This window comes from Peromyscus leucopus, chromosome 11, assembly GCF_004664715.2.
Source record: "Peromyscus leucopus breed LL Stock chromosome 11, UCI_PerLeu_2.1, whole genome shotgun sequence".
Taxonomy (NCBI): domain Eukaryota; kingdom Metazoa; phylum Chordata; class Mammalia; order Rodentia; family Cricetidae; genus Peromyscus; species Peromyscus leucopus.
The window spans coordinates 27,682,305-27,826,483 of record NC_051072.1 but is presented as its reverse complement, the minus strand read 5'-3'; the positions used below and the strand labels follow the sequence as shown (position 1 = coordinate 27,826,483).

Sequence of the window (144,179 nt, the reverse complement as noted above, 5' to 3'; positions counted from 1 at the left end):
AGCTGCTTATATAGGGAATCAGGCAAACATGCCGTACTGTGATTGGGTCCCGCCAGAATGTGAACACGGGGAGCCACGGGATAGGCTGAGGACATAAGGCCAATTACCATACTCGTGCACCATAGCCAAATATGGAGTTGTTTACAGCCAGCCTACCAGGAAGCCAGCGCCATCTTTGAATAGCGGCTCCCTACACCTAACCATTACTAAAGACTGCCATTCACAGATTTTGCAGACACGATATTTTGGTTTTTTTATATTTATCATTTCATTTCATCTTGCCAAACTCTCTGGCTTTCACTGTTACAATCGTAAAAGCAAACCATAGACCAGAGACAACCAAATGCAGCGACAGTATGCACATAACATCATAACAGTGAGCCTACTGTGCCGTTATTGCATTATGAGTATATCAAGGAGGTTAGGAACAAGGAGAGCCTCATCACACTATATTCAAATTCAGAGAAGCCAGCAAGGTTGTTTTGTGGCTGGTAAGGATTAGTGTGAGCATAAATGGGAATGATATTCTCAAGAAAACATACTCAGAAGTTTGGTGGCTATGTGACTTTTCACCCTAACACTATCACCTCTTAAAATCTGCTCATATGTATGTGATACAGTTCATTTACACTAATATAAAAGTATTCAAAATGGTATTGTAAAATAAAATAAAAGGAAAAATGTAGTGGGTAGCCATTCCAGCTTGGATCTGGAAGTTCCAACCCCCATTGAGACTCTGGCAACTGTCACGCCTACGAGGCAGGGCGAGGGGAGGTGCTGGAAACCCGAGAGCTGGATGGGCCAGCGCTCTCTCTGTGTGCGCTCTCTGTGCCTGGACCCTGGACGGTGGAGGTTGACTGTGCAGAGCTCCAGAGAACACCGCTGGGTTGCGATACATACACCTTCCCCAGACTCCCGCAACCTATCTATCCCTTCATTTGTAAGTCATCCACTAAATAAATCTTCCTTTTAACTACGTGGAGTGGCCTTTATAATTTTCCCCAATATCTGGCGCCCAACGTGGGGCACGAACCCACGACCCTGAGATTAAGAGTCTCATGCTCTACCGACTGAGCTAGCCGGGCTCCCATTTTTGATAACAAATAAGTTTTTCCAATAGCAATCTCAGAAGTCTCCAGAAGGAAGATGGGGCCCCAACAACAACTCTACCCAATCCAGAATGATGCCATGGTAATCATCATCATACTACACTTCTTGCCAGAATTTCAGACAATCTTACCCATTACTCTAAAACTTGCTGCAGAACCTACAGTTAGTCTAACTGAGATTTAACTATCTGAGCTTTCTCACAGTACCCAACAGAGATAACATCACCCCCTAAACGGCAGGAAGCAATTCTAAGAAAACGACTCCCCTTCTCCCTTAGGTTTCATAATTCTCAGGGTTATGGATGACGGTTATAGGGTTGGGGGTGGAAGAAAATATTAACTCAGTATTGTAAAAAAAAAAAAGGGGGGGAGAAGAAATGGAATGGATAGGTATAAGATATGATGGTAAATCATTGTATATACTAGTAAACAAACTTAGTAAAATAGCAACCTTAGACAATTTGCACTGTAATTTGTACTGTTATAGATTCTTATATGTTGATACAAATGTAAACTATTTTTATACTCCTGTTTAAGATAATTTGTATATTGATATAAATACAGAACTATATTTGTTATAATGTATATATATTTCTACTCTTATTTGAAACATTTTTATATTGATACAAATGTAAATTTATATCTGTCATACTTTATATATGTTCTACTTCTGTTAGGATATTCGGTATATTGATATATATTTAAGATTATTGCCATATTGCATATCGCACTATATATTCTACCTCTGTTATAAATATCTTGTGTATTGTCACAATTTTGAAGTCATCGTTCTTCACCATACATTTGCTTATAGACTGTTTACCTTATTTACGTGAAGCCTTAGTCCTTAGGTTATTTCGGTAGATAAGATTTATAGATTTATAGTCGCCTATGCCTGTCATCTCTATAGTTACATTAGTTAGGTTATCCAGATTTACAGATACATAGGTCAGATGGGCAGGTAATCTTCAAACACTTCATAGACCTAGAGAATATGGCATTTAAATAACTTAGAATTCTGTTGACGTAAGACACAATTGCTCCTGGCTGCACCAATTGATCCCGAGAGAATGTTGAGCTTCTAAGACATTTCCATTTGGAAGTTTGCCTTTTTGGCACAAAATGGCCTACTGGGCAAACAACTGCCCTTACCTTGATGGCTGACAGTACAAATGCAATGCTGTCCTTTCTGGATAAGCGGGACACAAGGAAAGCGACCACTGTACTCTGCCAAGACAGGGTAAGATGGTCTTTCAGAAATCCTGCTTCTGAAAATGGTCTGTCAGATACTCTAGGTCTGTAGCCAATTTGAATGCACCAACAATGCTGAGAAACATTAGGTGACTGTCCAGGCTGCCAGCTGTCTTGGTCTACTCTTGCAAGATTCCCGAAAGTTGCTTGCATCCGTCTACCATTTCTCAGGTGCCATTATGTTCCTTCTCAGGTCTTTGATGGGATTGAAGACTAGCAGTTATAGTTACAACTTAGTATATATAATATCTTAGATAGAACATATTAAGTATTAGATTCAGGTTCTTTAGGATAGGACACCTTTGAATGATCTTTATAACATGCCGTTTACCTATGCTCTATACTTCTCTGGATTTTAGAATGTGTTTCTTGCTTGATATTGTTTGCATTGGTTGTAGTTACATCTTATCTAGGTCATTATCCCTCATTATTTCTGGACAATATTTGATAACCATTCCTTTGTATATAGTCTTGTATTAGTTTAGAACCTTCTTAATTAGACAAAAAAGGGGAGATGTAGTGGGTAGCCATTCCAGCTTGGATCTGGAAGTTCCAACCCCCATTGAGACTCTGGCAACTGTCACGCCTACGAGGCAGGGCGAGGGGAGGCGCTGGAAACCCGAGAGCTGGATGGGCCAGCGCTCTCTCTGTGCGTGCTCTCTGTGCCTGGACCCTGGACGGTGGAGGTTGACTGTGCAGAGCTCCAGAGAACACCGCTGGGTTGCGATACACCTTCCCCAGACTCCTGCAACCTATCTATTCCTTCATTTGTAAGTCATCCACTAAATAAATCTTCCTTTTAACTACGTGGAGTGGCCTTTATAATTTTCCCCAATAGAAAAAAATTTAAAAAAAGTATTCAAGCCTTATCTCAGGATCCATATTGTATGGACAAAGAACAAGATGTATAAAAATCCAACTGGTAGAAGCAGGTGCCCAAAGACAAAGGTGAACATGAGAATGAATACAAGGTTCCCCGGAAACCTTGGAAATAACTATGGTCTTCCAGTTCAAGTAACAGGGCTCAAATCAATCTGTGTTAGACCTAAAACAACTTCTGGTGTCTACGTTAAATATTTGCAAAGCCTTTTTCCATAACTAAGTTATTAGAGGAACAAATAACCATTATGTGTAGTTATTGTCTGTTGGGTGGTCAAAGAAAGATAATATTATGCATCATTTAAGTCAACCAAATTAAAAAAAACAAAAAAGTTAATTTAATCAAAAATACTTTTATAGTTTCTTAATTAGAAATTTAACATATTTAAAAAATAGGTTGATCCCTGCTATGAAATACCTATTGAATTCTCTGGAGCTACAACTTTTACTCTCTTGAAGAAATCCTGAGACCTAGGCTAATGTAATGAACATTTGCCAATATTTTATGAGCACAACATGTCCTTTTCTTGCTTATAATAATGTATTTCTGCAAAAGCCATACTGAATTATCTGTAAAATTGTCAGCAAAGACATTGTCCATTTCTTTATTCCCTGTCTAAAACAGAGACTATCAGTTTTTGTCAAATATTTTTAGAGGTGTAAATTGCTACCCAGAAAAGCACTATGTTTCTTTGTCATCAACCCTACATCCTTATGTGATATAGTCATATGACTTAGTCCCAACCAAAAATAAAAGACAGATGCGCATGCGTGAGTGTTGCATGAGACTTCTGAAAAGTTTGTTCAGCTAGAAAGGACAAGTAACTTTTATACTTTCCCTCTTCTTACTCAGAGCCTAAACTCGGATGTGGTGCCTGCCACTCAGTAGGCACCCTGGAAAACAAGGTAGCTCAGACTGGATCTAGTCTTTACAAGTCTTGAAGACCGGGCATGAGACTATAGGATCCTGGGACTCTGATAACACATTAAATATTTGCCCAAACAAATGAGAAATTCTCTAATTGAATCTTCTTTGTTATGAAAGAGAGCTAGCTTCTTCTTCTTCGCTTAAATCATTTATTTGGGGTTTGCCCATTGTATGCAGCCGTTTCTGCCTTTTAAAGATACACATCTTAAGTTGTTTGGCATTTGTGTTCTTTTCTTTTAATAGAGTTTGTAGCAGGAGAGAACTTACACATGTATACACACATACACAGAGAAAGAGAAAGGGAGTGAGGGAAGGAAGACAGGAAGAGGGAGAGAGGGAAGAAAGAGAGAGAGGGAGAGAGAGAGAGAGAGAGAGAGAGAGAGAGAGAGAGAGAGAGAGAGAGAGAGAGAGAGAGAGATGCCCTTTGCTGTTCTGGTTTTGTCATCTGAAGCTGCCCTGGCCTGCCAATACAGTGACTTCCACTCCCAGCACAGCACCCCTGTACTTTCTAAGAGTTTATTTACATTAAAGTAGTTCAGCTACTTGATTTGTGATACCCTTCAAAATGCTTTTTGCAATATAGTCACTGGATCTTATGTGATCTATTGTTTTTGTGGTATTGCATTTTTACATATGAATAATACAAGGCAGATCTGTGGCTTTCATCGCTCACATTGAAATCCTAAATCAACTTTGTCTTCCTTGGTTGAAGGACTTTTCTCTCTGTCCAACAAAAACACCAAAGCCCAATGAAATCTATGTGTGTTTACAAAAACAATTTCACTTGTAAATAAATCAATATAGTTCCATGGTTGCTTCTTTCAAAGGTACAGAACTCAGGAAGCTGGGACATGGTCACATATGTGTTAAGTTAATTGGTATCAAATCATGGATTTCTATCATATCTAACAAATGGCAGAACTGGATGCACCCAAACTGTGTTCCCTAGGTGCATAAAATAATTACTGGTAAGGCATATTTTCAAACCATAGCAATCTGTTGCCAGTCACCACTTCCTTCAAACAGCATTTTTTAATTAAAAAACCTGATAAATGAATGTATAGCTGTACTGGCTCCACAGGCCCCTAATCTAGGCAGAGGCCCTGGTCTCTTGATACCACCGACCACCCACCCACTCATTGCCTCCCCCTCCTGGTCTCCCCGTCCTTCCTGTGAGATGCAGTGGGGATAGCCCAGCTGTGCGGAGCCTTGCCTCAGGGGGAAGTACACAGGGGAGACATGTATGGTCTTCATTGCATTGTATAAATGAATACAGAAAAACAGAAGTCTGGTGATTCACAACAGTTTGGGTATGGCACTGATCTTTTGGGGGATGAGTAAAGTTCCATTCCCCACAGATAATTCTGCTAAACCTGCTATCAACAGGAGCATAGAGTTACATTCCTTCAGGCGATCTCTTATTTAAATGCCAAGATTTTCTTGGGCAGATTGTTTGGCAAACATAACTCAGTGAGGCAGCATACGAGCGTTCGCACTCCCAATATATTGAAATAATCGTTTAAAATCCAAGCGAGAAAACTGGCTTAGCTTGCCGCAGCCGCAGGTACCGGGACTGCACTGGCTTTCTCCCGTCTACTCCTCCGCCAGCACCAGCCTTAGGCCAGCGATGGTCAGTTTCCATGAGAGTCTCCAGTGTTGACTACAGGGGACCGCAGGGACAGCACCCTGCCGCAAGTGCAGCGTGGGTGCTCAGTAAATGTGCAAGGGAAACAAGTTTCTAATTTGGTCCCTCCTGGCCGCAACCTGTTCCGCACAGAATGAGAAACTTGTTCATGTCCGTTCTTTAATATTTTTTTTGCTTATTTATTTGTGTGTGTATGTACATGTACATGTGTGTGCACAAGTGTGTGCGTGCGTGCGTGTGTGTGTGTGTGTGTGTGTGTGTGTGTGTGTGTGTGTGTGTGTGTGTATCCTGCAAATCCTGCATGGGTGTGGGCATCAGAGGACAAGAGAACAAACTGCAGATGTCAGCTCTCGCCTTCCACCCTGTGGTCGCCAGAGATCAAACTGAGGTCATCAGGCGGCGGCGGCAGCGGCAGCAGCAACTGCCTTTCTCCATTGAGTGGACTCACCAGCCTCCCTATCCTCTCGCAATCTAGACTCTTATTTGAATATTTGTAGCCACTCTCTGCCTCCTCTTCTCCAAGTAACTAGGGTATGTTTAGTTATTCCGCCCTACTTCCATGTGTTTCTTGGTTCTTTGAGCTTCTCTCCTCCTATCGAGTGAGTGGGAAGCAAACTCACCGTGCCACTGACCAACTAAAGCAATTCCAACGGCAACAGAAATGGGCCATGGTCGTAAATTGTGCAGGAAGGCTCAGTGGGCTGGCATGAGGGACCGCATCCCATAAGATTTTACTGTTAAGCACTTTCAGACTAAATACGACTATAGCGCTCTAGGTTTCCTGTTACATGGTGAGTATAAATATGAGTTTTTGTTATTAATCAAGTATTCTAATTAAGAAACATTAGTCTAATTAGGTCCTAAATTGACTGCCAATTTGTAAAGGATGTAAACACAATAAAACATAACAAAGAGCAAAAGCACACTGGGTAGACTTGTTTCCAATAACGACAATATTTCAAACTCCAGCAGTCTGGTCGCCCTTGGGACATACTAGGCTTTGTGCACTTGCTTTCTGAATCACAATGGGTTTACTAAGTGCAAATGCACAGCTAAGTAAAAATATGATATAGAAAATACAGGGATTATATATCTACCCAGACTTTGAAGTGTTTTTAATAACATCTCAATATCAGATTTGATTTTTTTAAAAAGTTGTAACATGGAAGAACCAGGCTGAGGGATAAATTTGAAGGTATGCACAGGCAGAAGCCTATTTAAAAAAAAAAACTTTATTTTGTTTATCAATATTAAATTATTATCAATTAAAACTTATCAGCAAACTCTCAGGATGCCCTAGACGTTAAGCAGAGAGTAAAGATTTTGTGGTAATTAGTGAGAACCAATGTCTTCCCCCCTCTCTGAAAAAGCCTTGAATGACAAAGTACTTATGAAAAAAGTGGTAAACTATTAGAAGGCAAGGCAGAGCTTTTTTCTCATAGGACCCACAGGTCATCCAAGTGAGTTAAACATTTCCACTGAGGGAAAGCTAAACTTTCTGAGTCAATCTATCTCCTCTCACACATTCCAGTGCTCACCTCCATCCCTAACATTACTTCCTCCCCCATGGCACTGAATAAGCCATATTTCATCTCTCAGATTTACCATCTAGAACTTTGGATTCCAGTTACAGAAACTGAAATGAAGATTAGTGTACTTGAAGTATAAGGTGCTCCTAGCACTTAAGCCTGCTGAATGAGAGGAGCAAGCCAGGATGGACAGAGGAAGAATACATCTGCTGGTGTGTTCAAGCAAGAACTCAGCCAAGGCTATGAACATCTTCTAATTTTACTAGACACCTATAAGAATTGGGTCAAGTGGCCCAGACACTGACAACCTCAAGTCAGCCAGTCAGTTGAACAAGATGCTCTGATAAATGTGTGACCTTGGCCAAAGCTGGCTGCCATTAGGTAAGCAATGTTAAAAGACGATAGTCAGCACAACACAGCTGGGTGAACCAATCTTTCTCTGCTGAAAGATGTCAGAGAGGCACTATGACTTTTGTTTTTTCAAGGAAGGTTTCTAATATAATTTGTATTTTTAAAATCATCACTACTCTTTTTGTGGATATGATCACTATATTGGTGTCTCCTGATTGGTATTACAATTACTAATTCTAGATCATAAAAGGCACTGTGGTTTTATAATAATAAAATTAGAAAGCATCAAATTGGCCTTTGTGTTCATCTCTGTCTTCTCAGAATGGCTGTCTTGTCCCTCTTGCCCAACTGTTTGTCAAGTACATATTAGCTAATGGACGGGTAATAGAGGTCTAACCAATGCACACATCTTTCAGATTTCCATTATTATATCCCTTTGGGAGATATTATGGAAATCACTTCTTGGTTTTGGCAGAGTTTGTTGGAGACTCTGTCTTAGTTAGGGTTTCTATTGCTGTGAAGAGACACCATGACCAAGAACACTCTTATAAAGGAAAACATTTAATTGGGACTGGCTTATGGTTTCAGAGGTTCAAAATCCATTATCATCACTGGTGGAAGCATGGTGGCACACAGGCAGACAGGGGGCTGAAAAGGTAGCTGAACTTTCTACATCTTGATCCGTAGACCGCAGAAGGAGACTGTGTGCCATACTGGGACATACTGGGAGTCACTTGAACATATAAGATCTCAAAGCCCACCCCCACAGTGACACACTTCCTCCAACAAGGCCACATCTCCTAATAGTGCCACTCCCTATGGGTCAAGCATTCAAACACATGAGTCTATGGGGGCCATACCTAAGGTATTTCTTGGGCCTTAACACCAGTCAGTATTACAACTTTTGGCCTGGCATCTGAGACCCTTGGCTAGAAAGACTTGACAGCTTTCTGGAACTCTTTTGGAGACCAGAGCCTGAGGAGTATTTTCTCAGGCTCCTTCCTTTTAGCTTTCTTCAGCTTCAGCTCTCTTCTTTGCTCAACATCCATTTATTTCTTTCTCCCTGGGCATTCTCAAGGTGTCCTTCTGCTTCTTCTCCAGCCGCCTAACATCTGGCTGCCTTCCTCCTTTCATATCTCTGCCTGCCTTCTGCTGCTAAGCCATCAATCACACTTCCTACCACGGACATTCTGCTGCCCCTGCAAGCTGCTGCTGCTTCTTCCGTCATGTTACTAGCTCAAAGCCACACGTGTTAAAGCAAGAAAAGTCCACTTGGAAAAAGCCATTTATAGACTGGTTTTACAACACCAGGAGACACAGTGTGCCTCTTCTCCCAGATAACTCAAGAGTGAGCCTGAACAATCGGCTTATGTAGCGCAAGAAGCAGCAGCATGGCTTTGCCTCTTAGCATGGGTCACAGACAATGAGATCTGTGTTCTAGACCAGTTGGATCCTTGCCTTTTAGCACCTGTCAGAGCAGTCCCTCTGGAGACCACAGAGGAAAATTCTGCCCCTTCTAGCTTTGGAGGAAATGGTTCAGGGTCAGGGAACAGTCACTGAGACTTGTACTAGCAAAAAGCCCTTATGAAGTGTCTCAAGCAGCCCTAGCTGAGGCTGTGCATTGAGCATCAGGGACGATCAGCAGCGACTGTCATGTTGTTTCTTCAATGTGTCTGAGGATGATACCAGTTAGTATTGCATCAGGGTAGTCCAACTGGTCACTTGACTGTAGCGCTTTTTGTGGGCAAGAGAGCCAGAGCATCAAGGGAGACTCCAACAGCTTCTAAAATTAGGGAGTCAGATTGCCCCATTACCCAGAATCTTTGCTTATTTACACACAATGAACAGCTGATGGAGTGTTTTTGATGACAACCTAAGACGATTATCATTTACACTAATGGTGCATTCACCAGGTTCTAACAGTGCTTTAACAGGACCCCGTGCTCAAGCAACAAAGGGGTCCTTCTCATCTGACCTGAGGCCATTAAATCATGGAGAAAGAGTACAAACCATGTTACAGTGGTGGACTTCATTACAATGATCTAGGAAAGTCATTGAAAGCTTTTTTAAAAACACAAGATATGATTTGATGCCATAAATAGTTGAATCACAGAGAGTACATTGGAGCAGGAATTGCAGGGAACATTCTTTCTGAATCTTTTATTGGGATCATTTGATGATAATCAGTGCCATGTTCTGTGTCTGGGAAGACTAGAGGTTGAGAAGACATGGGGCAGAACAGGAAGAGCTTGCTTTTGCACACGGAAGGTGGCTGTCTTTTAGACAATGAGGGGTAGATTCTCTGTTCAATTGAATTTAGCTTTTGTGCTTACAAGAACCAGAGATGTTCATTAAAGCCATTCAAATGAGTAAGATTGCCTCAGGAGTATTTGAAGACCAAAGACAGTAAGAGACTAAGAACAGAGTCATGAGGAAAATCAATATTTTAGGGTTGGGTTGAGAACAAAAACATCACAAACATCTGAAAAAAGAGAGAGAGAAGGAGCGAAAAACTAGGAGGATTTATGTAATAGAGAGCTAGTCAAGCAACAGCCTGCTGGATCTTATTTCAGCCTCTGAGACATTAGGCTTCACCTTCTGACCAAGGTATAGCTACCAGGATGGGATAAAGTCTTGGGGATAAAGGCTACTGTAGCAGGCCCTCTCATAACAAGCTGTCTTTTTCATGTAGTAGTTCAGCTATCTGGAAGCCTTCTTTCCTCACTAGGGGAGAACACTTTTGGGTTTCACACGCAAGCAGAATAATCTTCTCCACTCTTGGTCCACCAAGAGTCAGGTTTCTGAATTTCAACAGAAACATTACCTTCTTCTATATAGTGCGGTTCACAGAAGCCAAAAGTGGGATTCCTGCAAAAAGAAGTGTCCTGCATTCCTTTTCATGATAGACTTGGGCATATCTGTGATCTATCTATGTGGGCTTCTGTGAAGGCTGTTTCTGCAATCACAAATCAATTTGATGATCACGACAAACTTTATCTATAGATATTTAAGACGTCCTTTTTCAGTCAAAAACTTCTGATTAGATTTTCATTTTTAGACTGGGTTCTGAAATATTTCCTGGAGCTTTGAGTCTCACTTGATTTGTATAGAGAGACACTTATCTAATCTGTCAGAGAAAACTTGCTACCTACAGAATCAATCAACCAATGGCTGTTTTAGCTGATTACTATGCCTGCTGTGAATTCTCTGAGCTTTCTATATCAGTATGTCTTCCATACATAGTGAACCTTCATCTGTATGTATTTTATTTTAAATTTTAGTATATATAAATTATTTAAAATGTGAAAGCCCAGAATCTCATATCCAAATGTCCTAATTTGGTAAATAAACCCCAGTCTTACTAAATTGCACTTGCTAAAAACTGATCTGCATCTAATAGAAAGCATTGAAATCCAATTTTGCTCTAAAATAAGGGCTATTACTTTCAGCACTAAGCATCAAAAAATTTACAAGAATCAGAAAAGCGTTTTTGTTATAAATGAAGAAAAGGGAGAATTATAAAAAGCAATGAGATTTTTCTTCCATTATAAACTCTCAAGTATTATTTTCCAGTATTTCAGACATGCTCTCTTCATTATGAGATTTCAAATAAAATGCTAACTCAATGCTGAAGTCTCCTTCCAGAGCCCCAGAATACAATAAGAGGGTGAGGGGTGGCATGGTAAGCTCCTAGATTGCTTTGCTGCATTATGAACTCATGATGAAGGCAAGAATAGTTTCCACTAGTCTTTAGATTCACACAAAGGCAGCTGAGGATAATGCCACCCGCTGCATTCTTTTGGTGCCTGGGGTCTGTGCTGGAGACAGCTCACAAGCAATGCCTCTTCACATGAAAATTCCATCTGCTCCCATTTTTCTATATGAAATGATTTCACCAATAGAGAAGTAAACAATTAAGCCTTTCCAAAATGTTCATGAGAGGTACATGAGGTCTTCATATCTTCATTCTTGGCCTGGACTTGGTGAACAACTAATCTTAATAGGCAATCTAATCTAGGAAAAGAAAGGGGAGAGAGGAAGGGAGAGGGTAAAAACTGGTTACCAGCAACCAACTCCAAGTGAGCAGAATAGTCAGGTTAGTGACATGAATCTATGCAGACACTATAGACCATCACACCCGGAATCGCTTCAAATGGAAAATCTATTAATGACTTAATTAAAAGCTTGAAAAGAGGAAAAAGTATCCAAATGAGTTGAAAAGTAAATTGGTTAGACATATGAACATACATGGCAAAGTTTAAGTAGCAGTTCTTACCAGGAAGGTTGTCTGCACGGTGGCATCATTCTAATAAGATTCGATTTCTCAGTAGACTCTCAAGTTTTCTCTTCTCTGGACATAAATTAAGAGAGAGGACCTCCCTCCAGCACTCAGTTGCCCAGTTCACATCCTCTCAAAGTATTAATCTACTGTTTACTTATTCTGTTAGGACCTCCATTTCCTTACTTACAAAAACAAAATAGATGGTAGCAGAACCCACCTCATTGTTGTCCTGAGGACTCAATAAATTAATGTGTAGAAAATGTTCAGGAGAAAGTATGTGGCACTTACTGTCATCCAGATGTTCAGATGTTCAAGGACAGTACTAGGCAGGGATATTTCTGCCATATCATAGCAGATAGATGGAGTTTCACATTTTGCCAAATCATACACTAAACCCAAAATCATTGTCCCTCTTTTTGACCAAGGCAGTAAGAAAAAAAAACAACAATCCCAAGCCCAGAGTAGCAGATTTCAATCCGCATTGACCCTAGAATCTGAACATATCTGAGTTCTGGAACCCTGAATTAAAGCTTTCATTTTGGCATTGTAGACCTAAAACAGCCTCCTTCAGGCCAGTTATATCCAAAGTAGAAATATGACTGGTGTTGGCTTTTTTTAATTGTTGTTATTTTTTTCAGTGTAGAGAAATGTCTTTGCAGACCCTAACCTTCACTTTGGGTTTCTTTAGGTAAGGAAGCACACTGAGTGCTATTTGATGGCTCATGAGGCCATTTACCAAGTCTTGAGTAGACTTCCTATTTTCTTAAAAATATCACTAAAGTTTTGTTTTTTTTAATTATAGAAACTTAGCCAATAGAAAAAAATGTGTTTGTTCTACCTGTCTCATAGGTTTTTATGCTAACATCATCCCCCTAACTACCAGCTTACAAAAGGTGATTTACATTTAAATATGTATTACAGAAGAATAGACTAAAAATAATGAAAACCTCAGGGGATCTGAGAACTGTGTTATAAATTTTTTCCTTATAGGTATAGCATCCCTAGGTAGTCTTTTCAATTGGGTTAAAGGTAGTAAGAACTAAATTGCTAGGGACTAACCATCACTGAAGTTTGGAACATGGGGTGTGTAGACCTCTGTCACATAGTGAAGGGCAGTCAGACAGGTTGTATCTAGCTAATGTCTTAACCAGAGAAGGTACCCATGCTGTTTCCAGCGCCTTTATATCGCATCCACCATAAGAGAAAGAAATAAAACTTCGCTCTGAGCCTCAGATGATAAAGCCTAGTTGTCATTGCGGTTTTCCTTCATTTAGTTATTATTTATTGCTCATTTTATCCATTTCTATTAAACTGTGGCAGAAAACAAAAAAGAACTTCTAGTATTATTCTAAAGACATAATTGTAGTTCTCAGATCTTTGGAGGGAACGAATGGGACAATGCTGCTACATCCACCATCAAAGAAGCCCTCACAAACATGGCTGGACCTCTACAGACTTTTGGCCATGCCCACTCTTCCTGCCCTTCAGTGTATCAGGGCAAATAGAAGCAAAGAACAGTATGAGTGAAGCATCAAACACTGTACTGCAAGCAAGAAAACAAGTGTTGTGATGTTTTATTCATCTTTTCTAGTACATATACAGCCACAGCTTATGTGGAAGAACCCAGCAAGCACATTCTGAGTATCCTGAGGGGGTAAATATCACATTGCAGCACGTACCTTACTCCTCTCCATCTTTCCATAGCCCTCTGCGATGCACACTTCTTTGAAAACTTAAGTTAACATTTGTGCTAAGCTGTTATTTGTCCTTGTTATGGCTTGCCTTAAAGCCAGAAGTAACTGTGTGTCCACACAATCACTTGATCCAGGGTACAGTACTGCATTGGAAAGCAAGAGTATATCCCAAAAGACAAACGTCTGGGTGGAGAATCTGCTTGGCCATAATCAAGTCAAACGATGAACAGAGAATGGAGAGATGGGTGGTTCGGTTGATAAAGGAGTAAGGACCTTAGTTTGAATCAGCAGAGCATGGACAAGATGGGTAAGCAGCAAAGTGTCTGTAATTCCAGTACTCTGAAGAAGAGAAGGGAGGCAGACAAAAAATTATATAAAAAATATAAAATTCTATACAACATGATGCTTTCTACAAGAACTACAGACAAACAAACCACCTGAACCACAAGCTTACAAAATCACCAGTACTAGGCATGAGAAAACTCCTTTCAAATGGCTGATCAGGATAATACAAACATTCCCCTCAAACAAAACAGACTTTTTTTTTTTTTAGATGCCTGTTTGTTTTCTGAGAAAGACCAAAAAAGGGTGTGGATTTGGGTGAGTATGGGGTAGGAGAAGCTGTGAACAAGGAAGCTATAATCAGAATATATACTATAAAAAAAAGATCTATATATGTTTCTCTTCACAGAAAATGGAGACCATCAGAAAAAGCAAGAACTTGACACAATACAGAGATCAATGGATTGTGGGGAGTTCAACCTCAATGAATGTACCTCTATCACAGCTAATAATCTACGGCTCAGGGAACATGACAGGAGGCCCAGATGAGTAAGACCCAGAATACCAGGAAGTCAGCTCCAAAACAGTCTGTCCTAGAAATAGCTGAATTAACAAGGCCAGAACAATGGTGCTAACAATGGACATGCTAACAAGGAAGGGAGAAAATTTCATGATGTTTCACACTGGACAGAGAACTACAGGCAAATAATGACTCCTGGGAAAGGGAGAATTAGCTTCTCCTAGGCATGAAGCCCATAGTTGGTTATCCAATACAAGGTGGTCATCCCTGAAACAAGATATATTCAAATAACAAAAACAATGTCAGCAGGTTGTATTTATGTATTTGTGCATGCTTACACACATATGCAGCACACATACATACATACACACATATACATACATACATACATACATACATACATACACACAACAGCGATAAAGGAAAAGAGGTTATCAATGTAAGAATGAAAAGGGGACATGGAAGGAGTTGGAAGAAGGGGTCTTTGGAGGGGTTGTGGAGAGGAAAGGGAATGGGGAAGTGATATAACTATATTTTAATTTAAAATGCGTTTTAAAAGAATTGGAGAAAGGGACGGAGAGGTGGCTCAATGGTTAGGAGCACTGATATACAACCTAGAAAGGTCCTAGTGGTCTGTTCCTTATATGACTCCTATTGGTTCCTCTGACCTGGTGGTCTCCTGTTTGATGCAGAGAAGCTGAGAATACCTCATTTTAGCTCTTCTTCTCTTCACTGTGCATTCGTGGTAGAGACAGATGATGGGAAAAGCTCCAAACTCTCTTTGCTCTCTATTATCTGGGCCCTAGCACAGCTGTGGCACCTCATTGGACTCTGGCCTAATGGATTTTATGGAGTCAGATAATTATTCACAGGACTTATCTTCGTTGAACATACAGTGCAGAGAAAAAAATAGCTGGTTTTAGGATACATTATCTGCCTCAGATTCAAAATAAGCTTCCAGCTATTTGGTTCTGGTTCATGTTATGAAAGAGAAATGAATACTCTGCTTTTTGTTGCTCTGAATGCTTTTCCTTTACCCCTCCTCCATAACTTCAAATTCAAACAGCATAAAAGAAAACCAGTGTTTTGTATTATTTCCTAGTGATGTATTGGATAAGATAATAGAAATATCTGAGTTGCCTCTAGAGTAGATGATATCTGTATCTGAGCTTAGCTTACATGCCCTGACTCAAGGTAGCCTCTATGAAAACACATGAATGTACCCAGAAGAGTAACTTGCTAACTCATTGAACCCCCCAAAAATATTTTCACGAGTTTAGGATTATGTCATCTTAATTCAATTAATTCACAGAGAGGCAAACATTTGTTACCAAAGAATAAATTAATGAATATTTGCTAGCATTTCATATTTCATGTCCTAAAATATGCACAAATATGTATGTAACAGTTAATGAAAAAAATAGGTCATGAATCTGAAAAAGAACAAGGAGGGGTGTGGGAGAGGTTTGGAAGGAGGAAAGGGAGCAGAATATGATGTAATCATATTATAATCTCAAAAAAATAAAGGAAATTTTTAAGTAAGGATGTTTACACTTACTGACAGACCCTGAGCATCTCACTAGTGTTTAGAGAGACCCAATCCAGAAGACAGAAGGAGGAGAACTATGCTAGTGACTTGAAGGGCTTATCACAGTAAGATAGTTTTAAAAGCAAGCCCTGCCTGAAATTTCCTTCAGTTTAAACTTTAAGAAAGTCAAGCGGGGTGGGCGCATGCTTAATCAGCATCGGAGGCAGAGGGGATCTCTGCGAGTGGAGGAGGGGTACAAGTGAGTCAGGAAAGGCAAAGCTACAAGAAAACCTGTTCAAAAAAAAAAAAAAAAAAAAAAAAAAAAGAAAGTCAAGTAACCTCAAAAAAAGTAAACTTTATATCTATGCCATTTAAAATGTGGATTTGGGTTTGTTTGTTTGTTTTTTGTTTTTTATGAGTTAGATAACCTTCAAATCAACAATGGCAACCAACTTCACTGGAAGTTTTGACTTATCCTTGTCAATGAAGACAGTGGGACTCTCAAACCAGAAGTCCCCAGTACATGGTCACTTATTCCGTTGGTCACTTTGAGACTTGTCGTTTCCTCCTATGGTAAACGTTGGGAATGCCATGTACCATGAAATACCCTCCTGTCCCACCCCTTGGTTTCCATTTGAGACACTTGACAGTCTCATTGATGACTTCATAGTTTAATCTTCCCACAACAATAAATCACAGTGAGCTACGTGTTCCAGTACATAATATCACAATAACGGTTTTAAGTTTTCATTGGAAATTGATTCTTCTCTCATACAATATATCCTGGCCACAGTTTACCCTCCCTCCCCTCATCCCAGAATTCCACAATCTCCCCTCTCCCCGAGATCCACTCTCCCTCTTTTTCCTCTTCAGAAAAGAGCAGGCCTCCAAGAGACTTCAGCCAACCAGGACAAAACAAGACACAAAAAGACAAGGCAAAAGCCCCCAAAGGTTTTAGCTAAGACAAGATAAAAACACTTTACTCAAAGAGAAAAGTAATCCATAAATATCCTGACCATGAATAAAGAATCATGTACATTGGAGAAATCTGTCTTGTTGAAGGAATGATATTCGGAGAGTGAGGAAAACTAATTTGCTTTGCAGCCTATACCATTAATAGGTGAAAATAATTAATAGGTGATGTGCTCAAACAGTGATTTTACTGACAGTTTGAACATATCACTTATTATTTTCATATCACTATTAATGATTTTTCTGATATTGCTCTGATGAGGTATCTGGCCATATTTCTTTAAACCATAGTTAATGGTAAGTTTTCTAGTGCTTTCTTATTATTATTTTATCTGTAAGCACATGTGTAAGAGTTGGGTTCCTTGAGAAATCTGTAAAAAAAATTTTTTTTTACTCGACAGTTGCTAAACACTGTAGACTATATTTTATGGTTCATAAGTCTGTAATTTCTTTCATATTTTCATTACATAATTTCTAGGTAATGATGTCTGAAAGACAAGCAGAAAGTTCATTTTCACATTTTAAAAGTAAATCTTGCAGGCAGCTTTTTCCACTACTAGTTGGAATACAGCCTTGCTGAGCTAACGTGCTTATATTTTCCCTTAGGTCATTCTGTTTTCCTCCTATTCTCCATATTCACCCAGTTTCTACATGGGACTGTAGCTTAAGATGAGAGAAGTAGTAGCGTGTTTTATTTTTAGTATGTTTTCTTTTGTTTTGAACAATTCTGGATTTACTGAATGAGGAAGCCTAAGAGTTTTGTGTATTTATAACTCAGAAACTCAAAATTTTGCAGTGTATCCTTTTTCTGAAGAAATTCAAGCATCACCAAAAAAAGCTGATGTGCGTGTGCACATGCACGTGTGTGTGTGTGCGCGCGCGCGTGCGCATGTGCCCTTATTTCATTTGCTCAGACCTTAAGATTGTGAAAGAAACCCTGTCTCAACCCCCCTCAAAAAAAGATTGTGAAAGACATTCTATTTGTGCTATAAAGGTTATAGCAAGGTTGTGGTAGAAGAATTAGCCTGAATTACTTGGGGGGGGGGTGGAGAGTAAACTTGGCTGTAATTTATGAATGCTCTAGAAACCATCTACCTGTAAGTAGTTAACCAGCAGATACATTTGTAAAAATTAGTTCTCCCTCCTCAGAGACTTCCATTTCCATCTGGGAGTGTCTTGCTCCCCAAAGGACATTTGGAAATGTGTGCAGGAAGCTTTTATTGCCACAATGTTATTGCCAGATGCAGAAATGCTAAATAAGCTTCAGTCCTTAAGAGGCATCATGGATTAATGACAACTTGTCACATTATGATGCCAATAGCACCCTGTGAAGAGCTGATGCTGTCTTACCTGTAAGAGGAGATGCATATGAAAGATATCAGGAAAAGAAAGTAAGATAGTTAGGAAATGGGGATGTCCCGAGTTAGTGCAGACTGAAAGCAATCAGTGCCTTAAATTCTCAGACTGTGTACTAAGGGGCTTGTTGCTGGCTATCTGTCAGAAATGTCTTAATTGTTATGGACAAACAGTGCTATTATTTCATAAAACCAAGGATTTCTTACAAGTTTGAGGGCTCCAAATTGGGACAACTATGAAGTTTTTAATGACATTGAGCCTGACTTGAAAAATAGGATTTGTAAGTAAAGATTAATGTCAACAGCCCCAACCACCATTATTCGAATCGATGGAATAAACTTGAGTCTCTCTCTATAAATGCATAAATATATCGAGGAATGGAAAGTAAAGTAACTTCTGTATTTAGTTCACTCTTAACAAACTAAATATTTTACCATTTGTCTTCTCCATTAAGACCTATGCTTGATTGAATATCATTTTTAAATCTCATCAAATGTTAAATGGCTTTTAAATTGAAGAGGTTTTTTTTTCAAGTCCATTAAAGCAAAATCCCCCAAAGGCAGCATCAATTTATTATGTTCTTATTTTTTAAAGCTTTTAAGATATAATTTCTCATCTACAAGAGTGACCCAGAGTCCAGTTCTTTATTATTGAACTTACAACCCATGAACATTTAATATATTTTTTACCATAAATGTACAGCTGTGGCTACATTCATTCAACATGTCTCTAGATTTAAAATCTGTTTAATGAGAGAGAGAAGGAAAGCAGAGAGAAAGAGGAGTAAAGAGGGGAGAGAGGGGGGCAAAGGGAGAGGTAGGAAAAATGATGAGGGAGAAAGGGGGGGACAAGGGAGGGAGGGGAGAGGAAGAGGCAGAGGAGGGAAAACTTCATCAAGAAAGGAAGAGGTGTGTTAGACATTCGGCAGTTAATACCATCCACAGAAGAAAGAGCAGAATGAGGGCATACAGCTTCAGGTAGCTGAAGAGGTGTGGGAGTGGTCTGAGGATTTACTGTATTGATGAGCTCTATATTCGTTTTTTTTTATTATTAATTTTTTTCATACATTTTGACCATGTTTTTCTCTCCCCCAATTGCTCCCAGATCTTCCCCACTTCTCTACCCATACAATTCTCTGTTCTTTTTCTCTCTGTCTTTAAAAAACAAACAAAGAAAGAAACACACATTTAAAAAAAAACACAAAAACAGAAATCAAAATAAGCAAGCAAAAACCCAATAAGACAAAAAGAAAAACGCCCAAAGAAAAGTGAGACAAAAAAAAAATCTATAAAAATACCACAGAGTTCTCTTTATGCTGGCTAGCTTCTCCTGATTGTGGGACCGGCCTTGAAATGTGATTAATAGACCCAATGGCACTCCATTAACCGATTTTTCCTTTACCAGTGGGTATCAACTGGAAATAGCCTGTTAGTTATAGGTAGGAGTTCATATCTACTTCTCCCTCTCCGTGCTGAGACTCCATCCGGTTTGAACCTGTATGGGTCTTGTGTTGGCCGCCATAGTCCCTGTGAGTTCATATGTGCATTAATGTTGTTGTCTCTGGAAGACACTGTTTTGGCCTCTATATTCTTAATATAAGCTTTGCCTTAAACTTTTAAAAAATTGTTTATATTTAAGACATTTTTTTATTCACAGATCACCTCTCATCCCTCCTCCCGCTCCCCCTCCCTAGCCTGTGGTGATATTTTATTTGTGCTGAAATGTGGTGATATTTTATTTGTGCTTTAATAATGCTTGCCTAGAGATCAAGGGGAAAAGGCCAGCCATTTTAAGTAAACAAGAAGTCAGTCAGCACACGCCCTTAATAAGATCACTTATCAGGCAGGGTCTTTGTATGTTCAAGGCCATACTAGGGAGCAAAGCCAAGTGTGGTGACACACGCCTTTAATCCCAGTACTAACCATAGAGACCTGGAAGTCTGTACAGACAGGCAGTGACAAGGAAGTGAGGCAGCTGTGCTAAGAGCCAATGAGAGGGCAGAACAGCAAGGCAATAAAGGCGTGGGTAAGACAGGACGTAGCTCCCATAGTTGGTGAGGTAAGGTTGGCTGGTGGCTTTCCTTATTTCCCTGATCTCTGTAAGACTTTCACTCCCATATTCGGCTCTGTGTTTTTTATTTAATAAGACTGTTTAGAAATTTGCCTACACCAGCCTTTCCTTCTTGACCCACCTCCCAACCCCTCCTCCAAAAGGGTAGGGCTCCTATGGGGAGCCAGCTAAGGCTTTGCCTTACACTTAAATTCTGCACTCTGTCATTCAAGTGGAAGGCATAATAAATAATAAAGACTAGAGTATTAACCTCTGTATAGTTATAACAAAGATGAAAGCCATTATTTAAATGATGGAAAGAAAGCCCAGCTCATTTGGACATGAAATGTAGCTGAGTTACACTTGGTAATGAAGGATCACTACCAGAACCTTCCACTGTTACTAAATTTTGCCACAATTGTTCCTTTACCCACTTACAAAACTTCATCAATGAGCTGGTTGTCCTTTGGCACTTTGAAGAAGTTGATCTTACATATAAAGCTCAGCCAGTCAAAAAACAAAATTGGGATTGAAATATGTAATTCTCATTAAAATTATTTTCACAGAAGCAAAACATTCTTGAGGAAGGAAAAAAAGCTTTATGTCATGAAATTTAAACCCAGGATTGGGAGATCACTGTTGAACACAAAAACCAGCTGTGCGGGCCCACAAAAGTTCCTCTGCAGTGGGGCACCAAGTGAGGTAGGCTAGGCCTTCTGGAGGATGAAACAGTCTAAAGCCTGCCACATCTGGCATCCCAAGCCCTTGAATCACACTGAATTTTTGTTCTTATTGCACAACAGTATTGTGATTTAAATTTCAAACTAACTGTACAATTTCCCCTTTCTATTACTATGTCCCCACTCAGATATACATGTATTTCACAATGATTTTTCTCTTCTTTAGAAACTGTTCCTTGTGTAGATGTTAACTGTGGGGTGCCTTAGTTTCCTCTGCCTACCTTCTGTATCCTTACTGAAAAGCACAGAATGTCTTGATCAGCTCTCTGACTCAGTCACCTGCAATTTTCCCCCATCAGGTTTGAGCTCAAACTGTGACCTTCATCATTCCCAACAGTTAATAACGTTATCTGGGTCTTGAGGAAAACACTGAAAGAAACTAATCCTGGCCTTGAATCAAATTCCTTAAAGCATCCTGTAAATCCCTTTCCTTGGCTGTCTTCCTTAAGACAGAAGAACCAAGTAGAGCAGCCCTCACCCCCAATGCATGCCACAAGGCTATGCAAACTCCCTTAGTCAATGCTCTGACTTGATCTTTGTGGTATCGGTGCTTCTTTCTTTGACATCCCAACAAGCATCATTCAGCCACTTTTGGAGCAATTAATGTGGGTTTAAAATGGTGAAACACTAATTCACAGGGATGGTTTCTACATATCAATTTCATCTTTCCTTTGAACCATGAATGAACAGAGCAAATTGGCCACTCATCTTCTATCCTTTGGGAATTCTGAATTGGATTTGGGGATTTAGCTTTATTCAACCTATCACATGCAAATTGCTTTTTGGAGTGCTAATTTCCCCTCAATGATTACTTGGGGAAAGAAGGTCAGCACAGATGAAGAATGTTTATGGTAGGCAGGGAGGGGTCGAGAAGCACTAGCCTTCATGGTTTCTTATTCCCTGGTTGAAATTTCCTGCCTAGGTGTGGCTTGCAATGACACATTCCATGACTACATATAATTTCCTTCAAGAAAGCTATAGTTTCTGTTAATTGTAGCCAAATATGGTCAACTTCTTTTCTACCAAGAATGTCAAATAATGAGAATGGATCGGTCAGTAGCATGTCAAGATACTGATGGTTTTAAAGAGAAATCCCTGGGTGAATCCTCAAAGTACTTATTCCTTAGGAAGATGATGGGGATTAGTAAGAATGGAACACACACACACACACACACACACACACACACACACACACACAATTGTCCCTTGCTTGTTTTCTGGCTTCTGAAAGTTGATTCTGGGCTACTAATTTATAAAATCTCTCTAGGAAATCAAGATTCTGTCATGAGCCTCAGAGAGGCAGAAATAGCAGAGTGATAATGGAATCGGCCAGTGTATGCTCTTTACAAATCATGATTTCTGGGTTGCTGCTCTTTTTCAGTCAAATATTCACAAAATTAAATATTCCCAATGTGAATAAAATGTGTAACAATAATATTTTGTGATGTCTTTACCAAAGGGCAGTTCTTAACCTTCATTGCAAGTAAACATATGTAGTGATAAGCTCTGATCCACTGGATGGTGATTTTAAACCCCCCAAAGTGGCATGGATGACAAAGCTAAGTTTGCTCTTCCTAAGTAGCAACAATGCTGGACATATAATCTATAAGTATTATCTTAATTAGCCTTAACAAGTTGAAGCTATAGATATAAGTCCTATAGAAGCCCTTAGAGATGTAAGTCCTATAGAAACTCCATTGTCCTGGATGAGAAAAACATTCTTCTTTCTCTCCTATGTAGCAGTCACATTTATTATAGGCAAAGATTCATTTTCATATAGAAAGTTTCTCTAGGAACATGTGTTAAATAAAGCCAACTTGTAAAATTTGTCCATATTTGCAACTTTTAAGTTTGAGGAGAGCTAAAACTACAAAAATCCTAAATTACACATTACATTTGAGTATAATTATCAATTATACATTTTCTCTGCTCTATACAATGCATTTTTGAAATTCTAAAGTGTCATCTGGAAGAACTGTTGGTTTAATTACAGCTTCAGAGAAACAACAAAATGTTTTGTTTTTAAAATACACGTTCTGTTATCAGTGTTGCTATGGGCAATAACAATAGCACAAATTATTCACTCAATTACATCGTACTCAGGGCCAAGAAGGAGCAATGAATATCACCCCAAACAGAGATTGCACAGGACAGTGATCCACAGGAGAGAAAAAACAAATTAGGTGATTCTCACAGTTGTCCTAGTTTATATCCTAGGTAAAGTTTTGCAGAACTCAAGAAGAAAATAAAAAAAAATCCAACCTGGGAGTCTCCCGGAGCCGAGGAGACAAGTAGGAGGCTGAAGATCTCAAGCAACCTGGATTTCACTAGACAGAAAGAACTCTGAAGGGCAGTCTGCCAAGGCAATCTTCCCATCTTTAGCTAGATGCTGATCAGCTCACATGTATGAGAAAACCCCATATGGCCTTCCAAGGAATCACCCAAGACAGTCAAAGAGTACTTACTAATCAATTATTACTCATGTTGAGTCTATTTTAATCTGTAACTTTAAAAGATTTTTTAAAATCCTTACATTAGTAAGTTGCTCTGGTAAAATAGCAGAGAAAATGTAAACTATCTTTTTTGGGTTTTTTTAGAGACAGGGTTTCTCTGCGTAGCTTTGTGCCTTTCCTGGATCTCACTCTGTAGGACAGGCTGGCCTTGAACTCACAAAGATTCACCTGGCTCTGCCTCCTGAGTGCTGGGATTAAAGGTGTATGCCACCACCGCCTGGCGTAAACAATCTTATTCACTAGGCTTTATACTCAATTATGTAACATCGATACACCGATGCTGTGTTTTACTTAAGCACTGGTTTAACTGGAAAAAATGTGAGATTGAATTTATAAATATTTATAAGCAGGAGGTAGCCATCCTGACTGAAGGCTTTAAGGTAAGCTGGGGAGTAAAGAGAATATCCTGGGACTGAGGAGAGAGTAGTTCACCTGTGGAATAATTGCCCAGCCAGAAGACAGGCAAGGGCTCTGAGTGAGAGATGGGGGATGTGGGGAGGGAGGTAGACAGAAAGACAGAGAGATAGAAAGAGAGAGATGGGAGAGACAGAGACAGAGACAGAAAGAATACATCCTAGAAGATAAACATTCGCTACAACAGCAACATGCTGTTTATTTGATCACATGTTGAGCAACATGTTGATTATTTGATCACAAAAACCTTCTCATTTAGATTATTGCATAAGTTTTACATAACCAGTTGACTCCTATTATGTGTTCCTTCAAAACTTGATCCAAAATTTAAATTTTTGCTAATTACTCAGAGAGAGCCTAATATGATACATTTTTCAGAGACAGTCTATTGATTAAATCTCCTTTGTTTCTGATTTAGCTTCCTTAAAAGCTATCTTCTAAAATGCTTTCAGTGACTCCCAGCTTGATCAAAATTCTTTTTGGACAAAAAGGCTAGTTATTGTATCATAAACAGATTTAGGTGTTTAGGGGTGTTTTTTGTTTGTTGTTTATTTGTCTGAACAGTAGGGAAGACTTATTTAAGAGTATCAGAATGAATTATTAGTTGCCAGATTCTTTTCATAAAGTTTCTTCAGAATTATTTTTTTAATAAAAAATTAGCGTTTATTTTCCTACTTCAAATTTATAAATATTTTGAGTAGATTAATTAACTATCTATGATCTTTTAAAATGTTATTTTGTTAAAATATTGTACTCATGCTTAATATAAATTTGAATTGTTTGTCTTAGTGTATTTACCAGTGGAGTTCTACAATTAGTTTTTTATTTGCAATTTTAAACAGGAAAAATAAAACACAGGTTTGGAGAGATTTAGTGTACTGTTTCAAACAGCTACTGCATACCTGGATTTTCAGCCTGTCCATTGCCTCATGGAGTTTCTCTAAGAGCTTGGATGTATAATTCAATTCAGTACATAATAACTAAGATACTTATGCTTGTTATACAGGAGAAAAACAGGTAAGATGAACACAGAGTTTGGATCCAAACTCAGAATTACTAGATTTGAACCACAGCTTTATCAATTCTACTGAGGTGATTTCAGGCAGTAGCAAACCTTCTCTGAATCTTAATTCATTCAGATATAATTCATAGAAAGTAGCATGATGAAATTACTGAGGAAATTAAAATAATTTAGTCTTAACTAGTCTAAACTAAATCTTTATCATGTCATAAAGATATTTAAACATGTGATATTTTATATTATATTAAAATTATTTTTTAGAACATAACATTTTTGTCCACTGGGTTGTATCTACTGTATTAACATCTGTACAACAAAATTCAAACACAAAACCTCACTTACAGGACTAAGGGTTGATAATGGCCTGGCTTACACATCTGGGCAGGGCTTAGAATCAGAAATGATTCAAGCGCTGCTCAAGTGGGGCCAGATAAGTGATTGATGGCCCTTAAAGAGGAGTTAATTGTACTAGTCTGCTTTTCTGTTGCTGTGATAAAACACCATGACCAAAGGCAAGTTAATGAAGAGAGTGTTTATTTCAGCTTACAGTTGCAGAGGGACCAGAGTCTGTGATGGTGGAATAAAGGCATGGCAACAAGAGGTCCTGGTGGCAGGAACAGAAAGCTGAGAGCTCCAAGACCTCATGAAGCATGAAGCAGAAAGAGTGAACTGGAAGTGGTGCAGAGTCTTTACACTCTCAAAGCCCACCTCCAGTGACACACTCCTCCAACAAGGCCACACCTCCTAACCCAGTGGTCCTCAATCTTCTGAATGCTGCCACCCTTTAATACAGTTTCTCATGTGGTGGTGACCCCTAACCATAAAATTATTTTCATTGCCATTTCATAACTGCAATTTTGCTACTATTATGATTTGTAATATAAATATCTGATATGCAGGATATCTGATAAATGACCCCTGTGAAAGAACCAGTCAAACCCAAAGGGGTCATGATCCACGGAATCAGAACTACTGTAAACCTTCTCAAACAACAACTACGACTTGGCACCAAGCCTTCAAATATGTGAGCCCATGGGGGACATTGTCACTCAAACCTCTATATTCATTGTATAGTGGATCGTAAGTGTACAAGAAGCCATGGGAACATTGTCATGACATTGAAAGCCTGCTTGGATGTGATGGTCAGAATGCCCTGACCAGGCACAATGTGCATTCCTCGTTACACAAAGTGGGCATAGGCAAAGTCAATGTTTGTTTAACAAGAACACAACCTGACATGCTACAGAAAGCATCTGTAGCATTTTTTGTCTCAGTGTCTCAATCCTAAATTAGTATAAATTAAATGTTTAAAGAATGTGTTCCCAGTAGAGTTACAATTTCCAGACCTATGGGTGACTAGACAATCACCGCAGAAGAGTCATTAGAACTCACACCATCCTTCCAACCAACTCCTTTAAAAACCGAAAGCTGAGACTTAATATGGTCTGTGACTGTATACTAACTACCCTGACACAACCAATTTCATCTGATCTCAGGAGATTATGTAACAAATGCGAGTTCTTAGCTAGTGTCATGACTGTCTTTGGTGGTGATTGAGTACCAGGTAGCATGACTTCAACCACTACCTGTACCATCAGTACTCCTGTTATGCCCAGATTGCGACCCCAAAGAGACCACTGAAGACCAAGGATGTCCAGAATGCAACAGCAAGGTTTATTCTATAGATACAAGCCTAGGCAGAGAACTTGTTCCTACACCCAATACAGTGAGGCAGGGAGGAGTTGCTCTTTCTTTGTGAGGCTAGCTATTTAAAGGCAAAAACCACAAGCCCTTAAGGGCAGTTGGGGAGATTGGGGGGTTGGCACGGGTGCAACTCAGATTGGTTTATTTTTATTTTTGAAGATCTCTGTTCTCTTTTAATTGGGTGAGGGTATGTAACCTTTGAATTTACTGGTTGGGGTTTACAAATATCATTTTGGGGGCTGTCTGGGACAAGTCCCAGGCTTTGTCCTTGAGCTGCCATGGGGGCTGGCTGGCCTAGCACGTACTGACTGTGGGGGCTGGCTCAGTGGTCCAGGCTCTGTCCTTGATTCATGCACGTAGCTCCAAGATGGTGAGGGGTCCCAGACAGTAAACAACTGGCTGAACTTTGAGCAGTCAGAGTACATGCAGAAAGGGAGCTAGTGCAAGGACTATGTCTTTTGTTCATGGCCCTCCCAGAAACTGCTTGCTCAAGTCTCAGGAAACTGAAATTGAGGCCTGGTCTCTGAGAGAAGACTGAACAGCCTGTTATGGCATCTGCTTGGTCCTTTCACTCCCAGCTTGGCAAATGGATTGAAACAGAAATTATCCATTCTCTGATGCGTAACTATCTAAGCTAAAGAATATCCAATATCATTAACCTGAACCCACTCCCCCATTACTGCACACTATGGATAATCATTCCTTGGTTACAATCTGTTTTTGATAAGATGACAATGATTTGACTCCCTGCACAAATGTAGTTGGGTAAATGCAACTTCACCACAACTTAAGGAACCAAGGGCATAATGACAAAATCTGATTGCTGAAGACGCTACACATTTTGGTTATAGAATTTGAAGAAATCAAGCTGGTACTGACTTGAAATCTTCATCCCTTATTTCATGGAGTTAGAAGATACTATGGAGGCTGCTTGGGGAGAAAAGTCATCAGTATACTTATCCAGCGGCAAACCTTGCAAGCTGTGGTAATAACCAGTTTAGCAAGATACACTCATTAGTGGAATACTGCACTGATGTTAAAAGAGTAACAACTTTCTGATTGAATTTAAGGCCCACTCTATAAGAATGAATTCATACCTGGTACATAAACCTGATCATGAATTCTAGGCTCGGCGCTGGGGAGTCATAGGTGCTAAAAGAGAACTATTGTTTTGCTAAATGGACATAGTATCGAACTGCCTTCTAAATACATATCTCTATACCTATAGATTAGTTCAGTTCTCAGTCCTCATTAGAGATGCTTCTTTTTTTGCAGTGGATAACAGTTATCATGAAGAGTCACAATTGTTCAAAGTACAGAGAAGTGCAAATAATTATAGAGTGTTTAATCCTAAGTGAGACATATATATACCGCACCCCTTCCCTCAAGGCTCATGGAACATCAGAGGAGAAGGAGTCAGAAATAGAAGAAGAAAACTGTGAAACAATGCCTTCTGGACATCCCAGAGCCCTTGCATTCATCACCTCACAGCAGCTGTGGTTGCCTGAACAAGACTGCACAAAAATCAAGCCATGCACAAGACTGACACTCCAATATGGATGGAGGAAATACTCATGAGTATCCACCATGGCCAAGGTACTATTTGCAGCTGATAGTTGCAGGGGAAGGAAAGTCCATTTTCTTCAGGAATGTGACCCCATGGTAGGCTGCTTATGCTCTACAACCAGTCAATAGCTCTATACCCAGGCACGTTTGGGCAATATAATTGGAACCACTGGGTTATAAAAAACAAAAAAGACATTAACTTGAGAAGGCAATGTGGGGATGTGGGGGGGGCGAGGAGTGGAAGGAAGGAAGTGGAGCAGATGGATGTGATCTAAACACACTGTATGCATGTATGAAATTAACAAAAAATAAAAACAAGAGCACACAAACATTACTGTTTAAGATATTAATAAATAGTGTGCTGGTCTATCTTATTATTATTGCTTCTTTGAAACACCTTGGTTAAAAGCTGTTACCCATAAGACTGAAAAGACGTGACTCCCATTTTCTTAGGAGCACTCCCGTATGTTGATCATGCTACCAGGTGAATTTCAGACCAGCCTATTTGTGTAAAAATTGAATTAACTAGAATGCACAATATATATCGCTTCTCGGCCTTTTGGCTAAGATCAAGTGTAGAATGCACAATATGCATGGCTTTATTCTATCTGAATCCTAGATCCCAAACAAAATGTGCTTTTTCTTTACATGCAAAACTTCAGGCCATTAGCAATGAATAAAACAGAGCGTGTGAGAGGTCGCACGCTGAAGACAACCAAGCTGGGATATGGAGCACAACTGACTAATCCCTAATGTTAGCATCTCTCCTATGCTTTGCTGGAGGGTATAGCAAAGAGGTTATGGATAAAGGTGGTTTCCCCTCTAGTCCTCAATATTTGAGACTTATAATGCAAAGTGATTTATTATAGCAGAGAGAAAAACAGAGATTTGGTACCCTGTATGCATCTGTTTTATATGTAACAGCAAATACAACGGGGTAGCTCTGCTATCTTTGGTGATTTCAAAAATCTGATTTTAATAATTATTTTACTGTTGAAAAAGTAGTACTCAAATATAGCTGCTCCTTTTTTTCCCCAAATCTTCAATTTCCGCCTCTAGAAAAGAAGAATCAATCTAAATCTGATCCACAGCCCAGTCAGTATCTTATTTGGCTTCTAAACACAAGCAAAGTAACAAGGTTATTTGCAATTGATTTAAATAAAATTAGAGGATAACATATCATCAACATCAAATCCTTGGCTGATATCTGTCATTACTGCATGGACTTAAATACTTTTGCGTCTGGTGATACGTTCATTGTCTTATGTCTATTGGCAAATTGTTTCATTGCTATTTGTCTCTAGAATGTAAAGATGTATTGTTGCTGGAGGGCTTCTCTCCAGGTTCCCCAAGCCCCGCAGTCCCACAATCCACTTATAAAATAATCACTCAGACGCTTATATCACTTATAAACTGTATGGCCGTGGCAGGCTTCTTGTTAACTGTTTTTTTTATCTTATATTAACCCATTTTTATAAATCTATACCTTGCCACGTGGCTGGTGGCTTACCGGCGTCTCTACATGCTCTTCTCCTGGCGGTGGCTGCAGTCTCTCTCTCTCAGCCTTCCGCTTCCCAGAATTCTCCTCTCTCCTTGTCCCACCTACCTCCTGCCTGGTCATTGGCCATCAGTGTTTTATTTACATAGAGTGATATCCACAGCACTTCCCCTTTCTTCTTTTTTTAAAAAGGAAGGTTTTAACTTTAACATGGTAAAATTACATATAACAAAACAATTACCGAGCAAGAATTATAGTTACAATATTAAAGAAGATGTCCTATCTATCTTATATTTGTGAGTTTAAGGTTTTATAGCTAACTTATCTTTTATCATAACTGAGGAAATTACGACTATCTAGTCTTCAACCACATCAAAGACCTGAGAAGGAACATAATGGTACCTGAGAAATGGTAGATGGATGCAAGCAACTTTCGGGAATCTTGCAAAAGTAGACCAAGACAGCTGGCAGCCTGGACAGTCACCTAATGTTTTTCAGCATTGTTGGTGCATTCAAATTGGCTACAGGCCTAGAGTATCTGACAGACCATTTTTAGAAGCAGGAATTTTAAGAGACCATCTTACCCAGTCTTGGCAGAGTACAGTGGTCGCTTTCCTTGTGTCCCGCTTGTCCAGAAAGGAGAGCATTGCATTTGTACTGTCAGCCATCAAGGCAAGGGCAGTTCTTTGCCCAGTAGGCCATTTTGTGCCAAAAAGACAAACTTCCAAATGGAAATGTCTTAGAAGCCCAACATTCTCTCGGGATCAATTGGTGCAGCCAGGAGCAATTGTGTCTCACGTCAACAGAATTCTAAGTTATTTAAATGCCATATTCTCCAGGTCTATGAAGTGTTTGAAGATTACCTATCTATCTGAAATATATCTATGTATACCTAGAAGACTTAACTAACATGGCTACAGATATGATTATCATAGATGACTAATTATTAATCTATTTTTTAATTATCCATTACAATTTTAAATGAGTTATATAAACACAACACCTCAAACAAGAATAGAAATATATACATATATAGAGAGAGTATAACAAAATTAACTTCAAGTTTGTATCAATGAACCAAAATTTATACCAATGTAAAACATTTTAAACATAAACTAAAATCTATACCAATGTAAAACATTTTAAACAAGTTATTCTTTAAAAGTAGGTTCATTAATCTACCCTTTAATCTTATCATCTCCATATCCTATATATCCATATCATATCCCCTTTTCTTTTTTAGAAAGAGATCACATTTATAATCAACCTGTTTTAAATAAAAATATTGGTTTTTCTCTGTCCCACACCAGAGGGCTCTTTTGATTTGGGACACAAGAATCACTTAACCATTTTTTTTTTAAAGTAATATGTCTGGGTTTAGAGGGGGAGTGAGCCAATTCCACCTCTAAAGCCAGCTTGGTATATTTGGGAATTTGGGCGTAGCATCTCTTACTACTTCCTGCTGGAGGGGGGCGCTGTATCTTATGGGGATGCAAAGAAAATTTTAGACCTATGGGGTAGTCCGTGAGGCTGTATTGTGTGAACCAGTTGCCTTGAAACCGATCTGGATGTTGGATCATCTGGGCCATGGTGTCATCGGAGTCCTTTCAGGGGGTCTTGGCTGGTGAAACCTGATGTATCTTAATCTGGAACAAGTCCACAGCCTCTGGCTTTCTGTGGAAACAAAAGCAGAACCTCTTTTCCAAAGTAACATATCCTTATATCCAAATTTTGAAGTCAAGGTACCTTTAAAATATACATTTTGGCATAACTCAACAGGTTTTGTAATCAAATGTTTTTCTTTAGTTATGAATATCAAAGAGAACATAATCCAGATTCTCTGTGTGGTAGCCATCTTTATGTGGCTTATGTTTTATATTACCTTGAGCCTTGAGCCTATTGCTTTAAACTGTACCATTGTAAGCCTGAAACGGCGCTGTGGCTGCTGGCTCCGCCCACTTCAGCTTCCCAACATGGCAGTGGTATGTTTTCTGCCAGCTCTGGGAGTCATCAAGTCTCAGATATAGTGGGTCTAAGCTTTTATCAAAGCAGCGTGTAGCCCAGAAACCTCTTTTTTTTTTTTTTTTTTTTTTTTAAATACTAGTAAAGACTAAATCTACCACACAGCTTAATTTGCCGCTGGCAGATGCCTCATTTCCGCCATACTGCCAGTCAAACGCACCCGCCAGGAACCCGCCAGTGTCCAAACTTGAGTTTTGCCGTATCTAGCTGCCCGTATGAGACAAGAAGCAGGAGCCTGGTTTTGGCTCTGTTTAGAATTGGTTATTAAATATTCTCAGGTTTAAGGTGGAAACTCGAGCCGTTGGGCGCCATTTGTTGCTGGAGGGCTTCTCTCCAGGTTCCCCAAGCCCCGCAGTCCCACAATCCACTTATAAAATAATCACTCAGACGCTTATATCACTTATAAACTGTATGGCCGTGGCAGGCTTCTTGTTAACTGTTTTTTTATCTTATATTAACCCATTTTTATAAATCTATACCTTGCCACGTGGCTGGTGGCTTACCGGCGTCTCTACATGCTCTTCTCCTGGCGGTGGCTGCAGTCTCTCTCTCTCAGCCTTCCGCTTCCCAGAATTCTCCTCTCTCCTTGTCCCACCTACCTCCTGCCTGGTCATTGGCCATCAGTGTTTTATTTACATAGAGTGATATCCACAGCAATGTATTAGTTGATTACTTATTGTTTTTTAAACTCAAACATCTTGTCATGATTTTAGCATTCATCAGCAAGTTTGCCTCTTCGCAATCACACTGGGGTTGCATTTAAGTGCTAGGAATAGAAATCCAATCACATTAGGTGAAATACTCTATTCCAGTGGTCCTTAGCCTTCCTAATACTGTGACCCCTTACTACAGTTCCTCATGTTGTGGTGACCCCCAGACATACAATTATTTTCCTTGCTACTTCATAACTGGAATTTTGCTACTGTTATGAGTTGTAATGTAAATATCTGATATACAGGATATCTGATATGTGTGTGACCCTCCCCCAGCGGGTTGTGACCCACAAGTTGAGAACCACTGCTTTAGGGGCTTTTCTCAGGACAGATCAGCCTAGAGTTAGATTTCTCAGGACTGGTTTCAGGGCTCAACAGTGTCTCCAGACTCCTTCAAGAATTTCTTTCTTTTTTTTTTTTTTTTTTTTGAGAGTATCAGACATGAATAGCATCATTACATCATTTCCAAGCTGCCCTTCTACAACTCCTCCCATGTTGCCTCGCAACTACTTCTCAATTTCACAACCACTTCTTCTTTAATAATTGCTGTTACACACCTGCATGAGCACACACACACACACACACACACACACACACACACACACACACCACATGCCCTACTGAGTCCATTTCATGTTGCTTGTATGTACTTGTGTTTAGGCTACCCACTTGGGACTGGATAACCTATCAGAGGGGTCATCCCTCAAGAAAATTCATTCACTCTCTCTCAGAAGGCATTGATTGCCTATACCTCTTCAACTAGGGGCAGGACCTTGTAAAACATCCCCCTACACACACCCACAATGGCATGTCAATTCCTTCAAGAATTCTTATATAGAATTCGTGAATGAGTCACCTCCAACTCACTTGTGAATCTGATATAGAATAGATTGCCTTATGGTTGCCGTTAAATTATTTCCCCATGAAGATGACTTTGAACACTATTGACCTGCACATATGACCAAAGGAGTTGGTTACACTAGTGCCCCCACGAAGAATCACAAGGACACCTAATGTCACTTCAAGAACATTATACATAAAGCATCAGTGAGGGTGTGAAGGACTGAGACACCAGAGATAGCAAAGTGTAGAAGTGAATCTCACCTGTGACCCAGCATTTAGCTAGCAAGCTTTCTTGATTTGTGTGCAGTGCCCCAGAGATTGAGACCACATCAATGCACCAAGAAATACAGAAACCAAGAGGAAAGCAGCCCCAATTCCTAAGAGACTCAGAGGGATTTCTAATTGTGGGAAGAGGCAGATGTTCAGGGCTTGCCACAAAGGAGACTCCCAGTAAACATCACAGCAGCCAAAGTAGTCTATGTTCCAAACCTCCTGCCTTGCAAAAGCCTAAGACTTAGCTGTGGTGGTATTGTGTTCCCCAAAATATTGTGTACTTAATAAGCTTATCTGGGGTCAGAGAACAGAACAGTCACTAGATATAGAGGCCAGAAAATGGTGCACACATGCCTTTAATCCTATCACTTGGGAGGCAGAGATCCATCCAGATCTCTGTGAGTTTAAAGCCACACTAGAAACAGCCAGGCATGGTGACTCACAACTTTAATCCCAAGAAGTGATGGCAGAAAGCAGAAATATATATAAGGGCTTGAGGATCAGGAACTAGGACTGATTAAGCTTTTAGGCCTTTAGGAGCAGTTCAGCTGAGACCCATGTGGATAAGGACACAGAAACTTAAAGTCTGAGGAAATAGGATCAGCTGAGGAACTGGTAAGGTGAGGTGGATGTGGCTTGTTCTGTTTCTCTGATCTTCCAGCATTTACCCCAATAACTGGCCTTGGGATTAGTTTTATTAATAAAACCTGTTAAGTTTCATGCTACAACTAGTGCCCAACTTGGGGCTCGAACCCATGACCCTGACATTAAGTGTCTAATGCTCTACCAACTGAGCTAGATTCTGCCATGATTGTCTTTCAGAAAAGCTGCTGTCTTTCTCCTCATATCAGGGTGCCAGTATAATCCCGACACCAAGACTACAGTGAGTGATTACAAAAATATAAGACAGCCCACTCTTTCTTGTGAGCCAACACAATCTCCTTACCAAAACATGATCAAACAAATTTGTAATAGTTGAAAAAGATAATACACACAACCAAATCTTGTTTGCTTTGGCATACAAAAGTCAACCATTGTAATTTGCCACATTATCAAGCAAGAGAGATGATACTACTGACAGCAAAAGGTATTCGGTAGAAATTCCTAACTGTTGATCAATCTTCAAAATTTCCAAATAAGGGTACAACACTTGAATTCTTAACTAAAAACATTCTCAAACAATAATTTTAAAGTTTAACATAGTGGCACTGGCATATTGTATTGAAATTTTAAAGAAGAAACAGTGTTGAAATTATACAAGTCTTTCATAAAACTAGATAAGGCAGCAGCATTTCCAATTCATTCCATGAGGTCAGGCTTACTATACAGACAGCGTGAGAAAGAAGATATAAGAAAATCAATGAATGCATGAAAATAAAAATATATGCAAGTGCTGGGGCTTAGAAGATGGCTAAGCAGTTAAGAGCACTTATTAATTGTATCACAACACAGATATGATCTCTTCTTTCACGACGCTCATAATCTTGCAAGAAAAAAGGAGATACAATGAAATAAACTATAATGTATGAAAGCAGCCAGCCACTTCAGACAAGACAGCATGTTCCAGAATTAAGTAATTTGAGTTTGAGAGTGGAATAGTGAGGGTTCTGACAATGCCACAAAGGTCTCTCTACAGTTTTGATGTGGTTATTTTGGCCCAAGACTTCATGGGTTGGAAGTATGGGGCCCATGTGGAGATGGTAACAGCTGGAAGGATCTAGCAGAAGATGGCAAGCTTGGCCACTCCCTATATTTTGTCTCCATCTTCTGCTTTGTGATATCTTTCCTGATGTAATACCACACAGTGGAATAATTTGTCCAGGGGCCCTATTTCTGAAGTCAGTACCATATTTGGACTTTTAATCTGTAAAACAGTGAACTTAACAAATTTCTTTTCTTTCTGGATAACCTGGTTCAAATATTTAATTAGAGTGGCACAAAAGGATTTAATAACAACTGATAACTCTCAACCTTCCAAAGGTAGACTTTCTTCATTTGCAAATAGAACAAATGTAGCCACTGTTAAGAATCAGAGGAGCCTCAAAACGTAACTTCTTTTCAGTAAGTCTTCCTTGGCTTCCTGCCCCTATTCCAATGATCAAGAGAGAAAAGAAAATCTCAAACCTGGAAATTAGTATTATTCAAGTAATCCTTTAGTTAACTCAAAATTTAATGACCAAGTTTATTCCATTTGCAAATGAAGAAAGTCAGCCTTTGCAAGGTTAAGAAAGTTACCCACTGTGCTCGATCATTTTCTGCTACTATGACGAAATGATTGAGGCAGGGTACTTAGACAGAAAATAGATTTGCTTAGTAACAGTTTTGAAAGCCCAGTTCCAGCTCAGGATTCTTGTAATCCTCTTATGGTGTTTCTATTTGACTATCTGTGTTTCAAAGCTCATCTAAATATCCACAGTAGTATTGGGACAGGACTTCTGGCCTACAGACTGGCCCTTCGCACTATGCTGGCTGCGTGGTATATTTTGTCCTGGCAAGTCAGCAAACATTCTTAACAAGCAACTGAGCCTCACCATCTGGTCTTGTAGGTTTTATAGTAACACTCTTGATGAAAGCCAGGTTCCCTGTCACAACATTGAGTTTGGGCCTTTTCTCAACATTTTCTCCTCACCCCATCTGGTCACACAGAGCTTGTGGCTGTGACAAGAAAGTATCATGTGGTGGATAAAGCCATGCTGGCTATTTCCAGCATGGCTGCTTTTTGCTCTCAAAACTATGTCTTTTATATGGTGTCATTCTGAATTCAGGGTGTTTCTATGCAAGTCTATAATCATATTGATTTTTATCTAGATAATGAGAGAATAATCTCTGATTTTTTTTATTCTTCCAAACTTAGTTGGATATTTTGCTTTATTCTATAAGTTAGACTTTGGAAGAAGAGTGAATCTAGGATCCAGTAGGAAAAAGTGAGCTCCCGACTCATAAAAGCTGACTACTAAAATTTGAGTAGTTTTTTCAGCCATCACTGAAACACAGACATTTTTTTAAGTTAATGAACTTGGGGCTGGGTAAATGATTCAGTCATTAAAGTGTTTGCCACACCATCATAAGGACCTGAGTTCAAATTTTCACAGCTGCATAAAAAGCCAGGTGCAGCGGTCCACACCTGTGATCTTAGCACTGAGGAAGCAGAAAGGGGAGCTCACAGGACAGCTTGTCTTGTGAAATTGGTCAGCTCAAGGTTCACTCAGTGAGATCCCCTGTTTCAGAAGGTAAGGTGGAAAATGATAGAGGAAGACACCTGGCATCCGCATCTTACCCACCTCTCATAACATTCATACACACCTACACAGAGAGGTACACACATACATAAACTATACACCACGCATGCATTTAAGCTTTTTTTTTTTCAAGACAGGGTTTCTCTGAGTAGCTTTGGAGCCTATCCTGGAACTCCCTCTATAGCCCAGGCTGGCCTCGAACTCATAGAGATCCACCTGCCTCTGCCTCCCGAGTGCTGGGATTAAAGGCATGTGCCACCACCGCCTGGCTCATGTAAGCTTTTAAACAAACCATGAGTTCCTGAGTTTGGACCACTAGCACCCACGTACAATTTAGGTATAGTTGTGCCTGTTACCCAGTTCTGGATGGAAGTGGAGATAAATGAAATTAATCTTTAAATTCAATGACCCATCAATTTTACCTAGTTAATGAGTTCCAGGATCTTGTCTCAAAAACAAGAACAAACAAACAAACGGTAAAAAAACAATTGAGTAAGACATGCAAAGTCACCTGTTAGCCTCCACACATACACAGATACAAATGATGTGTACCCACATGTGTATGTACACATACACACAAAGAACAACTACATGCAACAACACCACACACACACAGACACAGACACACACACACACACACACACACACACACACACACACACACACATCATTTTCCCTCACTGTACAGACATTAAAGGAAGGATTCGTGCACAGCAAGGATGGTGCCCTCCATGTTCTGTGTGTCTTGGAGCCTCTGGGCTGCTTTCTCAACACTAGAGCCTCTGAAGCTCCAGTCGCTTCATGTTCTCTTAAAAGCCATGGTGAGCGCATAAAAACCCCTAAGAAAATAGACAGTCTTCTTAAAAATACCCTCTTCTATTTAACCTAATTCTAGGACTAGGTAAGTTTTAGATAAGTTTTTATTCAGGGTCTAATCCAACTTTCTGTTGAAACACATCAAATTTAATTGGTGGATGCTATGCTCCTCATCTTTATCTTGCAGATGACCTCCCTGACATTGAAATCCAATGATTTCACCTCGTTTTAAATGAAATTTATCCTGATTCCACTTCAGCTAACAATTCTCAAGACAATAACCCGATTCCTCAAAAAGTTTAAGAACTCTGTGCTCTAGCAACATCCTACTCACCTTCCATAGACTGTGTTTCTTTCCTTCACTTATTCCCAGCTGTTCCTGCTTTTCTTTCCCACGACCCTTAGTGATTCATTCTTGTTTGTCTTATGTCAAGCCCAGATGCCTATGGTCTACTATTTGGATCACTGTCACCCCCTCACATACCCTTCACACCCCTTACAACCTTTCTTCTATTCCATGGGCTCTACAAAGGACCCCATAAACCTAGATCAATTCCAAAATCTGCTCCTAATCTTGATTTTCAAAATCTGTTAGAAAGACTTCAGTGAGTGGACTAGGGCCCCTTCAAGCCAAGCAGTTCCTCTTCCATTTCCACATGCTGGTTCTTTCCCCTCAACACATGAATATACTACAAGTTTTTCCAAAGATACATGTAGGGGACATCTCTTTGATACCTTAGCTATCATTTATTCCTCTTCTTTTTATTCAAGATTCTGAAGACAAACTCTTGCTTGGTTTAATCTGAGAGGTGCACACAGTACTAACACAGAGAATGAAGCTTATATGGGAAGAGTTAACAACACACAATAAGCAGAACCAGTGGTCCAAATAGAACACACCCCAGCAAGCAAACATGGATGGAAATAATTGTTAGTAGGAAGTGACTTCTTTAAAGCTTTTGTAAGGCTTCCAGAGGGCTAAATTCCTCAACATGAGAAACTTGTTCCCCAACACTGGAGGGGAAAGGTAAAGAAAGCACCAATGCAAGGTTCTAGGTTCAGATTTGGCTCAAACGACGTAATAAAAAGTATGAAGTTCTGATACTGCATTCAGTGTCCTTTAAGAATGCAAGGTTCTTGGGCTGGGGAGACAGATTGCCTTACAAGTATGAGGACCTGAATTCAATCCCTAGAACCTAATAAAGAGCCAACCATGGTGACATGCACCTGTAATCCCAGTGCTGGGCAGACATCAAGAGTCAAATCCCTGAGCTTCACTGGCCAGCTGGCTAGCCTACCATACTGGTGAGGTCCAGGCCAATGAGAGATCCTGTCTCCAGGGATATGGGTCAAAGCTCCTGAAATGACACTTTAAGCCTACATGTACAGCACATAAAGAAAACAAAAGAATGGTAAGATTAGGAATTAGAAATTGTAATGTGTCTTGTTAATTTCTCTTTTGTACTATGATACAGTTCAGACTTCAGATTCACAATGTAAATTGAAGCACAATCATCACTATAATTTTTTTTAATTTAAAAATAGTTTAAAACAACTGTATTTCTTAAATTAAATGTCATAAATGTAAAACAATACCACTTGATGAATTTTAAAAATGCTTCAATTTACCACATCTTAATATCTTTCATGCATCTTTGGGTTTTTGATATTTTACTATCGAAATAGCACCCACTATGACCTATGTCAGTGGGATTATTTGTGCTGTGTTTAGTTTTTGTGTTATCCACTTAATAATATTGAACTGATAGCTTGAAAACATCCAATACCCAGGAAATTACACACCAAAGTCAGCAAAGGTTGTAACTGTTAAACATTTACCAGCACATCTACAGTCATGGGTCAGCACTTCTCTCTTGTGATCAAAGACCACTTCTTTGATCTTGCTCGATCCTTCCTCTCTTCTCTCTTTCTGCATTGTGTTCGAGCCATTGTTTTAGTTCTGCTTCATGGTTGAAAAGACTTTTCTCCATTTTCTTCTTTACTTTGATTAAAAAGACAATGACGGCATTTGTTATTTATTAATAAAGGAAGGCAGCAAAAAGCCCAGGCTCTCTAAATTATTCTCATTGTTCAAACACTTCGTTGTCTTTCAAACCTCATATTCAAAATGAATAGAAGAATAAATTCTAACCAAGACTTCAAATGACCCCAAACTTCAAATCAATGGAGTTATGTTAGAGAGGATTTACAAAAGCATCAAGTAGCAATAACTTGTTGGTCCTGAGCTCTGAATAATTCACAATGGCAACTGTGTCTCCATATTTTATTTCCTTGGCATTTATTCTCAACTCATCATAACTATCGTTTGAGAGATAATAAACTGTCCTGCTTTAATTGGTAATTAGTGGACATGAGTCATAGTGTCCCATTGACATCTTCTGTAGCTAGACTCACTTCAACACATAAATATAAAGGCAGAGAATTTTCTAGCTGTTTTTCTTATTGGAAAGGGTTTTTTTTTTCTCTCCAAACATTATGAGTGGGGTTTCTTTTAGTAAAAGGATCTAATCAAAGAGTGCTCAGCATTGATACAGTAATTTCTGTTTTTTCTTGAAAAGAAAGAATATGGAAGTCACTTGGAGAAATGACCTATGTGGGAAAGGGTTTCTTTGGTGCAAGTTTTGAAAGCCTTGATGGTGGCAATTAAGTGAAGTCCTCCTATCCAGGTATCCCAAGTAGCAGCACTTAGAAGCTTTCATTTCAATCTCAGGAATTTTTCATTGAAAGAGAAATATTTGGGGAAATTACTGAAATGAATTTTGATGCTGACAATGCTGTCATATACTAAGATAGCAGAATAATTGAATGAAAGGATTAAATAAACTGTGAGTGTACACATGAATGGGGCTTCCTTGTCACATGGCAGCGGAGCTGAAGGTGCTTTGTTATTTGGCTTACAGTATTCCTTCCGGTCTTCTAAGATAGGAGTGTTCTTTATAGTTTTGGACCTTTATTAATGATTGCAATTATTTTATCAATCACTGAGAAGCAGCTCTTTATTGTATCTTTGCTGATGCATTCACTTCCTTCCAAAATGCTCCAAAACTGTCTGCTTTGTTGTAGCGGGCATTAGAGCATCTTGTCGGAGTTCTCATTCTTCTTTTCTCACTCAGCTGCTCAGTCATCCTTCCACCAGGATTTAATGTCCTTGTGAGAAGAGTTTCTTCATCTTTGGTGGAAAATGAGAGTTACAGCTCCTTTTTGAATCAGAGGTGAACCTGGATTTCATCGCATAGCCCAGTTCTCCTTTTTAACAGACCTTCGTTGATGCAATGGTGGTAGTGTCAGTTTAAGCCACCATTGTTAGCTCATTTTATATCAACAACTTTTACACCTCAAGTCCCTTGAAGGTTCTCCATTTGCTTTGAAGGTGATCAGAGGAGCAATTAGAAAAGGGATCTTTGGCCTGTTTTACAGTTGAACAAACTAACTACTAAAACATCTAGTTGATATTTTTCAAGGTCAAATAATTACTGACTAGGCTGATCTCAATAGCAAGACCTCAGTGCTGGAGATGTAGCTTAACTTTGTAGCACTTAGCTAGAATGCAAAATCCTGGGTTCAGTCCCCAGCACCTATCAGCTAATTAAAAAAAAAAAAAAAGGCCTGGAAAACCCCATATGACTAGGCATTGTGGTACACGCCTATAATCACATTATTTGGGAAGCAGTAATCAGAAAATCTTGAGTTAGCATGGCTAAAGAGTTGTAGGCTCGGTGTACAGTGGCATCATGTCTTTAAAAAAAACAAAAGAGAGAGCAAACAAATCATACAGATAAATAGCTATATGTCTTAAAATATTTAATGCAAAAACTAGAAAATTACATCCAACAATTATGTAAATAATAGACTCTTAACTGAAAATGTGCATAAAGAATAGAAGTGATTGGGGGAAAATGCACTTCATAAATTGCATAGATGTACTGCACTCTAGGCTTTAGTACATACTAGGTTTACTGAGATGAACAGGCATGGCCCTCAACAGAGGCTTTAATAATTTAGTAACAGAGACAAATGCTAATCAAATAAACACAAAGCAAATACATAAGTGCACATTGTGAAAAGTGTGAATAAAAACAGGCTGCTATGAATAGCATCTCATTAGTACAAATGACAACTGATGTGACTTTGTGCAAATTAACTGAAGCTGAAAAACATTACTACAAATTAACCCGGTTGAAGGTGTTGGAGAAAAAGTTCATGAATGGCTTTTTGAAATGTTTTCTTTCCCTTTCTGACTTAACAAATCTCTGCAAAGTACATGTCATGTTGCTAATTAGAAGCGAGGTAAAGTAGCTGCTTGGTGAAGCAAACTTGTCTGATTTCTAATTTCGTCTGAGTGCTTGGTAGAGAAGAAACCTCTTACCATAAATAACCCCCAAGCTGCCATTCAAAAGACTATATCCAAGAAGAAGGGGAGGAGGAGGAGGAGGGGAAGGAGAAGGAGGAAGAGTTTAGACACAAAGAAACATGAAGATGAAAAAATCCATTATGGTAATGACAAAATAAAAAGACATGGCATTTTCCTTTTGTATGGAATTTTGAAGCCTTTAGCCTATGTTAGCATGGAGACCTCACAGGAAAAAGCAGGCCCAGGCTCCCCAGTGTCTGCCTTGGCAGGAAGACAAGGATGAGAAGAGTGGAGGACTCAGCATGGAAGAGTACACAGGAAAGGGACAGCAGGGTGCCCAGACTCCACTCAGCTCTTCCTAGTTGAAGGATTCCTCCAAGGTTTTTATAATAACTGTCAGAGAAAGCAAACGACTAAGAATTTTCAGAAATATTATAGTTCTACTGATAGTTCTGGTCACATGACAAGGAATCTGGAGTCCTCGCAAACAAAGCGAACTTTAAAACTATTATTGGTGTATATTTGTACAAAGTAATGATTTGGGGGCATAGGTCATAGTAGAGTACTCATCGAGCATGCGTGGGGTCCTGTGTTCAGTTCCCAATACAAAAATAAATAAACATCTCTGCACATTTTCCCATGATGATCTTGACATCCCTCGCCTGCAGAATCTCTCCTCTCTCTCATCAATTGGATTCCCGGAGTTCAGCTTGGTGCCTGGCCTTGAATCTCTGCATCTGCCTCCATCAGTCACTGGACAAAGGTTCAATGATGACAGCTAGGTTATTTGCTAGACAGGTCACCAGAGTAGACCAGTCCAGGCACTCTATGGACCACTGCCAGCAGACCAAGGTGGAGTCAACCTTGTGGATTCCTGAGAGCCTCCCCAGCACCATGCCTCTTCCTAGTTCCATGATGTCCTCATCTATCATGGTATCTTCCTCCCTGCCCTCCCACTCTTCCCTGTTCCAGCTTGACCCTCCCATTTCCCTATGTTCTCATCCCCCACTCCTCACCCTCTGCCACCCCACCACACCCAGTCTGCTCATGTAGATCTCATCCATTTCTCCTTCACAGGGCCATCCATGTGTCCCTCCTAGGGTCTTTCCCTGTTAGTGAACCTCTCTGGAGCTGTGAATTACAGTCTGGCCATCCCTTCCCTCACATTTAGTATCTACTTATGAATGAGTACATACTATGTTTGTCCTTCTGAGTCTGGGTTACCTCACTCAAGATGATATTTTCTTGTTCCATCCATTTGCCTGCAAATTTCATGATATCATTTTTTTTAATGCTGAGTAGTACTCCATTGTGTATATGTGCCACATTTGCTTTATCCATTCTTCAGTTGAGGGGCATCTAGGTTGTTTCCTGGTTCTTGCTATTATGGATAATGCTGATATGAACATAGTTGAACATGTGGCCTTGTGGTAAGATTGAGCATTCCCAAGGATGTTATAACTGGGTCTTGAGGAAGACTTATTCCCAACTTTCTGAGAAACTGCCATACTGATTTCCAGAGTGGCTGTACAAGTTTGCATTCCCACCAACAATGGAGGAGTGTTCCCCTTGTTCCACATCCTCTCCAACATAATCTGTCTTCAGTGTTTTTGATCATAGCCATTCTGACAGGTATAAGGTGGTATCTCAGAGTTGTTTTGATTTTCATTTCACTGATGACTAAGGGTGTTGAGCAATTCTTTGTGTCTTTCAGCCATTTGAAATTCTGTTGAGAATTCTCTGTTAAGCTCTGTAGCCCATTTTTTAATTGGATTGTTCAGTATTTTGAAGTCTAGCTTTTTGAGTTCTTTATATATTTTGGAGATCAGCCCTCTGTCAGATGTGGGGTTGGTGAAGATCTTTTCCCATTCTGTAGGCTGTCGTTTTGTCTTATTGACTGTGTCCTTTGCTCTACAAGAGCATGAACTGTGAACTGGTGGCTGTGGAGTCCCCATGGGACTGGACTAGGCCCTCTGGATAGAGAAGATGCTTGTTTGGCTCAAACTGTTTGGGGGCACCCAGGCAGGGGGATCAGGATCTGTCCCTGGTCTATGGGCAGGCTTCTGGAAATCCGGTGCCTGTGGTGTGACACCTTGCACAGCCTTGGTGCAGTGGGAAGGGGCTTGGACCTGCCTAGACTCAGTGTGCTGAGCCCTGCTGACTCTCCATGGGAGACCTCAATTTGGGGGATGTGGGAATGCGGGGTGGCTTGGGAAAGAGGGGTGAGGGTGGGAAGAGGGAGGAAGGGGGAATCTGTGGATAGTATGTGGAGTGAGTAGAAAATTTCTTAATAAAGAAAAATGAAATAAATAAATAATAAACAAAGTAAGATATATTTTATCAAAATAGAAATTATGAACAAAATTGAAACAGAAAAGTAGCAGTAGATTAGTTGATATATACATACTGATTATATAAAATTACTCCTATTTTATATAGTGTCTTAGATTCTTGTCCACTGCTGTGATAAAGTAGACTGACAAAATCAGCTTAAGAGACAAAGCATAGTACCCCAGACATGAGATCTCTTTGTCAAGTGGGCAGGGCTCCCCTCCTCAATTAATGAAACTGGGGACATGCTCAAAGTCCCACCTCCCAGGTGACTCTAGATTCTGACAAGTTAACAATTAACACCATCACAAGGGGCAAAACAAAAATAAGGAGATCTTGTACAACTGAAATTGGGCTGTCATCCATTTAAAAGCAGCTGACACAACCATAATTTATTGTTGAGGGGATGATTGGAGGAGACGCAGTATTGGGAGTGAAAAGCTTGGAAGAATTTACCGAATTAATTAAAGACATCAAATCAGTCAGACAAAATTCAACATGCTCTAAATCTCAGGAAGAAAACACCCCTGGGCAAAATGAAAATATTAAAGCACATAAAGTAAAAGACACATTGCCTCCAAAGAAATAACAACAAAATCCAGCTGCATTTTCAGCGGAAGCTACAAAGGCAGAAATAATGACATGATGGTTTAGATGTCAAAAGTGATGAACTGCTAAGCAAGGATTTCATAAACTTCTAAAATGTACTTTTAAAAAAGTATTTTCAAAAGAAGAAAAATGGAATTTTAGGCTATGGGCTATTATTAAATAAACCACTAAAAATGCTTGTTTAGATATAAGGAAAGTGATTCCAGATAGAAGCACAAAAAGACAAGATTGGATTGAAATAGTCCATATGCAACTGTATTTCAGGAGATACTAACTGGCTAGACCAGAAATAATAATAGTGTCTTCTCAGACTCAATGTGTGTGTGTGTGTGTGTGTGTGTGTGTGTGTGTGTAAGGTAAAATAAAATACAACATACTACAAATGCCAATTTATGTTGAATTAGGAAAAGCAAGAGGGTATGTGATGATTCCTTAGTGATCATTAAAAGAATAACAGAAAAATAATTACAAACCTGATAGAATAGTAAAAAATATCGATTTTTTTCAAATTTGCTTCTAAAAGAAGATTTAAAAAAGGGGGAGTGTACAACAAATGGAATAGTAGATAGAAACTAAGATAAAAATTATATCACCCCTTCAAAGAAAATCTAACAGCCTAGACAGAAAGCCTTAGAAGAGAACTCTTCAAAAGTATACTGAGGATGCTGAAGTGTGTCTGTCTACAGCTGAAGGTTTCTGGAGAGGAGAGGACTCAGTTCTGTTTAAGAGCTGGCCACTGAGAGTCTGATCGTGCCCCAGTGAGTACAGAGGGAACACAAATTGTACTTCTTTGTTTTCCCTTGTTCTTTATTCTTCTTTGTTTTTACTTTTGGGAGGAGAGCACAAGGGTTGGGGCAGACATGGAAGAACTAGGAAGTGAGTGTGATGGGGTGCTTGATATGAAATTCCTAGAGAATCACTAAAAATATTATGTTAAACATGATTATATTAGATGTGAGTTACATGAAAAGGTCCATTTGAATAAAAGTGAACTACTTTATGTTACTCTCAATAATCATATTATGAAAAAAATCAAAATAAAAGATATGAAGTCAGTAGGTGGAAGAAGTTAGTTACTTAAAGAATGAGCAAGGAATTCCTAGATTTTTTTATCGCTTCGTTGTGATAGAAGAGCATGAGTTTCTCCATAACAGTCTCCAAATGTGCAAACAGTGTAAAAACCCAAATGGCAAAAGAGAAGGGAGAAAAGAACAGAACATACACTACACACTATGGAGGATTTTGATGCACTCCTCACAGACCTTTTCCAACAGGCAACCGAATTTGTACAGATGCTAATACTCAAAGAACACCAGACAAATTGGAGGGAAACTAAAATCGTTATGAAACTGTGGCCTGAATTCCTCACATATGCTGTGACCAGACATTGAGTCTCTGTTTACATCTCCACAGCATATGGATCTGTGCATATTCTCAAACGCCAGGGAGATTAACTATGTGTATTTATCCCCAAATGTGTGCAAACTAAACTTCAAAATTATGAATGAATCTATGAGGGAATAGATATGAAAAATGGGACAATTTTAATTTGAATAACAAATCAACACTTCAAATCTTAGAATAGAGATAAATCAGTGGTTAGAAGAAATTTAAAACCTAATGTATATGTTAATAAAAAAGAAGACCTAAGCAAATGACATGAGTATATAATATTTTTTTTGGTTTGTCTTACTTATTTATTTATTTTTTATCTATTTTTTAAATTTTATTTTATTTAACAATACTATTCAGTTCTACATAACAGCCACAGATTCCCTTGTTCTTTCCCTTTCTGCCCCCCCTCCCCTTCCCCCCAGCACACCCTCCTTTCCCACCTTCTCCAGATCAAGGTCTCCTCCGAGGACTGAGATCGACCTGATAGACTCAGTCCAGGCAGGTCTAGTCCTCTCCTCCCAGATTGAGCCAAGTGTCCCTGTATAAGTCCCAGGTTTCAAACAGCTAACTCATGTAACAAGCCCAGGACCTGGTACCACTGCCTAGATGCCTCCCAAACAGATTAAGCCAATCAACTGTCTCACCTATTCAGAGGGCCTGGTCCAGTTGGGCGCCCCTCAGCCTTTGGTTCATAGATCATGTGTTTCCATTCATTTGGTTATTTGTTCCTGTGCTTTATCCAACCTTGGTTTCAAAAATTCTCGCTCATATAGACCCTCCTCTTTCTCACTAATTAGACTCCCAGCGCTCCACCTGGAGCCTAGCTGTGGATGTCTGCATCCAGATTCCTCAGTCCTTCGATGGGGTTTCTGGCACAACTATTAGGGTGTTTGGTTATCCCATCACCAGAGTAGGTCAGTTCGGGCTGTCTCTTCACCATTGCCAGGAGTCTTTTGTGGGGGGTATCTTTGTGGATTTCTGTGGGCCTCTTTAGCACTTTAAGTGCTAAATATAATATTTTAAAACAATTAATTTTAAGATAAATTAAAAGAAAACAGAAGGAAGAGTGAAAAATTTAAAAACAAGATAAAATGCTGAACAGACAAAAAAATCAACAAAATCCAAAATTGGAGATTTAAAAATACTAACAAAATTGAGAATAAGAGGCCAATTAGTAGCAATTTAAAAATCAGATGATTATATGATCAAATTTTTGAACAGTTGTAAGCAAAATAGGCTGAAAGATAAATTCTTGGAAAACTAAAATAAATTATTGAAAATGCCACAAGAAAGAGGTTATTTTCTGTGTGGTATTGTTTCTGTTAGATAGAAACTACATTTGACTAAGTCTTGAAACTCTTCTAGAAAAGAAAATTTAAAAACCTTCTTCTTAAAATAAGGTCACCATAATCTCATATTAAATTCTGACAAATATAATTCAAGAGTAGAACATTATGGGACAAAGATACAAAATTCCTAAATATATACTGGGATATTAAAGAAAATAGTATCAAACTGTACTCATTCCCAAAATGTAACGGTGGTTTGAAATTCAAACTTCCATTGACATGATACTCTTAGACAAACCCAAAGGGAAGGACTAGTCTAAAAATATCTGACCTTTATTTTTCAAAATGTCAGATCCTTGAATCAAGACAGAAATATAGCACACCCCTCCACATGTTGAAGGACATAGAGCAACCTTTTAGGAAATGAAACATGTGACCCTGAGCTAATCCTGCACAGGACAGAAAAAAAAAGTCAATAAAAGATATTATTCCAATCATCAGTTCTAAGAAAATATAAATTATAGACTAAGTGAATGTTGTTTGTTCCCAAATGTGTTCACTGTAGTTAGACAAAGATAAGACTGGTAAACTGTGAACTTCCTAGTATGACTTAACTTTGCTGTTTTTGATACATCTATCAAAGGAAAACTTACAGATTTAATTGTGGGTCTAATTGGCTTTTCTAGGTGCTTCAAGAATGGAGCCAGTCCCATTCTATAAAACTGAGTTCCCCATGGGTAACAGTAGAACAAGGGGACGGGGCACTAGGAGAGGGCGTGAAAACTCATTCTAGGTTTCTTTTTGGTAAGGGTTCAAGCAGAAAGGGTTTCCTTGTTACCTAAATGGGGAGAGCGAAATCCCATTTCAGGAAAGGGGGCAGTGAGGAGTTGCTTTGTTTCGTACTCCATCTGCTTTCATGATTATTCGACATTTAACAAGTATGGGTTGGTCTTGTGTGTTGTCTGGTGAGGCCTTGTGCAGCTCATTCGTAAACAAGGGCCACTACAAGTGTCTGCCTATGACTTCCAAGCCTAAAAGAACACACTGATTATATTATAAACTATTCACATCTACCTTCAACTTGCCAACTGGAAAATTGTGGGCCAGTCTAAGCACATGCAAGGTCATATCAGGCGTATTCCATACTGCCAAGAAAAGGAATGAGCAGGCCTCCCTTCCCGTGAGCAGGGCTATGAATGCACTATGTCCAAACCATCTTGTGAATTTTGCATGGCGAGTTGGCTCTTGAGCTTTCCCACCCACCCCGTCTAGTGTATAACTGTTTTTCCCTGTTGTTTTTCTCTTGAATTACTCCCAAGACAGAAAAGGCATTTTTATTCAAGGACATTTTCATTCAACCATCCAGCCCTTGTAGAACAATGAAAACCACAGTTGTGTGACTCTAATTCTCTCATGCTTCCTTGCTTTCCTGCCTCCTCTGACATATACCTCCCTAGTGCCCAATGCGGGAATAGTACCTGCTAATCGCTAAATGTCAGCTAGAGGAGAAACCATAGAAACCAAAGCATTTGTTTATTACAGCAGTGCCTGAGGCAAGTTCAGCTTCAGGATAAACGTGTATCTTTCCCTCACAGTAGTGTAAAGTGTATTTTTTTTAAAAATATATCTTTGAACAAAATAGATTAGAAGACCTACTTAACAACAGAGGGCCAAAATAATCTGACCACATGAAAGTAAGTGGCTTATGATGAAAGAGGAGATAAGGGTGTATCTGCTTAAGTGGACATAGTTAAGAGATTAAATTCATGCCAATTTAAAGGCCATATTTCTGGTTGATATGGTAGCTGAACACATAGACTCATGCTCATCAATCTCCCATTATAATAGAATCAAAAAAAAAAAGTGCTACAGACCCAAAAAAGACAGAGAGAATAGAGGAAGTCTCAACTGACATATTCCTACAACTTTCAGAGGGTAGAAAGCAAGCAGATGATGTGATGTTGTGCCTCAGGTATGGGAAGGTGCGTGTTAAAAGGTGAGTACTGAGGGAACAGTCAGTTTTCACCTGCTGACTGCTGAGACAAAGGACTAGGTTATCTGACTCAAACAGGCAATTACCTTTCCATCTTCCTCCAGCAGCAAATGCCAGGCTTAGAAAGTCAGAACTTACCCATGTAATGAAGAACACCAGAAACAATTTGAAAATTGTGTGGACATCACTCTGTATACTGTGAATGTATTGCTCTGATTGGTTAAAGAAGTGCTGAATTACATGGAGAACCATCGTAAGCCAGGCTGTAGTCATCTCTTCCTCAATCAGCCAATCATAGAGAATGCCCCATGAGGCTATACTATAGGTGCATGTTTGGCAGCAGACAGCATTTTAACAGGAGTAGAAACCATAAGCAATTGGACAAATTCTTTACTTGCTTGTGCCTTCAGGACCTGTTCAGGCCTGATCACAAACATACCACTTCCATTTGATAGTAGATTGCTGCTGTGCACATCCTACTTTATAACTTGATAGGTCAGATAATACCCAGCTCATGATTGGCAGTTCAGGTTGCATGGTAACTTGGTGGTACACTGTCAATCATTCAGTTTCCACTAAGGCTCAATAGCAGGCCAAGACCTGTCTCTTAAAGGGAAAATCGGTTTTTTTGCAGATGATGGCAGAGCCTTGTTTCAAAATCCCAAAAACTCCTTTCTGTGATTCACCAATAGGAGCCTGCCAAAAGTTCCAAACAGCATCCCCATCTTCTAGGAACACCTTAAGTTCCATCAGGTCCTATGGATCATATGGTGCAAGTGGTAGAGCAGCCTGCACAGCAGCCTGGCCTGTTGAAGAGCCTAGTTCTGTTCCAGGCCCCACTCAAAGTAGGCAGCTTTCTGATTCACTTAATGAGAAAGTATGCTATCTCCAGAATTTAAATAGGCCCACTAAATGTTATGTTTCTTTCTTGGTCATAGAAAGGGTCAGGTTCAATAACTTGTCCTTCACCATAGAAGGAATATCTCTCTGCATTCCCCCCACACCACTAAGAATCCTAAGAATTTCATGGAGACAGAAGGTCCTTGAGTTCTGGTTGTATTTTTTTTTTTTTTGCCATCCTCTGATATGTATATGTGTTATCAGCAAGTCCAAAGTTGTTGCTACCTCCTACTCACTTGACCCAATCGTCATTATGTCATTAAATGAGTGGACCAATGTGATATTGTGTGGAAGACACAAATGACCAAGGTTCCTTCTAACTAAATTATGACACAGAGCTGGAGAGTTAATATGTCCTTGAGATAAAAGTGTAAAGGTATACTGCTGGCCTTACCAACTGAAAGCAAATTGCTTCTGGTAATTCTTATATGCAGATACAGAGAAAAGGACATTTGCTAAACCAATACGTTTATACCTGTACCAGAAGGTACATTAATCAGCTTGAGTAAGGACATCACATCTGGTACAGCAGGTGCCTTCAGAGTCACTACTTGACTGAGTTTTTCAGTTGTCAATAGTCTTTCTCCATGATCCATTTGTCTTCTGCACTGGCCAGAAAGGAGAGTTAAAGGGAGATGTGGTGGGAACAACCACTCCTGCATCTTTCAAGTCTTTGATGGTGGCACTAGTTTCTGCAGTTCCTCAAGAGATGTGATACTGTTTTCGATTCATTATTTTCCTTGGCAGAGGTAATTCTAATAGATTTTATTTAGCCTTTCCAGCCATAGTAGTCTTCACTCAAAGTCTGAGAACCAATGTTAGAATTCTACCAACTGATTCTATCTATCCCAATTATACATCCTGGGACTTGGTAAATAGCTACAGGATGAGTTTGGGGTACACTGGACCTACTGTGAGTCAGACTTCAGCTGAAACTTCATTAACCACCTGACTCCATAATCCCCTACTTTAACTGGAGGGCCACAATGTTTCTTGGCATATCCAGTAATCAGTGTCAATTCAGAACCAGTATCCAATAGACCCTGGAAAGTCTGAGTTTTTTTTTTTCCCTTTCCTCAAGTGCACTGTTACCCTTGTAAAAGGCCTTAGGTCTCTCTGGGGGAAGGACTGGAAAATAGATAGCAGTAAAACTCATATATTTTTAGCTAAGTCCTTTCTCGGGGGTACCTGAACTTCCCTTTATTCAAGGGCTCTGGGTTTGCAAACTGGCTCAAGTCTGGAAATTGGTTCACTGGCTGAGATTCCCTTTCAGCACAATCCCATGTAACCTTTCTTTCACTTGTCAGAGAATTTTACTGTTTACACAGATCAAACAAAAAATGCAGCAGGCTTCTTATCTATTTCATGCCTGAAAAATAACATCATTGATTAGCCAGTACCAAAGGTCCATACTAATCGTGTCACCATAAAAATCACTTTGCCTGTGCTGCCCATTACAGGTCAGGCCATTATGGACATTACTTTGTCTGTGTTGCTCGTTATGATAACAATGATCACCTTGCCTTTGATGATTCGATGCTGCCACCTGGCCCCTGCTACTTAGGAGCCCAATTAAGCCCATTCATCCAACTGAGCAGCAGTGTCTCCAACCATAAGGTTGAGGGCTACAACAAAGCTCTTCAAATGTGCTGGTGCCCCTCTCACAAGTTTGAGTCTTATAGGATTAGTGAAGGGCATGTCTTCTGGGCCTTCCCATTTGTGGAGGATTAAGTTTTACACAGTGTACCCACCCTAGCACTGCAGCTTCCCTGAGCTTTAAAATCCCTTCGTCAACACTAAGTCAAGCCGAGGGATAGCAGGCATCTCTAGCTCCTTTTCAGTAGGCCATCTTTTGACACATACTTCACTCAACCATTCAGACAAACTTTTGACACCTTTTTTAACAGTGCTAGCTTCCATAGTAAACCTAGAATCTCCATTCAGTGGGCCCACATCAATAAACTCGGCCTGATCAATCCAGTTTTATGTTCCATCCGCCATTATTCCACACCCTTAAAATCCATTCCCACATATATTCCCCAGACTTCCACTTGAATGAATTAGCAAACTCATTAAGCTCTCTAGGAGTCTAATGCACTTCCTGGTGGACTACACTTCCTACATCCCCTCTAAGAGCCTGCTTAGCCTTTAGTCTGGTTATAGGTCTAGAGGCAAATGTTGGTGGGCCCTGGGGGAATTCCATATTGCCTTTTCTGGCATTTCCTTCAGGGAAAGTCACTTACGATTTAGCTAAGAATGAAGTATTAATTTTCTCAGTCATAAGCAGAAGAGATAATATTTCAAATGGTAGGAGTACATCTTCCACTGAGAGTGGAAAGACTACTTCCCCAGGTGAGATAAACTCTGAAAAATCTGAGGGTTCAAAGTTCTCAGCTTAAATCAGGTACTCCCACACAGCTCCACCCGCTAGTTACAGATCCTATTTACCAGTTACCATCCTTACTTTTACTGCCAGCACCCTCCAAGGCTGGGACTTGGATTTTCTTTGTAATTCAGACAGTCTTTTTTTTTTTAATTTTATTTTACAATACTATTCAGTTCTACATAATAGTCACAGATTCCCTTGTTCTCTCCCTTCCTGCTCCCCTCCCCTTCCCCCCAGCCCACTCCCCATTCCCACCTCCTCCAGATCAAGGTCTCCCCCGAGGACTGGGATCGACTTGATAGACTCAGTCCAGGCAGGTCCAGTCCCTCACTCCCAGACTGAGCCAAGCGTCCCTGCATAAGTCCCAGATTTCAAACAGCTAACTCATGCAACAAGCCCAGGACCTGGTACCACTGCCTAGATGCCTCCCAAACAGATCAAGCCAATCGACTGTCTCACCTATTCAGAGGGCCTGATCCAGTTGGGAGCCCCTCAGCCTTTGGTTCATAGTTCATGTGTTTCCATTCATTTGGTTATTTGTCCCTGTGCTTTATCCAACTTTGATTTCAAAAATTCTCGATCATATAAACCCTCCTCTTTCTCACTAATTAGACTCCCAGTGCTCCACCCGGGGCCTAGCCGTGGATATCTGCATCCAGATTCCTCAGTCCTTGGATGGGGTTTATGGCACAACTATTAGGGTGTTTGGCCATCCCATCACCAGAGTAGGTCAGTCCCGGCTGTCTCTCGACCATTGCCAGGAGTCTTTTGTGGGGGTATCTTTGTGGATTTCTGTGGGCCTCTTTAGCTCTTTGTTTCTTCCTTTTCTCGTGTGGTCTTCATTTACCATGGTCTCCTATTCCTTCTTCTCCCTCTCTTTTCTTGATCCAGCTAGGATCTCCCACTCCCTTTCCCTCGACCCTCGCCCTTCATTGCTCCCACTCATGTCCAGGCTGTTCATTTAGATCTCATCCATTTCTCCGTGTCTTTCTTGGGGTCCCGTTTTTCCAGGTAGCCTCACTGGTGATGTGAGTAGCAGTCCAGTCATCCTTGTTCCACATCAATGGGTTTTAGAACTAAACAGAGAATTCTCAACAGAGGAAACTCAAATGGCTGAAAGACATTTAAGGAATTGCTCAACATCCCTAATCATCAGGGAAATGCAAATCAAAACAACTCTGAGATACCACCTTATGCCTGTCAGAATGGCTAAGATCAAAAACACTGAAGACACTTTATGCTAGAGAGAATGTGGAACTAGGGGAACTCTCCTCCACCACTGGTGGGAATGCAAGCTTGTACAACCAACCACTTTGGAAATCAATATGGCGCTTTCTTAGAAAGTTGGGAATCAATCTCCCCCAAGATCCAGCTATACCACTCCTGGGCATATACCCAAGAAATGCTCAATCATACCACAAGAGCACTTGCTCAGCTATGTTCATATCAGCATTGTTTGTAATAGCCAAAACCTGGAAACAACCTAGATGCCCTTCAACTGAAGAATGGATAAATAAATTGTGGCACATATACACAATGGAATACTACTCAGCAGAGAAAAACAATGACATCATGAGGTTTGCAGGCAAATGGATGGATCTAGAAAAAATCATCCTGAGTGAGGTAACCCAGACTCAGAAAGACAAATATGGTATGTACTCACTCATAGGAGGATGCTAGATGTGGAACAAGGATGACCAGACAGTCTTATAATGAGAGTTTCAGTTTGATTTTTTTCAACTTGAGATCTGTGGCTCCTTGAGAGAAGATTCTCATCCAGAGGACACTTAGAATCCTTTAGACTCTCTATGCAAATCTGGAACTGGTCAATTTTATCACTGAGTTCATTGTTATCCTTCACCATATTCTGAGATGCCAGAAGTTGGTTAATTTTACCACATTCTTTTATTTGTCAGTGTATCCATAAATACTAGGAGGAATAAACCATCCTCATCATTTTGCTTATTTTCCCACAAACTGTCAAAAGTTTATACGTAGAGTCACCCAACCCATTGCCTCTTGCAACTGGTGACTCATGATAATCAAAAGCATTTGTCTCCTTAAGTTTGTAAAATAATTTACATCATGGGCTTTCAGTACTCTCTGAGCTTCTAGGAGAGACTTCAGTAACTGGAGAGGCTACAGTAACTGCAGGTGTCAACAAATTGAAAAACCTATTCTAGATACTTTTTTAAAAAATCCGTCCTATATTTCTATTGCTCTAGAACAGTTCCTAGTACCAAAATATGTATTCTCGTGGTTCTCTAGAGGAGAAAGAATGGACCTGCCAGGGAGAATGAAAGCAAACAGACAAACAGCAAAGCTTCCTTCTTCCCTGTCCATTATGTAGGATGCTACCAGAAGGTGGGACCCAGATTGAAGGTGAATTTTCCCACCTCAAAAGATCTGAATTAAAAGTGGGTCTTCCGACATCAAGCGATTTAATTAAGGAAAAATCCTTAACAGGTATACCTAGCAACTTGGGCTTAAGTTAATAACAGATGTAGGGGCTGGAGAGATGGCTCAGAGGTTAAGAGCACTGACTGCTCTTCCAGAGGTCCTGAGTTCAATTCCCAGCAACCACATGGTGGCTCACAACCTTCTGTAATGAGATCTGGTGCCCTCTTCTGGCCTGCAGGCATACATGCTGTACACATAATAAATAAATAAATCTTAAAAAAATAATAAAAAACAGATGTAGTCAAGCTGACAATCAAGAAAAACCATCATAAATTATAACAACATAGTTTGTAGTTTTCATAAAAAGCTCTTCAAAAGACACGGAAGCAGGATAAATGTGAGCATATGGTAGCAAGTACAAAGAAATGCAGAGAAAGACAAGCAAGAAGAAAGGTGCAGCTCTTATTTCAAGGTCATGAGTACTAGGGAGAAAAACTGAAGTGGTAGAAAGGTTTGAAATAGTAGATGTAGCTGGTTTGTCCCTTTAAGACTCATGTTTGTGTTCCTTTTTACCCACATATGTAGATTCTTTTAATAGATACTTTAATCAATATTAAAATCAATCTACTAAGAATGCACATTAGACTTATTAATTTTATCTAGCTTACATAAAAGACATAATTCTGATTGTACACAGTATGTTTCAAGTCTATTGAAGGAAAATGGCATAATAGGCTAGCTGGTATGACCAGGGAATACTTAAAGACAACAAGAAACAAAATGCAACAAGTGTTCTAAGAAACCAAAGACTTATAAATCCTCTCCTACCACTTATTGGTTGTATAATTTGGTTAATTGCTTAGATGTCTTGTTTCTTAAATTCTCCTTTATCAATAATATATACCTGCATAAAATATAGGGACAGTCACACCAAAACTTTCAACATTTCTTCCAGCTTAAAAAGCATAATTCTACGAACCTTCGCTCTTTCTCTGAATCCAAGCCACACACAAAAAGGCTCAAGATCAAAAACAATAATTTTCAAGGTAGCCATGCACATGCATTTGTGCATTGTGTTGCTTATGTGAGATTCAGGAAAACTCAACCAAAGTACTCCTATTTATTAAATACTATTGCTTAGTATCTCAGCTGGAATGTTTATCCTCTGTGTTTCCTAACCTGTTCCAACTCCATTCTATACAATGTCTGTAGCATCCTATTATTCCATGGCTCAAGTCAAATTTATCATATACTTTGCATATGTGCTTCTTTTTATGTAATCATTTTTAACTCATTCACTGTAAGTATGCCCATCAGAATAGTATTGATTTTACTCACAACTTATTTAAAGTTTAAAATGAACCCAGACTTTTCAAGATACTTTAATTTTGGACTCTGAAATGGCTCTGTTCCTTAATACTGGCCCATGTAACATTGGCGGTTTTATTACACTACATATGTTCTTACTGAGATGTACTCTTTCACCAGATGCTCAAGGCTAGAGGAATAATCAGTCACAAGTAGAGTTAAAATAAGCTTTCTCTTGTTATTACTTGCTTCAGATATTTGTTACAGGAATGGAAAGTTAGCTAAAACAGATATATATATGATAATATTTTCTTTCCATCCAAAAGAATTGCCAAAGCATTGACTATTTCCAATATTGTTGTTCAAATTTCAACAACCATGCAAACAAAAATAATTCTTATATTACTTTGCTATGCGAAAGATTGTTGCATCATATGCCATATTTAAGAAAACCTACTTAGTGGAATCTAAATGAGGGCATGTATGTATACATATAATGCAAAAAAACAGTTTTCTCATAATTTGTTATGTTCAATTCAATCAACATTTATTGGATTTCTGTGTTAGTCAAATATAGAGATTATTACTATTCAGACCTGGTCTTTAAGGAACTTGGGCTCTGTTTAGTGGCATGGAAGAGAATGATAACTAGTAAAGCTTCCAATGGTCATAATAATTAGCAAAATTAAGTGTGATCATAAGAAACATTCTAGAAAGCTATACAATTTAAAAAATATAAAAATAAGGTATTTGATCTAAACATTAATAATGAATATGGAATACAGAAAGGATGTAAGAAAGAAGCACATTTTAAATGGTCCACCAAGAAGAAATACACTAGCCTGATAAAATATGCTTACTGCTACAATAGTGGCATGAGTGTTAAGGAAATAACCACTTTTTGATTGGATCTAAGGTTCATTCCATGAACCTTAATAATACCTGGTACTGTTGAAAGGACCAAGAACCTATGGCTAAATAGGTCATAGACTCTATGCAAGAACCTACTGCTGTTATTCTGCTAAATGGTTACAGGATTAAAATGACTCCTGATAACTTATTCCTGCAGCCATATATCCAAGCATCTTTCAACCCTCATCTGAGAAGTTTCTTCTTGAAGTAGATTATAATTAACACAGAGATTATAGTTATCACATAGACTAACAGAAACTGGTCAATGTACAGAGAAGAAAATGCTATTAAGTACTCAACCCTGAATGGGATATCCATGCCACACTTGTCCTCACAAGACTGGGGTATCTTCATGGAAGAAGGAGAAGAAACATTGCAAGAACTAGAGGTAATAGAAAACAGTGCTTTCCAAACACATCAGGGCAGTTAAAATATGCACTCACAGAGATTGTGAACACACACACACACACACACACACACACACACACACACACACAACCTATGTGAACTTTAGCCAGACAAAATCCAGGCAAAAAGAGTGAAAAGGGAACAGGAAATACATCATTAGCCAAGGAGCTTTTGGCACTTGATACCTGCTGGGAGAGGAAGAGTCCGTTTTCTTCAACAATGTGACACCTGGTGGGTCAACCACATGCCAGGGCAGGTCCCATTCTGAAAACTAGCTGGTCAGCACAAACTGGACTTGATGGGCAAAATAAATAAATAAATAAATAAATAAATAAATAAATAAATAAATAAATAACTGAAAAATCTCAAAGTTATATGTGAACAGATGGGAAGGAAGTTATGGGAAGACTTGAGAAGGATGTGAAATTTTTCAAAAAACATGATATGAAATTCTTAAAGAATTAATTGAAATGTTTAAAAATAATAGACAATTCATTGACATTTTAAATTATGGAATTGGGAAAGAAAAATATTCAAGGAAGAAACACAATTTACAATGAAAAGCTGTAGCAATCATAGCAAACAAGTCGTCCAACTTGGTTGGATGGAAGAGTGTGCAAAGGAAAGGAGAGACAATAAAGAGGTGATGTAGGACCAAAGTGCTCAAGATCCATCCCTCATGATGAGTCTATTACTGTGGTGTAGCTTCCTTTAAACATGTGCCTTGAAATTTTGTATAGGGCTGTGGTATTCATAGATGAGCTATAAAGTATAAAGTCCTCAGGTTGGCAGATTTTAGGAATTAAAAGAAGAGCCTTAAGACACAAAGAGTAGTTAAGCTATTATGTGAACTCCAAAGTGTGAGTCCACAGGAGCTGGAAGTGGAGATGTAGCCACAGATGTGGAAGTAAATTAGAATAGACAGGGCAAGTGCAGAGATTCCAAAAGAGGAACTACAGAGGTTGACATCTGAAAGGAGAGGTGGGGTAGGGAAGGAGCTGTGGCTGTGATATATTGATCTTCTTTTGATGTTATTAATGGGCACTATAATACTGAGATTGACGAATTAGGGAGCAATAGAGAAAAAGGTGAATTGTAAATCTAAGAAATAGGTGGAATCTCAAAAAAATAAATAAATAAATAGAAAGAGAGGAAGAAGGAAGGAGGGAAGTGGGGTGAAGATAAAATCACAGGTAGTTAAGGAAAAGGATCATAGGATGGGGTAAAGGGTGTTTCTCAAGTGTTCGAAGAAATACAGACATTGTGTCATGTCTAGGAAACACAGTGGGTTAAGAAGGGAGTGCTTTGGTTGGCAATTTAAAGTTAGTGGAAGCCATTGAAAAAATGGCATGCAGGCTAATTGTATCAATAACCCATTGCCAAGTGTGTGAGCGGTTGGTGGTGACATTAAGTGCAATTAACTTAAACTCGATTTCTGGTCATTTTAAAGTAACACCAAGAAGGGAAAGAACATGCCGGCACTTCTGTTTCCTCTATGTGAGAGTTGTGATCTATGGTTTCCCAAGCAAAATAGCTCAATTTGTCACTCCACTTTACCTACGCCAGTATTGACCAGCAAGGTACATTCACTGGACGTATGAAGTAGAGTGATTGGCATTTTCTCTAATGAGAACCTATGGTATTTGTCTACAATAATGATCAGTTGGCATGTGGGTACACAACAGGTGGAAAGCTTAGTAGATAGACTCAGAGTTTCCACTGTTCGTTGCCTTATATTTGGGATTTTCTTGGCAGAAAGTAACCCTTGGCTCTGAATCTATTGTCATTAGCAGAGAAATAATGGTTTGTAACTGAATGCATAGTCTCCTGGGGAGGGGAAGGTAATTGTTTTCATCTTAGCTCTTAATTTCCTTTGCTGCCATTTTCTTCCTTTAAAATTATAGGTCGTCTCACTAACCAGTTGCCAACAACTTTCCGCATTATGAAAATACAGGGCCTTTTATACGGTCTAGATTCTTTGGACCCTGTCAACACTTGAAACCCTATATTTGGCTGAAACAGCTCAGCAAGTAAGCTTCCTGGTATGTTTGTTTTTCTGTAGCAAATATCCAAATATGCCTTACAGAGTACATATATTCATTGTACACCCAGAAGCAGTCCTAAGCACAGCTTCATACAAGCATTCGACCCCCATCCCTTGAGCAATCCCTCACTCAACAGGACACGTAGGACCACGCTTACTTTCTGAAGATTTCTCTGCAGCAACAAGAGTGATTGCAACAACCCTGAATGTGGAAATCGCTGAAACATTCAAGACCTTGTATAATCTGCTATGCTTAGAGTTTCAGGGTTTCTGCCTATTGGAGTAAAAATTAGTCAGAGTTTCAACACTGTTTATTTTGACAACGGTCTAAGTCACTGTAAGGGCTCTAGGACAGCACTATCTGCTGGTACCCAGCAGAGTAAAGAATGCCTTTCTGGACCAGCGCACAGACCCCTTCTCATTGTCTGCTCCTTTTGCTTCCTCGGCCATTCACAGCTTAGGTTCCGGAACACGGCAAATCCATTTAAAGGTAAGAGACCTAGTCACTTCTATTTCAATTTTAATAATTCAAAATTGTAGATCAGTTTTCCAAGAAAATCCCCAGGTCAAGAGTGAAAGCATATCCCTCAGACTATCCCCATTTCTTTGTCTTTCTTTTGATCCAAGAAATAACTACTTTATTTAAATCTCAAAAGAAACAAAGGTTCATATACTTTGAAGAAATGTCCTTTTTGGGGGACATGAGAGATTAAGTCACTCTATGAGTCAAACCACATTAGAACAAGAGCAAATACACCCTTCAGCCAAGGTCAGCTATGTGTGGGGACTCCCAGCCTACAAGTAGCAGTGTGAATGTCTCTTTTTGAGCCTCTGGGGCACACACAGGAAAAAATGCAAGAAATAAGAGATTCAAGAAGTCTGAAAGCAATTGAAAAAGAGAAAAGCACAGTTGAGGTTAAACTATAGCATCTGTTGAGATCTACAAGGTCAGATTCGCTTGAACTGCCTTCCAGATACGTTGTTCATGTGAGTAAAGTGTAACCAAAGGTGACGGGGTGTGATGAACTTCTTTCTTAACTAGGATTCTCTAATGCTCACAATGTCATCTTCAATGGCACAGCCAGATTGTTGACTTTTGGAGAGGTCAAGAGGGGAGAGCAATTACCAGAAAACTACAGAACAGCTGCTCTTCTACCATGATCTGGAGTGGAAGAAGTTTCCCAACTAATCTCAACAATTTTCTCTCTCTCTCTCTCTCTCTCTCTCTCTCTCTCTCTCTCTCTCTCTCTCTCTCTCTCTCTCTCCTAATCCTACTGAGCATTTGTTAATTTGATATTTCCATAAAAAAATATGTGCCAGTGAGTCAAATATTTGCATTGACTATTTGCTACCCTAAAGTATTTAAAGAAACTGAGAATCAACAAACATGGGACTATTTGGTATATGTTCAGCTGTGATGACAATAAATTAAAGAAATAATTCTTTTTGTTGAGATGAGAATTGTCCTTTAAACATAAAATCGTATTTATTTCTAATTTATCTAGTGCTTGAGGAGCATACCCAGGGTCTTGCACATGCATGCTAGGCAAGTAGTCAAATGCTGTGCCACTGATTGACACCCCAACCCCGATATTGTTTCGTCAAAACAAAACTGTTATAAAAGGAGATGCTGCCAGCCAGCTATGTTACTACCATCTCATCAGATAAGTTCTGTTGCCACCATCTTCTTTCATGACTGTCTAAATTTTCCCCAGAAGAGTTAGAACCAAATAACAAGTCAGAATATTTTATATGAACATTGTCCTGGAGGTTGTGATGATAATTGGTATGAAAATCCACCTATGATTTCAAACTTCCATAAATCTAGGCAGATAGCATTTGCTGAGAGCAGATCTGACAATGTCCGTGCAGTTCCTCTTATCTCAATCATTTGTGTGCTAGTTACACATAAGAGTTAAGAATTTTTTTTCTTTTTAATATATGGGAAAATACTATAAGGCGTATGTCTCTACGAAGACTGATGATTTTATACTTGCAGCATTTACTCTGATAACCACCCAGGATCTCTCTGTTACCTGTCATCTCTGTGCTTCTGTGATGCTGGAGTGGGGATGGGGGGAAACAGAAAATGTGAGAAGGCAAGTAGAGGCGTCTGTAAAGGGGACCCATTTTATTATTGAAATATGCTAGGGCTACAGCAGTTCATGAGTTGGATTAAAGGAGTCTGAACAAAAGTGTGAGTAAGATCTTCTACATCTGCCTACCCTCTGCAGCCAGTGACAATGGATTCTGTTTATTTGTATCATGCTCACTGCCTAGCAGCATTGGATATCCATTTATTTACCCATGACAAATATTTGGCATGGGCCAGTGGTTTGCTGACTCCAGCCCTTTTGGCTAATCTTGGAGATAAGGTAAAAGAGTTTAGCAACTTCTTAACAGGAACTCCTCATTTCTGGAGAAACAATTCTAATATCCACCCTTCTCTATTGGCTTAAAATAAGATTTATTAAATAAGTAGCCCCGTCGTATTGTTCTTGACATATCCTTTTATCACAACTAAGAAATATAAGCTCATTACATTAAAATATAATCAGGAACTAACCCTCTGAGACAGTTAAAAGAATTTTAATTCAGTAGGATAATTGGGCAAGATTAAAAACTGTGTATTTAAAAGCAACTTGATGGAGCAGTTCTGCTGCAAGGAACCTACTTGCTATCTCTGTGGACATACATCTAAAGTATACTAACACCTAATTACGAAGTCAATTGCTTATACTGACTCTCCACGGTGATTATAACGTTCAGTGTAATTAGAGCATCCATATGGGGTAAAACTATGCATCCAACAGCAACAACAAAAAGAAATGTCCAGCATGGTGGCGCAAGCTTGTAATAAGAAGTATTATCTATAAGAAGTCTAAGGCAAGAGGATCCTAAGTTCAAGGCCAGTCTTAGCTATAGAGTTAAGTGGATTCAAAGCTAGAAAGAGTAACTTAGTGAGACCTCGCCTCTAAATAACAAGTAAAAGGAGCTCTGGAGGAATATAAGACAGTGCTAGAACATTTGTTTGACACACATGAAGCCCTATGTTCAATTAACAGTACCAGAAAACCAAACAAAAATGAATGATATAAATATTTCCCTATTAATCAGAACGATCTTCCAAGTGTATTATGTCTTAAGAAAACTAAGCAGTGTCATAGGACTTCTTCGGCTGGACATGTTTAGTGTGTATGTATGCACACATATATGTAAGCAGATAGATGGCAGAATTTTCTCTCTACTGAACACTCATAAAACAGAGGAATCGGGGGTGATCCTCTGGAGACAGGTAGAAAATATCCCAAGTTTCACACTTTTTCATTGATATTTTATATTTTTCAAACAAAAACACGATTGTACATCTGTTTTAATGTCAACAGAGGTTTTTCTACATGGTTATAATATGTCTTAAATTTCTTTGTATGTTTCTATATCTTATATGCACGGTCTTTCTATCCAGTTCTGGCAGGCAACAAAGAGCAATGTCAATAGCCTGGTGCATCCAGATGATGGTCCAGCAGATTCAGCAGGTCTGGCTGGTGCATAGGATGTGTGCTGAGGGACAAACTTCTCCACATGACTTTGAAGATTTTTTTTTCTATTTCTGTGAAGAATTGAGTTGGGATTTTGATCGATATTGCATTCACTTTGTAGATTATTTTTGTTAGCACACACATTTTGGGGGGTAGAGAGGGAAGGAAAATGTTTATTCTACGTAAAGATCCCAGTCATCGTCATCACTGAGGGAACCCAAGGCAAGAAACTCAAGCAGTAGGCAGGAACTGAAGCAGAGACCAGGAGCAATGCTGCTTACTGGCTTGTTCCTCATGGCTTAGTCAATTTGCATTTTTATCACTTGCTTGAGGATGACATTGCCCCAGTGAGGTCACTCCCACATCAATCATTAATCAAGAACTACCCTCACCCCTAACAGGCCAATCTGATGGAGGCATCTTCCTCAAGTGTGGTTCTCTTTTCTTTTTCCCAGATGATTCTAGATTGTAGAACACACATTTTTACAATATTGATCTTACCAATACATGACCATATGAGGTCCTTCCATCCTCTAGTGTCCTCTTCAACTTTTTCTTTCTTTCTTCAGTGTTTGGATATGTTCATGATAAGGGGATTTTACTCCATGATAAGATTTATTCCAAAATTATTTTTGAGGCTATTGTGAATGCAATTGTTTCCCTTGTTTCTTTCTTAGTATCTTTCTGTCTTTTGGGTTGGTTTGGGTTTGGTTTCATTTGGGGTTTGGTTTGGTTTGGTTTTTTTGATATGGTCTCTCTATGTAGCTTTGGTGGTCCTGGAACTCACTCTGTAGACCAACCAGGTTATCCTCAAGCACAGAGATCCTCCTGCTTCTGCCTCACAAGTGCTGGGATAAAAAGCATGTGCCACCACACCTGGCCTCATTGTGTTTCTTATTGGCATACATTGAAACTACTGAGATCTAATGTTAATGTTTTCCTCTGCCACTTTGGTGAAAGCATTCATCAGCTATAAGGGCTTTGGTTGGAGTATTTGGAGTCTCTTGTGTTTAGAATCATAATATCTCTAAATGGGGATATTTTCACTTCTGGCTTTCCTATTTATAACCCATTTGTTTCTTTCTCTTGTCATATCAAACTCGCTAAGATATCAAGCATTATATTGAATAGGAGTGGTGAGAATGAGCACCTTTGTCTTGTTTCTGATATGAGAAAGCTTTCAGGCTTTTCTTCATTTGACATGATGACGGCTAGAGGTTTGCAACATCTACCTTTTAACAAGTTGAGATATGTTCCTTCCATCCCTAGTTTCTCCAGTACTTTCACCATGAAGGGATATTAAATTTTGTCAATGGCCTTTTCTGTATCTATAGAGATGATCGTATCATTTCTACCTTTGAGTCCATTTACTGAGATGAAGCCAACTTGATTATGATGGATGATCATTTTGATGTGCTCTTCAGTTTGGCTGATAAAGTATTTTATTGAGATTCTTTTCTTCTGTGTTCATTAGGGAGATTTGTCTGTAATCTTGGGTTTTGGTGGTGGTGGTATTGGTGGTCTTTGCCTGAAACTAGAATCAGGATAGAAAGAAGCTTGGATGTATCTCTTCCTTTTCTGTTTTGTGGAAAAATTTGAGAAATGTTGGTGCTTGTTCTTCTTTAAGGGTCTAGTAGAATTCTGCACTGGATCCGTGGACCTGGGCTTTTTATAATGGAGGTTTTAGAATTTCTGCTTCAATCTCATTAATTGCTATAGGGCTACTTAAACTATTTATTTCATTTTTATTTAACTTTGATAGGTCACATGCATCTAACATTTATCCATTTCTTTTAGATTTCCCAGTCTCATGGAATATAAATTTTTAAGTTATGCCCTCATGATTTTCTGAATTTCTTTAGCATTTATTATAATAACTCTCTTCTCATCTCCAATTTTATTCATTTGCATCTTCTCACTTTTATTTGTATAATTTGGTTAGGAATTGGCCAATCTTACCTATTCTTTCAAGAATTAATTTTAAGTTTGGTTTTTCTTGTTTTCCCAGTATCTTGAATTGCATCATGGGGTTTTTTATTTGAGATCATTCTGATTTTTTTTTAATGTAGGCAGTTAGAACTACAAACTTCCCTGTTAGGACTGTTTATATTCTGTCAAAATATGATAAATTTGTTCATTAAACAAATGCCTTAAAATTTATTTTAAGTTTACTTAAAAATAACGTACATATTAGAACAGACTCTATAAAAGAAAAATATAGTGATAGTAAAAGGGGCAGAAAACACTAAATGAGAACAGCAAATTCAAATATGATGGTCAGGAATCTTATTTTATTTGTAAAATGTAAGTGCTTCATACCATATTTCTAAACAGTTTGCACACAAATAGCTTTATTTAATATCAGAACGTATTTTCAGTCTTCCTGTGCTGTACTTTGGAGAGGCCCTAATTCTGGAAGATAGGAGTGAGTACTAGCTGCAAAGTCTGCAAAGGTCATCAAGCTATCAATCTGATAATTTAATATTTGTTAAGTGGCGATTCTATGCTAAACATGTTCTGAGCATTTTACATAAGCTTTTTATTGACAGATAGTAAGAGTTAAATTATTATTCCCATTTTACAGATAAATAAATTGAGACACAGAGCTTCTAAGTCAATGTCCTTTTTTTGTTTTAGATGAAAGTAGCTGCATTAATTGCAGCAGCATTGTATACATGTTGTGTGTATTATTAGATATGTCAATATCAAATTGTGAATATCAGGGAGCAGTGATGACCTTGTAAATAACTCCTAGATACTCAAGGCCCCACAGCACATCAGTAGAACACACTTGTCATGGTTTTTATTCTAACATTCGACATGTAAAATCATCTTGTACCCAGGATAGTATAACTCTGGAAATCTCAATGCTCCAGTAATCTGATAATTCGTGTTGCTAGAAGGTCAACAAAAGAATGCACCTTATCCAGGAATCAAGAGTCCTGATTGGGTTCTTATCATGCTGACTCCATTGCACCTCCTTGAACATCACTGTCAGTGATGCAGAGAAGTATGACCTGTAGGTTTCTTCCACTTTTTTCTATTTTTTTATTTAATTTAAAATAGATTGTTTTCACACAATATATTCTGATTATAATTTCCTCTTCCTCTTCTCATCCCAGTTCTCCTGACTTCCCCTCCTAGTCAGATCCACACCCTTTCTGTCTCTCCTCAGAAAACAAACAGCCATCTACAGAATAAAATAAAATAGTATAGAATGGAATAAATAAAAAACAAACAAATCAGAATATGACAAAACAACCCAAAAGAAAAATAGCCCAACGTTTAAATATTGTTGACATTTCTTGTGGTTCCTTTAAATGCCCTTGCCTCTCCCCAGAGTTAGTTTTTTCCCTCACCCCCACCTTTTTTTTTCTTCCTCCTCTTCTTTCTCTCAAATTTGAGCACCCATGTAAATTACGCTTTCAGCCTTGGGTAGGTTCGTAAGCTTGCCCAGAGGGAGACCACTGTTGAAGGACAACGGTCTGAGTGAGTGTTTTAATGTCGCCAGCACTCCTGTTCTGTGGAGTCTCTGCTGACACCTCGGGGTTCCAGCTCTGGAGAGCAGGGCGGCACTGCTCACGGATGCCGAAGAGTCTGTCTGTGCGTGACAGGCTCATACGTTGATTTAGAACTCTGGGATTTTGTCCTCTTTGGGTTGGTTTGTTTTCCTTCTCCCCTTCCCTTCCCCCCCCCCTCTTTTGTAAAGGCAGTTTATCTGACCCAGCAAGGACCCTTCAGTTAGATAAATTTGTTTTATGAAACTTCGTGGCTCCCATCCATATTTTTTTCCCTACTCTTCAAATTGGTACACACAACTGAAGAGCTCTTGCATTGGCAGGCTGGGAGGGCCTGGACTTGGACATAGTGTCTTGGTTTCACTTGTTTTATTTTATTTTATTTTTTAACTAAAGCTATATAAATCTTGTGGATTAAACAGAATAAATTTCTAAATTAAAAAAAAAAAGAAAAAGAAAAATAGCCCAAAAAAACACAAGACACATACACACACACACACACACACACACACACACACACACACACACACACACAAATTCACACACACACAAATTCACACACTCAGAAATCCCATAAAAACCCCAAACTGGAAGCCATAATATATATGCAAAGGACCTATACGTTAGAAAGGAAAAAAAATGCTTTGACTTAACATCATAAGACAAATAAACTCCAAAGATGTTCATTTTGTGTTAGCCATCTACTGTTGACATGGACCTATCCTTGGGAGTTTGTTCCCCAGTGAGACTTCCTTGGAGAAAACTAAATTTTCATTTGCAAGTGGTTATCAATTTGAGACAGCTTTTGGGTTAGTGATGAAGGCATATGACCTCATATCCTTTCAGCTCTAGGACCCCATCTGGTGCAGACCATACAGGCCCTGCATGTGCTGCCTCCGTCTCTGAGTTCATATGTGCATTGGTCCCGTTGACTTAGAAGGCCTTGTTTTGTGAGGTGTCCCTGAGCTGCTCAGGCTCTCAAGCTCTTCTCCCTCCTCTTTTACAGAGTTCTCTGAACTCCAAAGGGAGGGATTTGATGGTGGCACCACGTTTAGGGTTTAGTGTTTCAAAGTTTCTCACTCTGAATATTGTCTGGCTTGAGTCTTAATATTTGTTCCCATCTGCTACAGGAGGAAGCTTCTCTGATGATGGCTGAGTAAGACATTGCTCTATAGTTACAGCAGAATTTTATTAGGACTCATTTTATTGTTACATTTCTTTAGCAGAACAGTAGTATTTGGTTTTACCTTAGGTCTCTAATTTCAGGTTCTTGACCATTCAATCAGCGTTTGTTTGTGTTCCATCTTATGGAGTGGGCTTTAACTCAAATCAGATATTGGTTGGTTACTCCCAGAAGCTTTATACTATTTTACCAGTATATATTGAAGGTTGTTCAGTCTTGTAGATCCAAGGGTTTGTGGCTGGATTGGGTGCTCATGTTTCTCCTTTGATAGCCTGCAGAGTACCTTCCAGTACCATGAATACTTAACCATAGAGGTCAAGGCTCTAGGTAGGCAGCAGCTTAACTCCTCCATGTTCATTGAATGTGTAGGTACTGTCTTCAGCAATAAGGCTTTACAGTCAGTTTGTAGAGAGCCATCAATAGCCTTGGCAAAGGCCAGGGTTGCTTGGAGATTCCTATGGGACCCCTTTGGCCAACAACTCAATTAGACATAACCCATTACCGACATTGGAAGCTTCATTTGGCGACAAGAATTGTCCAGTTGGGGCTCCATCTCCCATATCATTTGGTGGTATCATTTAGATCACATTTATATGTTCATATGTGTATATATTTTAGGAAGCTTTGACTGCAGTAGGTTTCCATATAACCCCTCAAAATGGCCATTATCATTCCCTCTTCAAAATCCCTCCCTCACCCCCTTTCGCTCCCCTCTCTTTTTGACCTCCTCATTCCTGCCCCCTCTTGTCACCCATGTATTCTATTTCTTGACCTGGAGGTCTCTAAGATCTACCCCACCACTAGCTTCCTATGAACCATCTGTGGAGGATTGAGGCAGTGAAATCCCTTTAAAGATTCCTGAATAGTAGCCTAGACTTTTTCCTCAGTCCCCACAAAGTATGAGACAGTGAATGTAACCAAGGTACCACAACATAAAACGAATGGTTATTCTGAGAAATATATTATAAAAAATTTCAATGTTGTAGTGAATTAAATGTCTGGCAAATATATACTACACAATAGTGATAACTATTATCACTAGTTACTGGACTATAATGGAGGTTATAACTCTGTTCATCTTTGTCCTAAAAATCTTTAAAAATAACACTTATATGAATTTGCATATAAATTTGTGTTAACTTGCCCCAGGAAAGGAAGAGGAAGCAAAGTATTTTCTATAATCACATGAGTCTGCAACTCAACATAACTTGTCAAGTTTTATCCCCTACAAGCACTGAATACTTATGATGTCATTCATTTCAGGGCTTGGGAATTGTCAAACCATGGCCAGACATCGCGCCTTGTGTTTCATTTTACTAATCTTACTGACTGACAAGAGTGAAGCCTGTTTTTGTGACCACTACCCATGGACTCACTGGTCCAGCTGTTCTAAATCCTGCAATTCTGGAACCCAGAGCAGACAGAGGTAGGTCTGAGATATGAGTACTGTGTGTTCTGTGGGATTTCAAAGATAGAGTAAATAATATCAAATAGATCACACAATGCAATGACAGACTACTATATCTCAAATGAGAACTTGGACTTTAGACAGAATTTCAGATTAAGAATCTGTGCAGAGGAAGACGACATGATAGCCTACATAAGTGACCCTAAAAATTCTACCAAAGAATGCCTATGGCTAATAAACAGCTTCAACAATGTGGTGAGATACAAAATTAACTCAAAAAAAATCAGTAGCTCTTCTATATACAAATAATAAACATAAACAGGACAAGAAAGAAATCAGAGAAACATCACCCTTAAAAAGTAGCCAAAAATAATATAAACATACCTTGGAGTAACTCTAACAAAACAAATGAAAGACCTGTATGACAAGAACTTTAAGTCTCTGAAGAAAGAAATTGAAGAAGGTATCAGAAAATGGAAAGATCTCCCATGCCCATGGATAGGTAGACATAATAAAACATAACAAAAATGGCAATCTTACTAAAAGCAATCTACAGATTCATTGCAATCCCCATCAAAATCCCAACACAATTTTTCACAAACTTAGAAAGAACAATACTCAACTTCATATAGAAAAACAAAAAACCCAAGATACCTAAAACAATCCTACACAATAAAGCAATCTCTGGAAGCATCACCATCCCTGACCTCAAGCTTTACTATAGAGCTATAGTAATAAAAACAGCTTGATATTGGCATAAAAACCGACATGTGAACCAATGGAATTGAATTGAAGAACCTGACATTAACCTGCACACCTATGAACAACTGATTTTTGACAAAGAAGTCAAGACTGTACAATGGAGAAAAGAAAGCATCTTTAACAAATGGTGCTTGCATAACTGGATATCAACATGTAGAAAAAGGCAAATAAATCCATATCTATTGCTATGCACAAAACACAAGTCCAAGTGGATCAAAGACCTAAACATAAATCCAGTTACACTGAACCTGATAGAAGAGAAAGTGAGAAGTAGCCTTGAATGCATTGGCAAAGGAGACAACTTCTTAAATATAGCACCAGTAGCACAGACACTGAGAGCAACACTTAATAAATAGGACCTCCTGAAATTGAGAAGCTTCTGTAAAGCTTCAGACATGGTAAATAAGATAAAACAACAGCCTACAGAATGGGAAAAGATCTTTACCAATCCCACATCTGACAGAGGGCTGATCTCCAAAATATAAAAAGAACTCAAAAAACTAGACAGCAAAATACCAAACAATCCAATTAACAAATGAAGTACTGCTCTAAACAGAATTCTCAACAGAAGAATCTCAAATGACCAAAAGACATTTACAGAATTGCTCAACATCCTTAGTCATCAGGGAAATGGAAATCAAAACAACTCTGAGATACCATCTTACACCTGTCAGAATGGCTAAGATCAAAAACACTGATGACAGCTTACGTTGAAGAGGAACATTTCCTCTCCAAGGGGAACACTCTTCCACTGTTAGTGGAAGTGTAAACTTGTACAGCCACTTTGGAAATAAGTATGGCAATTTCTCAGAAATTTGGGAATCAATCTACCTCAAGACCCAATGATAACACTCTTGGGCATATACTCAAGGAATGCTCAATCATATCACAAGGACACTTGCTCAACTATGTTCATAACAACATTATTCATAACAGCCAGAACCTGTAAACAACCTAGTTGCCCCTCAACAAAAGATTGGATAAAGAAAATGTGGTACATATACACAATGGAATACTACTCAACAATAAAAAATAATGCTATAATGAAATTTGCAGGAAAATGGATAGAACTAGAAAATATCATCCTGAGTGAGGTAGCCCAGACTCAGAAAGACAAACATGGTGTAGTATCTAGCGGACACTAGATGTAAAGCAAAGGATAACCAGACTACAACCCACAGCTCCAGCAAGCTAGGTAACAAGGAGGACCCTAGGAGGGACACATGGAGTGCCCTGGGAAGAGGAAATAGATGAGATCTCCTGAGTAAACTGGGAGTGATTGTGGGGCAATAGAGAATAAGGGATTGGGGATGAGAACATAAAGGAATGGGATGGTAGAGCTGGAATAGGGATGGAGTGGGAGAGCAAAGAAAGAGATACCATGAAAATAGAGGGAGATATCCATAATGAGGATAGGGAGAAACCAGGTGCTAGGGAAGTTCCCAGGAATCCACAAGGATGACCCCAGGCTTAGACTACTAGCAATAGTGGAGAGGGTGCCTGAGCTGGCTTACCCTGGTAATCACATTGGTGAATAACCTAACTGTCATCACAGAGCCTTCATCCAGTAATTGATGGAAACAGATACAGAGATCCACAGCCAAGCACCAGGCAGAGCCCTGGAAGTCCAGTCAAGGAGAAAGAAAGAGGATTCTATGAGCAAGGGGCATTAAGATGATGATGGGAAACTTACAGATAAAACCAAACCAAGCTAGTGGGAACTCACACACTTTAGACCAACAGCCGTGGAGCCTCCATGGGACGGCACTAGGCCCTCTGCATACAGGAGACAGTTGTGTAGCTTGGTCTGTTTAAGGGACCCCTGGCAGTGGGAATAGGATCTATCTCTGGTGCAGGAACTGGCTTTATGGAGCCCATTACCTATGGTGGGACACCTTTGCACAGCCTTGATTCAGGAGGAGGGGCTTGGACCTGCCTCAACTGAATGTACCAGGCTTTGCTGACTCCCCATGAGAGGCCTTACCTTTTCAGAGGAGGGGAGGAGGGTGGGCTGGGGAGAAGACTGAGGCGGGGTGGGAGGAGGGATGAGAGGGAGATCTGTGATTGGTATGTAAAGCAAATAAATTTCTTAATAAAAAAAGAAAAATGCAAAAAAGACTCTGTGCGGAAGAAAGAGAGGTGGGTCTATGATTGGTATATAAAAAGAATTTTTAAATTGTCTTAATAAAAAATCATTTAAAAGAATCTGTGCAGTGTTTTTTGTTTTTTTTTTCAGTTAGTACATAGTGCTGCTTGCCTATAGTTAGTGAGTTAATTATAGATAATTTTATAGTCATGAAACAGAGCCTAACAGGACCTCAGCTAAGCAGCACTACTAGCCATTTGTTTGATTGCTGGCATTATCAGAATAGCAAGGAAACTGTGCTTACTTACTAGTAATTAATAAATCAGTCTTTTCACAGTTCAGACTACTCACCTATATGTTGCTGGAGGGCTTCTCTCCATGTTCCACCAAGCCCCACAGTCCCACAATCCATGTATAAAATAATCACTCAGACACTTATATTACTTATAAACTATGGCCATGGCAGGCTTCTTGTTAACTGTTCTTTTATCTTAAATTAACCCATTTTTATAAATCTATACCTTGCCACGTGACTGGTGGCTTACCGGCATCTTTACATGTTGCTTGTCCTGGCGTTGGCTGCAGAGCCTCTCCCTCCTTCTTTCTGTTTCCCCAATTCTCCTCTCTCCTTGTCCAGCCTATACTTCCTGCCTGGTCACTGGCCATCAGTGTTTTATTTATATAGAGCGATATCCACAGCACCTATACACCTGGCGTGTATCTATTAATGTTCTGTACAGTTGAAGTGCCCATATAGCTCTTTTAGAGAATTATTTCAGAAAAATATTTTTGTGAATCTCATTAAATGTACCAATTGACTTCCAATTAATGGTCCACGAAGTTTGAGAAGAGAGTCCACTGTTGAAGAGTTCTTCTGAAGTTCTCAACTGCCTACCAAAAAGATCATGATATAGTCCATCCCTTTCAGTCATGCACAGTTAGGCTTCTCCCCAGATACTCAGACTCTCTTTAACCTCTAATTTTTACTGTTCTTTCTTATGTCCTTCCTTTTTCTACTAAGAGAATTTATATGAATTTTGTGAATCCCCCCCCCAACTTATGTCACTATCCTAATCCAACTCAATCATTGTGTTTATGTGTTTGCATCTTTCAAACACAGGGTAATTCATGAACAGCCTGTACAGTCACACAGACCAGTACACTTGGAAGGGCTTTCTGTATGATTTAATGACCTGCCATCACTATCTTAGAATTCTCTACTTTGGACTCCCATCTTCATCATGATCCTGAGCTCTGTTAAGTTGTACAAAGTTATACACAAGCCAGTCTTCCTGATTTCTCTATGAAAATATTCTTTTACTCTTGGTAGCTAATGCTTTCTGACCAATTTGCTATCAAATCCATTTTGTTGTTGATTTGAAGGCACCGTGAAAGCACAAGACTCAGCCTAGCTCTTTCTCACTGTTACAGACAAATAGTAGTGAATGATTACTATTGGAATAACGCATGTGACCAGCTTTGTACCAAGTGGGAGACCAGAGAGTGCAACGTGCAGACATGTCCCATCAACTGTGTCCTTGGAGACTATGGGCCATGGTCAGACTGTGACCCTTGTATTGAAAAACAGGTATGTGAGCCACACACATAACCAGATAGTCTGAATCACATCACAAGTGAGTTCCAGGGCCCCATGGCAAATTCAACATCAGAGACATGCTAAACTTCTTTAATTTCTGAAAATAAACTGCCTTAGTTTTCTCTGAAAGAAAATTGTGTTTATGTGTGGGGTGGTGGTGGTGGTGGTGGTGGTGGTGGTGGTGGTGGTGGGTGGTATTGGTGGTAGTGGTATTGATAGTGGTCATTGTTGTTGTGGTGGTGGTGGTATTGGTTTGGTGGTGGGGTGGGGGGTAGGGGGGGAGGGGTGGGGGGGGGGGGTGGTAGGGTTCATTTTACATGTTCTTTGGCCATGTGAACACCAAAAAGAAAGTCGACCTCCAACCAAATCACACTTATCCATATCTGAATTTCACTGCTTACACTTCCTGAGACTTCTGAAAGCAAAAGTAAATGCTAAGAACTTCAGCTTTCATCCAGTGCCTAAAACCAAACAGAAATAAGAGGAGTAAATCACAATTCTGGCTCTTTGCTTTTCCTCTGAACTCTGACTAACCATGGGAAAAGTCCACAACTTGTTTGTTTTTCCCAGCTGCAATATTTGCCCAGCTCATACTCTTTCCTGTAAGGGGCACATCATGTGACCCACATCAGCTTCCATCAGAGTCCCGTGTTCCAAACAGCTGCACATTAGAGAGAAAAAAGAAACTCATTTGTAGAGAACAAACTGAGTCCCTTATGTAAATCATACAAACTTCACATTCTAGTGTCGTTCTATATGTTTACAGATGTGTATATTCCAACTCCTTAGGGGCTAAGGATTTTGAACAGGGAGGTACCACTGATTAATAATGGAACTGTATTTTGAATGCAAGTTTTTCTGCAGTTTAAGTCAGCACTGGCTGATCCTGTCATATTTCTAGTCTCACTCTCCATCTTACTCCTCACCAAAATGTTTCAAAGTATAGAGAATATGTCAACCCAGTTTCCATAGTGACTTTCTTATGCAAAAGAATCTCAAAATCTTTTCCCATTTATAACTTCACAGTGTCTGAGATATAAAAGTGCTGCTTTATTGCCTGCACAGAGGAGATTCTCAGTAAACATTTTTCATTGGCCATTAGTGTAACTTAGAATCCTATGATTTCAGAGTGAAGAAAAGCTTTGGAAGCTTTTTTGCCCAGTTTCTCATTTTGCAAGTTGGGAAACTGAGGCAGGCCAAGTGGTGACTTACCTATATATGCAACATAATGAAACTGGGGGAAAGTGTTAGTACAATTCAGGAGTTGTCACTATGGGGTTGATTACAACTGTTACTGGGAAAGCCATTCTTGGATGAATTTTCACTTTGACCTTGACCTTGTTTTGAAATTATTCACCATCCTCTACTTTTCTTTCAGATTAAAGTTAAATCTATCCTGCGCCCGAGTCAGTTCGGGGGACAACCATGCACAGAGCCCCTCGTGACCTTTCAACCCTGTGTCCCATCCAAGCTTTGCAAAATTGAAGAGGCTGATTGCAAGAATAAATTCCTCTGTGACAGTGGTAATGTACTCTGCTAACATGTTCAGTCTCCATTAAAAATACTGAGTGCCAGCAAAAGCTGTGACAGAACAGTCCCTCCCCACTGTAAGCCCGTGGGGGGCTGTTGTTATACTACACATTACCAAGGCATTCAGGGATGAAATTACAGCTCTCAAGACATAATCATCTTGACCATTTACCTGACTCATTTGGTCAAGTAATAGTTTTCATAGTCCTTCTTTGTTATAGGAGTAGAGAGGGAAAGAGGAGGACAAAGAAAAAACACAAGCAGGTATTTTAACAAATGGATATTAATAAGCACAAATCTATAATGAGGATAACTGAAAAGAAGTGACAGGTTGGGGACCAGAAAGATGACTCAGTGGATAAAGGTGCTTGTCACCCAGACTGACAACATGAGTTCAATTCCTAGAACCTCTGTGATAAAGAGAATTGACTGCTCCTATTTGCTCTGGCCTCTGCATGTATGTATGGCATATATATGTGCATGTGCGCACGCACGCGCGTACACGTGCACACACTCACATCAAATAAATAAATATAAAAACCAAGTTAAGTGAGAAGTGACAGATTAGGGTATATTTTTAATTGTTTGTTAGGAAAAGACTACTGAGGTATTATTATGTCAGGTGAATCCTAAATAAGATAAAGTTTCACAATTGGTTCCAAAGGCTGCCTCTACCCCACAATAATAAGATATTATGTTGGTTTAAATGTTAGCAATATTCAAGTACAATGCACGCTGAGATTTCTAAGAACTGATATTTAAGTTATATTAGAATATAGTCAAATCTTGAATACTTTATTTATAGATACTCATCTGTTAATTTCTAGCTCATTAAATCCCACCACTTTGGACAGTTCATATCCAATTTCTACAAATGCTTTAGTGAACATCCAAATGGCCAATACCAGCTTTATGGTCCATGTGATTTTATCTTGTTGTGATTACTCAACTGGTCTGTATCATCAATCTTCCTATATCAATATATGAGCATAGATGTGTTCCAAGAAAACTGTATTTACAAAAATGAATGCAGATCAGTTTTAGCATGTGAACCATAGTTCATTGAACTCCCACATAAATATTCAACTTTCAGTTAGAAAAACAAAAGAAATTTCAGATGGATAAGCCCCACATTGCTTTTGTGCACTCTGGGTACACAGAAAAGTAATTAGCAAATTTTAAATTTCATAGATAACTTACTTAAGACCTTAGGACTAAAATTCTTTCTTCTTTACACACTGCTTCCATCCTTAATCTTTGCCATCTTTTTCTAAATATAGATGATAATGCAGATATCAAGGTTTTCCAAACCTGTAAAATGAGGGTAGGTGTTGGATAGAGAGGTATACCTTGTATCCCAGTGATGAGGTCACATCACAAATTAATGTAAGGAAGATAATAAAAACCTTGACGGAATGGCTGAGAATAATTCAGACTTACACATTAAATCCAACGTCCTAAAAAAAAACAAAACTGAAGGCAACTATTTCAGGCTTTAAATGGAGTTATTATAGTAAACAACTGAGAGAAAGACTGTTCAGCAGATGATAAACCTATGGAATTAGTTACAGGTTTCTGCAGATAAAATGTTCACACGCCTGCAAAAGCCTTAGAGTCACATACTGATTACTAATAAACAACGGCTAATTTCAGACAAGTCAGCAACTACAGCCTCTGGTTTCCAGGTCAACAACAAGCACTAGGTCCACAGCCACTGTCTAAAAACTGGAATGGCGAGATGGTTCAGTGGCCTGATGACCAGAGTTCCATCTCTGAGAATCACATGGAGGAAAGAGAGAACCAATTCCTGCATGTTGTCTTCTGACTTCCTGTGCCACTCTGGCTGGTGTGCCATCATATCTCCAATAGGAACTAACTAGATGAGATGTAATAAAATTAACAATAAAAGATCCAAATTATTACAATGTCTGTAATTGTTGGTGAGCTGCTGTGACCCTGCACTCTGTGCTGCCCAAGCCATGTCACCCTGAGTCTTCAATAACTCTACATTCCAGCTACCAATTGATAAGTTCTGGCAACAATATGGTTGGCATCCTTCCAGATTGGGTGATGCAATGGTCTTTTTGGTTGTTAAATGATCCATTAAAAATGATATACTATAGCCGGGCGGTGGTGGCGCACGCCTTTAATCCCAGCACTCGGGAGGCAGAGGCAGGCGGATCTCTGTGAGTTTGAGGCCAGCCTGGGCTACCAAGTGAGTTCCAGGAAAGGCACAAAGCTACACAGAGAAACCCTGTCTCGAAAAACCAAAAAAAAAAAAAAAAAAAAAATGATATACTATTGTCCTCTCCAAAAACCACCTACTATGAACAGGAAGTTGGATGGACATTGTTTGTCTGATTAGAGATGACACTTAGACCCTTACTTAACAAAGAATTTTTTAAAAAAATTAGAATCATTATCCTGTCCCAAAAGGATAGGATACCTTACATGGCATTTCATGACAGCCTTACCATGGCATTGGTTGCAATGTACTATGCCAAATTATCTCTCAGGGCCAACTTATCTCTCAGGGTTCTGATTTTAAGCACTGAATAAAATATTTAGCTAGTCTTTCAGATGTTTATAAAAATAATATACAATCACAACAACACAGCCAGTCCAAGTAGAAAAAAAGGTGTACGACTTCTGCATGACTGTATGGCTTCAGCTAGCAGTCCTCACACCCACAATTTCCCAGTGTGATTACAGTCACTTGTGGTCAACCACAGTCTGATATGTTAGATGAAAAATTCCAGAAATAAGTCATTTTAAATTTTAAATTCCATGTCAGAGTAGAATGAAGAAACTGTGCGTCATCCCACTCTGTCCCTCCCAGGATACTGATTACCTCTTTCTATAGCATAGACATAACATATAGTACCTGCCCGTTGTCTCAGTTATGAGATCAACATGTCACTCAGCTGTAGCAGTACACCTTCTCACGAACCCTGATTTTATGTATTAATGGCCACAAAGTGCAAAGGCTGTAGTGATGGCGATCCATGTGAGGCTAAGAGAAGTGTGAAGTGCCACGATAAAATTTCTCAACTTGAGGAAATCAAGAAAATCGTATGTTAAGGATGCTCAGACCTAGGGTAGGAATGGAGCTACTCCCCACTAACTTGTAAAGAGCTTCACAAGCTTTGCTGTCGTATCTCAGACTGGAGTTTTGAACAAAGGGTAGGATAGGTGCTTAAGATGGACAAGGTATGAATTACAAGGCTTAGTCCTCCTTGTAGTCTTAGGCATGTGAGGGTTTTAAAAATTGTTCCTCATAGATAAAGGAGACTACTGCATACGTATGCACTGACCTCAGTAAATTCTGCAACATTCTAACTGCTCTTCAACTTCCCAGCCCCCACTCTGGTATAGGCTATGTTAGTGGCATACGATGTCACATCCTTTTTGCTTTTTATTCCATTGCATCAGTATCACTTATAGTCATTCTCAGCTATGTCCCATCTTGCCTACTAAGTATCAGTCAAAAGATGTCTTTCTTCTTTCATCTCAGCACTTATTGACAGGTCCCTTCCAATGTCTAGAAATGTCGAAGCTTGGCAAATAAGAACTGAGTGCTCCATGAGTATCTGTATACTACCTAGGAAAACAGAAAGCCCTTCTAAAAGGAACCACTACCCAAACAGAATTTTTCTCTTCAATCTGTTAGGACCAAGAACAGAATTTACACACACACACACACACACACACACACACACACACACACACACACACATCATGAGTCAAAACATCTTCTTCATTTCAAGTTAAATAACCTAAACCAAGATTAAAAATACATAAAAACAAAAACCCTAGATATAGTTTTCTAAAAGTAACCTCCTCTATCTTAAAAATAGACAGAAATACACCCCTATCTGTTGCCAGAGTCTTCCTGCCTTGCCCACAGTCAGGACAAATCCTTGTCACCCGCCAGTCCCACAGCCGCTCAGACCCAACAAGCAAACACAGAGACTTATATTGCATACAAACTGTATGGCCGTGGCAGGCTTCTTGCTAACTTTTCTTATATCTTAAAGTAACCCATTTCTAGAAATCTATACCTTGCCACGTGGCTCGTGGCTTACCAGCATCTTCACATGCTTCTTGTGCTGGCGGCATCTGGCAGGCAGTCCTTCTGCCTTCCTGTCCTTTTATTTCTCCTCTCTGTTAGTCCCGCCTATCCTTCCTGCCTAGCCACAGCCGATCAGGTTTTATTTATTGATCAATCAGAACAACTTGACATACAGACCATCCCCCAGCACAGCCAAGTGCAGACCATCTCAGACACCTGCACTCAGGCCATGTCCTAATCATCCTCTATGCGACCTGCTGGTAACGCCACAAAGAACCCAAGAAGGGCTCCCACAGGACATACAGAACATCCCACAGCACCTATCTTTTAGTTTTGTATGGTTACAATGCTCATAGTCATCATCATAATACCTGTCTAAACATAAGACAAGATTTTGAGTAATCTAAAGAATTATTTTGAATATACTCTACCTTCTAAATGGAAATTATTAGCCTAAAGATGTGAAACTAAAGGTTTTCAGGAGTCTTTTGTAGCAATAAAAATTAAAATTCAGCAGATACTCAGGTTCCCCCCCCCAAGCATTTATTTAGTCAAATTAGTGACACATGGCTGTAAGTCAGACACTGGTCACAGCTTCAACATGTCAAGCTTGTAATCTTGAGTAAGAAGTATATTAGATGACTGTTAAGTATCTGTCTTCTTCCACTCATAAGTTTTTAGAGGTTTGGAAATGTATTGTTTGCACAAATAGGTTGCTTGTGTGCCTATAATTATAGGGTTTTTAAAATAAAAATTATCTAGACTCTGCCATAGAAATCAAAACAAAATTCTGAACCTGCTATCAACTTTCTTCAGACCAATATCTCTCCAGAAAGCTCACTCTAATGTAATTTTAAAATTCTCTTCTTCAAATAAAAGAAGAAGAAAAGAAAATTCTCTTTTTGAAAAAAGCCCAATAGCAACTAAATTGTCCTGTGGTGATTCTTAGATGCTCCAGACCTAGAGGTGACATCAGTTTATTTCTTCATTTCATGCGTTCCTGTACCTTAACCTTTCTCTTGATGTTTAAAGCATTTGTGCTCCACCTTAATAAATGCTTCCCTAGTTGTACCATGTTGGTAATGCTGCGGTGTGCTTTCGTGACCAGGGCGCTGCATTCCCCGGAAGTTAGAATGTAATGGAGAAAATGACTGTGGAGACAATTCAGATGAGAGGGGCTGCGGCAGAACAAAGGCGGTATGCCCACGGACGTACGAGCCCATCCCTAACGTGCAGCTGATGGGCACTGGGTATGTAGCATCCTTCTATTACTTGGAAAAGAAAAGGTACCTCTGCAATAAGGAGAGACACATCAACAGCAGACACTACACAAAATCATGGAAAATAAACAACACACTGTCGAATGATGCTTGAGTGACTGAATAAATTGACGAGGAAAAGGAGAACATTGCTTATGGTTGTATTATAAGTCAAAATCCCAGCAGGAAAATCCATCTTTTGGATGTAAGAGGGTGAGACAGGGTAAATGAGAGACAGAGAGAGGGAGAGAGAAGGGGGTGGAGACATCACCTTCAAATGGAAGAGTCTCATTAAGAACAGTGCCCTGGCCCCCCCCCCCCACTGTCACTTCACCCTCATCGATGCCCAGGTCTAGCTTGGTGCTGTGGCAAAGATAGTTCCTACTGGGAAGGCTGTGCCCTCTGTAGTTCTCCCCATGGTTCTCCAAGCAACTTTGACAGGTCCTCTCCCACATGGCATTCTCTCTCTCTCTCTCTCTCTCTCTCTCTCTCTCTCTCTCTCTCTCTCTCTCTCTCTGCTGATGTCTAGTGGCTTTTTCCTTCTCTCATTTTCATGTGCCTTAAGGCAGAAAAATTCCCTCCATCTCCTCCTCTCCTGACAAGGTTGGGCATTGAGTATCATGAGGATAATGTTTTGTTTATTTAATTCTGATATTAAAGTATTAATAAAAAACAAGAAGAAATAAGGAAGGGATGGGAGAAGGAAGGAAGAGTAGTTAAGCAGTTATAAAAAAATACAGAGTGATTATGACCAAGTGAAAAAAAAAATAGAGTAATATGTATGTCGGTGTGGCTAGGGATCCTCTCCATAGACAACGTGATTTATGGCTAGGTCAATGGTTTACAAGCAGAGGAGCAGCCTTGTGTTACCATCTGCTCTCACCTTAATAATGAGAAACTGAACTTCAGAAGACTTAATTAGTTCTGCCAAGCCATGAATGGTGGAACCAGAACTCAAGACCAGATTTCAAAACCAAATGTGTTTCTGTAACTCCACAGCAGCACCCTCTTAGAGAAAATACTGAAAAAAAAAAAAAAAAAAAAAAAAACAGAGACCATGCGTTCCTTGTGACTGGGACTCAAAAGTCCTAACGTTACTGTTTCAGGAGGGCACTGGCAGTTTAGCAAGGGGTCTAACTTCATTAGGCTGTGTCTATGTTTTCAAATAGTTTAGAGAATGTAAAACAAGTCAAAAAAAATGGAACTAAACCTCAGTTTGAAACATAAGCAAAAATGGATAATAATAATAATAATCTCCTGTGTCCTCCATTCCCATGAGGAAGAACCCATCCTGTTATTTGGGACTGAAGGAAGCCACTTGGCTGTCAGACTCTGTTGCCTCATACTAGGATTTTAAAACATTTAAAACTCTTGGGAGAGAGAAATGGCTCCGTGGTAAGAGCAATGGTGGCAGCCTGGTCACCCAAGTTTGGATCCACAGAACACACATATGAAGCCAGGAGTGGTAGTGTATATCTACAATCCAGGCCCTCTCCTGTGGTATGATGCTGCAGACAGGGACAGGAGCCTCTGCTGGACCCTCACAGGCCAGATACTTTGGAGTTTTCAGTGCAGAATCACAAACAAAAGAAATCCTGTCTCAAAATAGTTGGAAGGCCCAAAATGAGCTATTAAATATTGTCCTCTGACCTTGACATGTGTGCCATAGCATGCACTTGTGGCATTCATGTGCACACACACACACACACACACACACACACACACAAATGCAAAAATGATGTTTTGATTTTGATTTAAGAAAATGAATTCTTCACTGATGTTTTCAGCATTATTTTTGTTGCCACAGTTACATGACGTGGAATCTTGAAGTCTGAAAGACAAACAACAACTTAAATACAGCCTCGTTTGATTTATCATAAAAACCAGTAACCACTGGACCAGACTCAATGACACTTGTAGAGAAGACATTAGTCTGAAGTAAGGGGAGTTGGGCTCCCCACATATTTCTACATTAACTGTCACAGCCAAGTAATTTAATACCATGGGCCTTGGTTTCCCCCTATGTATCCTGCATGACTACAGACTGATCGATCTGCAGTTCTGCCCTAAGACTTTCTAATTGCTTCTCATGCACATAAGAATGATTTAACATCTTATTTTTTTAATCAACGTGCAGAACGGCTTCCCTGTTAACCTTTTTCTGCAAGAAAATCATAGCCCTAAATGCCCACTGATGACCACAATGTTTCTAACCTTCTGATTTTCAAGTGTTTTTAATGTTCTGACTGGTGAACAGAACACTATAACTCATCTCTGTTTCTGTGGGTCTAGTCCACAGAGCTACAGATGAGGAAGACCACATGCTATGTGTACTTTGGCAGGCAAACTGTGTGGCCTTCTGACAACCAGAGCTGTTGTCCCGAGGATTCTTAGAAATGAGCAAAGGCTGCTGACTCCAGGACAGCCAGCCCTTTCTTTTTCTCCCCAGGGAGAGAGTCTTGAGATGTACTATAATTCCTTTCTAATCAGCTGGCCCCAGCATCTCAGCCTCCTCTCCCTTTGCCTTCCAATATTTTTCTGCCCACAAAAGCTATCTTCTAGGCGTCTGGCTGTTTTTTAAAAATTACATCTTTCTGAGAAAAAAATTAACCATACTTATATTCCCAGCATCAATCACTAAGTCCCACACCTAAAGCAAGAATCAAACAATACACACATGTGGCTTGTTTTCTCATCATGCTCAGCCAAGGTGCACATATAAATACATTTGGCCACATTGATATATGCATATACTTGCATATGCATAGCTTTTAGTTTATGTATTTTTAACTAGTACAAGGCTGCTTGCCCAGCATGTGTGAGACTCCAGTTCCTCCAGCACAGAAAAAAAAAAAAGATGAACTATAAAGCAGATGAGATAAAAAAAACACTTTAGAAAGCTAAAGTATTTATTGTCGGTATGTATTTAAAACACAAAAACAGGGGGCCAATATAAACATCTCAGAGGAGACTGAAAATATGAGAGCTAGAATCATCTACATGGTTGGTTTGGCTTTGACCAAAAGCAACTTTAGAAGAAAGGGTTTAGTCTAGTTTATACATTACAGTCCATCGCCGAGGGTATCCAGAAGAGGAGCTAAAGGCAAGAACCTGAAGGCAGGAACTGAGCAGAAATCACAGAAGACTGTTGCTTGCTGCCTTGCTCCTTCCAGCTCACTCAGCTACATTTCTTATACAGCCCAAGCTCACCTGCCTAAGCATGGCGCCACTCACAGTGGCCTGTGCCATCCCGTATCAATTAGCAATTAAGAAAATGCCTTGCAGACACACAGCCACCAGCCAGTCTGATCTGGGAAATTCTTCGGTTGAAGTTTCCCCTTTCCAGGTGACTCGAGGTTTTTGTCAAGTTGACAGCTGAAGCTAACCATGGCAAGCTCCAAAAGATTCCTCATGCCTGCTCTGATGAAGCGACCTTCATAAAAATGTTGCCTTTATACTCCACAAGCAGCTTCCTAGATTCCTATTACCAGGGAGTTAGTTTTCTTTTCTCAAGCACCTTCTCATTTGTTACAAACATAGGCCCGTAGTGTAAGGCTGTTCTATGAGAACCATTCTTTACTCCTCATGCGTCCCTCTTAGCTTTGAATATGCAGACGCATGAATGGCAGACACTTGTTGTGCTAATCCTGCTGAGTACTTTAGAAAGCTCTTCCCAGACCAACTTTCCATACTTCTTCTTTCAAATACCCACTGATATAAATTCAAATGTGAACAAATGCAAATCTCTCGTTGTGCTTGTACCTGTTTAGGTGGGCTGTGCATTTTAGAGAACCCTAGAAGCCATTTCTTCTCAAAATAACATTTATGATATATGATAGAATCCACGCTCACCGTACAATTCAGCCATTTGAAGCATACATTCTAGAAGTCGAACAAAAATATCATGGTTTGCAGGCCAGGCTAGACTACACAGCATGGTTCTATCTTAAAACAGTTGGGAAATCTGTAATTTCTTAGTATATCACAGATTTATATAGCCACCACCCGAATATAATTTTAGAATATTTCATACTGATTTTATGGAGAGTGGCTGCAACATTTTATGTGTTCATTTTTATGTTTGATTGAAAATCAGTCTCTCTTCAGTTTGCTTACTTTTTTTTTTTTTTTTTTTTGAGAGCAAACCTTTAATTACTGCTAAGTGTTGGAATCATGTTACGAGCAAAAACTATTTTGAATATGGTACCCGTTTATTTCAAATCATTAGTGGTACTTTCTGGTTTCTGAAATTTATTTATTTATTTACTTATTTAGTATGTGCGCATATGCATGTGCGTGCGTGCGTGCGTGTGTGTGTGTGCGTGTGTGTGTGTGTGTGTGTGTGTGTGTGTGTGTGTGTGAATATGGGCAAACCACAGGCCACATGTGGACACCAGAAGACCACCTTTCTGGAGCTAGTTCTCCTGCTTCACCTTTGGAAGCAGGGTCTCTTTTACTGTTTCTGCGGCTGCGCAGCAGACTCCAGGCAGGGTAACTGGCCCACAACCTTCAGGCTGACTCTCCTATCCCTACTTCCCATCTGACATTAAGACCACTGGGATTACAGACGTGTATCACCTCATATGACTTTTTGACAGGAGTTCCAGGGGTCAAACCCGAGACACCAGGTCATCTGGCTTGCTCAGCAAACACTTTTACCCACTGAACTACCTCCCTGTTTCCTGACGGTTGTTTTTAACACCCCCCCCCTTTCATTAAGGCTACCTGTCCTAGTGGGTGGGAAATGACAACTCCCTGTGGTTTTGATTTTTATTTCCTGACTGGGTCACAATATTGAACATCTTTTCCTGTGTTTGCTAGTCGCTTCCATCTGTTCTTTAAAGAACTATCTATTCTGATTACTTTGATCCCTGGCACACCATGAACTAATTTTTTCTTTATATCGTTGGCTTATAAGCATTCTTTGTATATGCTGGATATAGGTTCTTCAGCAGATGGGTAATTTATTTGTAAAAATTTTCTCCTATTGGGTTGCTTTTGTTATTTTGATGGTATCCTTCTAAGTGTAAACTTTTATAAAGACGTGTGTGTGCACACACTGGCATGAGTTTATGTGCACTACATGCATGTAGAAGCCGACTGAGGCCAGAAAAGGGTATCACATCTCATAGAACTGGAGTTTACATATGGTTGTAAGATGCCATGTGAGTACTGGAAATCAAATCTAGGTCCTCTGCAAGAGCCCTAAATGCTCTTAAAGACTAAGCTATTTCTCCTGCCCTGAGGTATAAATTTTTAGTTCTGGTAAACTCTAATATATCTACTTCTTATGTTACATGTTTTCAGCATCTCATGTAAGAAGACTTTGCCTGTACGCAAGATCACAAAGATTTATTTCTATAGTTTTCCTTAGAATATTTGTAGTTTTAACCTTCGAATATGAATCTGTGAACTACTTTGAGTAAATTTTTATCATATGAGAAATGATTCAAAATTCATATATTTTCACATGATTATCAAATTATCACAAAACTAACCATTTGTTAGAAATAAATAAAAAAACTATTTAATTTCCCCTGGTTAAATTATCTTGGCATGCTTATCAAAAATCTACTAACTACAGATATATGAATTTATTTCTGTATTCTTTTTTTAATTCATTGATGATATCTCTTTTTAGTACAAGGTTTGTTAGATTATTCACTTAGTAAACAACTATAAATATCATCAACAAATACTAGCCTTTAGTAAATTATTTTTGGTTGTGAGCCTAGCCTTTAACAGCTGAGCCATCTCTCCAGCCCGCCTTTAGTAAATTAAACACTGGTTATTGTATTAAAGAAGTTTTTTTCTATCATTTAGTTTTTTTCCCACTAAAACTTCATTGATGGTCCATTATAGAAATTCTACAGAAATATGAAATGTGCTACATTTCATAGCTTCTGTGTTCAATAAAGAGAGCAATTGCTAATTTGTCGGGCCACATTATAGGTGATGAATATTAAGCATTGAACTTGGAGCTGGTAGAAACAAGAGATTGTTATGGTTATTTCTGTCTGATTGATCTATGCATCTGTCTTACCTAGCATCACACTGTCTTAATCACTCAGATGCTTTAAGTATCCTTTATACCAGAAACTATGATTCTTCTGATTTTGTTCTTATTTCTCAAGATTCTTTCAGCTATTTCCAGATGATTTTTGGAATCAGTTTGCCAATTTCTATGGAAAAGAAAATGACAGCTTAGATTTCATATTACACTTTCCATTGTCGGAACAAAACATTTGATAGATTGATGACTACCCTAATTGTCATCAGAGAGCCTTTATCCAGTAACTGATGGAGGCAGATGCAGAGATTCACAGCCAAGTACTGGGCTGAGCTCCGGGAGTCCAGCTGAGGGGAGGGAGGAGGGATTGTATGAACCTGGGGGTGGGGTCAAGATCATGATGAGGGAGTTCACAGAAACTGCTGACCTGAGCTAGTGGGAACTCAGGGACTCTAGATGGACCAGCTAGGGAGCCTGCATGGGACCAACCTATGCCCTCTGCATGTGGGTGACAGTTGTGTGACTTCATCTGTTTGTGGGGTCCCTAGCAGTGGGATTAAGACCTGTCCCTGGTGCATGAGCTGGCTTTTTGGAACCTATTCCCCATGCTGTGATGATGTTTTGCCCAGCCTTGATTCATGGGGAGGAGCTTGGTCCTGCCTTAACTTGATGTGCCATGTTTTGTTGACTCCCATGGGAGGCCTGCTCCTTTCTGAACAGATGAGGAGTGAATGGGGGGGGGGAAGACTGGAAGTGGGAAGAGGGAACGGGAAGAGAAGAGGGAGGGGAAACTGTGGTTGGTATAAAAAAATAAATGGAAAAACTAATAAAAAGAAAGAAACAAAACATCTGATGGAAACAACTAAAGGAAGATTTGTTTTCAGATCTTTCCCAGTTTCAGAAAGTTCAGTCTATAGTCATTGGCTATTTATCGCAAGCCAATGACAAGACAGAACATCAAACTGTTCTGGGCATGTGGCCAAGGCCACTTAACTCATATCTGGGAGAAAAAGAGAGAGAGATTAAGGGATACTGGACAAGACTCAACTACAAGGACAAGCTCAACTAACCTTCCTCCTACTGGTCCTCTTCCCCTAAGGGAACCTCTGAAGGCAGTGCTGCAGCTGGGTACCAATTCTTCAAACCACAAGCCTTCTAAAAGGACACTGCACATCCAAACCATAGCAGATCTTGATTGAATTGTTCCACATCCACATTTCAGTTTAGGAAGTACTGCCATCTTAACGATAAAAGTTCTTCCAGTCATAAATGTGAGGTGTCTTTCTATTTATTGACCCCTTATTGACTGCTCCACAGTGTTTATACTTTTTAGGTCTTTAGACTGCTCTGTTTTTTCAGTGTGTTACTGAGACATTTCTTTTAAATGCCATTATAAATGGAATTGTTCTATTAATGTTGTTTCTTTGGGGAATATAAATGCATTTTATTTGTAATATTCAACATTTTAAATACATTTTAACCAGCATGTGGTAGTCATGAATATCTATGAGGTACAGTGTAGCATTTGAATACATACATACAATGTCTAATTATCAGATCAGGGAAATCGACACATCTGTTATCCAGACACTTCATTTCTTTGTGTTGGAAACATTCAAAATACTTTCTACTAGATATTTTGAAATATTCAATTAATGCGATTGATTGCTTCCAAGTTTTCTAACTCTACCATACTTTAAACATAGAAGTTATCCCTTCTTTATGATTGTGTACCCATTAATTATCCTCTTACCATCTATTCCCAGACATTGCTAGCCATGATTCTATATTTTCCTGAAATCATCTTAGCTTCCACAACTAAGTGAGAACACGTGGCATTTGTCCTCTGTGCCTGCTTATTCTATTTACTGTCATATCTTCCACTATATATGTGAGTAATGTATCTTCATCGTCTTTCACGGCACATCTAGATTAGTTCCATATCTTGACTGTTACAAATAGCACTGCAGTAAAATGAGTTCAAATGTTTCTCTGACATACACAATGTCTACTCCTTTGAGTACATAGCCAGTAGTAAGGATGCTCTATTGTGCGACAGTTCTAGTGTATTTCAGGATTCTCTATACTGTTTTCCACAGTGACTTGTACTGATTAACACTCCCACTGTCTCCTTTTTTATTGCTCTGCCCACATTTCTCATTATCTTTTGAGTAATTGGCATTTTTAACTGGAGTAAGATCATTTCTTATTGTGTTTTTGGTTTGTGTTAGATACACGGTTGACTTTTGCCCATTGATGTTCAATACTGCATGTAATCACTCTTGAAGTCAGTGTGCAACTCATTTAATGAAATTAAAGTCCACTTTCTCCACTGGAAAACTAGGGAAACTAAAATATACTATTACACCTTGTAGGGCAGGCTAGCAGACTAGTCTTGTGGTGGCTGTAGGATCCTTACATCTCTCGGAACGACTAGAAGACATCGATGTGCAATAGCAGAAAGCAGCTTTATTCTCAAAAAAAATCAGTGTGCTGGGGACCCGCCCAAAATGACTTCAACCCCAGGGGAGGGTAAAGTAGCCCCTTTTAAGTCTGCTTAGGGGAATTCTAGCTGTGGTCAAGTGTACTTTGAAGAATCGTTTTATTTGGCTCATGATCAGGTCATGGCTGGTCAGCCAACTACGGTTGCAATGTCTGTCCGCTGTGTCAGGGTCTGTCTGACTGAAAATAGCAAGAACAGTTCCTGCCTGGGTAGGATCCTGATTAGCTACCAGACCGGACATACTTCCTGAGGGTCTGGCTGATGCCAAATATGAGTCAACATAGGATGGTGGGGTAATATGGGGCAGAGGTCTTATCAAACTAGCCCCTGGAAAAAAAAACGACTGGCCCTGGTCCCCTCACTAACCACTGTTAATTCCCCAAACTACCTGAAGGTAGCAATTGTTGCCTCCATTTTTAAGAGGAAAAAAAAAAAAATTGCTGATGTTTTAAAACGCATGGGCTGCAGTCATATTGGTAGAAAAATCACAACTCTTTTATATTAGCCAATAATTTGTTTTTAATGTTCTAGCTTTGTTTTATAACTTTCTAATTATACTTATCCTTGTTTCTCTCTTAACTTTCTTAGTCATCCTTATTATGACATTTAATTGCACCTGTATTTTACTGTGCTTATATTTACCTCCTCAGCCCCCATCCCACCCCGTTTACCCTCTTTTATTCCTCCTCACATTGCTCACCTTCCTCTGGGGACATTGTGCCAACTGGTTAGAGTTAAATGTCTGAATAATTACTTCTATAATCTAAATCCAAATGCATTACATCAGAGTACCCAAATCTACATATTGAACTGCTTCTTGATGCCTTCCCAGAGAAATGAATCTATTTGTCTTTTCTTGAGTAAGCAAGAAGTTAATAATGTAACTCCTGAGAAAGGTGAAGCTCTTTATACACCGTTTGTTTTTTAAGCTAGTACTATAGAGGTATAACGGAAGCACATGTAAGTGGTACGTGATCTTCTGGAGGAAGCAGTATCCACTTGAGCACACACCACCGTCAGAACTGATAAGTGTACTTGTGTATCATGAGTGAGACAGGGTAGAGAGCACTTTCTCTACTACATGGAATTTCTCAATGTTATTCTCTAGAACTGTACTTTGTATCCTGTGGAAGACAAGGTTACCTGATCAAACATATATGGAAAGTGACTGTGTATTTTTAAGGACTTTAGCATTACCTTTATAAAGACACTTTTTATCATCTATATAAATACAACATTACCAAACTCTTGATCAAAAAAACACTTTTCTCAGAGACTATCTATTGCAGTCTCTAAGAAACTGGAAGACTATATGAGGCAAATAAAAAATTTCCTCAAGCTGCAAATAATTTCTTAAATAGATGAATTTAGCTAAGCTAATCTTTATGTGCCTCAATTTCTTTATTTGTAAAATAAGTATAAATAATCCTATCTATAAAATATAGTTATTGAACTTTAAATTGCTTAATGTTTGCAAAGCACTTACTATTGCTTAGTTTAAAAGAGGTTAATAAATGATAAATAAACATTTGATAAATAAAATACATTTTAAATGTAATTATAGCATAGTATAGAACTACTATTAAATTATTCAATTTTCACATTACTATTTCATAATTTACTCTATCAATATTCTTTTACCATATCATAATATGCTTCCAATGTCTATTAACTTTAGAAATGATAAAAATTATAAGCTCAAATTTTATTTCATATTGAAATCCCAGACCTTTTTGGGTTATTGGGGCTGAGTTTAAGACATTCAATACTTTATGAATGCCTCATCATAAGAAAGAAAAAGTGAGCCTTCCCTTGGAGTCATTTGTCAGAAGTCAAGAAATATCTAGAAAAAGGAATTTCTTTCATATAAGTAAGGTAAATTTTAAAGATTGCCCTACATCTATTGAATTTTTGAAAATTGCTTTGTTTCCAGGTTTCATTTTCTGGCAGGAGAGCCCAGAGGAGATGTCCTTGATAACTCTTTCACTGGAGGAATATGTAAAACTGTCAAAAGTATTCGAGCAAGTAATCCATACCGTGTTCCAGCCAATCTGGAAACTGTCAACTTCGAGGTATGGTGTTGTGGTGGCCGCTCCAACACTGATAGTGGTTATAAGCTAAGTTCCTAGTAGAGATTTTGATGCATGAAGGGACAGAATGCAAGGATAATGGACAATGTGAATCACACATTATATGTTTCTACTTAATCCTTCCAAAACCCATTGAGATCAGGATTATTTTCATTGGTTTAATGGAGGAAGAAAAAAAAGGTAACTAACTTGCACAACATCAAATAAACATCTTTACTCCATAAACATATAATTTTAAAACATACCCATACCCAAAAAACAGGATTATTTATTCAGAATATTCACTTGTCATAGTTTTTTCCTCACATAACCATGAGACAGATATAAAATAGTCTCATGTTTCTACCAAAAAACAAACAAACAAGCAAACAAAATCATGATAATTCTGAATACAAAACACATTGACTCATCTCCTGTCTATTTTACTAATTTGCTTGTTTTCCTATATAGTAATGAGCACCACATGGCAGTGTTGGTAGTAGCCTAGTAACTCAAAAATAAGTGAGTGTGGTGGTCTGAATAAGAATGATAAACTCATATACCTGAATGCTTGGCCACCAGGAAATGGAACTGTTAGGAAGGATTAGAAGGATGAGGAGGTGTGACCTTGTTGAAGAAAGTGTGTCACTCGAGGGTGGGCTTTGAGGTTTCAAAAGCCCAGGCCAGGCTCAATGTCTTGCAGATCAGGATATAGCTCTCAGCTACTTCCCCAGCACCATGCCTGCCTGATGATAATGGATTAAACCTTTGAAATTGTAAGCAAACCCCCAATTAAATGCTTTCCTTTATAAGAGTTGCCTTGGTCATGTTTCTTCACAGCAATCAAACAGTGATGAAGACAGTGACTAATACTTTTCTTTTGATTTTTGATCAGGGAAATATAAAATACATGGTTTTAGTTGTCACATTCTTGTATGCAAATTTGACTACTAAAGAGAATTTCAGAATCTAACAATTTGTGGGACCTTCTTTACAGTAGTAGGTACTCAGCAAGAAATACTTCACCACTTCTTTAAAAAGACCTCTTTATTGCCAACAACAGCACTCGTGGGTAGGTGCTTGATGCCAAGTCCAAAGACCTAAGTTCATTCCACAGAACTTACACTGTGGAAGGACAGAACAGACTTCTGTAAGGCATGCTCTGATGTCTAAATGTGCACTGTGGCATGAGGCTGTTCACACAGATAAACACAGAATAAATGAATAAATGCATGCATACATACATAAATGTCATATGTTAAAGTAAAAATGACATATGTATATACATCTAAACACAGGCATTTTCCAATCTCATACACTCAATCTAAAAACCATATAATATACTCCTGGGTTTGGAAAGTGACTTGGGGTCCAATGCCACATTCTAATAACTCTGGAAGACTAACAACAATATTCTTCAGACATACAATATTGAATAGGTTTTGAAGAAGAAAATGTGACTGTGATATTCTACTCGAGGGTGTTTTCTAGCTCCCAAATAAGCAGTCTATGAGCTTATTCTCAAATATAGGGTTTTTTTCTTATTAAATTTTTAAAATTTATTTTACATACCAACCACAGTTTTTCCTCCCTCCTCTCATCCCATAGCCTTCCCCAACCTCCTTTCTACCCCTCCACCATCCACTCCTCAGAAAGGACAGGGCCTCCTCACACGAGAGTCAAAAAAGCATGGCATAACAAGTTGAGGCAGAACCAAGCTCCTGCCCTCTGCACCAAGGCTGAGTGAGACATCTCATCATAAGGAATAAGTTCCAAAACCCCAACTCATGCACCAGGGACAGATCTTGGTCACACTGCTAGGGGTCACAAACAGACCAAGCTACACAACTATTACCCACATACAAAAAAAACTTAGGTCAGTCCCATGCAGGCTCCCTAGCTGTCAGTCTAGAGTCTGTGACCTCCAACAACCTGGGTCAGCTATCTCTGTGGATTTTCCAGTCATGATTATGAACTCCTTTGTTTATATATTCCCTCCTCCCTCTCTTCAACTTGACTCCTGGAGCTCAGCCCAGTGCTTGCTGTGGATCTCTGCATCTGCTTCCATCAGTTACTGGATGAAGGTTCTATGATGACAATTAAGATAGTCACTAATCTGATTACAGGAAAAGGCCCTCTTCACTATTGTTAGGAGTCCTAGCTGGGGTCATCCTTGTGGATTTCTGGGAGTTTTCCTGGCACCAGGTTTCTTCCTAACCCAATAATGGCTCCCTCTATCAAGCTATCTCTTTCATTGTTCCCCCTCTCCATCCCTCCCTTAAATCAGCCATCCTGATCCCTCATGTTCCCACCCTCTATCTCCTCCCCTCTACCTCCACCCCACCACCAGCTTACCCAGGAGATCTCATCTATTTCCCCTTCCCAAGGCAATCCATGCATCCCTCTTAAGGTCCTCCTTTTTGTATCCAGCTTCTCTGGGGCTGTGGATTATAGCCTGGTTATCATTTGCTTTATATCTAATATTCACTTACAAGTGACTACATACCATGTTTGTCTTTCTGTGTCTGGGTTACCTCACTCAGGATGATTTTTTTTTTCTAGTTCCATCCATTTGCCTGCAAATTTCATGCTGTCATTGTTTTTCTCTGCTGAGTAGTACTCCATTGTGTAAATGTACCACATTTTCTTTATCCATTCTTTGGCGGAGGGGCATCTAGGATGTTTCCAGGTTCTGGCTATTATGAATAATGCTGCTATGAACATAGTTGCACAAGTGTCCTTGTGGTATAATTGAGCATTCTTTAGGTATATGCCCAAGAGTGGTATCATTGGGTCTTGAGGTAGATTGATTCCCAATTTTCTGAGAAACTGCCATACTGATTTCGAAAGTGGCTGTACAAGTTTGCACTCCCACCAACAGTGGAGGAGTGTTCTGCTTACTCCATATTCTTTCCAACATAAGCTGTCATCAGTGTTTTTGATCTTAGCCATTCTGATAGGTGTAAGATGGTATCTCAGTGTCATTTTGATTTGCATTTCCCTGATGACTAAGGATGTTGAGCAATTCCTTAAATGTCTTTTGGCCATTTGAGATTCTTCTGTTGAGAATTCTGTTTAAAGCTGTACTTTATTTGTTAATTGTATTGTATGGTATTTTGCTGTCTAGTTTTTTGAGTTCTTTATATATTTTGGAGATCAGCCCTCTGTCAGATTTGGGATTGGTGAAGATCTTCTCCCATTCTGTAGGCTGACATTTTGTCTTATTGACCATGTCCTTTGCCTTACAGAAGATTCTCAGTTTCAGGAGATCCCATTTATTAATTTCTTACTCTCAGTATCTGTGCTACTAGTGCTACATTTAGGAAGTAGTCTCCTGTGCCAAAGCATTCAGGGCTACTTCCCATTAAACATTACAGGTGAAAAACAAATTATTCCCAAGAACCATATACAGTTAAACATTTATCTTTTAGATTTCTCACAGATCAGGAGCCTTTCAGCCATAACTTTTTACATAGTCAGTAATTTTTTCTAACTGCCAGAAAAAAAACAAGTTACTAATTTCACTTTTCACATTTTAGAGTCCTGTCCAATTATCTTACCTAACCATGAAATTCTTTGTTTTCTAGTTACATGAAGTCAATTGTTTAAAGATTTGTTTTAGCTATGGTGCACACTGAAACCTGTAAACACATTTCCCAATATCAAAAAAACTTGAACTAACTCCTGGGAATCAATTGTTTTCCTTAATTATTAACTTAAACTACAGTCTACACAACTCCTCAAAAAACTCATAAGTCCTAGCTGTGTGACATTTTCTTGTTTCTATTTTCTTTCTCTGCAGATCCTGCTTTATCAGGGGTGGGGGCAACACTATGTTCTACTTTTACCTATATTAATTTTTTCACTAAGCTAACCTCTATCATAATCCCTTACCACCTTTGTTTTAAAAAAAAACTTAATCTTCAAAATTCTATTTAAATTAACACTATTATTGTATTAAATCATTACTTCAGCTAAACAGTACAGCTTAAGAGGAAATCATCTTCACAGTAATACTTTTAATCACAAGTAAAAATACCCAATAGACTGGAATGTTTCCATGAGATAATCACACTATATTAAATGCAGTGGGGATCTCCCATTCACACCATGCCAGATACCAGAGAAAAAATGACCATGGGAAACATGGAAAGGCACAGTAGCAGCAAGCAACATTCTAGAGCTGAAGCCCTTGGGGCTTTGCCCATCCAAGATTCATTCACCCATCAGTGCCTGTCATTCTGATGGGCCAAACTCTTGAAGCTCAGTTGCCACTGCTGTTCCCCTGACTGGCCATGGGCAAAAGAGAGTGCAGATAGGGTCATAAAGCATCTCTTCCCACCCTCTTTTGTCTCAGTAGTAGATCTCTGAATATACTTTAAATTAAGTCCCATACCACACTAGAATCCCAAGCAGTCTTAAAAATCGACCTCATCATTGGCAATGTCATAAAGAAACACTTTATTCTGTATAATTAAAACATGCAAAAAAAAAAATAGCCCCTTTGGGGACTGAAGAGATTTGGGCTCAGTGATTAAGAGCACTTACTGTTCTTGCAGGGAAGACGAATTGGGTTCCCAGCACTGCATGATAGCTTGTGACCAGTTTCCACAGTCACGAGGCCTGCAACTGGTGCATAGACATGCACACAAGCAAAATACTCATACACGTAAAGTTATAAAAGGTAGAGGTCCGTGGCACATGCTGCTGCTGAAGAGCATAAGGATGTCTATGGTCTGTGCTGTTGCCAGAAACCGTGTAGAAGTCCATGATCCATGTGCCCACTGATTGTAAAGAGCAATGAAGGAAGCTACTGTTGCAGTGGGATAGGTGACTGAAGACTTGTAGTTGAGAAAAGGGGACATAGAAATCTTCTGTGACAACCCCTACCCCATCCCCAAAACAACAGCCTCGACAAGAAGAGAAATCTTAAAATCATGATGAGGATACTATAGTGTAGCTCTGTACAACTGATGGCTTCCAGAGGTAGTGTAGGCAGGGAAGGACTCAGTTTTCTTTAAGGGGCTGGCCACCAGGAGTTTGACCATGCTCCAGTGAGTATATGGACAACACAAGTTGGATACATTTTGTGTCTTCTTCTTCTTCTTCTTCTTCTTCTTCTTCTTCTTCTTCTTCTTCTTCTTCTTCTTCTTCTTCTTCTTCTTCTTCTTCTCCTCCTCCTCCTCCTCCTCCTCCTCCTCCTCCTCCTCCTCCTCCTCCTCCTCCTTCTTTTTAGAGGAGGTCACAAGGAGTAGACCTGGGAGGATGGAGAAGTGAATATGATCAGGGTTTGTGATGTGAAATTTCCAAATAGTCAATAAAAATATTATATATGTGTGTATATATATGCATATAGATGTGTATATGTGTATATAATGTATATATGTATATACACACACATATACATATATGTAAATAAAATAGCTCTTGCAGCTTATCATCAAGTCTCAGGTTCTGTGTTCTTTCCTTAATCAAACTGCTCAAAATATTGCCTCTACAAATCTATGCTTACCTATGGAATCCCATTAGTATTGAATCTACCACACTGGATTCTCTCCCTAACTAATGTTATTTTATATGTATTTTGTTGGCCAGGTACAAACTGTAGAAGATGATTTGAAAACAGATTTCTACAAGAATTTAATCAATATTGAAAATAAGAAAAATGAAGCTCCTTCGTTTTCAGGTGAACGGAAAGAGTTTTATGGTGTGCCAATTTTGTTTTCCTCAAAGACAAGTAGAAGATTCCAACAAAACTCAGCCTTCAAGGAAGCTATCCAAGCCTCCCACAAAATGGTAAGGAAAACAGTTCCTTGTCATTCATTCTTTCTTCAAAATTAGGGCCTATCCAGGCAACAAGAAGCTGAACTTAAATAGACTCGCTTTTCATAACTCTCACTTTGAAATATAAAGGGATGCTGTGTCACCATGCTTCCCTTCTCTACAAATTGAACTGTGTGAGGGCTTTTTTTTTTTTTCAGTTTTCTGTCCCATGCTATGGTCAATGTGCTTTGTTTTCAATAAAATTTAAGGCTTATTTTTTATTTTTTATTTATGTATATGGATGTGTGAGTGAGTGTATGCCACATGTGTGTGGATACCCCCAGAGGCCAGAAAAGGATATGGGAACACCTTGAGCCAGAATTAAAAAAACAACTGTGAGCTACTAGATGTGGGTGATGGAACCAAATTTAGGTCCTCTGGAAAAACAGCCAGTTCTCTCTCTCTCTCTCTCTCTCTCTCTCTCTCTCTCTCTCTCTCTCTCTCTCTCTCTCCTTAAGAAAATTTTTTATTCATTTTACACATCAATCAAAGATCCCGCTCTTCCCTCCACCCACCTGCTCCCAGCCTTCCCCCAACCTACCTCCCCCAACTCCCCCCCCCACAAGAAGACAAGTCCTCCCATGAGGAGCCACATCCAGTAGAGGCAAGTCCAAGCCCTTCCCCCTGCTTCAAGGCTGCACAAGGTATCCCATCATAGGTAGTGGGCTCCACAAAACCCACTCATGTACCAGAGATGGATTCTGATCTTACCACCAAGGGGTCCCCCAAGCAGATCAAGCTACACAATTGTCTCACCATGCAGAGGGCCTAGTCCAGTCCCATGCAGGTTCCACAACCATTGATCCAAATTTCATGAGTTCCCACTAGTTTGGTTTGGTCATCTCTGCAGGTTTCCCTATCATGATCTTGATGCACTTGCTCATAGAATCCCTCCTCTCTCTCCTCCTGGACTCCTGGAGCTCTGCCTGGTGTTTCAGCCAGTTCTCTTAACTGCTGAGACATCTAGCCTCAGAGAGGGCTTTTTTATAAAAGCATCAATAAATTATACAAAGTAAAAGATTTCATTATTAGGTAATTGCCAGTGATGGGGTTATTTTTTAGACTACTTGTGATTTAAATGTATTTTCTTAGTTGTTATAAATATTTTGAGACGTTCATATATGAGTATTTATATCATTTCTACCCTTCGTTCACCGCTAACTCTTGCCCTGCCACTCTGCTCCCTCTCAAATTCAAGGCATTTTCTTCTTTAATTGTTACTGTTACAAAAGTCTTTAGCCTATTGAGTCTATTTAGTGTTGTTCACATGTACATGTATTTAGAGCTGATACTTTGAGATTTTATAACCTATTGGATGATTTGTCCCTGGGAACAACTGATTCTCTCAGCCGCCATTGATTGCCTGTAGATCTTAATCTAGGGGGTAGGGCCTTGTGAAATTTACCCCATTCACACTTGGGCATGTTGATTGGTGTAGTCTTTATGCAGGTGTTGTTTAGGCAACAAATAATGTTGAGATCTCATGGACTGTAATTTCCCTGTCATGTTTAAAATTCCTTTTAAAAACTTATGCATTCATTTATTGTGTGTGTATGTATGCGCGCATGTGTCCTCACATGTGAATGCACACCCTTCACAGTATATGTGCAGAGGTCAGAGCACAAGTTGTTAGCATTTATTCTTTCTTCCTATCACTCCAGTCTCAGGGATCAGACTCAGGTCATCAGGCTTGCTTTAACTAACTGAATATGTTTCTTATAAATCACATATAATAACTGTCTTTTTTATGCAATTTGCTTCAGGCTTTCTATAGACATATAACAGTCCCTTCTTTTAATCCATTAATTCATACTATCTAGGGATCTTGTCTTTGATCAAATCCTCATGTCACCCTAACGAAGCATCCATAGTTACACAGAGTTGTCTCACAGTGTAGCACAGAGAAGGAAGGAGGTGGGCAAACTGAAGAAATGCAGGTGATCTTCAGGTGGTGGCCTGACTTTAAGATAGACTTCACATACTTGGATATAAATGTTTTAAACATACTAGAAAGCACACATTAAAAACCCTGTTCTGTGGTAAATAGCTATTTTTTATCTCAATAGTCTTCCCCAAAGTCAAAACCTTGGGGCTATTTACAGCTTAAAGTACATGAAATTGCTGCTTTTCAACCAGTCTGCCTTAAAATTGTCACCCTCGTATGACTCAACTCAATATCATGATGAACATAGAAGACAGAGTCCATCTGAATAGAGCATGTCCTTATTCTAGTCTATCTACAAAGAAAATGCTACTGTGGCCTTTCTTAGTCTGCAAATACTGTGAGTTGAACCAGACCCTTCCACTGAACCCAATGTGTGCTGTGGTTTTGTTTTGTCAATCCCAGATCTGACTAAACTTATTCACTGGGCAGAGAATCACTTCAGAGCCAAATCATAATCAGTTCTGTGAGGCTTGGTGAATCTCTCATTTACTTTACACAGCTTAAACTACACAATATAATCCAGGCACAGCAAGATCTTATGAATGGGTGAAATGTGTTTACATTGCTTGAGACTCTGGTATAATGTACCTTCTTGGTCTAGACTAGCCAGTTCCAGCCTCCATACAGTTGCTGTGCATCATGCCTGTGCTTCTGCTATGTGGAGCTGTCAAAGTCAAGCATATGTTTCCCTGGATGTCCTCTGTAATGAAAACTGTAAATATTGAACCTCCAAAAGCATGCATTAAAGATGCTTGGCTCCTCCCAAAAGCACAGAGATACTCCAAGTTTGGGGACTGTTGGACAAAGTTCAAGTATAAAACTTCATAAGTAGAGTTGGTGGGCACACCCTGAAACATAAAATCCACAACAAAAAGTCTTCCTCTGCCTTGTTCACTTCTACAACGAGTGCCTCTGACATAACGGAACAAAAATTAAATTGAAGACAAGAACATATGGGGAGAAAGAGTAAATGACAGCTCCTTTTTATCCTTGCAGTGTTTTTGGTATTTGCATTAGCGGTTTTTGATGTCATAATTATAGCATACAGGAAAATGACTGGTTTATAATTAACAGTTACAATAAAATCTTTTTTGCTAAAACATGGTAGTTATTCTGTTACCATCACTTACATAACACAATTTGTTAGAATTGAGAGATCAGATAGAATACATAATTTGTAAACACAGTGTACCTGAATATGCTCATAAATGCCAGGAGTTATGTGGGAGAATGCAGAGGCATGAGACCATAACACAGTATCAACTGTTTAACCTCAAATTAACCTACATAATAAGAAATGAAGAAACAAGCAGATGTGTTTGCAAAAACACAGCAATTAAAAAGAAAGCCTTCTCATTTTTGCATATGGGTGGCAGAGATGAACTATAAAGAATTAGTTTAATGTCATTACTTAGTGACAGAAAATGTGGTGTTCTTTGGCATTGAGGGTATGAAATGTCATCTGGTGCATATTTTCTTCATCTGGCAGTAGACAGCTGAAGTCTACAGAATTTAATGCTTCTTTGTGATTAGTGAATGTAACTAGAGTTTTCCTGCCTTGCCCACAGTCAGGACAAACCTTTGTCACCCACCAGTCCCACAGCCGCTCAGACCCAACCAAGTAAACACAGAGACTTATATTGCTTACAAACTGTATGGCCATGGCAGGCTTCTTGCTAACTGTTCTTATAGCTTAAATTAATCCATTTCTATAAATCTATACCTTGCCACGTGGCTCGTGGCTTACTGGCATCTTCACATGCTGCTTGTCATGGAGGCAGCTGGCAGTGACTCCTTCTGCCTTCCTGTTCTTTTATTTCTCCTCTCTGTTAGTCCCGCCTATACTTCCTGCCTAGCCACTGGCCAATCAGTGTTTTATTTATTGACCAGTCAGAGTAATTTGACATACAGACCATCCCACAGCAATTGAATATCACGCACAACACTTATAGCTGGATCTTTTTGTCATCTTTTTTTTATTTTCAACTATTTGCATTCAGTAAAAACTCACTGGTGGTACAGCTGTGCACAGACAGTCATAAAGACTGACATTGCTGATCACTGATCTCTTCCTTGGTAGAGAGAGCACTCGAAGCTACATGGTGTACATTATTGAGATAGTCTCATCTGTTTAACACTTTGAACATTGCGGGAATAGATGCTGGAGTGAGGCACGGAGATTACAGCTTGTGTGTGAAAACCTGCAGTAGAGTTTAATTATTTTCATGCTGTGGGAGGAATGGGGCTAATGAGAAGTTGACGACATTTCAAGAATGGATGCCTCACATTATCATTATCTCTGTCTTCATTTCCTTAGTTTGACCTTTTTTTCTTATGCTTTTTGCCCCTTTTTTCTTAGGATTCTAGCTTTGTCAGGATCCATAAAGCAATCAAAGTCTTAAATTTCACAATGAAAACGGCAGACCTGCAGCTTTCAGATGTCTTTCAAAAAGCCCTTCACCATCTGCCTTTAGAATACAACTCAGCTTTGTACAGCCGGATATTTGATGACTTTGGGACCCACTACTTCACTTCAGGCTCCCTTGGGGGCAAGTATGACCTTCTCTACCAATTTAGCAGCCAGGAGCTTAAGAACTCAGGTATGTGGACTTTTCTTTGTTTGGCTTGACAATAACATGGGATACATCTTTTCTCCTAACTCCTTCCCTCTAATGACTCTGCTTTGATTTTATTTAGATCTTTTTTGTTGTTGCCAAAATTGAGATGAAGAATAATCAAAAGCATATTATGAGTTATTTTCTGGTTACCATTATTTCCCAATGAAATAAACAAAATAAAATAAAAATATTAAATAAGGACAAAAAGAAGAAGAAAAAAAAGTATGTTTAGCCTCTGTGGCCCAATGTCAGACATAATCACTTAAGGGAGATGCTTGTCAGTACCTCAAGAACACAAAAGAAGATCTTCAAACTTTTATATAATTTACTTATAACATTTGATAACAAATAACATATCACAAAATTTACAGCAAATTCAATAGCAATTATTCTCTTTTAATGATTTTAGGTAATGACCTGATGGTGTAAGACAAAGGGACAGAGAAACAAAGGTTGAGATGAGAGAGGAAGCTAAAAATAAACCCTCACACATATTCATATACACTAGATATACACACAGACATTATATATATATGTATATATATATATATAATTTACAGCATACAAATGCGCATGGCTATAACCCATATCTCCAGTACCACTGTGTGTTCAATATTCTTATGCTATGGATATTTTTATGTTCAGAAAACTTTTGAGCTACAGTAATACTGCCGTGCAATCTTAATTATGAGGAAAATGAAGCATACTGGGACAGAACAAATCCTACTAGAATGGAATTCTCCATGGAATGGGCTTCCCTGCATGTCCCTCTCTGAATGAACCTTCTCTTTTTGTTACCTTCTTTATCTAGGAATAAGATTAAAGCTATATTGAGATTTAAGGTATTGTTAGACTTTATTTAATAGCAATTATACCTCTTTTCATTCCTTTTTGAAAATAGCTTGGGTGCTCCATGGTACTTCTCCCTCGAGAATACAATTAAACCGAACTGTGTTTTGTTTGCACCCCTTTACACTCTCTTTCCTCTGTTGTTCGGTGCCCCATCAGTATGCTAAAAACTTGAATAAAAGTTGATGTTACTTCAGCACACAAGGTGAAAGAATTTCACAAACACGGTGTAAACTGTAAATAATGGAGATATTCTAAACAAGAGGGTAATTTTAAAGTCCCTTTGTGAGGAAGTCATCTTCTGCTCTGAATTTGAGGAGAAAAAATAATCACCTCAGTATTTCTCAGCATAATGTTTTTTTTAATTATTTCTAAGCCTTTACTGTATGTTAATAAGACAAATCTTTGAGCATAGTGTTTTGACTGGTGCTGCTGGCCTGCTCATTCAAAAGAGACCGAAAGGCTACAGAAACACTCATTCCTTTGCCAAAGCATAGAGACAGTCAGGTGTGACAGATCAGGTACCACAGCACAAGGGAGACTCCCCCAGTTAATATGTGCAGAGGCCATGCAGTGTACCACTCTTAGGGACCAAAGAGCATGCGCAGAAAGTCACTGCTTCTTTAATCACTGACTTGTCAACACCGTGGAACAGAATCATCCTTCATTTCTTTAAGGGAGCATGCATGGTCCTCAAGTATATGAAATTAACTTTGCCCTCAGGTAAATCATTGTCTTATAATTAGTCATATAACATTTAATTCTAATTTATAACCTTTAAAAAATCAAATGAACAAGAAAAAAGAATTGTAAACTGTAGATTCACGAAAGTGCTACCGTTGCTTCATATTTTGACTTACAAAAACAATGTTACCAGATACACATATTTATTCCTCGAGACTGAATGAAATAGCATCTTCTGTGTTAGAGTTGAAAATGCAAACACAAGGGCTTCAAACTATTTTTTTCCACTCCTAACACATAACATGTACCTTCAAATGTGTCAGACTTAAAACATAAAAAGTAAAAGAAAATTGAAGGCTGACCTAATTCACATCTATTTCCATCTCCTCTGGAAAATTTGTGCCTTCATGCCTTCACTTTGACATCAGACCCCATCCGATGTACACCGAAAGCTCTCACAATACTTGTCTCTGTGCATTGTAATCTGTAACCATAAGTGCCAGAATTCGATAAAGCCTTTGCTCTAAAGTGGTTAAGAGCTGGCGTTACAGCCGATCTCCCGTGCACAGTTAGATGTCTTGGAATTCTGGGAAGAAAATAGGAAGCATCAATTCCCTTCACATTATCCCAGATAAGTAGTACCACTTCCACTCTCAGGTATTCTAGATCCATCTCCCTGTGCCATCCTAGCCTCACAGAGAGGCTCTCAGGTCAGTGAGCATGATTGTAGGCATTGTGATGGAACTGATTCGGATATTCACTTGTCAAAAGCTTTAACAACTGATGCTAAGACATTGGCAAAGGACAGGGATGGTAAAGGTCTTCTAATGGAATGGTTTCAGCCTCCAAACATCAGGGTTTTTACATGACAGTAGAGAGCCACCCATTGAAAGCAGTCCTGGGGATCTGGGAAGATGTTAATTCCAACTCCCAACCTGAAGAGACAGAAATTATGTAGTATTGTCTTCTTTGAGACAGCAGGAAAATGGCACCAAATATAGATTTGAATTCAGATAAGGAGACAAAACAGCCAACAAAAGAGTCTGAAGAATTCATCAGTCAAGACTTGAGAATTTCTATTATAATAAAAAGGTTTGAGGAGGAGGAGGAGGAGGGATGGAATGAGTAACCGGGTCATGGGAAGGAAGCCCAAATAAATATGAAAATGAACATTGAGGGAAGGATGGGTGGCACAGGTTCATTCTTGAGACCGTGCACAAGTGGCTCACACCTCACCAAGACAGCTCCGAGTCCAAAACGTGGGTCACACCGTGAGACGCAGACTTAATGCGCAGGGCTACCCAGAAGCAATGCACAGCAGAAAAAAATAATCCTTAGGGTCCCTTGTGTACTGTGGCAACAAGGGCAGGTTGGGAGAGACAACAGACCTGAGGGATGGGCTTCAGTGGCCTCACCGGTGCTTCCCGGGACCAGTATCGAGGGTGAAGATGATGGGAACTCACAGAACCTCTTCCATTTGGGATTTCCTCAGGACCTGTGTGAGGCTGAATCTCCAGGCAAAACTGTCCATTAGAGCTGAGCAGGTTAGAAGCTGATGACAGTATCCAGCCGCATGACAGTGGCCAGAGCCACGTGGCCGTCTTCCTTGAATTCTCAATGGTGCGTTCTCAGGGGCTTTTGCCTGTATTTCACTTTCTAGGTCTAACAGAGGAAGAAACCCGGAACTGTGTCCAGTATGAAACAAAGAAACGCTTTCTCTTTTTTACAAGCACCACGAGAGAACAGCGGTGCACAACGAATAAGCTGTCTGAAAAATACGAAGGTAACAGCGCTCTCTCCGCAATTTGTCCCGTGTGTCCCGAGGCTGCGCATCATTTACCATATTGCACATGACTACTATGTCTTCGTTGATATTATCTGTCTGCCTCAAAACACTACGTGCTGTGAGGGAAGGTGAAAATAAAATATCATTAGCACTACTTAAAAAGTAGAAACTGGGTGGGGGTGGCTCACGCGTGTAGTCCCAGCACTTGGAAGGCAGAGGCAGGCAGGGATCTCTGTGAGTTCAAGACCAGCCTGGTCTATAGAGCAAGTTTCAGGGTGCCCAGAACTACACAGAGAAAAATCCTGTCTTGAAAAAAAAAGTACAAATGACTGAGGTGTTCTTTTCCTTATTCTTAGTCTGTTCAATTCAATGAACAGTATATTGAATTTTCCCATAGGTAGAACTCCTCACCAGACTCTTTATCAGGCATTGGAAAGTAAACATGAATATAAACCAGACTTCCCCTCTAAGAAACTTAGAAAGCAAGGACATGTAGGTAGCCAACCATTAAAAACACAGACTTGCAATCAGAATGCTGGAATCCATGCCACCTGTCACCAAAAGGCACACGTGCAGAAGCAGGAATTGAATCTTGAAGTTTTCCTTTATTGAGACCTGAGATCTAAGGAGGCAAAAGACAGTGTGTTTTTAGAAACTGTCTTATGTTTCTGACCAGCGAAGTTTATAAGGATGAAGGAAATGGTTATGGCAACTAAAAAGCTGCCGATCATACCAGAGTTCAGTCCCATCCCTCTGGTCAGATGGTCGTCCACATTTCTGAGACTTGAGGTGGACGCCTGCTGTTATCATTCCTTGCACTACTCCCTTATTCTCTGAATGTCTGGACTCAGGCACTTCTTGGAACACTGAGATTAATTAGAGTTTGCCTGATTCAGGCATGGATTCCAGCAGTGGTGTCTGGGCTGAAAAGTAGGACGGGGAGCTGAACTCAGAACACACCAATCGTTAACGATGTGGTATTAAAAACAAGTGTGTGCTGATTCCTTTTCATAATATTCCATCTTACAGAAGCAACTTTAGAACACAGAATATGAAAGTGCCCCTTGGGACCTTGTCCCTCACTGACGCCCATTATTTCATATTTATAAGATCCATAATGTACAACGGATGGCATCCTGACACTATGCAAACTGACTGATTGTCCCCAAAGCTCCTGACCACTGAGGCAATCCTCAGGCATAAATGTGCATGTGGGAGCACACACAAGCACTTAGACCTTAGTGTGAACATTTTTTTAAACACCTCTATGTCTGAAACAAATATCATAAACACAATACAAAGAGGAGCCGAGATTAGAAGGCATTCAGTTAGTGTCAGGTAATCATGTGTGAAAACCATTTTTCCAAAACCTCTTGGCTTTAGTTCTTTTTGGAAAGACTGATACAGAAGACTCTGTTCTTACTTTGGCTTTGAGAAAGGGTCTCACCATGGACAGCCTGGGCTGTTTCCTAACCCATTATCCTCCTGATTCAACTTCCTAAGTGGGAGGATTACAGATTAGTGTTACCATGCACAGTGTATACTTATTTTGATTCTGGAATTTGTACTCTTATGTCTGGATAATTTTTTCTGAAGTCATTATTGATTTATCATCAATGGTTGGATCTTGATTGTCTCTCATTACCAAGGTGAGATGGTTTGATCCGATTCCATGTTGGGATATCTAAATTACATTCATGACGTTATAAAACAAATTAAATCACCTGTTCATATAGTCAAGCTATAGTTTTATTTTGTTTTAATTTGGTTTTTTTTAGAATCTCATACATGAATATTTTATTTACAATATTTCTGCCCCTTCTTATAACTCCTCCAACTCCTCTCATGTCCCTCCTCCACACTCTCAAATTTATGACCTCTCTTCTTCTATAACTGTTATTACATATTTATACACATACATGTTTATTTATATGTATGTGCGTGCGTGCGTGCGTGTGCGTGTGCGTGTGCGTGTGCGTGTGCGTGTGTGTGTGTGTGTGTGTGTACATAAAACCTACTGAGTCCATATAGTGTTGCTGATATAGACATGTCTTTAGCGCTAACTACTTGGGATTGTATAACATAGGAGGACATTCATCCCTAAAGGAAACAGTCTCCCCTCTCAGTAGTCACTGATTGCCTGTAGTTCTTCATCTAGAGGTGGAGCCTGGTGAAATCTCCCCTTCCACCTGGCATGTTGACAAGTGTTGTCATTATAAGGTCTTGTTTCATCAACCATACTGAGATTTTTTTTTTTTTTTTTTTTTTGTTTTTTCGAGACAGGGTTTCTCTGTGTAGCTTTGCGCCTTTCCTGGAACTCACTTGGTAGCCCAGGCTGGCCTTGAACTCACAGAGATCCGCCTGCCTCTGCCTCCCGAGTGCTGGGATTAAAGGCGTGCGCCACCACCGCCCGGCCCCATACTGAGATTTTATGGGTTCAACTTCCCCGAGATGTCGAGGAGGAGTTTTATAGCAGCAAGAATTCTGGCTCTATAGATTTGACAATCTTTCTGGCCCCTCTTCCCCAGTATTCCCTCAGCCCTAGTGTGGGATTACATTAGACGTACTAGTTGGGACTGAGCACCCCGTGACCACTTAGTCTCTTCTTTTTGGCCAATTGTAGATCTACATAATAGCCCCTGTCTGCTGCAAAAGGAAGCTTCTTTCTTGAGGGATGAGAGCCAAGTTTCTCTGTGGATACAGGGATAACTATTTAGAGGGGGCTTTGTTGGCTATAAACTGTAAAGTTTTGTTGTCATTGTAGGACTTAGGCAGGCTTTGTGGCTACTGCATTTTTAAAGACTCTTACATATTGGTTTCTTTGTTTCAAAGACAAAAGTCTGAGAGTTAGTCAGAATCCTACATTCTAGTAAGTGTTGTCCAAGATAACAGAGACACCAGTGACCTTCGACAGTGAGCCATATTGTTGTATGCGGAAGAACCTAGAGGAGAGAAAACACAGAGAAAACCAAAATTCTTTTTATATCAACCTTACTTGGGGTTGGAGATACCAAGGGCATTTGCTCTCTGTACAGCTGGGGGAGAAAGCAAATGGCTGCTTTTTCTTTTCCAGAAAGGCATAAGGGCTGTTAGATCAATTTTTCAGAATATTTTCCCAGGAGGCTGTCACAGGAATGAAGCCTGTGCGCCCCTACTCAACAGTCATAGCTCTGAAATAAATCAAACTGAACTGACTGAACAGAAAGGTACCCTTAAGAGGCCGTAGAGGTCTCAACCCAAAGAAGGGAACAAAATAGGCCTGAAAGCATTTTTAAACCAGAGGCAAGGGTGTCACGATCTCATCTGGACTTGAGGCGAAGGCCTTGCCTCTTTCTCTGCAAAGCTAAAGTTTTCCAATCATCTAAAAAACTCACATTTTCTCATATGTCTTGGAACTATAAGAAACTTCTACTTTATATGAAATTTTTCTTCTCCTACTTTGCCTGACTTATTGATTGCTATTTATTTTGCTCCAAACACACAGGAGTACAGTCACAGAAACTCCCACATCTGAAATTTGCAATCTCATGAGGAATACAGATGAGAAACAAATAGAAGTATTTTTATTATAGTAATTAATAGACAATATTAAATATTGTATTTGACTATATCAGTGGTATATATGTGTGTTAAGCATAAACAAAATGAGGATAATTAACTGGCAACTACATTTATACCACAGTCCACCCCCCCCCAAAAAAAATGAAAGAAAAAAAAAAGTATGGAAAGCAGACAAGTAATTTCATAATATAAACTTAAAAACTGGATACTGTACTGGATAGTTTTATGTCAACTTGACACAAGCTAGAGTCATTTTAGAAGAGAGAACCTCAACTGAGTCTCTCACCAGGCTGGCCTGTGGGCAAGCCTGGGAATTATTTTCCTCAATTGGTTCTACTGAACAACTTCCCACCAATGCTCAGAAACTGACTCTCATGAACTTAGTGTTCCATGCACAAAAGGAAGATGTGAAAGTAGGAGATCAATGCATTGAGAAGAAGAGAACCCGTGGTTCAGAGAAGGGCATGAAAGAGAGGAATGGGGTGTGTGTGAAATGACTAAAATTTATTATGTAGAGAACAGTCAACCATTTTTTCTCAATTGAAGAAAAAGTAGGAAAATTCACACATTCACAGATAAGGTTTTCTATTTCCTAAACAGAACCTAGCCTATCCCTCAAATTCCCATTCCTTCTAAAGAGTAGAAAAATATAAAATTACCAGTGTAACGTAAATCTATTATTCTGACTTTTAATTTTTAATTTTCAGTCAGATATCTGACCCTGACTCATCTCCTTTGTTAACCCCCAGGGCTAATCTCAGTGTGTACTTGTCTGTGCACACGCACACTTGTTGAGGGAGCATCAGGGGTACTTAGCATCAGAGAACAAATTGGATCTTTGTTATCCTGTTGTCTTTCCATATCCTGGTTTCCTCTCATGTGCCGTCTCCCTGCTCTGGTCCCTGTTTCCATGCATAGGTACCCAGTCTCGTGTTGACGATCTTTCCTAGTCCTCATCCCAAGGAACATCAGGACAGTCTATGTCCATGCAGATTCTCACTCAAGACTTCCTCGCCTTCCTCTAGGTTTAAGGAAGTCTTGACTATGTTATGCACATAACAGAGAATTATTTATGTTTTTTAAATCAGCACTAACTTGTGTGCCATGTTAGATAAAAATATTCATTCACATACTAGTACTAGAGACAAATTAGATACAAATTTGTTTCTGTCAGATTCCTCTTATCCCAGCAAGCCCTCCTAAACTCAACTCCAAGTAATAGAACCCTCATTCTCCATTGAGGAATTTATCAAATCTAAATTCTCATTCATCCTATTGCTCAAAACCTTTTTCTCCTTTTGAAAAGGAAAATGGCCCAAGGCATTGTGTATTTTTATCATCCTATAATTAGTATTTAAATTTCCTCTTCTGAGTCACAGGAGGCTTGGGTTTTGATATTTAAATTCAAATATAAGAGCTGGACAATTACTTTTTTCTCTCAGGAGACTGGTCCTACACAGTGAAAATTGTGGCCATCCAATCTATGACTCCCACCAGATTTACAAAGGTGGACTTGTGAGTTCAAAAGACAAAGCTTGCCTCTTTTTCCTCTGTTCTCTGACCCAGGGCTGTTTGTATGCAAAGCCCATGATGGCTTGAATCAGGAAAGAAATGGAGAAAATGGAGTTTAGGAACATAAGCAAAATAATTAATATCAAGGGTTTAACCCAGCAAGTAAGTAAAGAGCTGAAACAGGGAAACAGGGGATCCAATGAGGCAGTGAGAACAGAACTGTTGAGTATGTAAAAACGCTGAACAATGCATGCCTTTAATCCCAGCACTCGGGAGGCAGAGGCAGGCAGATCTGTGAGTTCGAGGCTAGCCTGGGCTATAGAGTGAGTTCCAGGAAAGGTGCAAAGCTACACAGAGAAACTCTGTCTTGAAAAACCAAAATAAATAAATAAATAAATAAATAAAAATTAAAAAAAAAACACTGAACAAAGAGAATGAGGAGTATTTCTGAACTTAAATGTTTACTATGCTATGTTACTACTAACAATGTGGTTTTTTTCTTCGACGTCACCAAATCTTGAAATTGTAATTTTTGATAGGTGGTCTATGATGTCTTTCCCATCTCCCACCTCCATCATTATAATTAGGGTCGGGTTCTTTCCTACTAGCTCATACTGCAAACTGTGTTCGCGGTATCATAGCATTCATCATACTGCAGTGTGTTTACTTCTTATTTTCTGTACTAACTTTTAAGAAAATCTAGGATGTTGTCATAGTCTCTATGTTCTCTATACTCTAAATGCTTAATAGAGTACTTCAGTAAACACATGAAAGAAAGAGAATTGAGGGAGGAAAGAAGAGGGGAAGGGATTGAGGGAGGAGGGAATCAACACTGGTCAAGTCCTTACTGTATCCCAGGCACTGTTTTGTTGTATGTGAGAACTGATCTTTGCTAATGTTTAATCCTTATAGCAGCCCTGTAAGACAAGTGCCATTATGACGACCAGTTTGTAGATGAAGAACGAAAGCTCAGAGAGACAAAGAATGAATATCCACAAACCAATAACAAGTGTGTCAATTTGACTCAAGCATAAGCTGGTAAAATAAAGCTGACTTTTGAAAACAGCTTTGCTAGAAATTAAACAGTATTTGCACACCCAGCCAAAATACTTGGATTTAATCCTAGTAAAGACTCACACTATCCCACTCACAATCAGTATGATGTTTATAGGTGATAGGGATAAAGCATGTTCCATCTTTAGACTTGAAAACTGTGGTGAGGTTAAAGGATTTTTTTTTCTGAGTTCTTAAAACTATAAAGAGACTCTGACATATCCAATAAGCTGACATGGTGTTCAGTGCTTCCTTCAACTCCAAATAAACAAAGGAAAAACAGTACCAAGAAATTCACAGACTTAATATTGGACCATACGTTCTGCAGAAAAAGAGAAGGTGGGGGGGTAAAAAGTCAAATCAGAGAAGTCAAACGGTGTTTTTCTGGTTATGACATTTTTTTTACCTCTAATTCTACTTCCTTTATTAGACAATTTCAATATATTACTCAATCTTATAGTCTCACCTTTTATGATGTATATATGATACTTTCTTTTTTATTTTATTTTATTTTACAATACAATTCAGTTCTACATATCAGCCACGGATTCCCTTGTTCTCCCCCCCCCTCCCGTTCCCCTCCCGTTCCCCTCCCCTTCCCCCCAGCCCACCTCCTGTTTCCACCTCTTCCAGGACAAAGCCTCCCCCGAGGACTGAGATCAACCTGGTAGACTCAGTCCGGGCAGGTCCAGTCCCCTCCTCCCAAACTGAGCCAAGCGACCCTGCATGATGACATTTTTTAGCACGTTGAGAAACTATCACCCTTGCAGGGCCCACTGCCTGAATTCAAACTTTGTCTCCAGTGTTGATTCACTATGTGACCAACATCAAGAGCTTAATCTTCCCTTGTCTAGGATTTCTCACACACAACATGGAAATAATCGTAGTGTTTACTTTCAGTGTGTATCTTGAGAATCCTCATTATGTGAGAAGAACAAAATCTGCCCTATGTTAAACACTGAGTTTGTAACAGCTAGTTTGACTCTGTAGTTTACCATGCGACATACAACAAAAGGCTGCTAGGGATATAACTTCATGGTAGAATGTTTGCCTAGCAAGCAGAGGACCCTGGGTACGAGGAAACTGAATTCTGTTAAAACCAGCTAATAGTATTCTACTAACAATTTTCCCTCCTTAAGACCCCACGCCCAGCATATATAACTTTTACTGAGATCAATCTGTTTGTGAAATATATGGTACCAATCTGAAAATTAGCTGCACGACACACCACTGTCCTGTCAATCAATACAACAACATCAATATAACGTCAGGCACTAATTTATCCTCCCCCCAACCCCTGCTGTTCTACCAAAATAAATACAAAAATGTCTAAACCTTTTTTATGTCTTCCCTTTGGAAATGATGAGACTTCTTTCTTCATGTGAGAGTTTGTCTTCCATTCTACACCATCTCACCTGAGAATTTCTGAACAGTAATGACCTGGCTACCCTTCCTGAAAGTCTAGAGGAGGTACCAGAGTGATGGGGCTGACTCTCACCCACATCACTGGCTATCATGGTACCAGAGTGATGGGGCTGACTCTCACCTGCATCACTGGCTGTCATGCCACTCAGTTTAGTTTCCCTCTTCTCACCTCCTACTCATGTGTGAAGGTGCAAGTTTAAAAACAACCTATCACTGTTTGGGAGTGGGGGTTGGCCAGCTAGTGACAGTTTCTAGCATAGCAGTCGGCAAGTCCGTGGTGTGAGTCATTCCATGGACCCCCAACGTAGGGGAATGTTGGCTGCAAATAGTCAAGAGCCAAAGAGTCAGAGATGAAGGTGCATTTCCATCCCACTGTTGCCTGTTGCTAACTGCGTGCTTCAAGAACAAATTGCTTTCAGCCTTAGTATCTGCAGTGACACTAATACCTACTTAGGACTGTCGAGAGAACTATGTAAGATACTGTGTGTGATGAGCCTGGTGTGTGCCCTGTGCTGACTAAATGGTGCCATTGGCACCGTTACTGTAATCTGGATTATTAACCCCCTTGTAGGGATAAGGAATGTTCCTTCCCTCTTTTCTCTGAGTTTACCCATTGGTACTACCTAACCGTGCTCTCTACATGGCTCTCCTTCGAAGACTGACTTGTCTTTAAAGTATGAGTTTTCAATAAAATTGAATGGATCGTTTTCTTCAATATCTTGCAGGTTCTTTGTTGCAGGGAGCAGAGAAATCCATATCCCTGGTCCAGGGTGGGAGGAGTCAGCAAGCAGCAGCCTTGGCCTGGGAGAAGGGGAACTCTGGTCCAGAGGAGAAAGTCTTTTCTGAGTGGTTAGAATCAGTGAAGGAAAACCCTGTTGTGATTGATTTTGAGGTGAGATGGGAGAATGTTAGGGGTAAAGGGGTGCAGCAGTTTGTCACCAGCTCAGACTGCAAGCCACACAATTCTCTTTCCATTTCTTTTTCAGATGATAAACAAAATGCCTGTTTTTAATATACAGGCATGACGTATCTTTTTTAAAAATGTTAGATTGCACATCTATTGCTTTTAAATTTTAAGTGAGCATTGTAGTACCATATTTAGAATTATTGGCATGCATGAAATGCTGAGAAGAGGAATTTAGTGAATAACATTGCTCATACATGCCTGGGAGTAGCACTCTTATCTCCCTAGGGAACAGTAATATTCATTTTTGTGATTTTCATGCGACTCCACTTTTTGAACACATCAAGAAAATTTTAGATCCATTTGATTTCCAGTTTCCATAGCCATAGATTTGATTTTCCAGTTTTGTATTTGTTGTAATTAGACAAAAAGGTGAGTTTTGCTGTTCAACGGGTACTTTCTATAGTATTACGTCATGTAGAGTCAGATTTGCCTATGACATAACTACATTTTAAGAGGTTTCCCAAAGCTATTATGCTTATTCATTTAAATACAGAAAGAACAGTTGAATCATTATAAACACAGGATCCTTTACATGAAGCAGGAAAACACGTGAGTTCCACAGATGATGGTAGGAACAAAGCCAGCACTACACTAGATGGTTGCTTCTTTCGACACAGAGTGAGCGCACTTTCCTGTTACCTGTGTAATCTGTTTCTACAATCCTCCCATTCACATGAATGGCAAGTTCACCTCTCCATTTCCTCCCATGGTGCATTTCCTCAACTGACTCCAACAAAAGCACATCCATAGACAGAAAGCAATGAAACCTCTCCTCATCCTCTCCAGAGCTCCCTGCCTGAATCAGTTAATGAGGTAACGACAGAGCACTAATGAGCATTAGTAATTCTTGGTGACCTGTCTCAGCACTTTAGCTACTTGTACTTGATGCTTAATAAATAACATGATACAAGCCCAAATAAGCAACATGCGACTTCCTCCCCTGTGGACATGCAGCGAATGCTTAATTCGACGCAGTTTGCAGCCGCCCCCAGGCACTGGGCTTTCCTATTCTGGCTCAACAGCCCGAAATCTATACTAGATTCTCTAAAAATTCCTTGGAAGTGTGAGGTTTTCTGGTAAGCACTGATTCGATGAGAACTAGATTGCAGTGGTAAAAACAACGCCCACGTGGAAGTGACTAGAGCTCTCTGTCACCTGTCCTCAGCTCGCCCCGATCACCGACTTGGTCAGAAACATCCCGTGTGCAGTGACAAAACGGAACAACCTGAGGAAAGCGTTTCAAGAATATGCAGCCAAGTTTGACCCTTGCCAGTGCGCTCCGTGTCCTAATAATGGCCGTCCCACGCTCTCAGGCACGGAGTGTCTGTGTGTGTGCCAGAGTGGTACCTACGGGGAGAACTGTGAGAGGCGGTCTCCGGATTACAAGTCCGGTAAGTGCCAGGGATGGATTGTGAGGTCAGTGCCTTGCCCACTCAGAAATATATTATAGCTTGACAAATTTAAGCAAAATAAAACTCACTAGCAACCTCCACCTTATTAACAAGCCTCCAACAATTAGATTCCAAAGGCAAACAATGCCGGGCTCTGCTGTAACCTATGAGCTGCATGACACTGGAAAATTTATATAACCTATCCAAAGCTACAATATCCTCATCCAAAATATGAGGATAATTCTATTATTACTTGCGGGTTGAAATATATGTGTGTGTGCCTGCACATGCGTGTGGTTAAACCTTTTTAAGACACATATAAAGGATTTATAATATACTGCCTATAATATTAGACATCATAAAGTTAGTGCATGACATTGTGTCTTTGTTTCTCTTTGACTGTTGTGACCAAACACCATGAGCAAGACAACTGATAGAATGGAGCAGTGGCAAAATCGGGTGGTGGGAGGCGGGGCGGTGGTGGCGCACGCCTTTAATCCCAGCACTCGGGAGGCAGAGCAGGCGGATCTCTGTGAGTTCGAGCAGCCTGGCTACAAGTGAGTTCCAAGAAAGGTGCAAAGCTACACAGAGAAACTGTCTCGAAAACCCCCCCAAAAAAAAAATCGGGTGGTGGGTGGTGGGTGTCTAGAACAGCAGCTGAGACCCTACATCTAGAACCACAAACAGGAAGCAAAGAGAGAACACCAGAGATCGAGGCCAGCCTGGGCTACCAAGTGAGTTCCAGGAAAGGTGCAAAGGTACACAGAAAATGTCTGAAAAAAAAAAAAATCGGGGTGGGTGGGGTGTCTAGAACAGCAGCTGAGAACCTACATCTAGAACCACAAACAGGAAGCAAAGAGAGAACACCAGAAACAGCACGCAGCCTTTGAAACTTCAAAGTCCAACTCCAGCAACACACTTTCTCCAGCAAGGACACCCCTCCTAAGCCTCCCCAAAACAGGGATAGCAACCAGGGATCAGATATTCAAATCTCCGAAACTGTGGGGTGCATTTATTATTCAAACCACCACATACTTATACTGGAGAATTATATTATTATGTGTGTTATAATGTATAAGCAGGATGTTCATAAAGGGATAAATTATGCCACAGGCAAAGTTTTCATACATGGCTAAATATATTAACTTGAATTTTCTTTAGAGGAAGGGAGAAGTCTAGGAGTGGGAATATGTTCTAATACCTATAAAAGTGTAATTTGATATTTATTTCTGTCTTATTCAATGTTCTCTTGCTATGAAGATATATCATGATACCATTGCAACTCTTAGAAAGGAAGTACGTAATTGGGGCTTGCTTACAGTTTCTGATGTTTAGTCCATTAACAACATGTCAGGGAGCACGTTAGCTGGGAATCTGAAGGCAGCAGGAAAAAACACTGGGCCTGGCTTGGGCTTTTGAAACCTCAAAGCCCATCCCCCAGTGACACACTTCCTTCAACAAGGCCACACCTACTCCAACAAGGCCACACCTACTCCAACAAGGCCACACCTACTCCCACAAGGCCACACTCCTAGTCCCTCTCGGGTAGTGTTACTCCCTGATGACAAAGCATTCAAATATATGAGCCTGTGGAGGCCATTCTTACTCAAACCACCATAATTTTGTTCAGAAAATTTTATCATTTCTACATATATGTGTATATATGCACATACATGTGTTTTTCATGCATGTGTGTATATTACTGATATGTTTATTGATGATCCAAGTGATTCATAGCTTTTGCTATTTTATTCATGCATTTGAGAACGGGAAAAGTAATCAATGAATCTCAATGTATCAGACCCCTTCCGTAAGTAAGTTCATTCAGTCCTCACTGTAAAGTGATAACGTCCCACAAAGCATGTTGCCAAGCAAATGTGAAGAAACCAGGCTGTCCTAGTTTCAAAGCTCAAATTTTTTTTGCAGCAGGATGGCAATGGGTCTTCCTCTGTTGCAGAGGCAGTAGATGGAAACTGGAGCTGCTGGTCATCCTGGAGCACGTGCAATGCAGCTTATAGGAGATCGAGAACTCGGGAGTGTAATAACCCTGCTCCCCAGCGAGGAGGGCAGCGCTGTGAGGGCGAGCAGCGGCAAGAGGAAGACTGTACATTCTCAATAATGGAAAATGTGTAAGGTTGGGTGCAAGGGAACCAAGGATCGCTGGTTAGCATTGACTACTGTATAATAATAATAATAATAATAATAATAATAATAATAACACTTAGAATTTTAGATGTGCCTACACAATGTACTATTAAAGCACCAAATCTGCTCCTATACTTAGTTCACTAAGCAGTGGGATCTCTCTATTTAATCAGTATCTGTATGTTATCAATATGCAGACAGAGTGGACATGTTGCTTTAATACATGTATGTATATATATGTGCACGCACACTTATCTGTTTTTCCCTTTTAGTGGACAACCATGTATCAGTGACAATGAAGAAATGAAAGAGGTAGACCTTCCTGAGAAAGAAACAGATTCAGGGTGTCCTCAGCCAGCTCTGCCAGAAAATGGATTTATCTGGGTAAGCATCCTAACCATAACTTTTGGCTTAAAGTTCAAAAACAGAACTTGAAACATATGTGTTTTCTCTTCATTGGAATTATTTTCCTACTTTAAGAATATGTTATCTCAAAAGTACAAAGGAATATCCAGAAATTCTGGGACACACTTTCATCGTGAATTCCCAGAGGTGTCTTCATGCCTGCTTGTTAGTCAAGGAAGAGCCAGGTGTCATTTTCCTTTGTTCCACTCGGGTCATAAGAAAGCAGTAGACTGTGTTAGTAGAGAATGGAGCTTCAGCACAGGGTAGGTTTGGATGGCTGTAACAGTCTGCAACTGAGACCTGGCTGTTTATTTCTGAGTTGGAGTGAAGTAACATGCATCATCTAAGGCAGATTCTCTGAGATATAAAGGAGACTTCGATATAACCATTTGAGGTGTTGAGTCTGTATTATCTGTTTAGGTTAGAAATCTGTAGAATCCTTAAGCAATCAATATAAGTCATATATATATATATGGGGGGGATAGAGTTCCAAGTCAGGGTTTCTCTGTGTTGTCCTGGCTGTCCTTGAACTCACTCTGTAGAACAGGTTGGCCTTGAACTCATGCAGATCCACCTGCCTGTGCCTCCCAAGTTCTGGGACTAAAGGTATGTGCCACCACTGCCCAGCCTAATGTTTTTTAATTTCATGTTTTTCATCAAACCACAATATGTTCCTATGCTTTTTATAAGAATTGAGCACTCACTGTCACAAACATCTGTGGCTTTAGATATAAATCTTTATATACATATATATGTATATGTATATATATACATATATATGTGTGTGTGTGTGTGTATATGTGTATGTATATATATATAATGTTAAAATTGATCACAAAAGGCATGCTCTCTATCCATTTTACATTTTTAAACTGAATAAAACCTTTAAATTAATCCTTTTCCAACAGTACATTTATTATGAAAACTCAGTAACACAAATCTCTAAACCCACTCTCACAGATATCCATGGCCAATAGCCCATATTGTATCTTCTAATGTGCTGTGCCTAAAGGTCTTAAGAGGAGGCATTTTGGAAGGAGGTAATTTCAATCAGTCTTTATTCCAGAGTGGAGAGCTCAGTCTCACCAATGCAATGGAGGGTATATTAAAACACAGATCAGCCACTTCCATTTTTACAGTTTCTGGTTCACTAGCTCTCAGGTGAAGCCCTGTCTTAGTTAGGGTTTCTATTGCTGTGAAGAGACACCATGACCATGGCAGCTCTTATAAAGAAAAAACATTTAATGTTGGTCTAGCTTACCTTTCAGAGGTTTAGTCTGTTATTTTTGTGGCTGGAAGCATGACAGCATGTACGAAGACACGGTACTGGAGAAGGGGCTGAGAGTTCTACAGCCTGATTGGTAGGCATCAGGAAGTGAGCTGTGAGCCACTAGGCCTAGCTTGAGCTTCTAAGACCTCAAAGTCCACCACCCTAGTGACACACTTCCTCCAACAAAGCCACAACTATTCCAACAAGGCCACACCTCCTAAAAATGTCACTCCCTGTGAGCCTATGGGGGCCATTTTCTTTCAAACCACCACAGGCCCCCAAAAAGCCAATATCCACAAACTCCCATCCAGTAGTACTAATGCTTCTAGGCTGGGAGTCATAGAGTGGAGCCAAATTCTTTAGAACAGGTGTCAGCAAACTACAGCCTAGAGGCTCAATCTAGTTTGTTACTTTAAAAATCTAAATTTTACAACACAGCCATATTCATTTATTTACATATTACCTTTGGCTGCTTCCCAGCAGTACTAGAAAATATGAATAATTATGACAGATGCTCTATGACCAACAACTGACTGATACAGGCCCTTTATAGAAAAACATTTTCTGGTGCCTGCTTTAGAACAGAGACGTCAAAATTATGTATTATCAGATCTAGCTGCCTAAATAATGTTTAACATATTCATACCAGCTGCATGCAAGAACTATTAAAAACTCCTTATTATTTGATTTTAAAAACCCACTGAGGCTTTAAAGATGAATTCATTATGCTTATGGATCCTCTTATAAAAATGAGATTATGTCTCTTACTCTATTCCCTGATGCTATAACCAAGTCCCACAGACCTGAACAATATATGTATTAGAAAAAGAGTTATTTAAACCTGGTGTGGTGAAGCACTTCTTTAATCCCACCACTCAGGAGGCAGAGGCAAGTGGATCTATGTAAGTTCAAGGCCAGCTTCGTGTACATAGTGAGTTACAGACCAGCCAAGGCTTACTAATACAAAATTGTCTCAAAAGCAAACAAACAAAACCAAGCAAACAACCGGAAGAGTTATTTAGCAGAGTTGTGGAGTTTGGAGAATAAGCTCAATGATGACAATATGTTTTTATAAGTTATTGCTTCATTGGAGAAATGGAGACAGAAGTTCAAAGCAGTAACTTGTTTCAGGAGAAATGCATGAATGAAAAGTATACAGCAGTCAGCTAGTGAGAGGGCTCATCAGGTAAAGGTGCTTACTGTACAAGCCCTGGCCAAGTACAATCCATGGTAGAAGAATGGAACCAACTCCCAAAAGTGGTTCTTTGACTTCTACACAGGAACTCTGGCATGCTTACACATACACACATCATATCGCATCACAACACACACACACACACACACACACACACACACACACACACACCAGTAATAAGTAAAATAATTTTTAAAGTGTGCAGTTAATAAAAAAAAAAAAGATCCAAGTCATCAATATTTCTTAACAGTTCACTTCCCTTGGAAACAAAGACACATCAATAATAACCAACAGGATAGTCTTTTTGTATCCAAGACATTAAGACTCTTCTAGGATGTAACATGAACAAGTCATGACAAAGGCTGGTTGCTCAGTTTTTCACCGTCAGATTGCCAAGTTTGTTTCTGAGAAGAACTTTCTAATAAAAACTTAGTATTCTTCTCTCTCCTGTAAAGGAATAGGGGGCTCCTTTACCAGCTCTCCTAGGTAGGATGATGCTTTTCACAATTTCAAAGAGCTACTAAGGGTTCTCTAAGTGTGTGTGTGTGTGTGTGTGTGTGTGTGTGAGAGAGAGAGAGAGAGAGAGAGAGAGAGAGAGAGAGAGAGAGAGAGAGAGAGAGAGAGTTGTGAAGTTGCCACTTGTTTCAGCATCAAAGGAGCTAAATGTGATAAAAGCTAGATAAAGCATTGTTCAAGATGCTTCAGAGAGGAAAGTTCAGTGCACCTTAGGAAGCGGGAGTTTGCCAAGAGGGTGTTCCGCATGAGCTGGGTCTTGAGAGAAAGGCAGGAAGAAGGTGGCCAGGGCAGATGGACTAACCAGTGGAAGATGGCATGAGGGCATGGACAACAAAAGAGACTACTAGGATCAAAGACAGGAAGGTGGCTTTGTTTCTTTAGAATACAGATTCTGCAGAAGGAAACGGCAGGAGGTGGTGATAGTAGCATGGGTTAGTTTAAACTAACAACCAAGATGTGCAAGACCCGCTTTTATCTTGAAACTTTTAGTGAGCCCGCATAAGGCAATGCTTTATCCATTATCTGGGAAAATATATGATAACTAATCAGTTGCTAGAAAAGGAACAGTTTTTAACTGATCTGCAGCCCATTCATCTCAATAACAATGGCACACGCTTATAATTATAGGATGATCACACAGTATATAGCCATAACACAGAGAGCAGAAACCCTTTCTATTCTAGCAACACTAGGAATTTTTGTCACTTTTCTCATTGCTGTGACACGTGTTCAGGAAAAGAGAGAGAGAGATAAAATTGAAATGACTACATCTTTGAAAGATTGTGTGACAGAAGCAACTCAGGAGAGGAAGGATATATTTTTGCTCATGGTTTCAGGTGGGAAAGTTGTGGCTGAACAGACCACAGCAAGGGGAGCTCCTGTCCATTGTGAAAAGAGCATGAGGAGGCTTGCTCGCATCTCCACAGATTAGGAAGCACACAGAGCTCAGGCAGAAAGTGCAACCCGCTGTAGTCTGTAAGGCCTGCACACCAGCCCCATCGTGGAGTCCTGGCTGGACTTAAACACATGAGGATCTACTACCTCTGCCTCTCAAGTGCTAGGAATAAAAGCATGTACCATCATGCCCCCAAGGGAGCAGGTTTTTAAGTACAAAAATGGTAATTTGTTTAGAGCAGAAAAATTAACTCAGAGGATAAACAGCTGAAAAGTTATCTGGGAACAAAGATGCTGATGAGGAGGAGGAATGAAAAGAACAATGTTTGGGCTATGTTGAGGAGGAATGAAAAGAATGATGTTTGGGCTATGTTGAGGAGAAGACAGTGTGGATGAATATATAACAAGAGTATGCAATGGGCAGGATCCAGGGAGACCCTCCAATATTCAGAGATGACAATCAATCACACTCATAATTTCTGCTTTTGGTTTTAATTCTAGAATGCAAAGAAACTGTACTCCGTTGGGGAGGAAGTTGAAATTTCCTGTCTTACTGGATTCAAAGCTGTGGGATACCAGTACTACAGATGTTTACCAGACAGAACCTGGAGGCAAGGAGACGTCGAATGCCAACGTGAGAGCGGGACAAGCGATTGCATGACTCCCCTGCAGAATGAATGTGCCCAATACAAATAGAGCAAAATCGGTTCAGTTCATTTTACTATTTGTTTTTTAGTAACTGTGGTGAAAAGACTTAATGAAGCAGTAAATGGGGTTCATTTGCTAAAGTGATATTTCAAAATACCAGATTTCAGCTCTCCTGCCTTTGCATATTAGCCTCATGCACATAGCGCTATGAAGTATGTCTCTAAACAAGAAATGCATGGAACCAGAAAACTTATCTAACCACAGGAATCTGCCTTGGGTGATGTAAAAATTGAAACAAATGGATAAATCCCCCAAAAAAGATAACGCTCAGATTTGGGGTTTTGTATGAGTTGCCATCATCTCCAAACCACTATTCTTGAAGGAGGGGTACAATCACATCCTTTACTGGGAAAGATTTAATAAGCATGTTTCCTGTGACTACCCATGCTGTGGGAAGGTAAAAACTGAGATGCAAACAAGACTCATAAGTGGACCTCAAATACCTTATGGGACTACTTACATTTAAAATGCCCTGCACCTGTCACTCAAAAGTGTTGTGATTTACCTTAAGAAAAACACAAAAAGTAGATAGAGGGATGGTTTGGAAGGTAAGAGCACTTGCTACTCACGCAGAGGATCCAGATTTGATTCCAAGAACCCCACGGCAGCTGTCAACCATCTGTATATACAGTTCCAGGAGATCTAGCACCCTCTTCTGACTCCATAGGCATGGCATTAGGCACACATGTGGTTCACACACTCACATGCATGCAAACACACGTCTACATAAAATAAAAATAAATCTTTAAAGAGAAAGAAAAACTCAAGAGGTATAAGAGTAAAATAAATATTCAAAAGCTGTAACAGAAGTCAGATGTTTCTGGAGCTAATTCCTTGGCAAATAGAGCTCAGCTGTCAGAACAAATGGCTTTTTAGTGGTGTTTCTGAGAAGTTAGGGGTCCAAATTTCACTGACTAAGAGGAGGTCCCATGACTGGACAAACACAGTAAAGCTCATTAGCATTACCTCTTTAGTCACATATCATCTGCCTACACTTGTTAACTATTCTGCTCCACTGAACACATCTGAGGTATTTCTCTCCCTGCAGGGACCGAGTGCCTCAAGCCAGTTGTTCAAGATGTCCTGACAATCTCCCCATTTCAGAGAGTGTATAAGATTGGTGAATCCATTGAGCTGACATGTCCCAAAGGCTTTGTTGTTTCTGGGCCATCAAGATACACATGTGACGGAGACTCCTGGACTCCTCCCATTTCAAATTCGTTGACCTGCGAAAAAGGTGATTTGGGATTCTCATATGGTTTGGCTCCACAGGATGGGTAATTCAGCATCTGCAACATTGATGCTTCGAAGTGCATTTTAGACAACAGGGGATCCTGTGTCAATGATGAGATAGCACCTTACTAGCCAAGTGAATGTCTTTACATCTTAGAGAGTGAGTTCAATTTTCCATTCCAATAGAAACTTGGTTATTTACAGACAGTCCAAGGAATGCAAGATCTCTCATCTAACAAGATTAGAACTGATAGCTAACTGAAAATTTTGGTTCAAATAAAGAACAATAAGAAGTGGGAGGCATATAATTAGGCATTATATTAATTACCTATATCTGAAATTTCCTAGTGGCTTTTAGTCCATCATCTGATTCTTCCTATATCAGCTTCTCTAAACAATGTCTCTCAGTGCTGGGTGGCATCCTTTTAAAAATCTGCCCAAGCCCCATCTTTCTGATATTGGTGTTACCGAACTGGAAAGAAATCAGTGTCTGATATTTGTTTAAAATGCTCCCAGCTGGAGAAAATTTTGAATATTTTTCCCACAAAGAAGTAAAAGAAATAGATCTGTTAACCTTGATTACAACACTAATTTGTGCATGTACCAAAATGTCACATGGAACACTGAGAATATAAAAACATTTTATATATCAATTTTAAAAGTTTTTAGTCAATATAAAATTTTAAGAAGCCTCCCTTGGCAAATCCTGTGTCCCTAGAGATGAGAACAATTGTTTTGAAGAGAAAAAAAAATAGAGAGAAATATCTTTGAAACAACTGACTAGAGAACACTACTGAATTTTCATATTTCCCTAGATCTTTTTAGTGGTCTCATCCACAACTAATTTAAAAATGGGTTTTGTAAATCACTTTTATTTAACTATTTAAAGCCTTTGTCTTAAAAATAAGTCCATTTTTTTTCTTTATTTTGACATTTTACATGTTGAATCAATTTATATAACAAGGATAGCTGGATTTTTCAAATGTCTAATTACCTTTTGGAGTGTTGTGTGTATGAGAGAGGGGGACAGGAGAGAGAGAGAGAGAGAGAGAGAGAGAGAGAGAGAGAGAGAGAGAGAGAGAGAATATGTATTACACATGTATGTGAGTGGGTATATATGCACATATATGCTCACATATCTGGAGGCCAGAAGTTGATATGGATGTTTTCCTTGGCCACTGTCCATCTCATTTTTTTTTAAAGAAAGAAACTTTCACTAAACCTGTCGCTCATCTATTTGGTTAGGCTCACTGACCAGAGAGCTCCAGGAATCTGCCCGTCTCCGCTTCCCAGTGAATACAGGAAGACCCTGCCACATTCAGCTCTCTATAGCAATGCTGGGGGTCCAAACTCAAGTCCTCATGCTTGTGTGGCAAGCACTGACATGTCCCCAGCCCTAAGTTTATAAGCTTTCCTTAAACTGACTTTTCAGTTGGTGCCATCATGACCTTTTTACTTATGTACATCGTTGTTTCTGGCTCCTGTTTGTCCCCATGTCCCCTCCCTCATGTTCTCTCTCCTCTCTACCTCTTGTTGGTCACCTTCCTCCCCCCATGTATTCCTTATTCTGCTTCTCTGCCACATATGGAATATATATTCCTGATGTAGATAAATCTAACCCTGAGAGAAAATACATTATTATTTGTTTTTCGTCTGGCCATTCCCCTCTTTTGTACCCACTCCCTATGAGAGAAAGCATGCGATACTTGTACTTTTGCGTAATGTCCCGCTTTTAATCAGAATTCTCGAGGATGCATCTGAGATAAGATATTAAGCTAATTTTGCTTTTGAAAAGAACAGAAACCCACAGAGGGAAAATGAGCCCAAGCTTATGCATCAGCTCTCCCAACTCCCTGTGGGCCTTGCTGCCCTGATCCTTTGTTCTCTTCTGAGCTTTCACAGTATTTGAGGGAAGGGTAGAAAGTTAACCTTTCAACTAACCTTAAGTAGATAGATCCTGTGGGAACTTGTGAGAACTTCAGATGAATGCTGTGTCTTGGATCACAGGCTCTCGAGCATAATAATGATAAGTAATATGCACATCAGAAGAGGAGATAAGCTTGGACATTTCAGGCTTCCAGAGTTAAGATGCTCTGAGTAGTATTTTGTTCATAAGAGCAGGAGTGTATACATACATACATACACACACACATACATACATACACACACATACATACATACGTACATACATATACATACATATGTACATACCCATCTCTGTCTTTGGAAATTTAAATTATAAACAAAGAACATGAGATATCTTATATCTAGATAAAGGAAATAAAATATCTCCTATACTATGTCTCCTATGACTGTAATAGAAAGGCCATAGTCAAAGAAAGAAAAAAAAATTTAAATAGTCAAAGTGAGGTAAAGACACTTTCAGGCTGTCACTTGGCCAAAGACAGACTCTTGGCCCTTCCGTGTGAAAAGGTGTTTTCACCATGAAGAAACAAGGTGACCGACACTTTCCTCCACAGTCACTTCCTTCTTCTTCCTTCGAGGACCAACCCTTTGCACACCACCTCGGAAAGTTCGCCTGTTCTCAGCACTTCAAAGATTGGGAAATGTCCTCCGTTACATTGCTCCTGAGTTTGGCCTTCTGGATGACTCACTTCCAGCACCAGCTTCCTCCTGAAGAATCAGGGACCAGAGACATGAAAAGCTTGTGTGTGGTCACTGAGCACTTCAAAGTGACAGTGACAAGATGATGCTCCGCACCACCTGAAGTTGATTTCTCACTGCAAACAGGCTCCGGGCCTCCCTGTAGCCTGTATGAGAAGGGCGTAGAACAATTGTGTAAAAAAACAATGGTGCCCTCTCCATGTCAGTGTGCATCTGCACAGCTGCAGCCTACCGCACTCACCTCTTCTGACATGCACGCTACTTACCACATTAGAGCTACAATCCCCCAAGTTTGTCTAGGTTCTTGGCTACTTTTCACCACATGGAATGAAGGTTCCAAAAGAAGATAATGGTAGAAAAATGGAAATAGTGAAAAGGAAAGCCCACCCCATGGCTCTTTTCAGTACTCAGTTGGGTCTCTAACAAAAACCCTTTTCATCAAATCTTGTGCACAATAGGCTAAGTGGGAAACTGGGAGCCAGATCCCATGTTCCGCTATGTGATTTAATGAATATCTGCATGTGGCTGTTTACTTACTATCATAACAATTAACTTGTTCACAAAAGCATTCTGGTCCTGAGGATGCTGATGAATCAGATCCAGCTCAGGGAAGTATGGCTCGTCCAACATGCTTGGGATGTCAGCTTTACATCTAAGGCAGCTATTCTAAAAATCCCTCGGGGTAGCCTTCCCTGGAAACAAAGATAACCAAGGTTTTTTTTTCCTTATAGAGAATATACCTCAAGTATCAACTGCCCACTGTAGTCCCCTTCCTTCACGTGGACTCTGTTCAATTCTTCATCCTAGTCCAAGCCTATTTCTTTTCAAATCTTTCCTACTTTTCTCAGTTGAGATCTGTATGGTATACAGTCTCCTGAATCCATGCTGCCTGTTTAAAAAAAAACTGCCCCTACTTTCATTTGCAAACCCATGGTTATACTGTTTTATGCACATGAGATAAGAAGTCTCGAATGTATCTACTTCTCTCCAGTTCTGTGTCTGGTACCTTGGTCCAAATTGCTGTCTCCTTTCTCCTGAATTACTAACAAAACCCCCTTTAAATTAATCAAAGAACCACTGTGGTTTCCTTCCTCTGTCTTCATTGAAATCTCTCCTTCCCCCTACCTCCCCTCATTCTTTTCCTCCTTCTCTTCTTTCCTTTTTAGTTAACCAATAGAATCCTAGTACATAGAAAATATAAATGGATCAACTGCTACATTCATCCTATATGAAAATTGGACTTTCAAGACATTAAACACACACACACACACACACACACACACACACACACACACACACACACCAAATTGCAAGATTTTCATAATGCTAGATCTCCCATATGTTGTATTTGCTCTTGTCTTTGGCCTCCCCGCAGGTTTCAGCCGTGTTGACTTTCTCACATTAGTTCCTCCCTCCCGGCTTGTTTTTCACAGGTTCCTGCCTACGCAAGAACACTCAATGCTGGAGTCTCCCTAGACGACCATTTGCCCCACCACCTCATGCTGTACTCCTGTGCTGGGGCATCCTACTCATATCTGCAGCCTCAACAATTCCCTAGGTGAACCAAATCCTCAACACCAATTTCCCTGCTGAGCTCTAAACAGGGACACCCAAACCCCTCTAAGTCTCAGTAGGCGAAGGGTACCACAAACCCAACATGGGCAGAAAGAGGTCTGATTCCTCATCGTCCCCTGCCTGAAATCAACCATCCTCTGATACTTTCCCTTCCAGAAGAGGCCCCAGTGCCTCTTCTCTTATGTAAACTAGACACTAAGAATTAAGCTTGACTGCTGTCATAACTTACTGCAATATTGACAGAATTTATTCTAACACACACACACACACACACACACACACACACACACACTTACCTACTTCATTCTAGTTTGCCACCTACACACATATAACTTACCTACTTCTCTCTTCTGTCACATCTGGACCCTTGTTCTACACTACCATCCCTTTTGTACCCAAATCACCACAATAACACCATAGATCACTATATACCATAGTTGTCGTCTCTATACCTCCCCAAAGCTGTTTTTCCACTAAAGTCAGAGCTTATCTCTTTTTCAAGACCCAAACTTGCTCTTGTTACATGCTTCCTTGCCTAAAGACCATCAAAGTTGTACTGCTTAGAAAATAAAGGGGGAATGGCCTTACTAGACACCTTAATTCCCATCGTGCACCACTTCCGGTTGCATGCTACTGTTGTTCGGCACTCAGCCACACTGGCCTTCTCTCAGTTCCAGGAAAGTCACATGCTGTCTCGTTCGGAACATTTTCAAGCTTGATGTTCCCTCTGCTTCTAACAGTCCCCTTGCCCTCTCCCTGACACACATACCTCCCTGTTCCTAACCTCCCTAGTAGCATCAATTTTTCTGATTGCATGCTTTCTCTTTAATAACACCAATATTGTTAGCAATTTTCTTTGTATCCCTGTGCTCGTTTGATCAACAGCTGTCTGCCCCCACAAGGTGAGGCACGATTTGCTCAGTCCAGTCTCAGAACCTAGCAGAGTGCTCAGAGCATCAGAAAAAATGATCCATCAACATCTGAAAGACAAAGGAACGAAACTCTCACCATTCCCATGTTTTGTTTGTTTGTTTGTTTTCTGAGCTCAACAGCAATTTTAGGTTGGAAAATGGCAGAGGAAGTGAGCTGGGAAGGACATTTCAGATGGACTGTTTCATGACACCTTCTTTAGAGAAGCCCCAATGAAAGATCTGATGCAGGAGACAAATGAGAAGCCTTCCTCACTGTCTGCTCTCCTGAACTCAAGCTCAGCACTTGAAACCCTCGAGGACACTGTTCTCCTCTCTCTCTTGTCTTTTGTTTCAGATGCTCTGACAAACTCAAAGAGCCTTTGTCAACCAGGACAAAAACAGTCAGGATCCGAGTGTGTCTGTATGTCTCCAGAAGAAGACTGCAGGTATGAAGCACTCTGAAGTGTGCTCGCAAATTGAGAAAACCACTCTAGCACAGCCAGTTCGATGGAGAGGGCTGACCTTGACACACAAACCACAAAACATTAATTTTCACATAACTGAAACTCCTGTGTTCAGTTGAATTCATCTTTTCCTATTGCGGAGCAGGCTCTTTTTAATTATTTCTTTTATCTTCAAGATTAGAATATAACTGTCATTTCCCCCTTCACTTTCCTAACCTCCAAGGGAGCAAGTTTTTTAAATCATGTCTCAGCCTGGCTCCCTAAGTTCCTGTTGTTTTTGTCTATGTAAGCAGTCTAATTTTTGTGTGTTAAAAATTTGCTCTTGCCCACTTAAAACTTCCAAACTTGTCTATGTCATAGCCTTCCCTTCCTTACTGAATGTAATTTAAGGTAGTAACTCCAATAAGTTGAAGTAAAGAAAGTGTTATGAGTATGGACTACACACACACACACACACACACACACACACACTCACTCACTCACTTGCTGGTTGTTTCTTTCATGCTGGGCAGAAAGCAGAAAAACTAGAAGTTCTCAGGTGATTATTGTTGGCTCCCTGTTGCTATAACTCCCTTCTCTTTACTGAATAGATCCAGAGGTATCAATACTGCTTTTTACTTTTAAGGACTCATCTCAGTTGAATGCAAAAGAAATCCCAAGTATCATTTGCTTGATAAAACTTTATTTCTCTATCTCACAAAAAAAAAAAAAAAAAAAAGTGAAAAAGCATGGTGGGTTATGGTGGTTTGAATGGGAATTGCCCTCACAGGCTCATATAATTGAATACTTGGTCCCAGTTTGCAAAACTGTTTGGGGAAGGTTGGGAGGTATGGTACTGCAACTTCTTTTATTGTTTTATTAAAAAATAAAACTCAGGAGTTAAATATTAGAAAGTAAACCCGAGAGATCTACCAAGTAACAGAGACTGACCCTCCTTTCCCACTTCCCAGGTAGAACAAGGCGCACATCTCTTTGGTCCCCTCCTTATTCCTCCTGTGTGTCCCTCTATCTTCCTCTGAGTCCGCCAGAAAACTCTATGGTCAACTCCAGCCTGCTGAATGTGGACTCCGCCCTCCGAACTAGGGTCCGACTCTATTGATGGTCTCGGAGCAACAACACAAACAAATCTTCTGCAACAGTTTGCTCTTATTGGGGGAGGTTTGTCACGGGGGTGGTTTTTGAGGATTGAAAAGCCCACTCCATTCCGTTAGCTGTCTCTCTATGCTTCATGCTTATGAATCAAGATGTGAGCTCACTGCTATTGTTCCAGCACCACACCTACCTGCCTTGATGCGCTCCACCACCGTGGTGGCCATGGACTCCAACCCTCTGGAAGAGTTAGTCCCAAATTAAACACTTCATTTATAAGCTGTGTTTTTCATGGCGTTTTATCACTATCACAGCAGTAGAAAAGTAATAATGGGTCTCTCATTTCAGGTAAAACAGAGACTCCTCCTTTTTGTATGTTTTTCCACCTTTAAGATTATTTCATGGTCAGAGATTCTCTGCTAGAGCAGGAAGGAAGACGACAAGTGGAAACATTCTTCTTTTGTTTAGTCCTCTTTTCCCTGGAAAACCCATCTCTTGCTTCATCTTGCTAACTTTCTCAGAGTCAAATTAGATTCATTTCCTGAGATAGCAACAGAACGTATATATGTTGGCGAGGAAGTCAACAGACTATAACCTTTGTGAATGTGTCACGTTTAACACTCATTGGTGTAGCTGGAGAGTTTTCTCTCCAGCTCCCGCCAATCCCGCCAGTCCCGGAGCCCACTTATAAAATAAACACAGACTCTCATATTATTTAAACTATTTGGCCTAATGGCTCAGGCTTCTAGCTATCTAGTTCTTCTACCTTAAATTAACCTATTTTTATAAATCTATACATTACCACGTGGCTTGTGGCTTACTGGCATCTTCACATGCTGCTTGTCATGGTGGCGTATGGCAGTGTCTCTCCCTTCCCTTCCTGTTTCCTCAATTCTCCTCTCTGTTAGTCCCGCCTATACTTCCTGTCCGGCTACTGGCCAATCAGTGTTTTATTTATATAGAGCGATATCCACAGCACATTAGCTCCCAGATTCCTCTGTACAAATGTAGACAAACTTTTGTAAATGCTCAGTCCCCATTATTTGGGAGATCACAGTGGGTCTTTTTCTCTACAGTCCCTCCAATGTACACGAGCCCAAAGGTGGCTCAATTTGTGCTCCTCGGTTTTTTCTGCAAATGGATTCTTCCTTTTGGAGTCTTGTCACCAGAAGCAGCTTTCTGGAAACTATTCAAAGTATCCACATTGTCCTGTTAACCTGGGAAGTTTCTTTCTGTGTTTGTGCAACACCAAATCTTAAGCATGTATGCTACCCCTGGAGAGCCCATCAGAAGTATGCTACACCTTCCCATCCTTCCTCTGCCCATCATTTCTTCTCCCAAGGAGTGCAGGTGTTGAGAGTGGCTAGCACATGGCTTATTTGTTCTGAACAGAGAAAGCTCTACTTTCTGGAAATAACTTTACACACTGGTGCACTGACTGTTAACTCTGAAGCAGACACCACAAAAAGAACTGAGATTTGAAGTAATCTCAGAGATCTGTGCTCTCAGCCAAGAGAAGAACTGATCTCATATTACATTCATAGTAGCAGGATGTATCCTCTTATCTGTGGAGATGAAGCAAGTCAGCCAAGGAATGACTTAAAGCCTTGTACTCTAAAGCACAGCACAAACACATTTAAAATGTTATATAGTGATATAGATACAGTAGGGCAGCAATTGATTAGTTATTTAGAGTTCCCAGGAGATAAAGACTCTGGGCTACGTAGCTCAGCAAAGAGAAAGAATGCAATGCCAATGGGTGCTAGCAAGAAAACAATCTTAAGAGTTTAGAGATGTGATTGATATAATTGCCAGATACTAAACAGGGACTTGGGGAGGGGAAAATAAAACAGGGCAGCTGGTTGGAGCTAATCATAGAAAATCTTGGTTGCTCAATTGTTTGGACTTAAACTTGAGTTCAGTTATAAGCAATGCCAAGGTTAAGATGGACATTCAAAAAGATGAGTCTTAGCAACAATACAAGATGAAATGGGGAGGGGAAGACAACTTGAGTCTTAAATTGGCAACGTGTCATATGTTTTTTCCTGCCCTCACATATAACGCTTGCTTTCCTTCCTTGGGCAGAAATTATTCAGAAGATCTCTGCATATTTGATGTGGGATCCAGCCAATACTCCACTTCATCTGCCTGCAAATTTTTGGCTGAAAAATGTTTAAACAACAGCCAGTTCCATTTTGTGCATACTGGTTCTTGCCAAGAAGGCCCACAGTTAGAATGGGGTCTTGAGAGGCTACGACTTGCATTGAATAGCACAAAGAGAGTGTCCTGTGGATATGACACCTGCTATGACTGGGAAAAATGCTCAGGTAAGCTACTGCTGGAAAAACATACTAGAAATACTCTTACTTGAGTTCTACTCAGATGGCATGGTCTATGTCCTCCACATTTATACATCATATTTCTAGAACAGCCTGACTTTAATCAAAAATGATTTATTTTTATTAAAGTTTTAATGATCTAAGTAGAAAATACAAAAGATGACCAACCAGAAATTAAAAGTAACTACCTTATTATTCAGTTGTATAACTTTCCAGTCTTTTCCTGTGTACCTGTAGACAGTGTTATCCTTAGATTCCAGTAAGAGGAATATTTTTCTTCTCTCTAGCTTCAGGCAGGCCCTGCCATACCCCAATTGAAGAGTCTTCATGAGAATTATCTAATTTTTTCCCTGTTGGTTCAGACTCAATAGAGTCAACTGTGCTATCTAGATAAGAATAGGTTTCAATGTGGATACCAGTTGCTGCAACTTTTTCCTTAAATTTCTTTAATTCCTCTGCTAGTGACTGGGAATATGCAGGGTTGGCAGTATTATTCAATCAGATATTCTGAGTCCAAGTTCAGGGTCCCATGGACTCGAGCACTGTTTTTCCCCTATGGAACAATCTTTGATCTTCTACTGCTTCCCTTCCTCACCTGACCTGTAAGGTCAACCAGATCTCCACAAAAAGCTCCATGACCCGTGGGGACAGTATCATTTCTGTTCCAGAGGTAGATTCTAAATCTCAGAGCACAAGCTAGCAAGTAAATAATTCAGAAAGGACAATTTGCTCAAAATTGCTTGAAATTGGACTACCAATATTGTACTGACATTCTCATTTGGATCACTACTTATAGAGACAGCCAAATCCATTAAAAAAATTGACCCTGGTGCCTCACATATCTCATGTATTGCCCTGCATACAATACACATACATAAAAGATAAAATGGGAACATACTATAGAGGATATTTTATAAATTGATATGTTCATTTAATATAACATGATTTAAATAGAACTTTTTCCATGCTCTGATATTATTGTCACATAATTTTAATGTCTACAAAAGTCTGTGCAAATATTAACTGTGATTTATTTATCCAATGTTTAATTAGTTTAAAATTTCCCTGATACGTTGGTGTTATAAGCAGTGCTATGACAGAAAAATTTATCACAGATGGTTCTGCTAATCCAAAATTATTTCTTTAACATATGCCTTAGAAAATGAAAGTTATGAGTAAATAATATTTAATGATGTTTTTAATATGTATCTTGACAATTCCTTACAAAATGGTTAGAGATTAGGAGTTAACAAAACTCAAATGGGCATCTAGATTCCCCTTAAGACACATTTTCAAGAATTGTATCTGAAACTTAGAAGTAAAGCCCACAGTAGAAACCTGTGGGGTTGTTTCATCTAAAGCCACCTGATGTTCTTAAGTATGCCCTTTCAGTTCCCAGACCAAGGTTCTTCATCTGAGAGAAGAAGAAAATTTCTTACTCAAGTCCACACTTCTTCTGATCAGTTTGAAACTGATAACCAAAATCATCTTCTTCATAACTTTACAGAGCACAGGCCATCTGATTTAGCCTTCATTCAGGACCCAAGTCTTTAACATCCAATGCCACATCTGAACAGGGCAATTCCACACAAGAGACGGAAAACAGGGGTCTGCTTCAGAAACCACCCAGTGCTGGTCACTATAAAATCTCTTATAGATAAAGCCTCTAGAATCTATATTTTAGTTGTTTGACCAACAACATTAACCATTTGACATTTCTCTCAGAAGCAGTATTTTGTGTTAGACAAGAGCTGCGAGTATTATGCAGAATCCTTTCTATGTTTAAATATAAACATTTTCACTGAAAATTGTAGTACATGGATATTTTTGCCAGAAACAGAGAGCCAGACTTGGGAGCTCAAACCTGCAATTCTAGGACTTGAAAGGCTGGTGCAGGAGGATTTAATGAGTTCAAGACCAACCAGGGCTAAAGGTGATTTCCAGGCCAGGCCAGGTTACAGTGTGAGATTCTGTCCCAAAATCCCTTCTACAAGAAAAAAAAATAGAAGGGATTTAGACAGCTGGATGATTTTTTTTAAATGGTCTCTGACTTTATTGGGTAAGTTGGGATTTAGGGAGATATTTATGGTTATTTTGCTTTCTTCCTCCCAATAACGAAGGTCTTTATGAAATTCTTCCTTTAAAAAGATTTTGTTTTACTATTTTTCCATAAACCATTCTTTTCAAATCTGGGTGACTTGAAAATAATTGCTGCAATGCAACTTTATTGAAACGTCTGCTTCACTAGTGTCCCTTTATGAAATATCTGCTTACTAAGTGCCCACGGACTCTACTAACACAAGTTCATTTTCAAAAGAAATACTAAGATATTGCAATACTTAATCAGTATTGCTCAAATTAATAGAATGTTTGGGGGAAATAAAGCTAATATATAAGCATTTCTTAATGAAAAGATTCGTTTATATAATTAAAAGACAATTTGGGTTCTGTACATAGTCAAGCAACTAAAAGTACCTTTTTTCTAAAGAAATGATCAGCCTCAGACAGTATTATTTTATACTTTTATTTATTCCTTGGCAACTTTGTACACATATAGAGTGTCCCTTCATCATACCCAAGTCAAACTCCCCTCTCTCACTCCCCTTAGCCATACTCCAAGTGTTTCCCCCTCCAGCCTCCATGTCTCCTTCTCCTCCTTTTCTTCATCACCCTCCATAACCCACTAAGTACAGTACTGCGTGGTTGTGGGGCCATCCACCTGAGCATGGACAGCCATCCACCTGAGCATGGACAGCCCACCAATAGCCACCCACAAGAAGAAAAAAATTCCCTTGCCCCCAACAAGCATCAATTGCCAATAGCGCCTTATCTCATGAGCCTTTCTCCCTTTGGACTGGTTTGTCCATGCAGGCCTTACGCGGTTCCCTATGCCTGCCTTGGGTGCATGAGTGTAATGGCCACATTGTTTTCAGAAGGCAGCATTTCACAGTAGTCCTTCCCTCCTCCAGCTCTTACATCCCTTCCACCCGCTCTTCTTGGATGATCCCTGGTCCTTCCAGGTGGGGTGGGGTAATAGAAATGTCCTGTTTAGGGCTGAGGATACACCAGTGTCTTATTCTCAGCACTTTAACCAGCTCTGAGTTTCCGCATTGACTGACTGCCCATGGCAAAAAGAGGCTTCTCGGATCATGGTGGAGAGCAGCAGTAATCTACGGGTATAAACATACATGTTTAGAAGGCAGTTAGACAATAAGTCCACTTAACAAAACAGCAGCAGAGACATCTCTCTCTCTCTCTCTCTCTCTCTCTCTCTCTCTCTCTCTCTCTCACACACACACACACACACACACACACACACACACACACACACACACACACATACACACACACATATACACTACACACTGTAGCAGGAATCTTAAAAGTTCTTATTAATAAAATCAAACCTGAGGCGAGTTATTGGGGTCCATGCTGGTAGATCAGAGAGACAGAACAAGCCACAGCTATCTCACCTCGCCAGATCCTCAGCTGGTCTTGTCTCCTCAGACTGGAGGCCTCTGAGTCCTCATCCGGAATGGGTCTCAGCTGAATTACTGCTCAAAAGCCTGAATGCTTAACCAGCCAAAATCTTCTAGTTTCTGGTCCTCACACCTTATATATCTTTCTTCTTTCTACCACCACTCCCTGGGATTAAAGGCTGGCTTTCTGGGATTAAAGGCGTGTGTCACCATGCTTGGCTATTTCCAATGTGGCCTTGAACTCACAGAGATCCAGAGGGATTTCTATCTCTGGAATGCTAGGATTAAAGGTGTGAGTGCCACCATTTTCTAGCCTTTGTATCTAGTGGCTGTCTGTTCTTTGACCCCAAATAAATTTATTAGAGTACACAATATTTTGGGGAACACAATACCACCACAACACACACACACACACACACACACACACACACACACACACACACACACACACACACACACACACACACACACACACACACACACACACACTGCTCCTAGAGCCTAGGACCTTCCCAGCTATATGCTTTTAACCAGTCTTAGTATCCCAGGCAGGAAGTGCCTCCTGTGGATTAGACCTCAAATCCCATCAGAAAGTAGCCGATTATGCTTCTGTCAGTCTTTAACTGATGACCACATGTCAGCATCACAGTGAATAACATTGGGAGTAGCACCAACGAATAGTACAAGCTAATACATTTACAAAGAAAGAGGATTCAGAAACGTACTTTATACCCAACCCACTCGCCGCAAGCTGTGGTCCTCGTAATGTTAAGTTGGATTGAATTCCATCTTCCTCAGACTGTGTTCATGATTACACTGGACTCCGATACTCCTCCCCTTCCCCATCTAAAATGAAATTATAGAAGAGTCTAAAGTGGAATACCAAAGTAACAAGATGTTCTCTTTTCAAAACTTAGAAAAGAAATGGCTCCCTTGGGGATCTATTTCTATGGATATTAAATGTTCTGTCTGAATTACAAAAATATCCACTACCAACAAACCAGCCAACAGAAAGGGGAAATTCATTCACCAAAACCCCATTTAGCATCCCACCTATGGATGCTCCTGTACAGTCTGGTGAGGGGGCTGAGCATAAAGGACTCTTTGTTCCCCCTCAGACTATTCACAGTCCTTGGAGAACTCGCATTAACAATTCTTGCATGACTCACTTTAATGTGAAGCAGTGTGATCAGAACTGTAAGAGAGAGAAGAGTCTTCCGACCTGGATTTTATGAGCGTGGAAGTGTGAGGACTGAGTGTTGAAGGATTCCTGGCTAGACGTGGTGGGAATGGCCCTGAGGTGCTGAAAATAAACAGACTTGGTGCAAATCACAATGACATAAAAAAAAAAATTTAAAAAAAAGAGTGAAGATGTCACCTTTCTCATTTCTTGCATAAGTTTTCTTATGCAAGGTGGAACAATCTCTTGGCCTTCTCCACATCCATCCCTCTGACAATACACGCGATTTTCCCACTACCCTTACCTTCTCCAGCTGGCTACAGATTAGTTAAAATAGGCAAGTTCCAAGTTCAACAAGACACTTTGTCTCTGTAAGATAAGGTAAAGAGCAATCCAGGAAGATACCTGATGGCAACCTCTGCCTTCTTCACACACACACACACACACACACACACACACACACACACGTGGAGACTCACAGAGGCTTCCTAGTGAGAGCTTACTGAAGGTCAGAGAATCTGAGCTTGCTTTACCCAACAGGACTATGTAATGGGATGATTTGGCCATGGGTGTGTTTACCAGGTGTTTTGAAGGGTCCTATACTTAGCTTTACATTGTGCTTTGATCTTGAAACGGGGAGGTCTTTTGCCTCGCCCCTTGGCATTGTACAAAAAGCCCTTTGGAATAAACCTCAAGGCAACTGGGTATTGACCCAGGGCCCTCCCAAAGCTATCCTGTGTCTCTGTCTTTTTTAAAAAAAAGTTATTTGCTTATTTGTTTATTTATTTATTTATTTTGGTTTTTCAAGACAGGGTTTCTCTGTGTAGCTTTAGAGCCTGTTCTAGAACTCACTTTGTAGACCAGGCCTCCCGAGTGCTGGAATTAAAGGCGGGCACCACTGCCGCCCAGCGTCTCTGTCTTTCTTATCATCTCTTTCTATCTTTCTATCTATCATGTTCTCATTCCTCTCTCCTCCCCCCAAGAACCCTTCGACAGTTCAGAGATGGACTCCAGCAGACACACACACACACACACACACACACACACACACACACACACACACTGAAAAGGAAGTTGATTTCATGAATGCAATATTTGTTTGAATTATGCAGTGATTAGGTGCCTCCAAAACTGGCTCTTATAGGAGAATCACCCAAATTAACTGCTTATTAAAAATACAGACAACAGGTACAACCAAGTAATATTTTAGTATGAAATGAGTAAATATGACATAGGGTTATATCAACATGCGAGACTTGTAGGTCATTTATTAAAATATCCTCCCCTACTGTTTACTAACTGTTTGACCACAGGTAAACTCTTGAGTTCAGTTTGTTCATCTGTAGAACTGGTACAGGATAGATCATAGGTTTGTAAGTATTCAATAAAGTATGTAAAGTGCTTGGCACAATGCATTGTTTCAGAGTTCATGTCCAATAAATAATAACAAAAATGTAAATAAGAAGTGCCCAGAGAAAAGCTACATCACAGACCTTGTATAGATGGCTTAATAGAGTGAGTGAGAGAAATAGCGCAAATCCTGATTGGATGTAGGTCACGAGTCCCAGAAGGTGTCAGCAATGGCCCAGTTCTGGAGTCTTGCTAGCTTAGGAGGGCACTCTACTGTCTCAAAGTCTCATCTCGCCATCCAGCAACTGTTAGGTCCTTCGGAATGTCACCCTAGTTGCAGCTTTCTCTTGATCGCCATCAAGGAACTCAGCACTACAGGAAAGGCTTAAGTACAACCAAGCCATGAAGGACTGTCTGTGATGACTCACACCGTCTCTTTCATTACAGCCCACACTTCCAACTGTGTCTGCCTGTTGCCCTCACAGTGCTCCAAGGATGGAAACCAACTCTACTGTGTCAAAATGGGATCATCACCAAGTGGGAAAACAGTAAACATCTGTACCGTGGGAGCGGTGAGGTGTGCAAACAGGAAGGTGGAAATACTGAACCCCGGGAAGTGTTTGGATTAGCATAGTTACTGATAAATGAATTTCCTATCCATTGTTTTTGAAACCCCAAAAGTAGGGATGGGAACAGGGACAGGAAGTGGGTAAGCAAATGGATGGGAACAAAGTATAATGGCACATATGTTCAAGGATGCCGTGACAAAACCCATTCCTTCGTATGATAACCTAAAAAAATAATTTTTAAAGCATTATATGAAGAGAAAACTGGCATGGCCATAAATTACTGGAAAAATTCTTTTGTGTGGTTTATGTATCATTACTGTAAGGATTCTGTCCTTAATTATGTCACCAGCCTGCGACGGTGTCCCAGCCTAAAAAGCGGGTGGGCCCTCTGTGCGCACCTTCTCTTTCTGCTCTTTCTCTCCTTCTGTCTTTCCTCTCTCTCTCTTTCTTTCCCTCTCCTAATAAAGCTCTGAAAAGGTAACCATGGCTCGTGATTCTTCCGATCAGCACTCTCCTCCGCCAGCATGGCTGCCACAGGAGGCAGCCAGCCAGAGCAGCACCATTTAACCAACAATTACCCTCCTACCAACTCACCATTTGATCAACCCCCCCATCAAATTCTGGCGTATGTTGTCCTGTGTCATATTTCTGAGTTGAAACATCTGTATCAATCTGGCAAATTATCTTACACTGAACAAAATATACTGGGACTTCTGAGGACCTTTGAAGTCTGTGATAAGCATTATTCTCACAATTAACAACAATAAAACCTGTGATATTTTCCAATAGATCAATAGACAGAAAGCTTCAGAGTCCACAACACACATTACAAATACCCAACCTTCGTGTATTCATTTCCCAGGCGATTTCTTAGTTTCCGCAGTGTAGAAAGCACTGTTCTGTGTCCTTGATGGTACTGCTGGCAGCCGCTAGTTTTGAGATGAACCACACGGCTGACCCTGATTTCGTAGTTGATGTCAAAACCTTGGTCTCTTACTTCTTACTCACTCAAGTGGATGTGTAGACGATGCTTTCCTACATCTCCAACACAGGGCGGTTCCTGCTTCAGGGAAGGAGGCAATGAGCCGCAAGCAAGGACCTGGTAGAAATCTTCCTAGGCTTTGCATGTTAAATGCAGACAGACCTTTCCTCCTTTCATTAATCATAAAATGTTGACAACATCCAAGGACTTTGTCATATAAAATGAGTAAAAGGAAAGAAGGAAAAACCCCGAGAAAACGTATTTTCGTAGCGTAATTAGAGTTGAGTGAGATTTCTCCCTAGGATTCCCTGGCCCATCCTCTTCCTGCTCAAGCCACCCACCTGACCCTGGCAGTGAGAGAGGTGAAGGGTGTATGTGCCTCCTGCCCTCAGCATTCCTGAGACTAAGACGCATTAAATAGGCCTGCCTGCCAAAGAGAGTCAAGAAACTTTCTTCAAAGCTGAATTGGCCCTGCTCCACCCAGCTCTCCTGTGAGTCCCATAACTCTTCCCTCTAAAACAGATCTCAGAAAGGAAAGGAACCCAGCGAAGGAGGGGGATGGTCCTGCAGACGTATGCATTCAGTGTTCATAGTGGAAGTTTTAGTTCCCTCCTCTCTCCTGGGTGAAAAAGGAAGATTATATATATGCGGCCCCCACCCAGACACATGACCAAAGCCACCATGGGGTCATTGGTGGGGCAAAGGGCATCTCCATCTACAGTCAAATGTGAGCAGGCACAGTGAGAAACCACCAAACACAGCCATTCTCCATGGACAGAACAGTTTTAATAAAACGAAAACTGCCCGGCTGTCTTGCAAGGTAGAGAAAGGCATCCGGCTGCAAACGCTTATTCGGTTGTAGAGGGGCGTATGCTGTGGGGGAGGGGCGCGCAGCTGACTGACAGCTGTGGTCGGGATCATTCGGTTACAGCTTCTGAAAAGGACTCCGGTTTCTGTTTCTCTGACACACCATGTTCAGGTAGGGTGGAGTCATATCGGCACTGCGACTTCAGGAAACCACTTTTCTGTGACCTAACGGCAAGGACCGCTGCATGCCATGAAATGTCAGCAATGCCGATGGTGATGGGGTTTCTCTCTCTCTCTTTTTTTCTTTCATTTTTCTTTATTAAGAAATTTTCTACTCGCTCTACATACCATCCACAGATCCCCCTTCCTCCATCCTCCCATCCCCAGCCCTCTTTCCCGAGCCACCCTGAATCCCCACATCCCCCAAATCGAGGTCTCCCATGGGGAGTCAGCAGAGCCCAGCACACTGAGCCTAGGCAGATCCAAGCCCCTTCCCACTGCACCAAAGCTGTGCAAGGTGTCACACTACAGGCACTGGGTTCCAGAAGCCTGCCGATAGACCAGGGACCGATCCTGATCCCCCTGCCTGGGTGCCCCCCAAACAGTTCGAGCCAAACAACCATCTTCGATATCCAGAGGACCTAGTCCAGTCCCATGGGGGCTCCACAGCCACCAGTCCACAGTTCATGGGCTTCCACTAGAGTAGCTGGTCATCTCTTCACGTCCTCCCGGTGATGGGGTTTCTAAGAGGTCCTGAAGGTTCTGGTCCAAGCTAAAGCACTTCCCCCTCCCGTGAGCTGAGAGCACTTCCTGTCCAGTGCTGAAAGCAAGATGCTTACAAGAATGGCTGAGCACTCAGAGAAAGAGTGAGAGAAGAGTGACGAAGTGTGTCTAGGGGTAAGAGTGGAACAACCCTTTCTGTACCTCAGTCCCAAGGCACAGGAAAGGACTGGAAGATTGGCAAGTGTTATGGTTCTCATTAAAGGATCACACACGGAAGGACAGGCAGGCAGTGGCCAGACGTGAAGTTAGGTTATGAAATGAACATCAGCTATGAGACAGAAGACCAAACCTGAACCAACTTTTAAAAACAGAAACTGACTGGAAATCTGTGTGATCTGTTCCAGGCTTAATTCACGGAAGCAGAAATAAATTTGACAGACCATAGCAAAAGTGGGAGCTGTCAGATCCAAGGGCTACAAACTGGTTGGCCAAAACGACAAGCATCTATTCTCTGACAGTTCTGCCGCTAGCAACTGGACGATATCTTAAGGACCAGTTTACTCTGAAACCGGAAATCCTTCCTTGTCTCTTCTAGCTTCCAATAATTGCCAGCAGTCCTTGCCAGTCTTTGGTTTAAGGATGCATGACTGCCTCCATCACCACATAACCCTGTCCATCTCTTCTTTCTACAAATACCTACATCCAACACACTCTCTCCTAGGACTCCTTTGGGTACCTGCATTCACATGTGAAGATTTACACAGAGACATACATGCATATAGATCATTAAAAATAGGGCTAATCTTTTAAAAGTTTGTTGTCCATAGTATAATCAAATGTCACACCAGCAATAACATGCTTTTGACGGAAAACAAGTCAGCCTTGCTTTAAAGTATTTTTCTTTTCCTTGCAACAATCTTCCCTTTTAGTGATGATGAGTTGATCTTTTACCTCTTCAGTTACTTTTGTCTCAAAGAACTTTTTTAGTGCACTAACCCATTATAGTCTGCATTAAGCTAATTTGCATACCATTTACCCGTTGAATTCTTCACACTCTGATATTAATATTAATACAGCAATTTAGTACAATAAGTGTTAAGAGCTGGTAATAAAATTATCATTGTGAAGCTGAGAGGAGCACCAGAGCATATTAAATACCTGGAATTTAGACTGGGAATCTCCAACTCTGTCCTAGAAGATTGAATAAATTCTAGATCAAAGTAAGAGGTTTATCCTCCAAGGCTAATGGAGATGAGCGCTGAGCATCTCTGTGGCTTGCCTGGGAGATTTTGATTTTGTTGATTTTGCAATCTGCTGACTAAATAACTGAACTCCCCCATTTAAAAGATTGTTTGAATTTGTCAAGGTCCTAGGATGTTGCAGGAATATGATCTTAAAATTCCAATAGTCTAGTGGTATGGTGTTTCAGCATAACTGAAGGGCTCCTCTTTCTATCTTTAATAAAGATCACAACACTTTAGGTGTTTTCCCCCTTTCTACAAAAGACTCCCACAATACTCAATGCTGCTTAGCTTTGAAGATTGAGCTTCTCCGATGTTTGCAAGAGCTCATCCACAAGCTCCGCCTCATCTACATCCTCATCTAAATCCTCATCCTCAATGAGAAGCTGAAAGATTGTCGTGATTCTAATTGGCCTTGGGTGCCAAACTGCCCTGAAGCTTGATTAATTGGCTTCCAAATGGCTGGTTTCCCCAAAGGTCACCTCTGTTCTTTTGGAATACGTTCCAAGTGTAATCAATGAGGCATCCTACTCCTAACCAAACAAATGGCCTGCAAAATCATAGTTGTACCCAGTCTGTTTATGCATGTGAGACAGGCCACTGCTTCCCTATTTGTCTTTTTGACAAGTTCTGGCTGCAGAGTTTTAGCTCCACATGTCCACTGTCAGTTAGTGAAGGTAGATGTCACCAATCAAGGGACTCCAGGGGACAGATGGTACACGGAAAGTCATACTCACGGAGATTTATATAGAAGGATGTTTATCACAACATTATTTATAATAGCAAATGATGACAGATCTTAAATATCCAATAATAAATTATGGTCACAGCAGAGAATAGCAAAGTATGAGGTCGCTGATAACTTTTTTATTGACTTTAATGAGCATGGTGAAAACTTAAAACCCAGACTGTGAAATTTCTGGGTGTATTTAAAAGGCTTTCAACCAGGCATTGTGATGCATACCTGTAATCCCATCACTTGGGAAGACACAGGAAGATTAGAGGTTCAAGGTCAGCCTCAGTTATATAGTAAGTTTGAGACCAACCTGGACCTCACAAGATCTTTGCTCAAACAAAACAAAAATAAAATAAAATGAAATAAAATCATGCCTGGAAGAATAATGACAGGAAAAACATGTATTGCTAAAATGTGGAGTAAGTTTTCTTTGCCTCTATTTTTATGAAGTCTAGATTTTTTTTCTTCTAAATTTTATCCAAACTGCATGCATTTTTTAACTGGACATG

At 39.8% G+C, this 144,179-nt stretch overlaps 1 protein-coding gene and 1 non-coding gene across 2 annotated transcripts; one reads left to right on the top strand and one right to left on the bottom strand.

The window, feature by feature from the left end:
* Positions 1-1,012: 1,012 nt before the first annotated feature.
* Trnak-cuu lies at positions 1,013-1,085 on the bottom strand. The gene has a single exon. It is a non-coding gene; the product is annotated as a tRNA-Lys (tRNA).
* A 59,230-nt stretch (positions 1,086-60,315) lies between these two features.
* Positions 60,316-139,473, top strand: C6 (complement C6). The gene is made up of 18 exons (XM_028875580.2): positions 60,316-60,574; positions 69,588-69,750; positions 74,012-74,168; positions 75,556-75,700; positions 80,888-81,029; positions 91,485-91,623; positions 97,216-97,416; positions 101,748-101,988; positions 105,200-105,322; positions 113,602-113,768; positions 115,009-115,234; positions 117,192-117,363; positions 117,652-117,763; positions 122,161-122,293; positions 123,416-123,604; positions 129,067-129,157; positions 132,350-132,591; positions 139,060-139,473. Exons 1-18 carry the CDS (start codon positions 60,334-60,336, stop codon positions 139,239-139,241), a joined length of 3,066 nt encoding a protein of 1,021 aa, XP_028731413.1. The 5' UTR covers positions 60,316-60,333; the 3' UTR covers positions 139,242-139,473.
* The last annotated feature ends 4,706 nt before the right edge of the window (positions 139,474-144,179 follow it).

Coding starts and splice junctions, on each gene's coding strand:
- C6 (XM_028875580.2), top strand. CDS start 60,334: ATGCTTAGAGTTTCAGGGTTTCTGCCTATTGGAGTAAAAATTAGTCAG. Junction 74,169..75,555: donor ACCCTTGTATTGAAAAACAG/GTATGTGAGCCA, acceptor CTTTTCTTTCAG/ATTAAAGTTAAATCTATCCT. Junction 75,701..80,887: donor TAAATTCCTCTGTGACAGTG/GTAATGTACTCT, acceptor TTTCGTGACCAG/GGCGCTGCATTCCCCGGAAG.